Raw genomic sequence first — 144,179 nt, 5'->3', positions numbered from 1 at the left:
AAACCACAAGAAAAAAAGCAAACTAAAAAAAGAGGTGCATCCACATTCAGCCTCCAAAGTTCTCTCCCCTTGGTTATGTCATAACTTCATATGTGGTTTCTTAATGGGGGTTGAGGGTAGGGATAAGGGAGAATATCAAATAAATAAATAAATTGCAGTAAAAGACTACTCTCTGAAAGAAGAGGCGAAAAGGGTTCCATTAGGATTTCTAGATTGTGTCCAAAAAGGGGAGGGCTATCAACACATATTTACTTCAAAGAAAGAAAATGAGGAAGAGAAAATCAGCAAAAGCTACATTTTTGCTCTAATTCCTCTTTCTTTAAAAAAAAATGTTCTTGTTATATGAGATGGCTCTGGGAGGAAGAGGAGAGGGATCCTGGGAGAAGTTTTGGTCATGTAAAAAAAATCAATACAATTTTATTAAGACAGAAAGAATGAGAAGGAAAGGAGAGAGATGGAGAAGGGCAGAAAGGGAGGGGAAGAGAAAGAAGAGAGAGTGAGAGGAATGAAAAGGGAGGAAGAAAGAAAGACAGAAGGAGGAGAGAAAAAGAGAAAAAAGGAGAGGAAATGGGGTAAAGAGAGAGAAAGCAAGAGAGGAAAGGGGAGAGAAAGAAAGAAAAAGACAGATGGAGGGATGGATGGATGGATGGAGGTGGGGTAGAGATGGGGATTGAAGATTGCAATAGAAACAAACAATGTATATGCTATATCAACCACATAATGAAAATTACCTGAAGGACCCCATACCTTTTACCCAGCTTGTATCTTCCAGATGTTCCCAGAATCTCAGCTTCCCAGAGGTAGGCAAGGGCTCTCAGAAGCTCCCTTCTATGTGTCCAACAATAATTGCCCAAATATTCTTTCAAGGACCATCCTCAGCCTGCCGTTGTTCTAGCCAAGAGTGTGCGTCGGCTTCCTCTTGCTGAGTATTTCAAGTTATTCATAATCTGGCTTTACCGCCCTGATCCTTTCAGACTTATTCGACATTCTATGCCTTCACGTATTCAGTATTTCAGCCAAAGGGGCTCACTTGCTGTTCCCCAATCTCTTCAAACCATCTCGTGCCTTCATGTCTCCGTATAAGACAGCTCCCACATCTGGAGGGCAAGCTCTCTCGCCTCTACAGCTTAGAATTCTCAGCTTTCTAACTTAGGTACCACTTCCTGCAGGAAGCATTTGATCATCACCACACCACTAACCCCTAACTGGGAGGATTCTCTCAACCTGGTTAAGTTTTAACCTGGGGCTGATATGTACAGACAACACATTTTAGAACTTACCCTGCATTATGAACATTTTATCCATCACTTTCATGAGTCTAAGATGATCAACAAAACAATAAATTGAGTTTCGATTTGTAGGGTTTGCCAACTTCCAAAGTACAGATATTCCCAATGAAACTGGGCCCCATAAGCTGATATGAGCTGACTCCAGCACACCTGAGGTTTCTCACTTTGTATTTTTTTCTATTGCTCTTTCCCACCCATCCCTGGGGACTAATGTAAGCTTCTTGAAGGCAGAAACTGTGGTTTTGAAGTGTGGTTCTTTTTTTTTTTTTTTTTTGTCTGTGTACCTCCAATAATTCCAACAGCTAACTTAGTGTGCTGAATCACATTAAATAGTAGGCCCTTAATAAATGAGGAGAAAATATAGCAGCACATGGTGGATGTGAGTAAGCCGCAGGGTAGAAAGATTGAGCTGCTGTCAGAACAATGCATGGTGGGAAGCAGGGATGACTAGTCACATGAGAAAAGAGAGGGGTCTCCACTGGTATCCCTGGCATATAAGGCCTCCAGTACATTGGATGGACGGTCTACACGGATGGGAGGTTATGGACCAAAGTTCCACAGGCCCAGACAAATTGTGATCTCATCACTGGCAACTGGAGCTCTGAGATCACACAGCGAAGGCCGTTCTTTCGGCAGAACACGTGCAATTGTGTCTGAGAGCCATATCTATTCTGAAACCCCCCCTTTCCCCTTCTCCTTGAGAGCATCTTAGAAGGAAGACAATGCTAGAGACTGAGGTGAGAGAGAAAAACATCTTTAGCCCAGAGAAAGGGCCATTTGGGAAACAGCCGGCGTAATGGGAGGAACTGGGCGGACAAGCATTCTCTTCACCTGAAGGTTCAGTCAACAAGGACTCATTTCTTCCCACAGCTGTTTTACTCCTGAGCATGAGTCATCACAGACCAAGCGTTCTCAACACAGCCCTAAAACCTCCTTCCCTTCTTAAAAACCCATGTTTTGTTTTTAAAGTTTCTAATGAGAAAGGAGAAGCCCATTTATTTCAGGAGAGAAGACTCCCGGTGGGCAAACTCCCTCTACCCATAGAGACAGGCTTTTTTGGCAACTTAATTAATCTACTCAATTTTTTGCAACTTAATAATTTTAATGATTTCCCTGGGACTGCAAGAAGGGAAGGGGCTTGTTCAGAGTCACAAAGACATCGCTTATTCTCCCGCACCTAGAACAGGTGCCTCTTAGAATCCCTGGCTGTTACTGTTGTTCATTAACCACCTCCCCACACATTAGAGTCCTTTGCTATTTCCTTCTCCAGCTCCTTTTATAGATAAGGAAAATGAGGCAAACACAATTAAGTGATTTGCTAATAAGTGTCTGAGGTCAGATTTGAACTCAGGAAGATGAGTCATTCTGAGTCCAAGTCCAACGTTCTGGTCACTTAGAATGCCCACTTTCTTTCAAATCAACTAAATCATCACGTTCTTCACAAAGCCCTGCCAGATCCCCATATTCTGTAGGCTTGATCCTGACAGCAGCTAATCCCTTTATAAAAATTTACATTGTATATTTTTTTTGCATATATATTTTGATACTTGTCCTAAAATACCAGTTCACCTATGTAACAAAATGCTGCCACTGTATCTTTATGGGACAACAGAATTGAAAACCTGTCATTTTGGAAAGTTGTCAACATTGCTGAAGGCCAAATGGGACACAGAAAAAAAAAATCAGGATGAAGAGAACTTCTTTCCTAAGGGAACGGTTTTAGCTCTTATCTTGCAAGGAACTCTGAAGGGAATTTTTGAGAAAAGACTTTAATTGGTATCCTGAGAGAATGGAATGGTTGGAATATACTTCCAGAAATGAGGAATAGTCAGTTTTAGAATTGGTTATAAGTGACTTTAGCTCTAACCTTCCTCAGATTAATTAAATTATTAATTTATTTTTATTATTATTAAATTAAATTATTTTAAAATTAAAACATAAAAATAAATGAAGAATTTAAAATAAAAAATTTAAAATTAAATAATTATTTATATCTTCCTTTTGGGGTTAGTTATGCTGTTATTAGAGCCTAAAGATGGTAACCTTGATGTTTATATATTCAAAAGAGAATGTACATAAAGAGATGAATAAAAGTTATGGGGAAAAGCGGCTTCTCCAATTCATAAATTGTATTTAACAAACTGAAGTAAGGACTTGGAACTAGCTGATTAATTAGAGAAATGAAAGAATTTTAGTAATTTGTGAAGAAATTTCAAAGACTATCCCACTATCTTAAAGCTTATGATGAGATTAAATAAGGGAAATGGTTCAGTAGTGGGTAGGGTGCTTACCTGGGCTATTTGAAGAATAGAAGAACATAAAACTCTTCTACATCTACATATTGTCTTGCGTAAAGAATATAAACTCTCTAATGGCAAGTGCTATTCATTGTAATATATGTTATAAAATATTCTATATCTATTTCTGTCTAGACTACTTTCCTGTTAACCCAGTCATTCTTGTCAAAAAGGGATTTCTTTTCTAGACAATTTATATTTTCAAACTTATACTGGGTAAACATTAGTTATTGAGGTCAATTATTTGATTCTTTTTTATTTAATTTGTCTCATTGCTTTGCTTTTCTATTTCTTCACCTCTAATAAATGCAAATAACAACTCTGAAGTTGCATTTCACACCCAGCAAATTGTTAAGTTAGCAAAAGTTGGGAATAGTCAGTGTTGTAAAGGTTGTGGAAAGACACATATTAATGCATCAGAGATGGAGCTGTGAATTGCTCCAACCAATTTGGAAAGCAATTTGGAATTATCCTTAGAATGTGATTAACATATATATATATATATATGTATATATATATATATATGTATGTATATATGTATGTATATGTATATGTATATATATATATACATATATATGCTCTTTTAAAAAATATTTCACTGATACAAATAAAGTTCCAAAGAGATCAATCACAACAAAAAAGGTCCAATAGACATCAAAACGCATATAGCAATACTTTTCACAGTATGAGAGTGAGAAAAAGAGAGAAACAAAGACAGAGAAAGAGACAGAGAGACAGAGTAGAGATTAACTGAGCCATTCCTAAATGAGGGATCTCTACTTTCTCCATCAATTAATTAATTAATGCCTCAATTAATCTGGGTTCATTGATATATATATATATATATATATATATATATATATATATATATATATATATATATATATATATATATATTGATATGCATTGATATTTCAATGATATATCACTGAAATAAAGAACATAATGAAGACAGAGGGAAAATCATATGAACTTATACAAAATGAAATGAAAAGAACCAGGGAAATTCTATATGCAATGAATACAGCAACATAAGTGGAAGAACAGAAAAATAACACAAATGCTTCAAAATTACAATGACCAAGTTTGTCCCCAAAAAAAACATATGATCATGCATTTCCCTTTACATTTTTACAGACCACGAGCGTGAAATATCACATATAATGTTGGACTTTTTGATATAAAAATCAATTTTGCTAAACTCTTTTTTTTTTCTTATTACAAAGGATGGCTCTTGATTATAAAAGTGACAGGGATACAACCATAAAAGTACTAAGTGGTATAAAAAAGTCAATAAAATATGTGGAATATTTTTTTCATTTAGAAAAAAGACCAACTACTATAACATTATGTCTATTTTTTTCATAACTACAAAATATATCTAAAATGGTCTACACAGACATTCAGGATATACTTGATAAGAACTTGAAAAAAACCCAGGTCTTCAGAGAAGATTTCTTTCAGCAAACTACATTTTTACAAGCATGTAATTAGCTAAAAATAAGGTTCCCCACTGTATCTTCTTAGTATTGATTTTTTTAAATCATTTTATTTGATAGGAAAACCTTTAATATCACTCTTCAAACAAATGTCTCCAAGAAGCTATGACGGCTGCAACTCCGTCTATAACAGAAGCTTCACTGACTGAAAACTGACACCAAACAAAGCCCAAAGAAAAGACACAAGTTCACTTAAGGTACTCACCAGTATTACAGAAGCTGTCCTGCACAATGGCCAAATGGAAAAAGGACTCCTCATTCATGGTGACATTCTCCAAACGCCCCCATTCATAGGTGACATTGTATTAATTGCATTGCATCCTGGAACAAAACAAACCAAGTCAATAAAATCCTTAATAATTTAAAAGATATTAGGTTAACCATCCACACAAGAAAAGCAAAGTGGATGAATAATATATGTGGCACATGACCTGTGAAAGTTCTCCTCGGCGATCAGGATCCTCCACTGAGGCAAGAAGGCAATGGAAGAGGGAGTTTATTCACCAATGGGACCTGGCCAAAACAAACGTGCGCCCCCTGGGAGTAGGGGAAAAAGGGAGGGAATCCCTAGTGTCCACAAGCAGTGCAGGAACCCATTTCTCCTGAACCTGAGAAGGCTCAGTTGTGGGATAAAGATTCCAGACTGTCAGTCCTTTTTTGGAGGTAACAAGAAGTAGAAAATAGCAGCACCCCGACACGAATATTCTTGCCCCAACCCATTCCATAGCTTTTAGGTGCTAGGAAGCCACTGTGGGTCCGGTGGTCCGAGATTCTCCTCCCTTGGCCCAACAGGGTTCCTGATAGAAGAGTCCAGTCCTACTGGGTGTGGGTCAACCTCAGCCTTTTCCATGCTTTTGAGTCCCTCTGCTATTTCCTGGGTCCAAGAAGTAAATCTCACAAATACAAAAGAGACATTAGATAGTTTATTTGGGCGGTTTAGTAAACTACAAGTTCCACCAGGGAGCAAATGGTGGCTAAAAAAAGCTCCCCTTGAGCATGAAGAAGCCTATCTTTCAAAATAAGGAGGGTGGCCCTGCCCTATTCTGTTTGGGCTGGTGGAGTAGATAACCTAGAGCACTGAGAATGTAAGCTCAGTGATAAGTCCAGAGCCTGTGGGGAAGTTTGGCCTGAAGAAGAAAAGCCTGGGGGATGGCAGGAGAGGCTGATGATGTCCTTTAAGTATTGGGAGGCAGCCTCAGAGGCTCTTCCCACTCTGAAATGCTGTGATTCCGGGACTCCAGGCCTTCAGTTTGGGGGTCCTGCCCCCAGTGTTGGCCAGATTTTGGTGAAGGAACAAGGCTTAGAGTCTCCATGGTCCAGTCGTTACCCAGGAGCCATTCCAGAGCCAATTCTGATGCCTTCTCTCTAGAATCACATTCAGCTAAAGCTCAATCTGCCCCCCTTGGTTCCAGGCCAGGGTGAAAGGCAAAGGTTTTCTCCAGTCAGATTTCTATCCTTCCTCCAAATGACGGCTTGCCTTCCTTTACCCTAGAAGAACCTTCTTACAACTTCTCCTTTGCCGTATTCGGACAGTTTAGAAACCTCTTTTGGAAGATCCCTTCTGGCTCCCCGGACAATTTAGCAGAGTTTGGTCCCAACACCATGCTGCTAGAGCAGTGATGGGCGGAGACTGGGTTCTTTTAGAACCAAGAACTGAAGCCTATGTGTGATTAGCTGCAACGTTTGGGAAACAGGAACACAGGAGAAGAAGCCACAATGGGGACTTTCTCCTTGGCCTTTGTAATGAGGATCTTACATAAACACACTTATAAAAGTCTCTCAGGAGAAAACATAGCAAAGCTGGTAAACTAAACGCCACCGTCATGGCAACGTGGCCAAGAGGGAAGAATGCCACTTCTGGAAGCAAGAGACCCACACCAGAATCCCGGCTCTCTAATTAATGACCTTTTCGGCCGTGTCCTGCCCTCAGTTTCCTCATCTGCTAAATAGAAGGGCTGGCCCAGGTGACTTCCAACGGGCCCAGTCTGGGGCCTGCGGCCCAGCTGCAGACCTAGGCTAAGCTTCGGGGAGGGAGGGGGCGTTTTCTGCACTGGCTGGGAGAGCGACACTCCAGGCACACGGTAAGGGATCAGGGTGCTCACAGTGGATTCAGAATCACAAGTTAAGGGCAGGTCAGTTCTCTGAGAGCCTCCACAGCGGTGGATCATGCATCTGAAGGAGCTGCAGGGCAGCCTTTGCTGACACAGGTGTTCTTGTGGACTGGGAATGAGATAACCTGGAGGAGGGGAAGAGGAGGGAGGTCAGACAACGCAGAACATCATCAGTTCCCTCACCTTCACCGGACTGGAGGATCTCTGAGCTTCTTTCCAACTCTGAATATCTGATAGTTTTGTGAAATACCTTAATCCCATGGATACCAAAATATTTCCCTCCATCCTTTTGGGGGGGCAAGGTTGGAGGGGAAGAGATCCCACAGAACTGCCTGAGGAGGTGGGAAAGGCTCTCTCTAAAACCCTCTGTAATAAGAAAAAGGCACTTGTCAGAAACGGGAGAAGGGCCTGAGGGAGGCTGCTGGATGCTCTGCCACTTTCCTGGCTCTGTACTTCCATCGTCAGCATGTTTCCGGTCCTGGGGGAGCCAGGGCCCACCCCCACCTAGCTCCTTCTGACCACCGGAGCAGGTGGAGCCGAGGCCGAAACCCTCCCCAACCTGGCTCTTTGTTGCCAGGGCATCGCATTGAGTCTCCAGCCATTCAGGCTGCAGTGGGAGCTGGGAAAATCCAACCTCCTTCCAAAGAGTTTAAAAGGCAGAACAGAAAAACAAAGAGCTTCTTGGGCACGGTGCCACCTGTACAAACCGACAGCCAGTGAAGCCGGGGAAAGCTTCATCTCGAAATGTCTCTGAGAGACGCACCTGCTGCCGATGCTTGGCGGCCAGGCCGACAAAGGCCAGGCCCCCCGGATCAAATGCACTCAGTCCTTCCCTTGGCTAGTTGGAGAGGAGGAGGGGAGCTGGAAAATGCACATTTTATAGACGCACAGCCTCAGTAAGAAAAGGAAGGAAGAGGGAGAACTTCAAACTTCCACCGGGTATTAGGGACACTAGCCCAGGAGGAAGGAGCCATGAATTCTGATCCACGTGTTGCCACTGTGTGGCCAAGCTATTTCCCTTTCTGAGCCACATTACAGGAAGCTTGGCCCTTACCTTTCTTTTACCATTTGGAGACCCGGGACAGGGGCGCCAGATTTCCCCGTCTTACCAAGCTTCACTCCCCCAACCTCGGCCGATGTGTGTCTGGAGCCAGTTCCACCTCTGCCTGTTGAAAAAAAAAGAACCAAAACAAAAAATGAGGGCACTTCAGTGTGCAGTGTGCTCTCTCTGGGAGAACAAAGCAAACACCAGCTCTCCCATCTGGTCCGGCTGCTTTTCTGCTACTCAAGGGAACAGCTTAAAACCGGGCCTCTCACCTGCAGCTGTCTTCAAACTGCCACAACTACTCACCCACCTCAGTCCCCAAGCCACAGACTGCCTCCCCCCAAACTTCTTCAGCCCACTGATTGCCTTCTACCCCATCTCCCCACTCCTTCAGACCACCAACTGCCTCCACCCCATCTCCCCACTCCCTCAGACCCCAGACTGCCTTCCCCCCAAACCCCCACCTCCTTCTGCCCACTGATTGCCTCCTGCCCCATCTCCTCACTCCCTCAGATCACAAGTTGCCTTCTACCCCATCTCCCCATTCCCTCAGACCACAGACTGCCTTCCCCCCAAATCCCCACCTCCTTCAGACCATCAACTGCCTTCCACCCCATTCTCCCACTCCCTCAGACCACTTACTGCCTTCCACCACATCTCCCCATTTTCTCAGATCACCTCATTCCCCCACTCTCAGATATTTTTCTCTCAGTCCCACCCAAACAATCTCTTAATGAATTATTGAGAGAGAAGAGAAAAGCTCCTATCTCCAGCTAAATTATAGCACTATAACAAAAAACTACAAATTTGCAAATAAATTAGCTTAAACAGATGACCAGGGGTTTGTGTTTAAAAGAATTATTTGCCTAATGCATTAAAATTCTGGTTTATCTCTACTCTTCTTCAAACTTTGAAAGCTGTGATGTCATTTCCTTAGGATCTTAGATCTAAATCTAGGAGAAGCCCCTGAAATAGATCCATAGGATCCACAGAGATGGGAGGGCATCTCAGAGTCCAATCCCTCTATTTCATAGCTGAGGAAACAGAGAAAGTGACTTGGTCAAGGTCATACAGGTAGCAAATCTCACTGGATCTGCCTCCAGCACCATTCCCCCCACTCTACCACACTTCCACCTTCGTCATTTTAAGGGATGTTCATTTTTAGGAGATCTACAAGCCCAAATGTTACAGCATTAGGCCACTGAAGTATTTTTAACAGAAATGAACGTAGAATATTCTGACTTAGCCAACATGGCTGATGTCTAGCTTGTGGCGCTGGGACCATCCCTCAGAGCTTACAATCAGAATGGGATAAGGAAAGCAGTGTTAGATTGAGAGGCAGAGGTGGAAGAAAGAGGAAGAAAGAGAAAGAAGAAAAAAAGGGAAAGGGGTCAGAAAGCAGGAGAAAAAGGGAAAAGAAAAGGGAGGAAGAAGGGAAGAATGGAGGAAAGAAAAAAAAGAGGAATGAAGCTGACAAAGGAAAGGGAAAAAGGAAAGAAAGGATTTATTAGGGGATTAAGAATATTTACACTGGGTACCCTACTAAGCACCGACAATACAATCTCAAACAAATAAGCCAGAGACAGGAAGGCAAACACAAAGACATCGGAAGGAACAAAAAGACAGAGTTGAGTTCTGGACCAAGCAAAGGGGAAGCCGGGTCATCAAAGGCAATGGGGGAGACGGAAAAAGCTCGCAGGAGGCAGCCGGCCCATGGGTGCTTTGCTAGTTTCTATAATTAATGCTGACAAAAGACCTGGAGCCAAGTTACCGGGGAAAGAAACTGAGGAGACGGATCTCGGGCTTCTGTGTGCAGCAGCGGGGCAGGAGCCAGCAGGAAGAGTGCAGTGAGGGCCCGGCTTGGCAGCAGGAGGATAAATGTAGCTCAAGGGCCCAGAGACAACCCAACAGAACAATGGCAGGTACGAGACAACACCCTTCCTCCCGGCCAGCGCCTGGGAAGCCACCAGCATCTCATCCTCTAGGAAAAAACTATTACTCAACCCTTTTGTGGGTGTTCATGCCTTTCTCTCCATCCAGGTGCGGGTGCTTACACAGGAGGCTGAGGCTGGTTCTGAAGGGCCCTCAGGGATCACATAGTCCAGTTACAATGTCACAACCTCCTGGTCCCCAAATGGTTCTGGAAGGGACCCCATCACCCAGTCCAGTTACAGATGAGGAAACTGAGGACACTGCCCAAACACCAAAAGGGGGATTTGAAACCAGGTTCTCTGGCTCCAGAGCCATGGCTTTCTCCCCAGGCTACCCCACCTCCATAAGATCAGGTTCAATGTGATTTATTTTTCTGTCTCCCTCACAGCCAAATATAGGAGCTCGTGATGGACAGAGGCAGCTTCTGACGGATGCTTCCTGAGTGGTGAACGAGATCACGAAGGGGCTCATCTGGGCTCTCAGGGTCACAGGGCCAGGCCAGCCTGGACTCTGGATTAAATCTCTCTCCACAATCAGCTCCTACTGAATGTCAAGGCTCCTAGCTGCTCCCCCAAGGAGGATCACAGCCCCAGAGCTTCCCCCACAAACCATCAGCTTCCAGATCAAACTGAGTGCTTACGGAATATCCCTGGAGCCAGAGGACCAAGAGCCCCCCTGGGAGGCTCATAGCCCCCGTGACCCTCGGCGAGTGCCTTCCCTTCCCAGACTGGCTTTCCTGCCTCATAAAATGATTGGTTGTGAGGCCTGGAGCAATTCTCCCCCTTTCATTGGGCCTCAGTCTCCCCCTCTGTAAGATAAGGCCTTTGGAGCAGATGGGCTCTGAGCCCTCCCCTCGAGCTTATGCCTTTTCTGAGGTGTAGAAGGTGCAGACATATGTGCTAGGGAACAGTGATGGAGGCGGAGGGCAGAGGATGGGGGCAGCCTGTCTCCTGTCCCCCCCATTGATTTTGCCAGGCCCCGTTTAATTTGCCAACCAATCCTTGGTGTGTCCTACCTGAAATGTCAGAGGGAAAGATCCAGCCTGACCAGAAAGAAAACTTATCCCCTCCCTGAAAAACAGAGGCCTGCACTGCCTTGAGGAGCTGCCCTGCTGTGGGGGCGACAGCGTCTCCCACATCAGTTGGGAGGGCGGGCACTCTGGCGAAGCTGGGAGCCAGCCTTGGGGACCTGGAAGGAGTCCTCGGTGATCTCTCCTCCACTCTCCCACCCCTGCAATGACCTAAAGACCGTCTCATCCAAGTTCCCCCACACTTCCCTGCTCTGCCCTGGGACAGCTTTGAGAGCAGGGTCTGTTCCACTTTGTGTCACGGCACCGCAGTGCCGGTACACAGGTCCGCTGCGCCTAATAAATGCTTGTCGGCTGATTGATTGACCCCAAGTGCCAGGCTAACAAGTAGAGATTTCCTCCTAGAAGCGACAGGGAATCACTGAAGATTGTCGAGCAGAAGCAAGACATGATCAGCCCTGTAGCTCTGGTAGCTCTTCCAAGCATAGATGGGAAGGGCACCAAGATCAGGAGCCGGAAAGTGAGGAAGCCATTCTAAGGGTACAGATGAGGGAGAAGAAGAGGCTGGATGGAGGGAGCGGCTCTTTGAGCTTTTCTGGGTCACGGACCCCTGATCTCAGTCTGCTAGAGCCTACGTATGGACTCCTGTTCTCAAACACACGGTACAAAATGCAAATTATATAAATGTCTAATACCGAATACAAAATTAGAAGAGAAACCAATTATAGCAAATAAAGTTGCTATTTCCTGTCCAAGTTCATGGAACCCTTCTATCCATCCAGAGAATGGAATATCCCCTGGGAATCCCGAGGAGAGAACCTGGACAGGCTGTAGAACAGACAATGTAATAGGATCAGATTGAAAGCTGAAGAAGACCTTAGAAGTCATCGAGTCCAAGGAAACCGAGGCCCCGAATGGCTAGGTGACTTGCCCAGCTGGTAAATATCTTAAGTCCAGATTCAAGCCCAGGTGCCCCTGCCTCCAAGCTCTGGCTCTCCAGGCACTACACCATGCTGTCTCAGCTCAGGCAACGGACTGGATTTGGAAGGAATGGGTCAAGCAAGAGAGGGGAAAAGTCCGAGATAAAAAGGTTGGGGGAACAGGTGACCAGGAGGATGGGGTGCCATCAACCAGGTGGGCATTTGGGAGGGAGAAGTTTAAGAGGAAAGAGAAACAGTTGGGGCGTGTTGAGATGCCCAGGAGACATCCATGCTCAGGAAGAGGAGTCCCCGTTATCAGAGTCGCGCCTTCTGGGGCTGGTGACATGGGGAGGAGCTGGTGGCTCCTGCTTTGAAGGGTTTCAGACGTGGGAATTTCTGACTTAGCAGCCAACTTTGTTCAGTTTTATTATCTCCCCTCATACTGGGGATCATTTCCGTTATATCCTTCCGGCTGTTTCTAGCAGTCACCTCCTTGTAATGTGTTGTCTCTAATTAGCTAGACCTTTGGAAACTGGATAAACCAGCTAATTAGGAACAAGGCTTGGGCCAAGGGTTGGAAAAGGCTGGAAAGCCCCGGAGCGGCTCTTTCCCCAGCTAGCTCGTGACTTTGGACAAGTCTCTGTGCATGCTTCCTTGTCCAGTCAACACCAAAGAAATCCCATTCATTCGTTATCTGCAGAAAGATTGTGACTAGATGACCCTTCAATGTACTCGAGACTGACGACCAAGAATTTCTCATGCAAAGTACATGTTTCTCCAGAGCCTCCCACTGCCCCAGAGTGCATTTCACTAGTTTCTCCCAATGGACGGCTCGTGTTATCAAGAAAAGTTGGGACATACTGAAGGGAGTCTCATGTTTCCTTGAGGACAGAAGACCATATCCACTAACTGTGTATGTGTCTGTATGTGTGTGTCTACAATATAATAATAATATAAACTGTTATGCATATAGAGACTACACTATATACACACACATATATGTGCACCTATATATGTACACATATATCTAATGTGTATGTATATGTATAACATATGTTTGTGTACATGTATGTATATGACTGAACAAATGATAGCCTATGACATCGCTTAACATCTCGGACTCATTTCCCTTAAATAAAAAATGAAATTGTTGGAATCAATGTCCTTGGACGTCCCTTCCAACTCTAAGATCTCTGTTCCTCAAGTTTGAGCTGGAAGAAGAAAGAAGAAAATCCACCTCCTTCCATTATTTGCAGAAACTGGGGGCCATGAATATGTTGTTCAAACTTAGTTGTTGTGCTGAACCATTTTCTCTCTTAATCACTCTTTTATTTTTCTTTGTTACTGGGCTATCTCCAGTCATCGTGACCTATATCTGGCCACTGGATGCAGACAGTTCTGGAGAAGAAAGTGAGACTCTGTCCAGCCCTAGATCTAATTCACCTCCCGACAAAGGTCAAACCATCACAGCAGAATAGATGAAAGGAACCACCGAGTTCAACCCCCTCGTTTTACAGACGAGGAAACTAAGGCACCGAACGTCTATTGATTTCCCCAGGGCCAGAAAACTACAAAAAACAAATGTATCAATAAAATAGTATATTTTATGAATATTAATATACACTTTTAAATTGCCTGGTTATAGCCATGATAACCAGTGTGAAGGAGAATCAGGGCATGATGATGTAACAGTAGGAAATAAGTAATTCTTTCATTCATTTTCTCCATCAAGAAAGGTAAAGGAGGGGATGGTCTTTGGGCCTTCAGCCCAGGTCAGGCAGGAATCATTCCCAGGTGAAGGAGGGAAAGGTAGCAGGCAAGAATCCAGAAAGAGGGGCAGCTAGGTGGCGCAGTGGATAGAGCACCAGCCCTGAATTCAGGAGGACCCGAGTTCAAATCTGATCTCAGACACTTAACACTTCCTAGCTGTGTGACCCTGGACAAGTCACTTAATCCCAGCCTCAGAAGAAAAAAAAAAAAAAAAAGAATCCAGAAAGAGAGCAGTTCTTCAAGGGAGGGACTGGAGTTCCTGTCTCCCACAGCCAGTAGATTTCACCTGCTTTCCTCCAGCCTGGCCTGCCCTGGAACATCCTCTCCCTGGCTGCCATCCCTCACCAGGCCATACTCATCTACCCCCCTCCTCCTTCTCCTGGAACTCTCCCTTTCTCCAGCTAGATCACTGGGTGGGGATTTCCACTTGCTTGTGAAAAATGCTTTGATTACCTCACCTCCCCACCTCGGCCCCCTCCCCACCTCGGCCCCTAGCTGCTTCTCTGGGGACTGGCTTATTTGTTCGGACGCTCTGTGGCGGCTCTTACAGCTGCCTATGAACTCTAGGAGGGTGAGTGCTATGTCAGTCAGACTGACCCTCACATCTGGGGTCTGATGCTTTCCAAAGCCCTTTCCCGGCTCTGGTAACACAATGGAAGAAGTCCCTGGGAGCTCAACAGGCCAGGAACCGTCATAACATTTTTTTTTCCCTGAGGCTGGGGTTAAGTGACTTGCCCAGGGTCACACAGCCAGAAGTGTTAAGTGTCTGAGACCAGATTTGAACTCGGGTCCTCCTGAATTCAGGGCTGGTGCTCTATCCACTGCGCTACCCAGCTGCCCCCCCGTCATAACATTTTACAAAGGAGTAACACGAGCTCCATAGGCAGCTGGAGGCACAAGCAAATCAGCAGAATCGGGCCCAGAACTTCCGTCAGTCCTCTTCCCACAAACCAGTCTGCCTCCCTAGGCGTGCCACAAACCAACCGCTTCTCACCGTTGCAAGCCCACAAGTATCCCTGCCCTCCCACAGACAGTCCGGATCTAAGATGTAGAACCATGAAACATAATAACTAACAATTACAGAGTACATACCAAGCTGTGAGATAAGCACTTTACAATTATTATCTAATTTGGCCCTCTCTTGGGAAGTAGGTTCTATTATTATCCCCATTTTATAGATAAGGGAACTGAGGCAATGAGAACCAAAGTGACCTCTCCAGAGCCGCACAGTTATGTGTCTGAGGAGAAACTCCAACGCTGGTTTTTCGGGCGCCAAAGCCAGGGCTCTGGCCATCACACGCCACTGCTTTTCTTGGCTGCTATTATACTTGGTGGTCTGGCTGAGCTCACAGAAGGAGATGCCATCAAAACATGGGTCGCTTAGAACACAGCCAAGCAGGGGAGCCAGAGCCGGTTACATTGTAAGGCAATACATAAGGGAGGCAGCTAAAGCAAGGAAATAGAAGCGATCAACAAGCAGGTATTAAAAGCTCACTCTGTGCAAGGCACCCTGCTAGCTACTGGGTATACAAAAAAATTTAAGCAGTCCCTTCCTTCCGGGATCTTTATAGTCCATCGGCAGACAGATAGGGGCAAAACGGGAACAGGCCCCTGGCCCCAAGAATTTCATTTCAATAGCTTTTCTGTGCCGTGTAGGCTGTCTCTTTCAGGGTAGAAAATCCAATCCTTCTTCCACACTTCTTTTTCATAGGAATGCAGAATCTCCAAGTTGGAAATTCAGACATTTGTCTCGGCCGCCTTGATCTTAGGAAGTGAATTTGTTGAACCCAAGTAGAAAACTACATTTATCCCTACTTAATTCCATCTTTTTAGGCTCGACTCAGTTTCGTGGCTGGAGGATCCCATTTTCCTCAATATAAAATAGCTATTCCACTGGGCTTATCTCCCAAAGAGATATTAAAGAAGGAAAAGGAACCCATATGTGCATATTGTGGCAGCCCTTTTCCTAGTGGTGGGAAACTGGAAACTGAGTGGATGCTCATTAATTAGAGAATGGCTGAATAAATTGTGGTTTTTAAATGTTATGGAATATTATTGTTCTATAAAAAAAGACCAGCGGGAGGATTTCAGAAAGGCCTGGAGAGACTGACAGGAACTGATGCTGAGTGAAATGAGCAGAACCAGGAGATCATTGTACACTTCAACAACAATACTGTGTGATGATCAATTCTGATGGACGTGGAAATCTTTGACAAAGAGAGGATCCAAATCAGTTCCAATTGATCTAAAATGAACAGAACCAGCTACACCCAGTGAAAAGAACTCTGGGAAATGAGTGTGGACCACAACATAACATTTCCTCTCTTTCTGATACTATTTGCTTGCATTTTTGTTTTTTCTTCCCAGGTTATTTTTACCTTCTTTCTAAATCCTGTGCAACAAGACAACTGTATAAATATGTATACATATATGGTATTTAACATATACTTTAACATATCTAACATGTATGGGACTAGCTGCCATCTGGGGGAGAGGGGGAGGGAAAGAGGGGGAAAGTTGAAACAGAAGGTTTTACAAGGGTCAGTGTTGAAAAATTACCCATGTATATGTTGTGTATATAAAAAGCTATAATAAAAAAGTTTAAAAATTTATATATTTAAAATAGCTATCCATAATCATCCTTACAGTTATTAAGAGGAAAATCTTCTTGTAAATCTTGTAAATCTTCTATAGAAAAAGGAATTATTATTTTATGAGGCATTCCCACTGCCGTTGTCATTCCACTACCATCACTGGGGAGGAGAAGAAAGCCCTTAAGATTGAGATTTGGTTGGAATGAGGGTGGAGCGGCAAATGCCTGCCAGCAGTCTGACTGCTTCCCCATTGGCTGGGAGAGAGTCTGACTTGAAGAATTATGAACAAGCTTAAGCACGGTATGGACTGCCCAAGTGGGCAAGTCCCAAACTGTCCCAGTGCACTTTGGGGACCATTCGGATGGTTGGCCCAAATGGAGGTAATGCAGCGTAGACTTCAGAATGGCAGAAGATTAAATCTAGAAGCTAGGACTTTGGAACATAGTTTAGAGAACTGGTAGAGATCTTAGAACCAAGGAAATCAGAGCTAGCAAGGGTTTTAGGACACAGGATACTAGGATCCCACCTGAAAAGGCTCAGTCCACACAATGTCAGTACTTGAAGGGATTTTAAAAGACTACCAGAAGAGGTGGAACCTTAGAACATAGGGACCTTAGGACAAAGAATATAGGGTCCCAGCTGAAGGAACTTTAGGATACGGAATACAGAATGTCTTAACTGGGAAAGACTTCAGGACAAAGATCATGGAATATCACAGTTGAGAGGAACTTTAGAACAGATTATCAATCAGCAGGCACCTTTGGGCTCATAAATTTGGAAGTAAAAAAGTAAATAGATAAGGGAGCTCAGGCAAAGAGAACCAAAGTGACCTAGCACACAGTTAATAAGTGTCTGAGAAGAAATTGCAACGCTGGTTTTTCAGGCTCCAAAGCCAGTGCTCTAGCCATCACACAACATTGCTTTTCTTGGCTAGTATTATTACTTGGTGGACTGGCTGAGCAAACAGAAGACAGATGCCATTAAGGGGTCATCTGGTGCATTCCCTTCATTTTACAGAAGAGGAAACCGAGACCCCGAAAATGACTTGCCCCACATCACACAAACGTTAAGTGGTAGAATTAAAATTCTAGCTCAGGTCCTCAGTCTATGAATCCTTTTATTCCTATCAGGCAACTTATCTCACCTTTCATTTGGGATCTTGCTTTATCAATCATTCCTATTGTCTTTCTTCTTCAATCATTCCCTCTACTGGGTCCTTTCCTTCAGCTGCCTCTTTCCCTTAATTAAATTTAAAAATCCCTTAACCTCATGACCACCCTCAGATCATAGAATAAAGAACTCTTTATTTCAAAGATGGAGGTAATGAGAGGTAATTTGTCTTGCCCAAACTCACACAGTCAGTAAGGGGTCCAGATGTTTCATTCTGCCTACTTTCCACTCTTTCCACTACACTATACCACCTTCCTCCAAATGTCAATGAGTATCATGACCGTTATTATTAATAATACAACTAATTATGTTAGCTGTATATGTACATTTTAAAATGTACTGCTTATATGCTTAAGGACACCCTGCTCCCTCTGGTTTGGACTCTAGATTAGTATAAAACAAAAAAATCTGTTGCCTTCTTCCTAATAATTGTAAGAATTACAGTTACAGAAGTCATTAGTCAACAAGAAGCAGGAGGCACCTACTATGTGCCAGGTATACTATGTGGCTAATAAAAAGGAGAAAAACAAGTTCTTTCAGAGAGATTACTGTTAGAGGTTATTTATTCCAGAGGGTAATTGGGAAATTGTGGACAAAATAAATAAAAATGCAGTAAGACATAGATAACATTAATAAGTGAGTTTCTATGTCAATATGAGACCCCAAAGGATTGTTATGTATTTTAGTGGCCTCCATTTCTATTTGAGTTTACCACAACTGATCTAGTTCAAGCTCCTCTTTTTACAAAGGTGAAGTCAGGGAAAATCAAGAGGATTCAACTTCCTGAGTTGAAATCCAGACTTTACACTTACAAGCTATGTGACTTTAGACAAGTTACTCGACCCTGTTTGCCTCCATTTCCTCATCTGTAAAATATGTTGGAGAAGGAAATGGCAAATTCCACCAGTCTCTTTGCTAAGAAAGCCCCAAATGGAGTCATGGAGAGTTGCACAAGACTGAAAAAATAAAACAAAACAACAACCACTTTTTTTTTTTAAACAAAGTAAACTGAGCCTCTGGGAGGTAAAGTCAATTGATCAACAGGCTTTGAATGTGCACTTACAACGTTCCAAGCTTTAGAAGGGATATATGGAAGAGACTGTGACGGTAGTACCCTATGAAGTGACAACAGATTAGCAATGCAAGGTGATCCGGCTGAGATCCAAAGCCAAGGTTCCTGACTTCAAATGCTTGCTACTTCCCACCATTTCTATTGCTAAAAGAACAGCAAAAAGAACATTATACTTTAAGATTTTCAAAAGGTCACAGCACTATTAAACCTTCACAATATGAAGGTGGGAAAGAATGAGGAAGGAGCAGGTGATATAAGTATTTTACCAATGAGAGAACAGAAGCTCAGAAACTTTGAAGAGACCCTCACACATGAAGGCAGAGCCAGAGTTAGATGGACAAGCCAGGATTCCCCCGACAAGGAGAGCTGTCCAAGGTTAGAAAGGACTGCTTCAAGAGGTAGTGAGTTCCCCCTCATTGGAGTCCCTTGAGGAATGACTGAATGACCAGTGATCTTTTGGGTTTTTCCTTTACTCCTTTATTCCTGTAGTGCAGGAAATGAAACAATGGCATTCTTAGGTACAGAGTTAGGGAAAGTCTTAAATTAAGAAAACCAATCAGCTCTTCACTTTTAATTAAAAATTAGAAATTCCTATCTAGTTACAATGACAAGGTCAAACAAGTAATGGAATATTACAGCTAAAAAAACCCAACAATCCTGAGGGATCTTTGAATCCAACCTGCTCATTTGACAAATAAGAAACTCGGAGGTGTTAAGTGATTTGCCCACATAGGTAAGTCAGGGACAAAGGTAAGTGTCAATAGAAAATTGCTATTTTTAGGGGTTGGGTTATTTGGGGGGGGGGGTAGACTGAAAAGTTCCAGAAATAAATTTCCAAAGGAAAACTTTTCTGAGCAACAGCTATTCTTCCTACTTAAATATTCTCCAGAGAACAACTGTACAAGGCATAACTCACCAATATTGGTCAATGAATATTCATAACTCCTATCAACACTTCCTATGTTCCTTATGGAAAATCTGCTTTTTTCCATCAATCATGAGCATTATTATGCTTGCAATACATTCTCCTTTTTTAGTCAGCAAATATATCATTTTAAAAATTTTAACGTGTCAATGTCCTTTTTTTAATATATCTATCACATTCTAATTAAGTGACAGCCTCAGCATTTCCCTTGGGTTTCATTATCATCTCTATTTAGATGATTCACAGATTTATATATACTGCCCCAGCCTCCCAAATTTCAGCGCTATATCACCACTTGCCTACTGAACATTTCAAACTGGATGTCCCAGACCCATCTCAAAAACTGACACATGCACAAAGGATATGAATAGACAATTTTCAGATGAAGAAATTGAAACCATTTCTAGTCATATGAAAAGATGCTCTAAAACACTTTTGATCAGAGATCAAATTAAGACAATTCTGAGGTACTACTACACACTTCTCAGATTGTCTAAGATGACAGGAAAAGATGATGATAAATATTGGAGGGCATGTGGGAAAACTGGGACACTGACACATTGTTGGTGGAGTTGTGAAATGATTCAACCATTTTGGAGAGCAATCTGGAACTATGCCCAAAGGACTATCAAATTGTGCATACTTTTTGATCCAGCAGTATATCTGTATCTCAAAGAGATCATAAAAAGAAAAAGGATATATATGTGCAAAAATTTTTGTAGTGGCAAGAAATTGGAAACTGGCTGGATGGCCTGGAGAATAGCTGAATAAGTTATGATATATGAAGGTAATGGAATATTATTGTTCTATAAGAAATGATCAAAGGATGATTTCAGAGAAGCCTGGAGGGACAATGTTACTGGACATGACTTTGCTTATGTGCACCTTTATCTGGAAAACTAGAATTGATCTAGAATTGTGCTGCTTTGTACCTCCTTGGGCATAACACTCTGTCATCTCATGGATCAAGTGAACTATAGCTAGTGCTAAAAGTTTAGATTGACGAGATGTGTGGTTCCCGCAAAACAAGAGAAGGGAATTGTAAGGGTCCTTTAAATGGGCGGCCACAGTGCAACAGGAGATTTGAGTGGTCCAGAAGTAATTTCTGTGGATATAGGACTGCCCTGTGAGTGGGATCCTGGCCATATTGAGATAGCTTCATAATGGGTGATGGCTCTCTCACTGGTTGGCTGTGTGTGTGACCTCACAAGCCCTTTATAAGCCCACTGCAGACAGCAGTCACTCTCTTTAACCTGGCTCCCTAGCCTGGGGTAGCCAAGCCAAGCTGATGGATAGCCAAGAGGTAAGGAGTTTGGTAGTGAATACGTGGATCTTCAGAACAGGTGTTCACTAGGGAGTTAACAAGTCAGGGCATTAAGTCAGTGCATTATGTGAGTAGGTATAATAAAGGCTTTTAAGATTACATGTGGCTGTTCTTGAGCGCGCTACCGGTTATTAAACTATAGATTCAAGAGATCGTGGCCAGAGACCTTTAAAGGCCTCAGAGGAGGCGAGTCGGGTAGAATTGACACTGCAAAGGTCAGTGGTCAAAGGTACTCTGTTGGGGACAAACTGGTAATAGTAACTGCCAGGAGGGCATGTTACACTTGCGCAGCAAGAAATGTAGAAATATGGGTAGAAGAATTGCACATGTTTAGCATATATTGGATTACTTGTCTAGGGGAGGGTGTGGGAGGAAGGGAAGGAAGAAATTCAGAACACAAAGTTTTACAAGGTTAAATGTTGAAAATTATCTGTGCATATGTTTTGAAAATAAAAACTTTACTAATAATAAAAAAAGAAAACAAATGACATCCAAAACTGACCTCATTATGTTCTTCCTGAAACCCCTCTCTCTTCCAAACTTCCCTATTTCTGTCAAAGGCACCATTATCCCTCTGGTAGCTCTAATCTCAACCATATGCTGGATTACTTACTTCACCTAGCCAATCAGTTGACAAATCTTGATTTTCCTACCTTAAAATCTTTTGCATCTAATATCTTCTCTCCACTCATACAATTACCACTTTAGTTCAGATCCCTATTTCCCCTCACTTAGATTACTGAAACAACCTCCTGATTAGGTTCGCTAACTTATTTCAGGTCAGCCTTACACACTACTGCCCTTAAGTAATTTTCCTTAAGAAAGAGGTGAGTATGGGACTCTTCTACCCAACATACCAGGCACCCTATTAGGAGCAAGGAGACAAAAGCAAAACAGCCTCCGCCCTTAAGTAGCTTACAATCTAGTTAGGATTGATGACTCATAGATATAAGTATATAAAAATAGATATGAGATGATTTGATAGACAAAAGACACTAGGAGCAGAAGGAAAGGTGCATGTAGAAGGTGGCCCATAAGCTGAGCTTTGAACGAAGGTCCCTAAAGCAAGTTTCTTACCATCTGTTTTATATTGTACCTTAGAACATTGTCCAATATCCTATATGGAGGAATAAAACTTGAAAGTGAACACAACTGGTCCTTCTGCCCAACAAGGATCACAGAGCTATCCTTGGGGTTGATTACAAATGTGGGCATTTTCCTTTTTTAAAAATAGTATTTGCCGCCAGTTACATGTCAAGACAATTTTTAGTATTCATTTTTATAAGATTTTGAGTTCCAAATTTTTCTTCTTCTGTCCCCTCCCTTCTTCCTAAAACAGCTGGCAATTTGATACAGATTATATATGTCTTATCATGTAGAACCCATTTCCATATTAGTTACAGTTCCAAAAAAAGAAACAGATCAAAAGGGGAAGAAAAAAAACATTAAAAAAAAGTAAATGAAAAAACTATGCTTCGATCTGCATTCAGAGCCTATTCGTCCTTTATCTGTATGTGGATAGCATTTTCCTTCCTGGGGCCTTTGTACTTGCTGGATCATTGTGTTACTAAGAAGCCCTGAATCAAGTGATAGTTAATCATCACACAATGTTGCTGATACTGTGTACAATGGTTTCCTGGTCCTGATCATTTCACTTTGTATCGTGTCTTTATTCTTGGGCTAAACTGTGTCTTCACATCATCTGTCTGCTGGTTCTGTTGTTCCAGGATTTGTTTGGGGAATTATTTTATGGTTGTATGGAGGTGAATATGGGACAGTTATGTGATTTACTGCTTATTCTGCCATCTTGGCTCCTGGAAGTTCAATCTGTGGGTTTTTTCAATATGAAGAAGAGGGACTGTTCCTCTCTAACCATCTGCTTCCTGCTACTGGTTTTTATTTTAACCAATTCCCACTTCCCCTAAGCAGAGTTTAATAATGAATAAATCTTGTTATTGTTGTAAGACAGAAGATTTCAGGACATAAGATCTGGGTTCTGCTGATAACCTTGAATGAACTGCCACATGTCTGTTAAGTGATTTATCTCTGGCCCTTCATTTCCTATCTGAAATGAAGGGAGAAGACTACATGATTTCTAAGGTCCCCGTAAGTCCCCAAATTCCAAAGTTCTTCCAGTAGCACATAGAAACCTTGCAAATAATCATATTAAGTCTCATTCTCCACATCTAAGGAAGAAAAACTAGGAAGATGATTATCCTAAACTGTGTCTCAAACAATGAAGAAGGGTTGTTGTAATCATTGTTATTTAATCATTTCAGTTGTGATGGAAATGATGCCATTTGGTCATCTCTTGGCAAAGATACCGGCGAGGTTTGCCAGTTTCATTCTCCAGTTCATTTTACAAATAAGGAAACTGAGGCAACTAGGGTTAGGTGACTTGCCCAAGATCACACAGCTAGTAAGTATTTGAGGCTAAATCTAACTCAAGTTTTCTTGACTGTGGGCCTGGCACTGTGCCACCTAGTCAGCCAACTGCATTCATCTACCCTTTGAAAAGAGATTTATATATATATATATATATGGAGAGAGAGAGAGAGAGAGAGAGAGTCTACTAGTATATAGTAAATATTTAACTAATTCTTGTTTAATAAATGATTGGATTAATTAATGAATTAACCATTCGTTCAACAGGACACAACAACATGTCTCCAGGAATCACAAAGAGAATGTCTTCTAGCACCATTCCTATACAACTAAAGAAGAACTACTTTTCCTCCCTGAGTTTATGAGTGCCAAGCTCAATATCCACATAGAAGAAATATGTTGTACAATTCTTGTGAATTCAAAACTTTTATCTCTTCAAAAGACATATACTTGGTATTGTATACAGCTGTTTAACTTTTTTAAAAGGAAACAAGAACCGAATACTAACTTCTAGAAGGAATCTCCATCCAATAAGGACCACTGGTAAAACTGGAAAGCAATTTGGCAGAAAACGATTGTATGCTAGCATTTTTTACCTTATAGAACAAGAAACAACCTAAATTTAATAGTCACATCATTTTTTAAAATTTGAAAATAATTGAGACACCTTCCTCAACTATGTATGACTGGGGTAGAATTAATGACCAAGAAAAGAATTCAAGAAATCATAAAAATCAAAATTAACCATTTAAATAAGATAAAAGCAAGAAAACGTTTGCATAAACAAAAACAATGCAACTAGTAATGAGAAGAAAAGCTGCAAAATAAAGAAAAATATTTGTGTCAAATATCAGAAAAATATGATATCTAAGATATATAAGGAATTAGCACAAATATTAAAGAGGAAGAGCTATCCCCTCATTGGTCAAATGATATGAATGATTTTAAAAGATCAAATTCAAGCAATAATCACATGCAAAAATGTGCTAAAAGACAAAAAATTTCAAACTCTGAGGTCTCACCTCATAAATTTGCAATGATGAAAAAAGACAAGAATAACATAGAAAAAAGGAAAAACTTAGGAAAAAACTTAGGAACTCTTAGGAAAAGTTAATAATTCTATGGAGAAAAACCTTACTCAAATTTACTGTTCGTATGTTTCAATTCAGCAAACCCATTACTGGGACTATGTCCTCAAGGTGGTAAGTGATAGAAAGAAAGGTCTTAGCCCTTTCATTTTCATTTTATACAGACGGTTTCTCAGACAGGCCCTCTGTTTTCAAATCTAGAACCTTTTCTATCTATACTACATTATATTGTGCTTGTAACATTTTCCTTTTCCTTTTCTTCTTTCTTTCATTTCCTTCCTTCTTTCCTTTTCTTTTTTTACTTTCAAACTACTTTTTGAGATAGATGGTAACATACTAGATAGAGTGCAACCTTGGAATAAGTAAGATTGAATTCAAGTTCTGCCTCAGATATGAAGCCTCAACTTCCTCAACTGCAAAATGGGAAAGATAATAATCCTACCGTCCAGGATTATTGTGAGGATTAAATGAGACATTTGTAAAGTATATAGTAAGTGCTATATAAATGCTGGTATTCTTAGGTTTGGGATTTTTAAAGGGACATTCCTGTGATGACCTTTAGCTTTTTTATCACAATCAATTCCCAGTAAATGACACAATCCCTCAATACCACTAAGATGAACTCTTCCTTCAGTAAGAAGCCTTTTCCTGTTCTCCTTAATGCTAGTATTTACTCACTGAGAGGACCTCCAAGTGCTCCTGTTAATAGTTTGTTTGTACCTAAGTGCTCCCCCATTAGATTGTGAGCTTCTGAGGGGCAGGAGCTGCTTTTGCCTTACTTTGCAGCCCCAGTGTTTCACAGAATGCTTGGCACATAATAGGTACTTATCAGTGCTTTTTTAAAAATTTACCTCCTTGTAGCAAAGAAAAATAGGTTTCTTTTTTTAAATCCACATGGAAAAACATCCACCAAGGTCTCTTACAGTTTCAAATCTATAATCCTATGAACAAAACATCCTATCTCTGAGACATACAATGTCATGAAATTTTCAAAGCTGATCTTTAAAAATTAAAATAAAGTGAATTTATGAAACATCTGATTTTCCTTTGTTGAGGCTGAAAGGCTTATTCAGAAATAACAGGTTAAGTTTATATGATGCTTGAGTTCTTACAAAGCCTTTTCCCCACCATTCTTTGTAATACAGCAAGAGTGATTAACCCCATATCTTTGGATGTGAAAACTGAAAAACTGAGACATTATTTTTCTACCTACTGAATTCTGGTCATCTATAGAGTGAGAAAACCCGAGTTCAAATCCCACCTCTAATGCTTACTATTTGCGTGGCTTTGGTAAGTCATTTAAGCACCTCAGGCCTCAGTTTCCTCATATGTAAAATTAGGAGACTGGACTTGATGGACTCTAAAGTTTCTTCCAATGGCCGATGAAGTCCTAGCTCTAGAGCTATGATAGCTATAATAAGACAAAACCTCCAGTACCCTGACTCCCAATTCTGCACTGCTCACTCTCATACACAAGCTTCGGCCTTGGAGGGAAGCATGAGAAATGTCTCCCTGAGCCCCACCAACTTCGGAATGATTGAACTAGTCCTAGTATGAGATTGTGGTGGAATACTGTTGTGTTATAAGAAATGATGAGCAGGATGGCTCCAGGAAAACCTGGGAAGACTAATATGAACTGATGCTAAATGCAGTGAGCAGAAAAATCCAAAGAGCATTGTGCACAGTAATAGCAATATTGTAAGGAGGATCAACTGGGCAAGAATTAGCTATGCTGATCAAGACAATTACAAAGCACTCCCGAAGAGAAATGTATTCCCTCCAGAAAGAGAAGTATAGATTGAAACATATTTTCCATTTTATTTTCTTGTTTTTTTCTGTATTTTTTTCAAAATGATTAATATAGAAATATGTTTTACATGACTTCATGTTGCTTGCCTTTTCAAGAAATAGAGGAAACAGGAGGGAGAGAATTTGGAAATTAATTTTTAAATGAATGTTAATATTTTAATATGTAATTGGGAAATATTTAATGAAAATAAAATATATTTTAAAAGGAGAAGGGAGGGAGGGAGGGAGGGAAGGAGGAAGGAAGGAAGGAAGGAAGGAAGGAAGGAAGGAAGGAAGGAAGGAAGGAAGGAAGGAAGGAAGGAAGGAAGGAAGGAAGGAAGGAAGGAAGGAAGGAAGGAAGGAAGGAAGGAAGGAAGGAAGGAAGGAAGGAAGGGAGGAAGGGAGGAAGGGAGGAAGGGAGGAAGGGAGGGAGGGAGGGAGGGAGGGAGGGAGGGAGGGAGGGAAGAAAGAAGTGAAGGAGGGAAGGAGGAAGGAAGAAAGGAAGGTAGGTAGACAAGTCTCCCTCTGGAAAGTGCTCACTGAATGACTTCACATCACATGAGAGGTCAGGTGGCCTAGAGTAGAGGGGGTGGGAAAATCAGAGCTGGCACCTGGGCATCTAGAGTTGGCAGAAATGTGAAGAAAAACAAAAATAGGCTTTATACTTAAAGGACATGCCCCTGAATGAGCTAAATATGACCCTCACCGGGACAGAGTTTTAAAAATAGCACCCACGGAATGTAAAGGAGGACAAGCAGCCCAGCCAACTATTTAGATAGTCAAGTATCAAAGTTTGCCAGCCCCCTTTGAAAAGGCACATATGCCCATAGGATGGGGTGAGATGGGCAGGGGAATCATGTTCTTGCAGAAGGCAGAGGGCTGGCTTTGGACTAGATATTAACTGTGTGACCTGAGACAAATCATTTCCTCTGTAAAATGAGGGTATTGTGCTAAATGACCTCCAAGATTCCCTCCCGCCAGTCCTTGGGTTCCTAATCTAAAAATGAGAGAGCTGGACAGGTTCAAAGGCAGGAAAACTGACCAAAGTCTCAGGATGTGGGTTCGAATTATACCTCTGATGCTTTGTGACCTTAGTCAAGTTACTGAAACTCCTATAGGTCCCCACCCCAGGATTGAAATGTATGATTCTATGAAAAGAAGGGCATTGACATGGAGCTTTAAGGTTTAGAAACACTAAAAATATTCGTGGCAGCCCTTTTTGTGGTGGCAAGATACTGGAAACTGAGTGACTGCCATCAGTTGGGGAGTGGCTGAATAAGTTAAGGGATATGAATGTTATGGAATAGTATTATTCTGTAAGAAACAATCAGCAGGATAATTTCAGAGAGCCTGAGGAGACTTACAGGAACTGATGCTGAGGGAAGTGAGCAGAACCAGGAGATCGCTATACACTTCAACAAGATTATACAAAGATCAATTCTGATGGGCATGGCTCTCTTCAACAATGAGATGATTGAGGCCAGTTCCAATAATCTTGTGATAAAGAGAGCTGTCTGCACCCAAAGAGGACTGTGGGAATTGAGTGTGGACCACAACATAGCATTTTCACTCTTTTTGATGTTGTTTCCTTGCATTTTGTTTTTTTCTCATTTTCTTTCTTTTTTGATATGATTTTTCTTGTGCAGCAAGATAATTGTACAAATATGTGTGCCTATATTGGATTTAACATATATATATATATGTATATATATACATATATATATTTACCAATTTTTAACATATTGGATTATTTGCCATCTAAGGGAAGGATGGGGGGGTAAGGGGAAAATTTGGAACACAAGGTTTTGCAAGGATCAATGTTGAAAAATTATCCATGCATATGTTTTGAAAATAAGAAGCTTTAATTTAAAAAAAAAAGTTTTAGAAGCACTTTATAGACTTTATCCTTAACCTGACAGCAAGTGAATGCTGTTATCAGCTCCAGTTTACAGTTGAGGAAGACAGAGGCCAAGTGACTTCCTCAAGATCACACAGGCAGTTAGTGTCTGAAGTCACATTTGAACCCGAGGCTTCCTGGGTCCAGGTCATGGGGCCTCCTTAATTACTTCTGTGACTTTGTTTCCTCATCTACCAAATTATGGAGTTGAACCACGGAGTATCTGAACCTGGATCCTTGAACTTTATTTTTTAAATAGTTTAATAACAGTGTTTCTAGGTACCTAGTTCTCTTTGTAATGCTATGTACTTTATTTTAGTCATTTAAAAAGGGGATTCAGAGAAGGGTTCCCCTAGGCTTTACCAATTAATTGCCAAAGGAATACAGAATACAAACTGAGCTAAGATCCCCCCAAATAGAAGCTTAATAAAATCGGTTCCAACTATGAATGGATGGATGGATGGATGGATGGATGGATGGATGGATGGTTGGATGGTTGGATGGTTGGATAGATAGAGGAATGCTTGTAAAGATGGATGGATAGATAGATAAGTGTACTTATTGAGTGCTTGGAAAGATGGATGGATGGATGGATGGATGGATGGATGGATGGATGGATGGATGGATGGATGGATGGTTGGATGGTTGGATGGTTGGATAGATAGAGGAATGCTTGTAAAAATGGATGGATAGATAGATAAGTGTACTTATTGAGTGCGTGGAAAGATGGATGGATGGATGGATGGATGGATGGATGGATGGATGGATGGATGGATGGATGGATGGATAGAGGAATGCTTGGAAAAATGGATGGATGGATGGTTGGATGGATAGAGGAATGCTTGGAAAAATGGATGGATGGATGGATGGATGGATGGATGGATGGATGGTTGGATAGATAGAGGAATGCTTGGAAAAATGGATGGATAGATAGATAAGTGTACTTATTGAGTGCGTGGAAAGATGGATGGATGGATGGATGGATGGATGGATGGATGGATGGATGGATAGAGGAATGCTTGGAAAAATGGATGGATGGATGGTTGGATGGATAGAGGAATGCTTGGAAAAATGGATGGATGGATAGATAAGTGTACTTATTGAGTGCTTGGAAAGATGGATGGATGGATGAATATACTTACTGAGTTCTAAAGAGCCAACACAGCCTAAACACCACAGGGGATAAATGCAAATGAGGCAGTCCCTGCCCTCAAGAAGTTTACACACTAATAGGAGGATTCTAAAGTTACAGCTCCGTCTACCCGTTTCTAATGCAAATGAAACCAGCTGGAATACACAACAAAAGCAATTCCGGATCCTCACTAGGAAACATTTTCCGCCCAGCACAAGCTGAAGTTTATTCTGAAACAAAGATACCCCGGCTTCCCTAGCCGGGGGAAAGGGGAGGGCCCGAGGCAAGGAAGCACCCTTCTAGTCTACGGAAAAGAGGATGGGGAGAAGGGTGGAAAAGAAGGCCCCTCTGCAAAATGACTGCAACCTCTTAGTTTCCAACAAATAAAGCACACTTCTTCGAATGGCTAAGAGGCGGGTGCAGCTCTCATTTGAATCAGGGCCTTTGTCTGGGCTTTTCCGCCCCAGGCCACAGTGCGTTGGGTTGGCCACAGATGCCTCACCAGCCTGAGCTCAGGCATCCCAGGCAAGGAGCCCAGCCCGGAGCCGGGAGTCCTGGCTCTCTCTGCCTCAGATCACTTCCATAATGTGGGTAAGTCAGTGACTTTGGCTCAGTTCGGCCCATTCTCATGAATAATGATGAAGCAGCTCAAGAACCAGCACCCAAGCAGACAGACAGCAGCCTATCTGCGCTGGGGATGCTGCCAGCCCAGTGACCTCATGCTTTCCGAAAGTCCCACTCCCCAAGGCTGATTTTAATGTTAGGCTTTGCAGAAAACCAGGCTCTCTCACTCCTGACCGGCCAATTCTGGAATCCGAGAAGATGGGTTCTAGTTCTACCCTGACCACTCCCTCCCTCCCTGAGCACTGATCAGCAGAAGGGGTTTGAGGACCCGGGCCTGACCCTCTGCTCCCCCATTTACTATGTGTGTGACTTTGGACAGGTCACTTGTGTCTGAATTGCTTTGTACAGGTTTGACTTCTCTGAGCTTCCTTATCTATAGAATGAAGGGGATGGATTAAACGGCCTATGAGGTCCCACTGGAATCGCTGGACCTCGGTTTTCTCGTCAGTAAAATGGGGAGACTGGACTGGAAGGTCTCCGAGAACACCTCTAAGGACACTCCTAGCTCTAAATCTATGATCCTATGTCACCACTTCTCTGGGCCTGTTTCCTCACCTAGAAAATGGAGAGATTAGGGGCAGCTGGGTGGTGCCGTGGATAGAGCACCAGCCCTGAATTCAGGAGGACCTGAGTTCAAATGTGACTCAGACACTTAACACTTCCTAGCTGTGTTTCCCTGGACAAGTCACTTAACCCCAGCCTCAGGGGGAAAAGAAAAAAGAAAAAAGGACAGATTAGATTAGATGGTGGCAAAGGTCCCACTGAGGTCTGCCTACGTGTCTGAGCCTCAGTTTCTTCGTTTTTAAAAAGGAAGGAAGGCACTGGCTGCTCCTAATAACAGCTCCATCTCTGCATCCGTGCCCCCGGGAACCTGACGCTCACCGGAACCCAGAACGCGCCTCTTTCCCGACAGAGCCCAGCCCGGGTCGGGGCCGTCTTTCGTTTCAGAAGCACAGAACAGGCCGGGGTGGGGGGTGGCCGAACGCTGGCCTCCAAAGCCGGCGCAGAGAGAGGACTAAGCGAGAGCCCCGGCCCGGGCCCGCCTGGCCACCTTCTGGGATGTCCCAGAGCGGACACAAGTCCGGCCGGAAGGTAGCGAGCACTAAAGGGTAGCGGCGTGGTCCGCCCGGCCCCGGCCTCCGGCGCGGGGCAGGGAGACCAGGCGTTCTCCGGGCTGCAGCGCGCTGCACACGCCCCAGGTTTCCCTCGGGACCGATTGTTCCTGTGCCCTTTGAGCTGGTCCTCCCGGGCTCAGGCGGGCGGGGGACAGCGGGGACCGCGCGCACTGGCCTCTGTGTCCGCCCCCTGCCTCGCCCAGCCGGACAGCATCCTCGGCCCGGGGGCCTCGCGTTTCAAACAAAGGCTCAGGGGCCGCCTGGAGACTACAACCAAACCCGAGCCGGCGCGGGACACGCGGGAGGGCTGGGAGGCGGGGGTTTCCGCGGGCCGGGGATCCCGCGTGGGGTGCGCGCGTGGCTGTGCCCCGGCACGGTGCCCACGTGCGTTTGTTGTGAGTGTAGGGAACGTGCGTGTAGGGGAAAGGCACACAGTGACCGGCGGGGCTCGGAGGGTTAGTTAAGTCACGGAGCATTGATTAAGCGCCTCTGGGTGTCAGCCATGGTGCTAAATAAAAGGGGGCTGAAGGCGCGGGGGGCCAGGCTTTCCAGTGCCGGAAGCGTCCGGTCCGATGGGAGAAGGCTGCCCTCCCGCAGCCCCGGCCCCCCACCCCCCGGCGAGAGCGCGCGCTCGGCGCCCCGTGCGGGGCGCGGGGCGGGACGGGGCGGGGCGCGAGGGGCCGGGCTCCCCAGGATACTCACTCCGTAGCAGGTTCGGACTGCGGCGGGCTCCCGCGGCTCCGGCGGCTGCTCTTCAGACTGGCGGCCGCAGCCCCCGGCCCGGTCCCGGGCCCGCAGCCCGCTCGCCTCCAAGGCTCGGGCCCAGGAGCTTCCCTTTGTTAGGGGCCGGCGGGGGAGCGAGCCTGAGGTGCCCGGGCCCGGCGCAGGCCGGCCCTTCCCCCCGCCTCCATCCCCACCCACCCCCGGCCCGGCCCGTGGGGATCGGCTCCGCTTCCCCACCCCCAGCCCGCCCCTGGGCAGCGCGATACCGGGCCTGGGGGTGAAAGACTGCGAGAGAGAAGCAGCGGGCGACCCCGAGAGGGAGAAAAGGACGGAGGAGAGCAGAGACTGAGCGAGAGACAGAGACAAAGAGAGACGGGGGAGGGGCGGAGAGGCAGGCTCCGGAGGGGGCGGGGAAGGAGGGCGCCCGCTCCGTTATGCAAATATCCGGGGAGGGAGGACCAAGCACCCGGCACTCACCTCTCTGCCCTCACCTCCTTCCCCTCCTCCTCCTTCCTCTCCTCCCGAGGGTCCTGGAGTTGGGGGTGGGGGGGCAGCCGCAGTCCGAGGGACAGAGACTACAGCTGGGGGTGAGGGGGGGGGCGAGGATGACACAATTCACCCCAGAACCCCCCCTGCTGTGCGCCCTGGGCGCCGGGAGGCGGGCTGGGGGCGAGAAGTGTGCTCTGTCCTCTCTACCCAAGCGCGGTCTCCCCCAGCCCCGGGATCCACGCGGAACTGCGCGGGTCCCCTGGACTGACTCCCGCTTTCACACTGATGGGGGGGGGGGGCTCCTAAAGGAGCGAACTCTCCGCTATCCAGCCCTCCGCTGGACACGTGAACCACTCAGTGGAAGGGAGCTAGCGAGAAATCGCCTCGCCCCCCGCGCCCCGTGCCCTGCGGGCAGGCCCCCGGGCACCGGGCGAGCAGCCTCCGGCAAGGACGTTACAAGTGGGTGTGGACCGGAGTAGGGCTGGAGATGGGGGTAGTGGGGGGGGGGGAGGAAGGGCTCCCGAAGTCAACACACTCCCACCCCGAGCACGTGCCCAGATCGGACAGCACGTGACCAGTGCCCCTCGGAGCACTCGTCCCAAGCCCGCACCCAAACCCACCCCCACTTCCTGCAATCCCGAACCCCGTTCCTGGCCACTTGAGGTTCTCCCTCAGCGTCTGCTACCTGGAACCCTCCCCCTCCCTCTTTTGGGTCTCTACCGTCTTAGGGGTCAGGCACGCATCATCCACTTCCTCTTCAGTGAGGAGACTAGGGCCAAGTGGAATAGGGGGTGCAAGGGACAACAGCGGGACCCCGGGAAATTGTGTTTGGCCCCTTCCCCCACCCCTCCCTCAGGCCTGGAGTTTTAAATTCCTCCTCGCAGCTCGCTCTGGCCCCCAGCCCGAAGGTCCTGGCCGGGCAGCGCTCCCTGTCTCCGGTCCCCGGTCCTCCCGCATCTTGCCCCAGTAGACCCAGGAGACTCCACTCCTTCTCCCCACTGCCCAGACTTAGACACGAGCGGGGGCACACGGCCGGTGAAAATAAAACCCGAGCCCGAGCATCCTTTGCTATGAAGGGGCGTGTGAGTGCGAGCGCGCGCGCGCGCGCGTGCAGGTGCAAGGGGAGTTGTCCGTCGGTGCGTCGGTCGGTCCTGGGGTTTCTTTCCTCCCGGACTCCCCGCGTCCCCTTAGAGCACCAACTGCCCTCCTTCCCCCACCCCCACGCCCACGGCATCGGCCTCGGGGACCCGGGGAGCTGTCAGTCTGTCCCAGGGGAAGAAAGGCGGGGCGGCGACTCACTCCGGAAAGAAGCCGAGCCGGCACCGCCCCCAGCCCCCTCCTGCAGCCATACCTGCAGCCTCCAATCCGGAGTCCCTCGGGCAGAGGCTGAGACTGTGGCGGCTTGGGGACGTCTCCCTGGGCACTGCCGGCGCTTCAGGCCGTAGCCTCCTGGAGGAGATCGGAGGAAAGGAGGCAGAACGTAGCCCGGGCTTGGACCAGGATTGGCTGGGGATGGGAAATGGGGGGGGGGGGGGAGAAACAGCCCGAGATGGCAAGCTGAGGGTAGCGGGGGGAGGGGAGAGTTCCGTGGAGAGCGGGCTCCGTTTGGGATCCTGGTCTCCTAGAAATCACACACACGCCACTGCAGCTCGGCGGATCATAGAGCAGAAAGAACTTCAAAGACCCTTCATCTTCCAGATGTGGAAACGGAGCGGGGACGGCTGGCTGTTTGCCCCACAGGTAGAAAGTGATCGGGGAAGGACTTGAACCCGCTTCCTCTAACTGCCCCGGGCTTGCTCATCATCACATAAGGAGGGAATGTCCGAGGCCGAATCTGAATCCAGGTCTCTCGCCTCCAAGCTTTTCAAAACTCTAAATCACCCCCATGTAACTGCTCCTCTTCCCCTCAGCCGAATTACTGTGGAAACGTTTAACCTATAACATAAGCTGGTTAAGTAATAGAGTGGCTGTTTGAACTCAGCTCTTTAGTTTCAAATCCAGCAAATCAAATTAAGAAACATTTCTTAAGCACCTACTATGGGCCAGGCACTGCGCCAGGTATCAATACTGTGTGTCTGCGCGCGGGCATGCGCAGTTTTTTGTGTAGGTCTAACTTGCTTCGTATGGATCAAAAAAATCCCATATAAGAGATGGAAGGGTCTTTTAGGAGCCTCTCATGCAGCCTAAAGGGGAGGCTTATGCTAACATACCCCAAATCTAGTCAACTTCAAAACTCTTTTCAAACTTTTTTACCTCCACTCTGGCCCTTTTTCACTTCTTATGGGAATTCTGCCCTCGGACGAGTGAACTTTCACCTTAAGACACCTGGAACCTGAGTGCTACAGGACTTCCCAGTCAAACTCCTCCTCCCCTCCCCCCTTCCAACTTTAGTTCCCTTTAATGCCTTGTCATCCCCTGTTTGAATCCCCCTCCAAGGAGGTCCTATCTAGCTTGATAGTCTTTTGCCTGGAACGTAGTGCTTTAAAATGTAAGAATTTTTTTTATTCATTCATTCATCCAAACATCATCTGCTTAAGGACTTCCTTTTTTGATATTTAATTTTTGTTTTATTTTTCACAATAACAATTTTTTTAACATTTTGTTTTTCAAAATTTTCAAGTTCCATATTTTTTCCCCTTTATTCCCTATCTTCTCCTTGAAAAGGCAAGCAATCTGATAGAGATCATGCTGTGCAGTCAGGTAAACCATTTTCATGTTATCTTATATTGCAAAAGAAAACAGACTAAAAAACAAATATGAATGATTTTTATAAGTCTGTTTCACAATAAACTGGGGAAACATTTTTACATTCAAAGGCTCTGATAAAAGCCTCGTTTCTAAAATATAGAGAGAATTGACTCAATTTTATAAGAATTCAATCCATTCTCCAATTGACAATTGGCCAAAGGATAGGAACAGGCAATTTTCAGATGAAGAAATTGAAACTGTTTGTAGTCGTATGAAAAGGTGCTCTAAATCATTATTGATCAGAGAAATGCAAATGAAGACAACTCTGAGGTACCACTACATACCGTTCAGATTGGCTAAGATAACAGGAAAAAATAATGATGAATGTTGGAGGGAATGTGGGAAAACTGGGACACTGATGCATTGTTGGTGGAGTTGTGAACCGATCCACCCATTCTGGAGAGCAATTTGGAACTATGCCCCAAAAGTTATCAAACTGTGCATACTCTGACCCAGCAGTGTAACCACTGGGATTATATCCCAAAGAGATCTTAAAAGAAGGAAAGGGACCTGTATGTGCAAGAATGTTTGTGGCAGCCCTCTTTGTAATGGCCAGAAACTGGAAAATGAACGGATGCCCATCAATTGGAGAATGGCTGAATAAATTGTGGCATATGAATGTTATGGAATATTATTGTTCTGTAAGAAACGAACAGCAGGAGGATTTCAGAGAGGCCTGGAGAGACCTTACATGAACTGATGCTGAGTGAAATGAGCAGAACCAGGAGATCATTGTGCATGGCAACAACAAGACTATACAATGATCAATTCCGATGGACTGGCTCTCTTCAACAATGAGATGATTCAGGCCAAGTCCCAATAGATTTGTGATGAAGAGAGCCATCTGCACCCAGAGGGAGCACTGTGGGAACTGAGTGTGGGTCACAACATACATTTTCTCTCTTTCTGTTATTGTTTAATTGCATTTTATTTTCTTTCTCATTTTTTTTCTAGTTTTATTTGATTTTCTTGTGCAGCAAGATCATTGTATAAATATGTATGTGTAAAAAAATATGCTTCAATCTGAATACAAACTTCATTAGTTCTTTCTCTGGAATTGGATAGCATTGCTTAAGGACTTCCAAAGAGAAAGAATTCATTGTTTCCCAAAGAAGCACATTCTGATGGGGGGCAGCTCTAACCTTTAGGAAATTTTTCCTTCGTTCAAAGCTAAAAGTGTCTCTTTGCAATTTTCACTTTGCTCCTAGTTTTGACATTCAGGGCCAAAGACAGCAGGTTCACATGACAAGCCTTCAAATATTTGAACACAATTAACATGTTCTCCAGAATAAATATTCCCTGTTTCTTCAATCAATCCATCTATGACATGGACAGTGGGATTTTTATCATCCTGTTTGTTGTCTCTGGTATGTACTGACCCATTGGTGTGGCTAATCCTATCCTAGATGACCTAGTCCCTCTGTTCTAAAACATGGTGGTCTAGCTGAATCACAAACACCAAACAAACAGAAGGGAGCACAAAGCCAGGATAGAATCAAATGTAAAATACAAAACACCGAGACTGATATTTTCAAGTGGCAAAAGTAACAAGGAAATGACATCAGCAAGAACAAGAAAGCCTACGTTGAGGTGGAGATCACAGGATATTTGATTTAGACCTGGAAGGCTTCAGAAACCTTCTAGTCCAACGCCATCACTTTAAAGCTCTCCCACCCTTTAAGTTGAGTGACTTTGTGTAAGGTCACACAGATAGGAAGAAGAGGAAACGGAAGGAGCATTTATATAGTGCTTACTATATGCCAGGTTGCTTTACAAATGATTTTCTCATTTGAAGAAAGCACTTTTATTATCCCATTTTATGCTCTTACTCAAGAATGGCTTTCTATTGCCTCCAGGATCTGTTCCTCACAACAATCCTTTCAGCCAGGAGTTATTGAAAAAAAATTGAGCCTCAGAGAAATTGTTACTTACCTGAGATCAGATGCTGGATTTAAAGCCAGGTTTCTGCTGGCTGCAAATCTGTTGTTTTCTCCTCCCCTCCATTTCCTCTACAACACCTTAATTCAACATATCTCAAACCAAGTCTTTCCCCCTAAAACTTAGCTCCTTCTGACTTCATTCTGACAGCCCATGTCTGTCCTTCCATTTTCACAATTTTCCTGTCCTTCCTCTCCCTCCCTTTTCAGAGTTGCCAAATCCCAACAATCCCATCTCTCCCATTACCTCCCCTCTCTGCTCCCCACTTCCCTGTTAGGATGTGACAATAGTCTCCATACCTTGGCCTTTGTGCTTCTATTATCACCCTCCCCTACCTGTCCTTTTTTATATACCACCAGAGCTGATTTTCCTGCCTATTGATGTTTGTTTTCCTCTTCTGCTTTAAAAAAAATTAATCTTCCTTATTGCCTCTAAACTTTAGCCTGGTATTTATTCAAGCTCCCCACCAAAAACACACACACCATGATCTCACTCCACCTTTTCAGTCTTGGTCTTTATTATTTCCTGCAAGCATTTTAATTTTCTAATAAAACTGAATATTCTCCCCACCTTTCTCTCGTCCCCCCACAATTCCCTCTTGCAACTCCATACTTTGGTTCAAGCTCTTTCCTTTTTTTCCTATTGTATTCTCAATTATCCTTTAAAGAAAGAAATTGCAGACATTGGATATGTATTTCTGAGACAGAAATGTTCTTCTCTAATCCTTTACATTCTCTCCCCCCCTTTTCAGAAGGAGAGACATAAGGGATAGAAATATTGCCCCATGGTAGGAATTTTCCTCTTTTCCTGCTTGTGTAGTTGAGTATTCCCTTCTACTCTCTCCATGATCATTTCTCCAACTTGCCATGAAATCTCTCCTCTGGTGGCAGTTGGATCTCAAAGACTCTCAAGCTTCCTCCTTTATTGGACAAATTCACCCTTTGCCAATTTAGATGTGTCTCAGGTGACTTCTGTAAGTAAAGAACTGACCTCACCTGAATTCTCGGTCTTTTCCTCAGGCATTATGGAGTGCTTCATGGCCCAACACACATGGGTGTTCCCTCCCTACTCTCTAGAGGTTCCTCAGGCCTCTGGAGAAGTCTCTGCACCTGAGAAAGGAACGTAGGCGGGCAAATTTATGGCATTTGGAGTTTGACTCTCTGCTAGGGATGGAGATTACACAACAAATTAAGGAGATTCAGGTGTGGTTTTAGGTGATAAAGAGGGAATCAATAGATAAAAGAGAGAGAGAAGATTAGAAAATGCAGTGAGGATGATTACTAGGGCAATCTGCCTGGGGGGATAATGGGGAGTGGTCCTTTTTCTAGAAGAAAGTGCATTTTTCCCTCCAAGATTGGAATAAAGAAGAGAATGAGCACTCACATCTAGGGATCTGGAGAATACAGAGTGGGAGAAAGGAGGTGGCTCATGGCCATTGGCTTTTGGTTATCAGTAGAGTAGGAAGTGAAGTCCTCCGCTGAGACACAAGTCAGAGACTATGGTGTAGCATGAGAGGAGAGAAGAAAAGGTCAGGAGAAATGTGAAAGACATTAAGTGAGGAAAGTGAAATAAGAGTTTTGTGGCAGGGGATTCATGGGAATCCCCCAACACAAGTCAGTAGTATGTGAAGGGAAGCAGAGTAAATGAATGGGAGTTGTCTAGGCTTAGAATCGGACAAAGGATGGGAGTAGACCAGGGATTCCAGAGAAGACAGGGTCGGATTGAACCAGCAATGATAAGGTCAAGATTTCAGAGAGAAGAAACTGAAATGAAATGTGGGGGCTATGGCAGTAGCTGGAGGTCACACCAAAAACAACAAATCAAGGTTGATGAAGACCGAGGTGTAAGAAAAGAGGGATGGAGAGAAGGTTCTGATCAAATGGAGGAATTTCAGATTTTTTTCTGATCATCAGGCAATCAAATTAAGTACTTACTATGTGCCAGGCACTGTGCTAAGTACTAGGGAGATGGATACAAAGAATGCACCCATCCTTCCTCTCAGGGAGGATTCCATTCTTTCTCATCAGCTCCAGGTCCCTTTCTCCTCTACCCCAGCCAGGGTAGCATCATAAGTCTGGGAAACTGTGTAGGTCATGGAAGGGTAGATACAATTGAAAGGAAGGGTTGTTGAGCCCTTTTTTTGAGTGTTTTCTCCTGATTTTTCAAGCAAGGCCCAATGGAGGTAAGCAATAAGAACATTTATAAGCATACATCAAATTAATAATAATAGTAACAATTATATCTAGCATTTATATTGGGCTTTAAGATTTGCAAAGTACTTTACAATTATTATCTCATTGGATTATCACAACAGCTCCGAGAGGGCAGCACTATTATTATCCCCATTTTACAGATGAAGAAACTGAAGCAGGCAGTGATTAAGTGACTTGCTCTGGGTTTAACAACAAGTGACTTAGGATGGATTTGAATTCAGGTTTTCTTGACTCTGCTGAGACTCTTGCTGAAGCAGGCTGCCTCTCCAACCAAGAGGGCTTCTCCCTAAGAGTTATATAATAATATAAATATAAGTAATCTGAAGGGAAGCACGAGCAGTTGGGAGTCTTAAGAAAGGCTGTGTCACATCTAGACAGACATAAGGGGGGCACACACAACTCACAGAAGCAAAACACACATAAACACGTGCACACAAAGCAAAATATCATATACACACACATCTTTCATGGGGAAAAAACTAGCCATTTTATAATCTTTACTTTCTTCGCTAGGAAGCATCAAGGTCCTCCTTAAAAGTTCCTTTGACAAAGTAACTCTCTTGTTCCTAGAACTCCTAAGTTTCAAGGTCCTGAGAACAAGACATGAAGTTCCTATATCAGAGAAGAGCCAGAACTGAGAAACAAATGGGAAGGAATAAACCTACAACTTTTGTTATATGGACTACTCAGGTCTATGGGAAAGAAATGTACTTTCCCATCAGCTCCAGGTCCTTTTCTCCCCTAGCCCAGCCAGGGTAGCATTATAAGTCTGGGAAACTGTGTAGGTCATGGAAGGGTAGATACTATTGAAAGGAAGAGTTGTTGATCCCTTTTTTTGAGTGTTTTCTCCTGCTTTTTCGAGCAAGGCCCAATCAGGGTGCCTCTTCAAGCTCGGAAGTCTGTACCAGTTATGGGATGCTAGAACCCAACGAATAGAAAAGGGTTCACCTTCTAGAACCCCAAGGGTAGAGGCTCCTAAACCAGAGAGCTGGAGGGAGAATTGTGTCACTTCCTGTAGTGAGTGGGTCTTACCATAAGGAGACCTCAGTAACCTTCAACCTTTTTCTCTTTACAGGGGAAACTTCAGTTCTAGATTGATATTCTAAATCTGGCAGACTACAGAGATACCTGATAGAGGGAGGATATAGTAGAGCAGGAAGGAGAATTATCTTGACCATTTGGGGGTTTTAGTACAAATCCTTTGTATTTGCTGTCGGGTAACCTAAAGCTGGTCCCTTATTCACTTGATTGTTAACCTGCCATCTGAGCATCATTTTCCTGTTTTGGGAGACCTAAGCATGAGGTTGATTCAGATGTTCCCAGGGGGATCCCTCTGGGATGATCCAAATACCGTTGAATAGTCCCAGGAGAAACTTCTGGGTGGGAACCTTGCTCATAGAAGAACCATATAGATTGGCCCTTGAGCTATGATTCTGGACCACAGGTTAGTTTTCAATTAGACCAGAGCAAGCTGTTCAGTCCCACACATCCCGCAGCTACCACGAAGGGCCAGACCCTCCACCGAGGGCCTCTCTATTTGTCATTTCAGCCCCACCTCAAACAAAACCACATGCACATTTTTAGCAGCAGATGCAAATCCAGCCTTTTGTCCTTTTACCCCAATAACCACTGTTCCACAGGGGGACACCAGAGTGTCCGCTTACAGCTTGGATGCACGCTCCACAGAACACCAATACATCAACGTGTTTTGCAACCTAGACAGACATTGCCTAATTTGTCACACTAGATGAGGGAAAATCACCATCCGGGCCAAAAGAGTCAGATGTTTGTTCATCAGAGTCAAGGCCCCGAGGTTCCCACCCTCAGCCATGGAAATTATTGGAGCTATTAATGGAACCAGTGCCTGATAAAGGCTGAGTCCCAGGAGTAAAGATAACTTATTTCTCTATCCCTCCAGAGGAGAAGGTTAGGGATTGGATCTGTGATTTCAGGTTGAGAGAACTCTGGATAAGGAAACACCCACTCACAATGCAGGTCATTATCTTTCCTGTGGACTTGTCTCAGAGAGAAGTGATTCACCCATTATCACAGACAGGACCAAACATGTGATTATTAAGCCATCATCCATGACACTTGGGGGGGGGGGGAAAGATTGGTCATTTATTATCAACAAAAATATCACGGTGAATATGGACCTGTTTTATTCTTTAATATTTTACTCATTAAAAATGCCTATTATCAGGGGCAGCTGGGTGGCGCAATGGATAGTGCACCAGCCCAGAAGTCAGAGGACCTGAGTTCAAATCTGATTTCAGACACTTAACACTTCCTAGCTGTGTGACCCTGGGCAAGTCACTTAACCCCAATTCCCTCATACCCATTAGATTAACACAGTTCCTGGAATAGTTAGTAATAAATTATAATATAGCCTGGAGTCAAGTCTTCTTAGCTCCAAAGCTGGCTCTCCATCCACTGTTCTATATTGCTTCTCCTCTTACCTTTACAAGTAAACTGAGACTTCCAGGAAAGAGAAGCTATTTTCCCATGGATATACAGCTCAACTCTAAGAGAATCCGGTTTGGAAGCTACCTTAACATGCTTGCTGAAGCAGGCTGCCCTTCCAACCAAGAGGGCTTCGCCCTAAGAGTTCAGATCACAGATTGTAAAGTCATAGCTTTAAGGCTGGGTAGGACCATAGAAGTCATCTAGTTCAGGAATGTCACAGAATCATGAATGAGAGTGGAAGGGACCCCCAGACCCAACTGCTTATTTAATATGTGAAGAAACTGGTTATCCAGCCTCTAGAAATGGGTCGTTCTTTATTTAACAAAGAGCTCAGTGACCCAGGTGAGCCCTTTTGTGAGATGTTGGAAAAAGAATGAGGAAATCCATATACCCAGAAGTTCCTCTACCACCCACTTGTCATAATGGTCACAGTTAGGACAGAAACATAATTTCTTTGGGTTTGCCCTTGCGGTGCCCCACTTAAAAAAAAAAAGTCCATGGGAAAAATAAACAAATAAAATCCATCTGGATGGATGAGCTCCTAGAAGCAAAGGATGTTTGAGATTAATGCTTATCAAGCCCAAACTTCTCATTTTACTAATGAGCCAACAGAAATCCAAAGAAAGGAAGCAACACAGATAAGGTTGCAGAGCAAGTTAAAGTCAGGGCTGGGAATGGGACTCACGGCTCCCAACTCTCAGGCCGCTGCTCCATCACCCATATTTATCAGGGATTTCTAGGAAGCGATTGCCAATCTTGTGGGACACAAGGCAGGGGTATGAACTCTCACTGTCTCGGGCAAAACCCAGCGATGACATTGGGATTCCTGAGAATGTTTAGATTTCCACACAAAAGCTACAGAGTCAAACAACTTTCAGGGAGGAAGTGGACAGCTTCCTAAATGGTCACCAGTGTCATCTGCATGTTAACATGTGATAAGAAAATGCTGATGGCTGCTGAATGCGCTCTGTCTCTGGGCCAGGGCACTGACACATGGGATTTCTCTCCTTATGTCAACTGAAATACCACAGCCTTGTGTCATTAGTCTTAGGGAAAAAAATGGGGCTTTGGTATAATTATTTTTCTTGATAACTACTCTTGGGAGTTGCTGATTATAAGATTTCCAGCGACAAATAGGGAAAATTCCCTTGTATCTCATTGGACCATTTCATGAAGTTCAAATGTCTCCCAGGAACTTTATCCAATTGATTGGCCTATTTCTTTACAAGTTGGACCCAAAGCTGAACAAGAGGAGGAGAAGGAGAGACTTGGATAGCCATAGGGAGATTGCAAAATTCCTTTCCTAGCTCTAAGCTCCCAAGAGAACAAAACCCATTTCTTTAATTCCAACGTTGTTATTTGTTATGATTGTATATCTGTATGGGGGTGAGGGGAGCCGCTAGGTGGCACTGCTGGGGTTGGAGTTGGAAGATCTGAGTTCAAATCCAGACTCAGATACTTACTAGCTGTGTGACCCTGGGCAAGTCACTTAATCCTGTGTGCCTCAGTTTCTCATCTGTAAAAATCATCTGGAGAAGGAAATGGCAAACTACTCTCCAGTATCTTTACCAAGAAAATCCCAGTCAGACAAAATTGATCAACAATGGCTCCAAGGAACACTGGTCTTCAAAGAATTGAAAATAACTATTGCACAGAGGGAAATGGAAGAGGTTCATTGTAAGTGTGGACAACCTGTAACAAAAGGACCTCCAGCCTGCCATTCTCTTGAATCCTGGGCTTCTAATTAACGAGTCTTCATATATCAAGCCCTGCAATAGAATCTCATCTTCATTCTTTGCCCATCTCCACCCTTCCTGCTCTCTGAGAACAGGAATCAAATCAAAGCTACCATTTCTAGAAAACATGAATACTCTGGAGTCACTCACTGTCCCCCCGAATCCCCTGACCAAAATACCCATTCTTGGTCACCCTTGCCATAGGGGTTGTCTTCCTCTATGAAAATTCATACTTGATGAAGGTAGACATTATATTTATATTTGTATCCTCAGCAACATGGTAAGCATTTAATAAAAACTTTTCATTCATCCAGTTATCAGGGACTAACACAAAGTAAGCTCTTAATGCTTTTTTCATTTACTCATTTGTATCCCTAGTGTCTGGGGTAGTTTCTGGCACATAAATAAATGCTTCCCCTCCCCTCCCCCAATTCATTCATCAAATTGAGAAACTTTGAAGAGCAGAAGTAACTGATGTCATCAGAGATGGATTTAATAGGAAAAGATGGGGTGGATGAAAGACAATGGATGGATAGCCTGAATACTCCCAGTACCTTTGAAATAGCAAGAAAAAGCAAATAAAGTCTCCAACACATTCAGTGGACTCCCTTCAGCAAATGTATGAGATGGTGTACTAGAGCTGAATAGAGCTGGCAGGTATGGATCTCCATCGATGGAGGGACCTTTCAAACTGATGAGGAGGTCACAGGTCTATTTGAAAGTTTCTTAATTCTTTTTTCAATTTACAAAATCCTGTCCTTATCATATCCCAGTAAGGTTGAAAATGGCTATATAACCAAGGTCATTTGTATTCAAGGGTCTGGACTCCCCTGAAGCTGTTGAAACTAGTGATTAGTCCTAAAGCTCTTTCTTTATTCTATTCCAGACTATTCCTCCCTAATCTCATTAGCTGGCTCATCCCTCCCAGCCCCCCACATTGTGGATGCTCTCCTGGGTAACTCTGACCTACGTCTTCTCCTCTTTCTAAAGTCTAAAGTCTTGTGATTTCCCCAAGATGGCCCCATAAATTCAAATATATGAATCCCAAATGTACAATGTACTGGAATAAATACAGACTCTAGAATGAGAAGATTTGGCTTTTGGATCGTTTCTCCAACACGCCTTGCCTATGGAACTTTGGGCAATTCACTCCAGGCTTCAGGTTCCTCATCTGTGAAATTAGGGGATTAAACCAGATGCTTTCCAAGGCCCCTTCCAGCTGAAAGTTATGATTCTATGATTTTCTGACATATTATCTATATGATAATAGGCAAGGCTTCCTTCCTTAGTTGTAAAACGAAAAGAAATTAGCATCTTCTAACAGAGCTTTTATAAATCACAAGGTAAATGTGAACCATTGTTATTATCAGACTCCAAGACTGATGATGGAAATTCATTCACTAAATAGAGGGTCAGTTTCTCCTTTCCTTGAAACTGATCATTTAAAAAAAAAAGAATTATAGTTTTTTTTTTAATTTTCAAAATGTATGCAAAGATAGTTGTCAGCATTCACCCTTGCAAAATCTTGTGTTCCAGATTTTTCTTCCTTCCTCTCCCCCACTCCCTCCTCTAGACAGCAAGTAATCCAAAATATATTAAACATGTGCAATTCTTCTACACATATTTCTACATTTATCATGCTGCACAAGAAAAATCAGATGAAAAAGGGAAAAAATGAAAAAGAAAGCAAAAAGTAAGCAAACCACAACAAAAAGGTGAAATTATTATGCTGTGATCCACATTCAATCTTAACAGTTCCCTTTCTGGATGCAGATGGCTCTCTCCATCACAAGTCTATTGGAATTGGTCTGAATTACCTCATTGTTGAAAAGAATCACGTCCATCAGAATTGATCATCCCATAATCTTGTTGTTGCCATGTACAATGTTCTCTTGCTTTCAGTTACTTTCAGTTCCTGTAAGTCTCTCCAGTCCTTTTTGAAATCATCCTGCTGATCGTTTCTTATAGAACAATAATATTCCATTACCTTCATGTACTATAACTTACTCAGCCATCCCCCAGCTGATGAGCATCCACTCAATTTCCAGGTCCTCACCAGTACAAAAAGAGCTGCTACAAACATTTTTGCAACGTGGGTCCTTTTTCATGATCTCTTTGGAATATGGTCCAGTAGAGACACTGTATGCACACTTTGATAGCCCTTTGGGCACAGTTCCAAATTGCTCTCCAGAATGGTTGGATCAGTTTACAACTCCACCAAAAATATGCTTGTATCCCAAATTTTCCATATCCCCTCCAACATTTATCAATATCTTTTCCTGTCATTTTAGCCAATCTGATAGTGCTACCTCGTCTTAATTTTCATTTCTCTGATCAATAGTGATTTACAGCATTTTTTTCATACATCTAGAAATGGTTTTAATTTCTTCATCTGAAAATTGTTCGTATCCTTTGACCATTTATTAATTGGGGGATGACTTGTACTCTTACAAATTTGAGTGAATTTTCTATATATTTTAGAAATGAGGCCTTTATCAGAATCTTTTTAGGATGTAAAAAAATGTTTCCCAAAAGCTGATCACTTTTGTCAACAATTTCCAATGTGAATAGAGACTACATCACTTCTAGTACAATGATGCTAAGAGAGAAACATATGGCTGGGTTTGGAACCTTGTTTAGCCAGAAATGACAGAATGTTATTTGAAAATTTCATAAGCATACAACAATGCTTTTATCTGACATACTGTCAAAACTAATTAATAGTGCTGAACCAGAAACAGTGTCCTCCAATCTTATTGGTTTTCTTTTAGTCTGTGAGGCTTTTGCAATTCAATTTCTAATTTACCTAATCACCTCTTAACCATCTAACAGCTACAACCAGCTTCCTTCCCCTTCACTCAGACTTCTAAAATGTTTTTAAAATAAAATTTTATCAATGTCTTTTGATTTTGATCTTTTGTTTATTGGTATCTTTATATTAGTTTATTGGAATTTCTTCCACTCTTTTTTCTTTTTTTTTCTTTCTTCCACTATTCATTGAAATTTCTTCCACTTTCTTTCCTCCTCCTCCTTGCTCAGAATCCATCCAATATAACAAATATTGTTTGGAGATACTTCTCTCCTTAGCTGAGCTTTTTTAATATCCCCAGTTACTGTTTTACAGCTTGCTTTAATAAATGTGTGTTCAATGTCCAGGATTTTGTGTGTTGTTCCTTTTTGAAGAGGACCGATAACATTATGGGGGATGCTCATGAGTTGGATTGAAATGAGACAGAGCTGCACAAAGTCATCAGCCTATTGTCTGTCATAGCCTCAGTCTGGTGACAGGCCCCGGATGCAGTGGATGACCTTGGATCTTCAAGGTCTGACTAAATTCCAAGTGCCTCACAGAGTCTTCAGCCCCGTTCATGGCTGGAACAGGGTCCAGGAGGACCCCTGCACACGCTGGGGATAGACATCCCCTGCCTCTCCAAAGACCCCAGAGCCTGTCCCTTACCTCCTGTGACCAGGGGGCATGTTATAGCTTCTTGGGGCCACAAGTGAGAGCTGGGGGACATGTAGACACCAAAGGAGGATGGGCAGCAGTCCTCCCCAACACCACATGTACTTGATGGAAGGAGAGCTAAAATGGCTAAGATTACATTAACTCCTACCCTTCTAACCTGGTTCAGAACTACTCAGTGACCAGGGGAAAAAAGCTTTATTTCGAGACTGGATATCCTGGGAAATGAGACAGGGACTGTCTCATTTTTTCCCTCTGGATCCCCCAGGGACCAATCCCCTAATTCCCCCTTCTTAATTTCCTTATCAGAGGCTTAATCAGCATGTACTGAATGAATTGATATGACATTTTTTTTTTTCAGAATTCTTAGGAAATACATAAGGTAATGAATGGAAATTGTTCATGAATGACTGACTAGATGTCTAAGGGATGTTTTTGTTGTTGTTAGGGAGATAGAGGAAGTCACTAGGCTGCCCTGTGTAGAAAGGGCTAATCCATTTCCCAGCCCATCCTGTCACTTTTGATTTGGATAGCAAAGGATCTGAGTAAAAGCAACCTCATCAGCCTTTCTGCCTGAATTGCTGCCACCATTGCTTCTTCCCCTTGGATTAATTTCATGTATATTTTGCATGTCCCTACATAGACACAATAGCATAGATTTATAGTTGGGATCTCAGAGATTGAAAATAATCCTCTCGTTTTGCAGATGAAGAAACAGAGACACAGAGACGGGAAAACCTTGCTCAGGGTTTCTCAGCTACAGGTTGTCTCCTCTGATAGAATATAAGCTCCTTGAGGTCAAGAATTATTTCATTTTTCTCTTTGTACCCTCTGCCTATCACAGTGTCTGGAACATAGTAGGTGCTTTGTCTTTCATTAATTTATTCATCATCTAGGTTCATTTCACACACACACTATGGAATAGAAGCTATTTGAGAACAGAGATGGCTTGAGGGCACTTAATAAAAGCTCATTGGTTGATTTTTTAATTGACAAAAAGTAACAATAAAATATCCAGTCTCAAGACACTAAGTAGCTGTGTGACTGAGCAAGTTACAAATTGAGGCAAAAAAAAAATAAGTAAGATGAGGATAATGAGAACCTCCCTCCCAGGATTATTGTGAGGATCAAATGAAAAAATCTCCCTTAAGGTGGTTAGCACAGTGCTCAGAACCTAGTAGATGCAATCTAAATGCTAGCAATTATTATTAAGTAAAGCATGAATAATTTTCCCCCTGAGGCAGTTGGGGTTAAGTGACTTGCCCAGGGTCACACAGCTAGAAAGTGTTAAGTGTCTGAGGCAGAATTTGAACTCAGGACCTTAAATAGAATTCTTAACATTTTTTTTTCCATAATGGTTTCTTTTAGCAGTCTGGTGATCCCTTCTCAGAATCAAGTTTTTAAATGCATAAAATAAAATTCAGAGGATTACAAAGGAAGCCTTTTGTGTAAAACAACAATTATCAAAATATTTTTTAAAATGTATGTGCTTTTAAATGTAAAAATATGTGCTTTTAATAATAAATTAATAATAAAATAATACATTTAAAATGCCTTTGGCTCTGTTTTTGAAGATGCCAGTGAGGAGGCTGTTGTTGCTTAATATGAATAAGAACATTATGCTCTGGGGTGGTCTTTATCAAAGCAAAACATGTCATGGAAAACATGCGATCGATTTTCAACAGTAATGTGATATCACCAATCAATGAATTCTATTGGTACAAAGTCACATGTACTGATGATACTATAGTAGTTCGTTATCTATGTTCATAACTGAAAGACATGCTAATATCAGCAAAGAGTGATGTATTATTACCTTATAGATATTGTCTCATTTGATCCTTACACCTATCCCATGAGATAGATGCTATTATGCCAATTTGAAAGATGAGGTTGTTGAGACTTAATTTATGTAATAACTGGCTCTTACATTTTACTTTATAAATATTAGTTTATTTTCCCCTTACAACAACCCTAGAAGGTAAGTGCTGTTATTATCCCCATTTTACAGATGGAAAAACTGAGAAAGATAATATCTGAATGACTTGCTCAAGTTTATATAGGTAGAAACTATCTCAGGCCAAATTTGAATTCAAGTCTTCTTGACCTCAGATCCAGCATTCCACCTAGCAAACTGATTTAAATAGGTTAAATAATTTATTTAGAGTTACACAATTAGTATTTATCTGAGGTTAAGACTTGAACCAGAAGATAAAGGAGATGCCTAAAGGCAGCAGTATTTGAGTTATATTTTATTTTTATTTATTTTTAAATAATATTTTATTTTCCCCATTACATGTAAAGAAAATTTTAATGTTTTTTTTTAAAAATTTTGAATTCCAAATTTTCTCTCCTTCCTTACTCTCCCCTTCCTTGAGATGGTAAGCAATTTGATAAAGATTACATATGCTCAATAATGCAAATTACCATATTATTTATATGGGGAAAAAAGAGATCCATAGGGGAAAAATGTGAAAAAATTACAGAAAGTGAAAAATAGTATACTTTAATCTGCATTCAAAATCTATCAGTCTTTTCTCTGGAGATGGAGAGCATTTTTCTTCATGAAACCTTTGAACTTGTCCTGGATCTTTATATTGCTAAGAAGAGTAAACTTATTCACAATTCTTTATTGTGCAATATTACTGTTACTATGTACAGTATTCTGATTCTGCTCAATTTACTCTGAATCAATTCTTACAAATCTTTCCAGGTATTTCTGAAGTCCACCTGCTCATCATTTCTTATAACACACTAATATTCCATTACACTTTTATATCAATTTGTTCAACTATTGCCCAATTGATGGGCATCCCCTCAATTTCCAATTCTTTGCCACTACAAAAAAGAGCTGCTATAAATATTTTTGTATGGGTCCCCCTCACTGTCCCACTCCTTTTAAAAACTCTTTGCAATACAGACCCAATAGTTTTATTGGTGGATCAAAGAGTTTTATAGCCTTTTGGATACAGTTCCAAATTGCTTCCCCCTCTCCAAATAGTTGGATCAGTTCCCACCGAATTGTATTTTAAAAGACATTAGAGATCTGAAGAGGAAAAATCCAAACATATTGCTGAGGGTGGGAATGCTTTTGGCCCCAAAGCCTCAACAGTTTCAGTTAAGAGAAAACAGCAATCTCAATCAGAATTAGTACTTCCTCTCCCTGTTCCCATAATCCATTAGAGAGCCCTCTTACTACAATGACTCACCAAGGATTTCCAGGTTAGCTATATTCCACTATTAACTAGCTCAAAATTTTCACATCCCACACATTGACAACAAATTATTTTTATAGACAATTTGGTTAATTAATCACCTGTCTTCTACAATCTACACCCACAACAAACACAACCAGCCAGGTCAAAGGAACAACTTAACTCTCTTTTATAGCCTTTGTGAGTGATTAGAAATGGCAGACAGCTGCCCAAACATTGCATATTCTGCACACAGTGGTCCAGCTACCCAAGGGACTCTCAGTCTTTGAAAGTCTTAAATACAATCGCTAAGTAGATAATTAACTAAAAAAAAAAAAAGCCCCCAACAATTTAGGATCCTAGATCTGGCATGAAACACCCCTTGGAGATCATCTGATCAAAAGATTCTTAACCTGAAATTCACAGACCCTTTGAGAAGTCTGTGGAGAGATGGGAGTAAGAAAGGAAAGAAATGACATTTTCTCATTGAAATTGGACATTTTTTTCAATGATTTGAAAACATGATTCTGACAAAAGATGTCTGGACTTCACCAGACTTCCAAAGGGTAGCATGACTCAAAAAATAAAATAAAATAAAATAAAATAAAGGGTATTTAATTCAATCCTCTCCTTTTTACAAAAGAGTAGATTGAGACCTAGAAAATCTGCATGACTTGAAGTCTAAGTATCATATATCTGCAGCTGGCCCAGATCTCAGAGACCAGAATCCAGTATCCTCATTTTACAGATTAAAAAAATCAAAAAAACCCCAAAGAGTGACCAGGGAGGGAGGGAGTAGGGAGGAAGGGAGGGAAAAAAGAAAATAAATGGAGGAGATAAAGTCCAGGGATCATGATCAGGAGAATGATGAGGGCTTTAGGTGATCAAATGCAGACACATAAAGCACTCAAAGGCAAGTAGGTGGTTCAGTGCAAAGAGTGAACCTAAAGTTAGGAAGACTTGAGTTCAAATTCAGTCTCAGACATCTACCAATTCTGTATCTCTGGACAATTCACTTTATCCAGTTTGCCTCAGTTTCCTCATCTGTCAAATGAGCTATGGAAGGAAATGGCAAACCACTCCAGTGGTATCTTTGCCAATCACCAAATAGGGTCGTGAAGTGTCAGACACAATTGAAAACCACAGAATAACATAAGTGCTCAAATCACCCATGGGCCTCTCCTTGGAATCAACTGTGTGCTAGACAAAGATATTTGGAAGACTGCTGAACAAACACGCTCCATTCACCTTAGACTCAATATCTAAACAATTCACAGCAAGAGCAGAGTTGACAAGGTCTTTTAAATCCCCACACCCATCCCCCATGACATGACTTCAGTCTTTCAGCTCTAGTTCTGGTTCAAACAGATTTTCCTTTTCCTGGATCGTAGATCACTTTTCTTCTTTTAAGAATGCTGCTATTCAATTAGGAGAGCAAGGAATAGTTTACCTATCAGATCTTTGAAGAATTGAGGAATTTATGAACAAAAAAACTAGAGAGCATTATGAAATTCAAAATGGGCAATTTTGATTATATTAAATTAACAAGTTTTTGCACAACAAAACCAACACAAGATTAAAAAGGAAGTACAAAGCTGGGAATTTTTTTTTTACAGTCAATGTTTCAGATAAAGGTCTCATTTCTAAAAAGTATAAAGAACTGTATCAAATTTATAAGAATACAAATCATTCCCCAATTGATAAATAGTCAAAGGATATGAACAATTTTCAGATGATGACAAAATATATTTTAAATATTAAGTTATTAATAATTTATATTTAAATATTTTAAAACATATTCATCTATACTCATAAAATGCTCTAAATTACTATTGATTTGAGAAATGCAAATCAAAACAGCTTGAAGGTACTACCTCATACATCTCAGATTGGCTATGATGAAAGAAAAGATAATGATGAATGTTGGAGAGAATGTGAGAAAACTGGGACACTAATGCATTGTTGGTGGAATTGTGAAATAATGCATTCATTCTGGAAAGCAATTTGGAACTATGCCCAAATTACTATAAAACTATGAATACCCTTTGATCCAGCAGTGATACTACTAGGTCTGTAGCTGAAGGAAATCATAAAGGAGGGAAAAGGACCACATGTGCAAAAATGTTTGTAGACGCTCTTTTTATGGTGGCAAACTTCATAGATGTATTGTTGCAGTAAAAAAAAAAAAAAATCACTAGGGAACAAGGCTAATGACTATCTTGTGAACTCCCTTTTTTTGAGAATTTTTGAGTTTTCATTAAAGTTTAATTCTCAGGATGGCTAATTTCCGACTGTCTCAGAGAAAAGGGATATAGGCAGGAAGCCGTCAGGAACTCAAGGGTGTCCAGAAGTCAGCAGGACAATCATGGGGGGTTCACTACCTGCTTCTCCTGCTAAGCCTCATTTCCTGCTCCTGAATCAGGGAAGAGTTGTTTCTGTCATCCTCTCTCCTTCTATCCTCTTATTCTAGTTTGGAAACACAAGGGAGAAAAATGGTAGAAAAAGGAAACGGTTTCCCAGCTCATTTTATAGAGCAAGAAAACAAGACACTCCTTGTCAGACTCTGCAGCCTTCTCTGTCCCCAATCATCTTGGAAGCAGCCATAGTTACTGGGAATCAGTCAAGTGTCAAGGTAATTTTCCTGAAGTCTAAGGCTGATTGAGTCATTCCCTTAATCCAATCGCATTGCTCTCTCTTATCTCCAGGATCAAACACAAACGGTTCTGTTTAATTTTTAAAGCCCTTTAAATCCTGGTTCAAACTCATCTTTCCAACCTTAAAGAATATTCTCCTTTTCACAGGTCAGACAGACTGGACTTTGAGCTGTTCCTCACATAGGCCCCTCTATCTCCAGGCTCCATGCCTTTGTTCTGACTTCACTGAGCCCAGAATGCACTTCTTTTTCAGTTCTTTATGGTTATAATTCTGTAAATTTCTTCTTTCATTCAAAACTGCTCAACCCTCATCTTCTTCATGAAATCTCTTTAGATCCCCCCACAAGGGCTAATGTGTGGAGAAAAAGGAAATGAAAGAGAAGGGGAAAAGAAAGGGAAGGAAAAGGAAAGAAAAGGGAAAGGGAAAAAGAAAAGGAAAGGAAAAGGGAAGAGGAAAAGGAAGTAGAGGAAGGAAGGAGAAGGAAGAGAATAAATGGGGAGGAGAAGGGAAGAGAGGGGAGGAGAGGACAGGGCCCTGTATTTATTGTATAGATTTCATATGTACTTATACCCAAGGGGCAGTGTGGCATCATGGATAGAAAATCAGCCTTAAAGCTAGGGGGAGCAGGGGTTCAAACCCTGCCTCTGACACTTTGCTGCCCACTTCTGGGCAAGTAACTTAAATTCTCAATGTTCTAGGCTCCATCAGCTGGGAAGATGCCAGCATGTATTATACTATGAAATCCCAGATTCCTCTATTTTGTATTTTCTTGTCCATGCAAATATTATCCTCACAATAGTATATGAGCTTCTAAGAGCTTGGTAGGTGTTTGTTAATTAAGTGATTGATCACATCATGCTTCTCCCTAAATTTCCACCCTACAATTTCATGGAATCAATTAGATAAATTCATCAAACTGATCAGCCCCCCTTGCCAAAGTATTAGAGGTTGTTTGTCACTCATTTTAGTCAAGTCTAACTTTTCTCTTGGCAAAGTTCCCCTCTCCATCTCATTTTACAAATGAGGAAACTGAGGCAAACAGGGTGAAGTGACTTGCCCAAAGTCCTGCAGCTAGGAAGTGTCTGAGATGGGATTTGAACTGAGCTCTTCATGCCTCCAGGGTTGGGGTTTTATCTACTCCACCTCCTCAATACCCTTTAAGTTCTTGGGGAGATAGTGCTATTAATCACCAGGAGAGAGTGACCCTTAAGCATATCCTTAAAGGGACCTCAAAGTTCCAGAGGCAGAGGTGAGGTGGGAGAGTATTCTAGCAGGAACCTTCCAGGTCCAACTCTTTCATTTTAGTGTTTGGAGAAGTGATCTGACTAACTCTGGGGTAGAAACCTGCTGAGGAGAAGGCTTTCTTTGGCAGGAAGACAGCCCTACCAGCCTTTTGGCTTTTCTGAGCACAGGTTACAGGCCAGGTTCCATTTTCATGGAGTTTTCATGCAAGTTCCTGCGTTCTCAAGAGACCAAAGAGAGTTCATGGATTCCAGAGTCAGGCAATAGCCTTCTCGGCAGATTGGAGGCCTGCGTTTAATGGGGGAAGATGATGGAAATCAGTTGTGACAGCACACAAGGGCCTCTAGTCCAACCTTCTTATTTACATTGAAAAGACCTTGAGGTCCGAGGCAGATGAAGAACTGTATCTCTTCAATGTGTCCAGCCAGCAAGGAACTCAAAAGATGTAGCCTTAGGAATTATTTGCATAAAGTGTCATTAAACCCACTGCAGTGAAGATTACAAAAAGGGGGGGTTGGGAAGAGAAGGGAGGAAAACGCAGAGCAGGGTTCTAAGTGCACCCTCCTGATGGAGTAGCCTGGGCTCATTTATCTGGGCCAGGACACCTTCTATCTGGAGGCTCCTCCCCCAGCCTCCTCTGAGGTTATCAAATCTCACCCTCCCTTGGCTTCTCCCACTTTCCAGGTGGGCCCTGATGGGAGGGGAAAAAATCCAAGGAACAACCAGGAGAGAAGGGACTTGAATGGGGAATGTCGTTCAGATGTAATTGAGTCCTGGAGCAATTTGCATTATTAATGGCCTTGAGATTTAGTGGGAGTGACTTGCACAATAAGAATTCTGCTTGCAGAGGAAAGGAGACTGGGTCAGAGTTAGGTCTGCTTAGTGACCAGATTCTGGGTTAAGGGGGAAGAGATTTCTGTGTTACCCAAAGGCCTTTAGGCCACATGTTAGCAACGCTTCTCTTTGTTCTCCTCTAAGGAAGTGCTTGGGGCTGCTAGGTGTCTCAGGAGCTAGAGCTCTGGGCCAGGAGACCAAGTCACTTTACTCTGTGTGCCTCAGTTTCCTCATATGTAAAATGATCGAGAGAAGGAAATAACAAACCACTGCAGTAACTTTGCCAAGAAAACCCCTAATGGGGTTACAGAGAATCGGACAGGACTGAATCGCCTGAACAACATCATGTACTATATACATGTATGTGTATTATGTCTTCAAGACACTTTATATTATTTCATTTGATTGTTTACTAATCAAATTACATGTAAGCATCCAATCCTATATATGTGTATATATATATATATGTATATATATATATATATATATATATATATATATATGTATATATATATATATATGTATATATATATATATATATATATATATATATATATATATATATATATATATACACAAAAAAAAACCCAATAAGTATCCAATAGAAGTAGGTAGGTAAATTTTTTTTAAAGTGTATTTCTCTTTTATATATGAGGAAACTGAGACCTAGGGCCGTGGAGACTTGTTTCAGCCCACAGAAGTAGGAGCACATTGAGGAAATACTGTTAGATGTTAGATTTCATGCCCAGGGTGAAATAGCCACAAACCTCAGTGCTTCCTCCTTCCAAACAATGCTACCCTGCTGGTCCCCCCAGGGTCTTTATCTATTTCTCAGACCAGAGACTAACTTGGTTTTGTTTTTGTTTCCCCAGTGGGAGGGATAATGGATGTCACTAGCACCTGAGAAATAGATAAAGACCCTGGGGGGACTAACAGGGTAGCATTGACAGGAAGGAGAAAGCACTGAGGTTTATGGTCCAATCCCACTGGCTTTCTCTGTGACTATGGCAAAATCATTTCTCTCTGAATCCATCCAAGGTGGGCCCATGTCTAAAATGGGAGATCTCTCTCTCTGTGTTTCCTTGCTCCTACACCTGCTTTGTATTCTCCCTGTCATCTGTGACTCTCTTTGTCCCCTATTCAATATTCCCTGTTTTCCTTTACATCTTGACCCTTTGATTGGTCAACCATATGTATGTTATCAGGTACCTTGAATCCTTGGCCTATGGACAGTCAGGTCTTGCTAGACTTAACTCCACTATCCACCTTACTCTTCCTCCTCTTGGGATGCTATAAATGGAAAAAGTGGGATGAAAAGAATTCTACTTCTGAAAGGGCCTGGATTCAAATCTCATTTCTGTTGATTATTACCTGTGTGAAGTCGAGCAGGTCAATTAACATCCCCAGGCCTCCATTTCCTCATTTGCAAAATAGAAGTGAATTATTTTAGGCAGACTCTTAGCTCTGTTATGAAAAAAAAAAAAAAAAAAGCAAAGCTATATTTTGCATTTGGGAATAAGTCTGTCAGAAACAACTTTATTAATTGAAATCATTCAAATCTAAGCGTTTTCCTGTTCAGAGAGAAACAAATCCAAACCAGCAGAGTAACTTCCTGCTCCTAACAATCTTTCTATCAGACTATAAAATGGAGTGCATCCTAGAGAGTCATTATCTAAACAGAAAATGGGAGTGGTCCAATTTGTCAAGGCCAGGAATAGGCAATAGTGTTTTAGAATCTACTTTATGGTGTTCTATTTTCAGCCTGTTCATACTCTTAATCCATTTTCTTGCTCTGTAGAGTCTCAACCTTTTACATGTTCTCCCAGATGAAATTGGGCTTTGGAAAAAGAGGGGGGACAGAATTGGGGAAAATTTGTTCTCCTAGAAGCTTGATTATATACTCCTGTTTCTTTCATTCCTATAAGGATTTTTAATTGGGGAAATATTTATTTCTTGAAATTTTCTTTAAGAAACAGGAGGAGGCCTTCACATCCTCCCATAGGTTCTTTCTAGTCCTATTTTCTTGATTTAGGTCATCGAATCTTAAGTGGGGCTTCCTACCACAGGACAAGCTTTTTGTTCTCCATTTCCTTCCCTTGTGGCTTTCTCTTAGATGATTTCCCCTAAATTGAATGTAAGATCCTTGAGGGCAGACAAATAGACGTGTATTTTTGTTCTCCATGCTTACAGTATAGAGCCTAGAACATAGAAAGTACTTAATCAATACATGTTGACTCATAGGCTAATCATAAATAAATCTGTGTAAAGACCAGTCCAAATTTTCTCCCTTCTCCTCTTCACCCATAAACATCCAACTCTCGTACTTTTAGCCTCTGCAGTCGCCTTGGTATGGGTTAATTATTCTCCTTCATGGTAAATAATAGTCTCCACAGTTTTCTATAAAGTCTGTTTAGAGATGTTCAAATAAAACAAATTTACAAGCATTCAACTGGCAAAAAAATAATAATAATATTAATTAACGAGGGATTGTGGTGAAAAATTCCATCATCTCATGATTAAAATAACTAAACTGGACGGCTTCCCACAATGGTGGACTACGGAGTCTGCTACAAGGCCCTCTCTGAAAGCTTTATTTACCATCATGGGAGGACCGGCCCCACTGGCCCAGCTTTTGAGAATTCAATGGGGGCAGCTAGGTGGCGCAGTGGATAGAGCACCAGCCTTGAATTCAGGAGGACCCGAGTTCAAATCTGGTCTCAGACACTTAACATTTCCTAGCTGCGTGACCCTAGGCAAGCCACTTAACCCCAGCCTTAGGGGAAAAAAAAAAAAGAAAAAAACATAAAAAGAGAGAATTCAATGGCTAAGATTAAGTAAGTGTAGTGGATAATGGAATTGAAAAAATATATATATATATGTACATACTTTTGTTTGGGGAATAAAGGAATATCTGAATTTTTATTGAGCAAGATGAATTTGAGGCTATTTTAATTTCTACAAGTGCTAACCATTCCTTCATGTCAAGGCTGTGTAAATGCTGATAAGTTTATACCTTTCTGATAGACGTGGGTAAAAATTTTCTTAAGAATATTCAAAGCTGCAATCCTTTTGCAAGCTGCCTTCTGACTTCACTCCTCTGAAACTTCTTTCTCCATCACTCTAAAGATTCCTGAATTGCTACATCAGGAGTGCCTTTCTTCCATCCTCAGTTTTCCTGAAATCTCTAGCTTTGACATTTGACTTTCGCCAACAGCTTTCCCACACAAGTCTGTTCTACCTGACTGCTCCTGCCTCCTTTTGTTCATCAGTCTCCTTAACTGTGGCTGTATTCCAGCTTCTCTTGTCTTCTCTATCAGATCCCATAATTCCAATCGTCTCTTCATGGCAGACCCGCAATCTCTGTATCCCAACTCCAGGCCTGGTGCTCTCTCCATCTCTGAGCATCGTTATCCTAGTTAATTACTGGGACTCTTGAAATAGACTAAGATTAGAGGACTTGATTGTTTTTCCTGGTTTATGTTTTAGAGTTTAAATTCAAGTTTCCATAATTCTTAGGTCCAAATTTGGACATGACTATGAGACTGTGCTGTTTATTAATGATTAGAACAGTGATTTCAACAGTGTCTGAGCGCGAGACGTCTGTGTGAAATGGGGATGAAATCTTTTCTAGAGGCAGCTACATGGTTCAGTGGATAGATCTGACCCCAGACATTTACTAGCTGTGTGACCCTGAGCAAGTGACTTAGCCTTGCCTCAGTTTCCTCATCTGTAAAAAAATGGGAATAATGATCGCAACTAACTCTTAGGATTGTGGCGAGGATCAAATGAGATCATACTTGTAAAGCGCTTAGAGCCTGGCACACTATAGGTGCTATATAGATGTTAGTTTTTATGTTATTTTTTCCTATTTTCTGAGGATACATTTGAGAATGTGGATAAATGTCCTGAAATGATTCTGCAATGCACCTTGTAAGGGCCCTGCTGGGTAGACTGATAATGAGCAAAGTAAGGAAATGGGACTTCAAAGAAGGGAAATTGTGGTTAAGATGATTTTAATGTCCTTTGCTCTTGAGCTATGGGAGCCATCACATTTCCAGTTGATTTTCCTATCACACCATGAAGCACAAATAAAGAAGTGGCTCATACAGGCACCCCACCCCACCCCAGATTTGCTGCCTTGCATGACAGCTTTATTTATTTTTTAGAAAAACAATTTTATATTTTATAATAGCTTATAAACACATGCAAAGATAGTTTTCAACATCCACCCATACCAAACCTCCTGTCCCAAATTTTTCTCCCTCCCTTTCCACCTCCACCCTTCCCTAGACTGCAAAAAATCCATGTGCAGTTCTTCTAAAAACATTTCCCCATTAATCATGCTGCACAAGAAAAATCAGAGCAAAAGGGAAGGAAAATGAGAAACTAAAAAATAAGCAAACAAATAACAACAAAGGTAAAGTACTATGCTGTGATCCACAGTGCTCTCTCTGGGTGCCGATGGCTCTCTTCATCATAAGTTTATCGAATTGGCCGGAATCTGGGCGGCATCATTAGCCAACAGAGACCCAAAAGTAGAGCAGCAACTAGGGTGGGGTAACCAAGGTGTTGGTCCAGGGAAAACAATATTTAGAGGAGCCACTATCCCAGAGCTCACCCTGAATTCGCCACAGCTGCATCCCAGGTGAATGCAGTACTACCTACCCCAGTTCCAACATCTACCACTGAAACTTGGGCCTCTATTCCTGATTCCCTAGCAATATGCAGCTTCTAAGAGCCCTGCTGGGTAGAGTGGAAAATGAGCAAAGTAAGGAAATGTGACTTCAATGAAAGGAAATCGTGATTAAGATGATTTTAATGTCCTTTGCTCTTGAGCTATGGGAGCCATCATGTTTCCAGTTGATTTTCCTCTCTGATACAACATGAGACACCAATATAGAAATGGCTCATACTAGCCCCCCACCCCCACCCCAGATTAATTATATAGAGTAAGACTGTTTCCCGAGGGAATGTAAATTCCTTGAGGGCAGAGACTTTCACTTTTGTCTTTTTTATCTATAAAGAATAGCCACTTATTAAATGCTTACAATCTATCCCACCCCACTTTCTGGCTCCCCTTTCTAGTTTGTCTTCCCTTATTAGAATATAAGCTGAGTAGGGATGATCTATTTGAATGTTTATAACACCAACTTAGTGTTTGGCACATAGTAAAAGTTAAATAAAAGCTTGTTAATAAGTCAACTGGTCTTTCTACTTCATTCCAAGAAACCACCATTTTAAAAAATTAAAAAAAAAAAGAAGAATGACCTGGGTTCAAATCTTGTGTCTGCCCTTTTTAACTGTGTAACTATATATGACAAATTACTTAATCTCCCTGGGCTGCAGTTTCCTCATCTGTATGATGAGGGTATTAACTGCAATGACCTCTACCAGCTCTGTATTTGTGATCCTGTGACATTTTCTCCTCCATCCCCTTCTCTGAGAAAAAACAAAAAAACAAAAAAACATGATATTTAAGAATATAGACACCTAGGTGACGCCATAGTGAATAGAGCATTGGGCCTGGAGTCAATAACATTCATCTTCCAGAGTTCAAATCTAGCCTTAGCTATTTCCTAGCCATGTGACTCTGGGCAAGTCACTTAACCCCATTTCCTTAACTGTAAAATGAGCCAAAGAAGGAAATAGCAAACCACTCCAGTATCTCCAAATAAATCCCAGATGGGGTGAAGAAAAGTCAAACATTCAACAATTTAAGAGCAGCTCTAAGGCTGAGCCATAGTAGGCTCCAGCCACTCAAATCCCCTTGTATCTATTTTATGTATACCTACATGGTGCCTCCCCCACTCTACTGGAAGTCCAAGATCATACAGAAGCTTGGATAACTTCCTAGACTAATGCTCCAGCCATGATGCTTGTAGCAGCCCTTCCTCCTCTCATGCTATAGCCTCACTGGTTATTAAAAATAAACAGTAAGCCACTAACAAATCAAAGTAAATTTTTTTCCTGAAAAATATTTTATTTTTTCTCAATTTTATACAAAAATAATTTGCAACATTTGCTCCTTTATATTTTTAAGTTACAAATGCTCTCCTTCCTTCCTTCTCTTCTCCCTTCTCTGAGATGGTAAGCAAATTGATAACATTTCAGATAAATCATGTTGTTTAAAAAACACAGACCAAAAAAATCCCACAAAATATGTAAAGAAAATTAAAAATAGCATTTTTTAATTTGTATTCAGATTCCATCAATTCCCTCTACGGATGTGGATAGCATTTTTCATCAAGAGATAAAGGTTATGCAGCTGTAATCAAGCAAAATATATTTCATACAAGTCATGTTGTTAAAAAAAAAAAAAAAAACCAAAAAAATCCTATAAAAATGTGTAAAGAAAATTTAAAATAGCATTCTTTAATCTGCATTCAGATTCCATCAGTTTTCTCTATGAATGTGGATAGCATTTTTCATCAAGAGTCCTTTGGAGTTATCTTGGATCATCATATTGCTGAGAAGAGCTGTCGTTCACAATTGACCATCCTTACAATATTAACTATTACTGTGTACAATGTTCTCCTAGTTCTGCTCACTTCACAAAGTATCTTTTTAAAAAATATATTTTTTCATTTATTAAATATTTTCTAATTTTATATATATATATATATTTAAAATTTAATATTCATTTTTAAAATTTTGAGTTCCAAATTCTGTCCCTCCTTTTTGCCTCTCCCTCATTCCTTGAGGAGGCAAGCAATAAAATACTGAGTATATATGTGAAGTCATACAAAATCTATTTCTGGTATTAGCCATGCTGCAAAAGCAAGCGTAAAAGAAAATTAAAAAAAAAAAAATCAAACTAGACCCAGAAGTCATTTGTTTTCTCTCTGGGTAGATAGCACGTTCCATCTGGGATCCTTTAGTCTTGTCTTGGATTATTGTCTGAAGCAGAGTAGCTAAATCTTATACAAGTTATACAAACTTATAGAAGTTTGCACAATGTTACTGTTAACTATATATAATGTTCTCTCGGTTCTTTGCATCAATTCATATAAGTCTTCCCAGGTTGTTCTGAAATCGAACTGCTCCTCATTTCTCATAGCCTAATAATATTTCAAAACAACCATACACCACGACTTGTCCAGCCATTCCCCAATTAATGGACATCCTTTCAGTTTCCAATTCTTTACCACCACAAAAAGAACTGCTATAAATATTTTTGAACATGTAGTTCCTTTTCCTTTCTCTATTTTTTTTTTTTTGCCACTACAAAAAGAGAAAAGCTAAGTATCTTGATTAAAATCTAGAGCCAGTACACAGTCAATTATAAACATTGGCTGGTTTCCATTTCGAAAGCTGCCCCAGGCCAGTAAACTTGGCCTTCATTTTAATTGTGGTTTCCAGCCAGCAGTTTTTGCTTCATGGTATGGAAGAGTAAAGGAGTGGGTCTTTCATTGATATAATAAGAAACTGTAACTCTAGCTGGTGATCTCTTCTGAACATCATTAGTCCCTGATGACTAAAGCCCATCCATGAGATCAAGAATTCTGGGTGCTGCCTCAGGATGACCTGAAAGAATCAGACCACCAAGTCAAGAAGCTAGACTCCAAAAGGAATTCAGCCCTTGACTAAAGGAGGAGAAGGACCAGGGAGTCAGACACATGTAGCCAAGTGAGAAGAAGCAAGAGTCTTTAACCTGGAGGAAACTCATGGGCTTCCTGGAGGGCATCCACGTGGCACCTGGCCCCTCCAGAGACCTGTGCAGAAATAGCAGATGCCAAGAGAGGCAAAAGAAGCAGCAATGAATGGCAAAGGTGAAGCAAGAGATTCTGGGAACACTCCTCTGGAATAGGAAAGAGAAATACTGAGACAGAGCAATGTTCCTGAACCCGGGAGGAAGTGAACCAGAGCTGAAGAGCCTCAAGGAACAGTGTTTTGGAAGAGGGTTAAATGTGAATATTGGGTCCCTCACTGGTGCTCTGAGGTGGTCAACAGTGTGTCCAAGAACTATGGGTGCAAGTGCACAAATACAAAATAGAGTTTGTCTGGATATTACATCACGATCCACAACATGGGAGGCAGAGCCCCGCAAAAGTCTGGACTCGTGTTACCAGTTCCCAATGGGAAAGAGCGGCAGCCCAAGTGTGCTTAGTTAAGGTTTGTGTTGGTTGTGGATTTAACGTTTTTTAAGGTAGATTTCTGCAGACGTCTGACAATATCAGACAGACTCATGTCCACAAGGATGACTTCTTGTGTCCCCACGTCAAGCTGTGTTTCTCAAAGAGTTCGTACTTATATTATTCAAGGACAGACGTCCATGCTTCTGTTTGTGGTCCTGTCTCAAAGGTTCCAGTATCAGTGAAAGGAATGATTATTTGGATGAGCTAATGCTCCCCACTTTTTGCTGGGGCTACGCCTTCTGTGTCATATATTCTTGCATAATAATTCAGTCCCAATTGAGTGCTTTGGATTTTAGCTTTAATGGGACAAGTGTGTTACCAATGGAGAGTATTGGGCTTGGTCTTCACCTCCTCCTTGTACAAGGAAACAATAAATGACTTTTGGTTCATCTGCCTCAGACACTTAACACTTCCTGGCTGTGTGACCCTAGGCAAGTCACTTAACTCCAATTGCCTTAGCAAAAAAAAAAAAAAAAAAAAAAAAAGACTTGATGGTTCAATTCTGACCAAAGTTTGCCTGTCCATTTGAAAATGACCAGAGCATTGTTGGAATGGACCCAGAAGCCAATGGAGAGATGCATAAAGTTCAGGGGGTCCTTCGCGGTTCAATCCCAGCTTGGGGATGCTGCTATTGGAGTGAATGGGGGAGAGAGCTGTCCAGGAGCAAAACTTCAGTGATTGGAGAGGAAACAGAGAAAAGGAAAGGAAAAGAAACTGCAACTAGCTCTCAACTGATTTTCTAACAGTCTCCCTCACTGACTCCTCCACCATCCCTGCAAGAGTCCATCAGCCTTGGGCCTCATCCCTCATCCCTATTCCCTGCTTCTCTGATTAGAGCCATGAACTCCCAAAGCTTCATTTAAGGAGGAAGTTTAGCACAGAGGTATCTCCTTTTTTCCTACCTATCTGCCCCCGTTGGGTCTTCACTGACTCTCCCAACATAAAGTTCTTTCTTTTTTATTAAAGCTTTTTATTTTCAAACCAGGATAATTTCCCACATAAATTTCTCTTCAGCTTCCTTTTGTATATTTGCTTTCCCCATTGGATTGTAAACTCCCTGAGGGAAAGAAAAAACTGTATTATTATTATAATGACTGTTTTGTATTTGTATCCTCAGGGCTTAGCACAGTGCCTGGTGTTTAATAAATATTTATTGACTAATATCAACTACTACTTTTCTCTTGTGGAAAGCTTCAAGTCTAAGGTAGTACCATGAATCCAGAGTACTGTGTGGGATTCCTTGGAAAGATTTTTTGACAGTTTATGGGGTTAAGAAGAAATCCTTTAAAGTTTGCACTAAGTGCTATACCAATCAGACTCCCAAGAAACTATTTCAATGACCTAGAAAAAATAACAACAAAATTCATATGGAAGAATAAAAGGTCGAGAATTGCAAGGGAACTAATGAAAAAAAACTCAGAGGAAGGTGGTCTAAGTGTACCTGATCTAAAGCTATATTATATAGCAGCAGTCACCAAAACCATTTGGTATTGGCTAAGAAATAGACCGGTAGATCAGTGGAACAGATTAGATACAAAGGACAAAAAAGGGTACATCTATAGCAATCTAATCTTTGACAAACCCAAAGATACCAACATTAGGGATAAAAATTCATTATTCGGAAAAAACTGTTGGGAAAACTGGAAATTAGTATGGCAGAAATTAGATATGGATCCACACTTAACACCATATACCAAGATAAGATCAAAATGGGTCCATGATTTAGGCATAAAGAGGGAGATAATAAATAGATTAGAGGAACAGAGGATAATCTACCTCTCAGACTTGTGAAGGAGGAAGGAATTTATGACCAGAGGAGAACTAGAGATCATTATTGATCACAAAATAGAAGATTTTGATTACATCAAACTAAAAAGTTTCTGTACAAACAATACTAATGCAAACAAGATTAGAAAGGAAATAACAAATTGGGAAAATATTTTTGCAGTTAAAGGTTCTGACAAAGGTCTCATTTCCAAAATATATAGAGAACTGACCCTAATTTATAAGAAACCGAACCATTCTCCAATTGATAAATGGTCAAAGGATATGAACAGACAATTCTCAGATGATGAAATTGAAACTATATCCACTCACATGAAAGAGTGTTCCAAATCACTATTGATCAGAGAAATGCAAATTAAGACCACTCTGAGATACCACTACACACCTGTCAGATTGGCTAAGATGACAGGAACAAATAACGATGAATGTTGGAGGGGATGTGGGAAAACTGGGACACTGATACATTGCTGGTGGAGTTGCGAAAGAATCCAGCCATTCTGGAGAGCAATCTGGAATTATGCCCAAAAAGTTATCAAACTGTGCATACCCTTTGACCCAGCAGCGCTACTACTGGGATTATATCCCAAAGAAATACTAAAGAGCGGAAAGAGACATATATGTGCCAAAATGTTTGTGGCAGCTCTTTTTGTTGTAGCTAGAAACTGGAAGATGAATGGATGTCCATCAGTTGGAGAATGGTTGGGTAAATTGTGGTATATGAAAGTTATGGAATATTATTGCTCGGTAAGAAATGACCAGCAGGAGGAATACAGAGAGGCTTGGAGAGACTTACATCAACTGATGCTGAGTGAAATGAGCAGAACCAGAAGATCACTGTACACTTCAACAACAATACTGTATGAGGATGGATTCTGATGGAAGTGGAAATCTTCAACATAAAGAAGATCCAACTCACTTCCAGTTGATCAATGATGGACAGAAACAACTACACCCAGAGAAGAAACACTGGGAAGTGAATGTAAATTGTTAGCACTAATATCTGTCTGCCCAGGTTGCATGTACCTTCGGAAACTAATGTTTATTGTGCAACAAGAAAATGATATTCACACACATGTATTGTACCTAGACTATATTGTAACACATGTAAAATGTATGGTATTGCCTGTCGTCGGGGGGAGGGAGTAGAGGGAGGGGGGGTAATTTGGAAAAATGAATACAAGGGATAATATTATAAAAAATATATATATAATAAAAAATTAAAAAAAAAAGTTTGCACTAAGTAAAAACTGTCCTTGTGGGGTAGGTAGGTGGAGCAGTGGTAGAGCACTAGCCCTGAAGTCAAGAGGACCTGAGTTCAAATCTGGCCTCAGACACTTAGCACTTCCTGGATGTGTGACCCTGGGCAAGTCACTTAACCCCAAAAGTCTCAGCAAAAATAAACAAATAAATAAATAAACCGGTCCTAGTCTCTGCAAGTTGTTAACCTGAATGCTTACATGAGGAGCTCAGATCATGGGTCATAGCAGCAAAAAATAAGAATTGGAAAGAACCTTGGAGGCTATCGAAACCATTTTTCTCCTCTCTCATTCATTTCACAGCTGGAGAAACTGAATTTAAGAAGAATTCAATGATAACCAAGATCATACAAGAAGTGTCAGAGACAGGATTTGAACACCCATTGACTATCGAGCTGTTCGATGGTTCCTCTTACAAGGTCAGGAGGAGAGCAAGCCTCCCCAGCCAGTGGACTTTCCTCTGCATCAGCTTTTTATCTTGGAGAGCTAGACCCGAATTTGACATCCTCAATCTGACTTTTGAGATCTTCTTTGCTGTTAGAAGCCCTTCAGATGAACCCAGGCCTTGCACAAAGCAGAGCTGCAACAGCCAGAATCTGCTAACCAAGTTCTCTGTTCTCTAGGAACTCACTTAGCGGTCACTTTCGTAATCTATAGCAGCTTAAGAAATTGTTTCCTGTGATATATTCCTTCCCATTTGCACTTGAGAGTTAAAAATCTTCCAACTCTTCGCTTCTCCTATTAAGATGTAGATGGTCCCCAGGGAAGTAGAGCATCACCACTTGGTTGCCATTTAAAGGCTGGGCAGCTCTAGCTGGCATCCATGCCCAGATCCTGCTTAGATGGAGATCTTGGGGTGAGTTTTCAGCTGACAGAGACCTAGAGATGTTGCCTGGAGAGTACCCCACTGGCCAAGGAGCTGGAGTCCAGGTGGGAGATGGCTGCCTGGGGTACAGGACCAAAATCTCCAAGGCTAGAAAGTCCCTGCCACAATTCTCAGCCAAGTAGCTTCAGCTGGGACCCTGTGGGGAGTGGGCTTTTTCCACTGAGAATAGGTGATCGGGTACTGATCACAAGCCTGAGGGGTGCAGAATATTGTACCCATGATCCTTCCACCCTCTGCTGCCTCCTCTCACTCACTTGTTTTTTTTTTCTACAGAGATGACTCTGCCCTTCCAGTTCTTATTACCTGAGTCTGTTTCCTATTTTGCCACTTGTCTTAAAAGACATGGGTCTCACTAAGATTACGTGATCATTATTACTTTACTGATTTGTGTGTCCTTAGCGGTTAAATGCAACTGAAACTCTGGTGAACGGGGAGTGGGGAAGGAGAGGAAAGAAGAGGGATAGGGTAGAGGAGGAGAGAATCAGGGGAAAGGAAGAAGAGAGACAGAGACACAGAAAGAAAAGGATGGAGGGAGATCGAGAGAGAAATAGAGAGAGAGGTAGAGACATAGGGAAATGGAGAGAAAGAAAGAGGAGACAGTTGGAGAGAAAGAGCAAGAGAAATAGAGAAAGGGAGAGATTGAAAGAGGAAGAGAGAGAAGAGGGAGAAGTTTTCATAATCGCCGGGAACATTCCCAGCACAGGAGGCCAGAGGTAAACTGAAATAAGGTTTTTATTGACTCTTATTTTATTAAGCTCAACTAAGGGAAGATGCTTCAGGCACTCCCAGTCTTTTTTATTTCTTCCTTCAAGAGATTAAGTGACCAGACACTTGAATCACAAGGTATCTCCAACCTGAGCAGCCCTCCTGCACTGCTAAAACACATCCACCCACCAGAAGGAGATGTGAGACCCTGATAATTGGAGGACAGAGCTGGAGCTGGGCAGACCTCAGACATCACTCTGGCCTTTTGTCCGGAAGCACTGAATGCCAGCACCCACTTCATAAAGGGAAGAAGCAGCAGACCTAAGATTTGAGTCTAGCCCCTCTAGCTCTAAGTTGGGGGTTCTTCCCATCACACCAGGCCTAGTTTAGGTCTCTCCCAAGAGGAGGCCAGGGTCTGGGGGGGGGGAAGGGAGGCTGGTTTGAAATTTGGATCCAGGAGCCAGCAAAGTTCAGCTCAAGTCCTTGGTCCTACTAAAGCTACTTCTGTAGCAGCTCTTGCCTCAGTGTCTTTATCTGTAAACCCAGGGGGTCGTTAAGGGTATTTCCCAGGCTCTTTCTTTTCTTATTTCTCAGCTCTGATCCTCTCTGTGCCAGGAAGACCAGGAATGACCTTGGGAGAAGTCGGTGCCAGAGAGAGTAGCCGCAGAAGGGGCAAAGGGGCCAGCTCCCAGAGAATGCTGGGACTTTAGCCAAGTGGGATGCCCCCTCAGCCAGCTTTCTTGTCTGACCCCAGGCCCCAAACCCTCCGGCCTCAGGAAGGGTTCCTCCTCGCTACAGGAAATCATTTGCAAAGCTGCTTATTTCAGGGGGAAACTGAGATTAGGAGAGGAAGCTGCACAGGATGCAAATGTCTGAGTCTGAAAGCCCAAACGGAAGCCTGGGGAGGCCCAGCTGAGCCTCCTCCTTCTCTCTTCCTTCTGAGCAATCCTGTGGCAAACACCCCACGCCCTGGTTTCCTGGCCAGCCCCAGAAAATCTGATTGACTTGCAATTTGGCTCTAGCTCCTGTCCTGGGGAAGGGCTTCTCCACTCCTGGAAGCTGAGGTTCTGTGAGTGTGACACGGGGCAATCTTCGATGAAGAGGGATTCCAAAGGCCTCTGACCCAGGGCAGAGGAAGCCTACCCTGAGGTCCCATCCCACCCGAGGAGGTGTTTTCCTATGTCCCAGAGTTCAGTTCAAGACTCCTGCCACCAGCATCTATCACCAGAGGCAGCTTGCTCCAGTGGAAAGAGTCTCCAGTCAGAGAACTTAGGTTCAAATCTACCTTTGACCTCAGATAAGTCACTTAAATTCCCTGTGTTTCAATTTCCTCATCTGTAAAATGAAGAGGCTAAACTAGTTGCTTTCTTAGTCCCTTCTAGAGCCATGATTTTAAGTTCCCTACTTTCTCTGTGCCTCAGTTTCCTCATCTGTAAAATAAAGAGGCTAAACTAGTTGGCTTCTTAGTCCCTTCTAGACCCATGATTCTAAGTTCCCTACTCTCTCTGTTCCAGTTTCCTTATCTAAAATTAAGGAATTAAGTTAGTCATTGAAGTCCCTTTCAGCTCTAAAACTATAATCTCTCTACCACTGACTCCTTATGTGACCTCGAGCAAGTGATTTACTTCTCTGAAGCTCAATGTTCTCATCTGTGAAATGAGGGTATTCATCTATATGATCCCTCTGGTTTCCAAAAACATAATGGGAAAGATGGCATCTTGAGAAAATTATGAAAATAGGAAGTTACAAAATAGACCCATTAAGAGGTAATTATTCTAAAAACATGAATATCTAGAGATGGTCCTTTAAAATGCAATTGATAGAAATCCCCAAGAGATAATAAGAGGCTTATCACTAAATGTGTCCAAGCAAAGGCTAGGACAAGAATTCTGTAAAAGAGACCAGATGGAACAGTTGTACTTGATGATCTAAATTCAGAATTTATGAAATGGTCACTCCCCCTGGGTGTTTGACCACTGTTTTCATTTAGCATAGAGGGGCTCTCTGTTCTAAGCCTATGATTTCCTCCTGTAAGGAACTGTGAAAGAGGAAATTCAATCTATCAATGCAGAGATGTACCCTAAAGAGTTACCTGTCTTCACATATGTATCCTCCCCCTTGTTTCACCCCACTCCCACTCGGAAAAATGACATGTCCAGGCTCACCCAGCCAGAACATGTCGAGACCAGATAGGGATCCAGGTGTTCCTGATTCAGAATAACTCCACATTGCCTCCTGAAAGAGCCCAAGGATAAGAACCATTTCAAACTGAAGTGTCTGGAACCATTGAGAACAATCAGAAATGAAAGTGTGTTTCTGTAATGCTTGTAATCTGACGGAGAGCTGGCCCTAGAACCAGGAAGGCATAGATACTCAGTTACTCCTTGTGACCATTTACTGCTCTAAGTGACTCATTAAGTCTATAGAGAGAGTTAGCAAAACAATGATCCAAGATAATTTTGAAGGACATATGATGAAAAATGCCATCCATCTTTCAGAGAAAGAACTAATAAAATCTGAATACAGACCAAACTTATTTTTCTTGGGTTTTTTTGGGGAGGGTCTGTGTTTTCTTTCACAAGATGACTAATACGGAAATATGTTTTGCATGAACACAATGTATAGCCTAAATTGCTTGTCTTTTCTCTGAGGTATTAGAAAATAGCAGAGAGAATTTGAGACTCAATTTTTAAAAAATGAATGTTAAAAAATGTTTTTACATGTAATTAAAGGGAAAATGTCTTTTAAAAAAGACTTTAGAAAGTCTGCACTAGTAGAGGGACATATCTCATCTGGAAATTCACTGAACCAAAGAAATCATAGATTTAATCCCTATCTTGTTTCTGAGCCAACAATATAAGTTCTAGTAAGGCTAGTTTTTATTTACAAAAATTCAATTCACTCATCACTTTCTTTTGGCTTTTACAGAAAATCAGGAGGCCCCACAAAGAGATCCCCCATCTTTTTCTTTCTCTTTCCCTCTTGTCTTCCTAAATTGGGGGTATCATGGTTCCTTGGTCTAAGATACACACACACACACACACACACACACACACACACACACACACACACACACACACACTTCTCCTTTTCTCCCCTTCCCACCCTGTCCCAAATTAAAATCTCTATTGTCTTGGCCAAGGTCAACCTTTCTGAGCCATTTTTAGTTTCCAAGGATGCTTCCTTTACTATCTCCAAATAGGATTAAAAAGTAACGCTTTCCATTTCTTGTTGCTGCAAAAAGCAAAGTTCTGGAATAGTATTTTAGGCCCTTTCAAAGAGATTGGATTGTGTCCCTTCCCTCCTTCCCCCCCTTCCCACCTGTCTATCTTTCTCTGTCTCTATCTCTGTCTCTGTCCCTCTCTCTTTGTTCTCTCTGTCTCTTTGTCTCTATCTGTGTGTCTGTCTCTCTCTGTCTCTGTTTCTCTGTCTCTCCTTCCCTCGTTCCCTCCTCCTTCCTCCTCCCACCTGTCTGTCTTTCTTTGTCTCTGTCTCTGTCTCTGTGCCTCTTTCTTGGTTTCTGTCTATCTCTATCTCTCTGTGTGCCTGTCTGTCTCTTTCTATCTCTGTTTCTGTGTCTCTCCTTCCTTACTTCCCTCCCTCCCTCTCTGCCTTCCATCCTCTCTTCCTTCCCCCCTCCATAATCCCCATCCCCCCCCCCAAATTCAGAGCAAAATGGGAAGGTATAATTCATTTCGCAGATCCAGAGAATCTCAGAGCTGGAAGAGACTGAAGATTTCTACTTCACTCTCTCCCCTTTCCCATCAGTCCTCTACACAGCTGCCAAAACGATATCCCTCAAGGTCTGGCCCCCTCATTCCCATGTTCCTAGGGAAACTTCAGCAGTCCCCTAGGCCTCTGGGGTCAGATTCACATTCTTCTATCCCAATGTGAGTTCCAGCTGCCTCTGCAAACTTGCCCATGACTCTCCCATTCCTCCAAGTTCTCCATTCCAGCTCTACCCAGGGCACAGCATTCCGGGGCACACCTCTGGGGCTCTGCCCAAACTGGCACCCGTTCCTGGAATGCTGTTCCTCCCTTACCTCTGCCATGGCACCCCCCCAGCTCCCTTCCAGGCAGCTCAAGCACCATCTCCTGCTTTGACAAAGAAGGGCCTTTCCTTGTGCCCCGGTCACCGGTACTCCTTTTCCCCCTCCCTCTGCCTCAGGAAAATCCTTTGAATTGATTTGTATGGGTTTTGCATCTACCTGTTTATGCCAGAGTCTCACCACCTGTACAGAGCTCTTAGAGAAATGAGCTGAAGCGGACATCACCTCAGAATTGGCCAATGGGGGTCATTCTTGAACTTAGCTTTCTGGGACTGTTCTTTCGGCTTTTCATTTATTTATTTATTTATTTATTTGTTTGTTTGTTTGTTTGTTTATTTATTTATTTATTTTTATCCCCAACACTTAGCACAGTACCTGGAATGTAGTAGGGAACTTAATGTGTATTATTGTGTGATCCTGGGCAAGTCATTTAACCTCAATTGCCTCAGCAAAATCAATTAATGTATATTATTACTTGCTATTAATATTATGCTATTAGCATATTAATACTATGCTATTAATAAAGGATGATATTGATACTGACTGATCATTTCATACAGGCTGATGAAGTAAGCAGCTGAACTAGGCTTTGGTGGATTGCTGTTGCTTAATAGTGATCAGGGTTGGGAGGTACCAGAGAGACCTGGGACAGCCAAGAGTGATTATTCATGGGGTCATTCGAGAAACAAGCCAGAACATCTTCCTCCCCCCTCCATTCCGGGCGAGGGAGCAGCTCTCCATGAACTTGACCAAGTCATCAGAGTTCTGTCTCTCCTATAATAAACAGTCAGCTGCCTCCTCTCCCAAACTGCCTTGTAAATGCTTCAATTCATAAATGCTTAAGTTGATATATGTTGAATGTCATCTCCTTGAAAACAGGAATTCTTTTTTTTTTTTTTAACTCCCCAGGGCCTAATAATGGTTGACATACAGTAAAGGATTTTAAAATGCTTGTTGATAGCTACACAAAAAACGTATACATGTATTAGATTAAGCATATTTAATGTGTATTGGATTATCTGCCATCTAGGGGAGGGGGAAAGGGAGAGGAAGGGAAAATTTAAAAGAAAAGGTTTTACAAGGATCAATGTTGAAAAATTACCCATGTGGATAGAGCACCAATCCTAAAGTCAGGAGGACCTGGGTTCAAATCTGGTCTCAGACACTTAACACTTCCTGGCTGAGTGACCCTGGGCAAGTTAATTAAACCCAATTGCCTCAAAAAGAAAGAAAGGAAGAAAGAAAGAAAAGAAGAAAGAAAGAAAGAAAGAAAGAAAGAAAGAAAGAAAGAAAGAAAGAAAGAAAGAAAGAAAGAAAGAAAGAAAGAAAGAAAGAAAGAAAGAAAGAAAGAAAGGAGGGAAGGAGGAAGGGAGGAAGGAAGGAAGAGAAATATTACCCATCATATGTTTTGTAAATAAAAAGATTTAATAAAATTTTTTTAAAAAGAAAATATAAAAATGCTTGTTGATTGGTTTAAGTGTTATATAAATATGAATCAGAAGAAAAAAAAATCCTTTTCCTCTCATAATTATCTGCTCCAAAGAGGAAATCCTAAATCTAGAGCAAAAGAAATGAAAGTTGTTATTTCCTTCTAGGTATCACGCCTGCAATCCAAGCAGTTGTCACTGTGTTTCTGGGTTATGATCTATATGAGTGTCAGAGAATTTCAAAGATTCTCAGACATTTACTCTAATTCATAGCTGAACCCCCAGCAGCGTTCACCTCTTCTTTCCCCATCTCCTTTTCTGCTTCTCTCTTCCAGAAAGTCTCTCAAAGGATTCAGTTATATTCGCTGCAGGTACATGGAGTAACAGGGCTGTCCTTTAGGGTTCATCTAAGACTGCATGAGGTGGAGCTACATTTAAACAATAATTCAAAGCTATTTTAAAACCCTGAGCCATTATGCATACATCCTAGGAAGTTTTCCATTTCAATTCAATTGATGAAAACTATAAAGAAAAAGATTAATTTTTTTTTCAGATTAAATACTAACTCATATTAAGGATTATTGAGAAAATCCTTAACAAAAGTACACATACAGTATGCACCAGGTATGCTACAGGGTGCTAACCATCAGTCCTGCTCATCACTGTGTCAGAACAGGCAGTCATAGTCCGGGAGCACCCAAGGGCCATTATTTGTTGTACCCAGGTGTTTGTAATTCTTTAACTCTGGTTCTACACTGTAGAACATTCCTTTGATCTCATGATTGTTTCGGTCCATACCTGTCATTTCATTGATGTAGGGAATTCTTGAGCAGCTGTAGGCATAGAACACTGGGCCTGAAGTCAGGAAGCCTCATCTCCCCGAGTTCAAATCTAGCCTCAGACCTTTACTATCTATCTGTGTGACCTTGGACAAGTCACTTCACCCCGTTTGCCTTAGTTTCCTCATCTGTAAAATGAATTGGAAAAGCAAATGGCCAACCACTCCAGCATCTCTGCTGAGAAAACTCCAAATGGGGTCACCAAGAGTTAGACAAGAACAAAACGACAGATTAACAACAACTGCAATTCTTTTTATTATTATAAATTTTTATTGATAGAACATATGCCTGAGTAATTTTTTACATTATTCCTTGTATTCACTTTTGTTCTGACTTTTCCCTTCCCTCCCTCCACCCTCTCCCTTAGATAGCAGGTGGTCTTATACATGTTAAATATAAAAACTGCAATACTTGATGAAGAAATACTAGCACAGATCCACACCTATTCCATAATCTATAGTTTTAGAGAATTGACTGGACCATTGATCAGTCAAATGACTTATCCAGGAACATACATCCAGTAAATGTCACATTAGAACCAAGACTATATTGGCAGCTCCATACCCACTAAGTCACACTGTTTCAATACATTTAGTAATTATTGAAAATTTTCTTCTATGTTATCTCGATTACAAAATCTGTTTTTTCATATATAAGCAAAATTGAGCAGAAAAAATAACCTAACTAAAAAATGATTTAGCCAGAGAAGTCACTCATAGATCATAACCCAGAAACACAGTGACAACTACTTGGATTGCAGGCGTCTTACCTAGAAGGAAATAATAACTTTTATTTCTTTTGCTCTAGATTTAGGATTTCCTTTTTGGAGCAGATAATTATGAGAAGAAAGAGTCAGTCCCAGATAAATCCCCTCTAGGGATGCGAGTGTTTCCCTATGATGAACTTTGTGGTACAAACCCTTTCCCCCTAGCATTGCAGAACAGCACCCTGATGCAAGGCCACGGGCTGTCATTTGGGCTCCCAGCTCAACCTTGTTGTGGATTTAGGGGCTAAAGTCATCTTGCCTTGCAAAACAGGAAAGACTAGGATGTCCAAACACATTCCTCCAAGAACAGTAAATACAGTCTTTGCCAACAAAAATTCCGACCAGGTCCAGAAAGATCTCTTAGAACTTCGGCCCTGCCTAATATACCCCTGGGAAAAGATGGTCAGCTTGAGGGGTTCTAAATGTTGGAGAGGGTGGTTTGTTTTTTGGGCCAGCCCAAACCCATTCAGTACTATTCTTCCTTCTGCTGGGATCCCCACCACTGCCGGTGACCCTTGTCTTTGCCTCCCCCCAATTTTTCCTCACTTTCATGCACCTAATTTGGGTCTCATTCCTACAGGTTTCTACTCTGAGCCACTTATTCCCTTGAAAATAACTGTGAAATTCATTCATATTAAAATAGAAATGACTTATGCTTTGCTAGTTTTTTCTTTCTTTTCTTTTCTTTTTTTTTTAAACTTCTCCCAAAGGCATTTAATCTGTGGAAAGAACTTTAATGAAAGAATGTCAGGCATCATAAGAGTCAATAGAGATAATCCAGGAGTAAGAGCTTTCCCATGTCCCTTTTCTCACACCATTTAAGCAGCTAGATAAAGTCACCATTACTTCTACACTGTTGCTGTTCAGCTGTCTCAGTAGAGTATATTTTCTCAGTAGAGAAAATCATTTCAAAAGAAAACACAGACAAAAAAAAACCTGGAAAAATAAAGTTCAAAAAATATGTTTCTTGGAAAATGAACGGATGCCCATCAATTGGAGAATGGTTGGGTAAATTATGGTATATGAATGTTATGGAATATTATTGTTCTGTAAGAAATGACCAGCAGGATGAATACAGAGAGGCCTGGAGAGACTTACATCAACTGATGCTGAGGGAAACAAGCAAAACTAGGGGATCATTATACACTTCAACAATGATACTGTACGAGGATGTATTCTGATGGAAGTGGATATCTTCAACATAGAGAAGAGCTAATCCAATTCCAGTTGATCAATGATGGACAGAATCAGCTACACCCAAAAAAGGAACACTGGGAAATGAGTGTAAACTGTGAGCATTTTTTTTGTTTTTCTCCCCAGATCATTTTTACCTTCCGAATCCAATTTTTCCTTTGCAACAACAACAACAAAATTCAGTTCTGCACATATATATTGTACCTAGGATATACTATAAGATATTTAATATGTACGGGAATGCCTGCCATCTAGGGGAGGGGGTGGAGGGAAGGAGGGGAAAAATTCAGAACAGAAGGGAGTACAAGGGATAATGTTGTAAAAAATTACCTATGCATATGTACTGTCAAAAAAAGTTATAATAATTATAAAATTAATAAAAAAGTTAAAAATTTAAAAAATATATGTTTCTGGCAAATGTGGAAATAGGTGTAGAAGAATCACACAGGTTTAAATTTTGTTGGATTACTTTCTGTCTAAGAGAGGGGCTAGGGGAAGGGAGGGAGAAAATTTTGGAAAACAAGCTTTTTTCGAAGTAAATGTTGAAAACTATATATGTATTTTGAAAATAAAAAGCTATTAAACATTTTAAAAATATCCTTTGATGTTCTTTCAGACTCCAGCAATTTTTTTCTCTTAAAGTCAATAGCATTTTTCATCATAAGGCCGTTAGAACTATTTTACATCATCGTCTCATTTATAGTAGCTAAGTCATTCACAGTTCTCCATTGTATAATATTGCTATTACTGTGTACAATGTTCTCCTGGTTCTGCTCATTTTGCTTTGTATAAATTCATGTAAGTCTTTCCAAGTATTTCTGAAACCATCCTGATCAGCCTACCCATGAGCAACTGATATTTTTCTAATTGGTTCGACCTGACTTTATTTTTGTGAAAAGTGTTTTGTAATTGTGTTCATATAGTTCCTGGATTAATTTTGGCAGGTAGACTTTCAAGAATCTGATAGTGTCTGTAGTTATTTTAAATAGAATTTCACTTTTTTTTTTTTTGCTAGATTTTCTTGTAATAAATGTTGGTGATTTACATGGGCTTATTTTATATCCTGCAACTTTGCTGAAGTTATTTAAATTAGTTTTTCAGTTTATTCTCTAGGATTTTCTAAGCATACCATCATAAAGTCTGTAAAGAGTGATAGTTTTATTTCCTCATTGCCTAGTTTTTTTTTGGTTTTTTTTTGCTGAGGCAATTGGGATTAACTGACTTGCCCAGTGTCATACAGCTAGAAAGTATTAAGTGTCTGAGATCAGATTTGAACTCAGGTCCTCCTGATTTCAGGGCTGGCACTCTCTCTACCTATTCTAATTTTAAAATTTTTTTTTCTCTTGTTATAACTAGCAAGTGGTGATAATGAACATCCTTGATTTACCCCTGATTTTATTGGGAAGGCTTCTAGCTTATCCTTATTAGAAATATTTGTGGGTGATTTTAGATAGATGTTATTAATCAGAAAGGGACCACAGAAATCATCTAGTTCAATCCCTTTATTTTATAGGTGAGGAAACTGAGCCCTAAGGAGTTCAGGTGACTTTTGTATCCTAAGCCATTCTTCTGTGGCAGGAGAAATAGCTGTCCCATATCTGATATCTACAACTTTATATAGAGAGTACCTTTCTAAAAGAGATCACTTTGAGGGGGATAGTTATTATAACTAAACTTTAATTAAGAGATTTTCCCTGTGACTCTGAGGAGCATAATAAACTTCAGGGTATGAGGAAATCCTTATCTTTTTTTTTTTTTTTTTTTTTAGGTCAGACTTACTCATGACTTACCCATGACTAGGTACAATGAAGTAATTCTAGAGTAGGAAACCCTTGTGAAAAAGAACTCCTTCTGGGACAAGAATAGCAATTAGAAACAGAGCCATTAAGCTCCTGAGTTTCCTAGGTAGCAATTAGAAGCAAGAGCAAAGCAGAAGCAAAGACACCAGACTCATCAAATCAGCAGACAATTAAGAGAATGGCAGGAGGAACCTCCAATGGCCAGAACTTCAGAAGTATTGTCTACTAAGTCCAATGAAATTGGGTCTCCTTCCCAGTCATGTGGCCCCTCTCAGTTCTATTATCTTTGGGGTAATGTTACGCCTTTATATTGGAAACTTGAAAGAGATATTCTACCAGTAAAAGTACAGTTGGAAAGGAGTCTGACTCCTAGTAAGTAGGTGGCATCCTCGGTATTGAATCAAGAGGGTCTTGTCTTATGTCTATAGGAGGAAACCACCCTAAGTTTTTGTGTGTGGTTTTTTTTTAATATTCCAGTTTGTTTATTGTCTTGAATTTGACAAGCAATTTTTTTTTCTTATAGCAATAGCTGGAACTGATAGCTGTGTGACCTCAGGAACTTGTCGGTCTCATGACTTCTGGTCATGATTTTGTATTCATATCCCAAGGATACAAAGAAAGAAGTGAGAGCCCTTGTCCTCAAGGATTGGTGGGGTAACATCTACATATTAAAGTATATACAAAGAGGTATAGAACATTTGAGGGGTAGAAACATTGGGAATTGGGGAGGAGTTCATGCAGAAAGTGCTTGACCCAAGCCTTGAAGGAAATAAGGGAGTCCATTCCAAGCATGAGGAAGAATCCATTAATGGACTGGTGATATTCATGAGCAAGGCTAGTATGGGAAGAACAGACATAACACTCCCCCCAAAATGTTTACACAGCCTTTGCTGAAAATCTCTAAGCCAAAAATAATGAATGTTTAATAATATGTGAAAAACTAATGAAGTGGTTTTTCATTTTCTTCTCATTTTACAGATCAGGAAACTGAGGCAAACAGGGTTAAGTGACTTCTCTGAGATTATACATCTATATTTGAACTCTGGAAGATGAGGCTTCATGATTCCAAAGCCTGTACTCTATGTACTATGACATTCCCTTGTTGTCTCACCCTCATCCGTTTGTAGGAGCAGTCAATGGCTCCTTGAAGTAGAAGCACGTGGCTTGCTCAACATGCAATCACTATGTAGACTTGTGAGCATGCAAGGCATTGTCTTGGATCTGTTCTCTTTGTGAAAGAAAGGAGCCTTTAAGTAGGAATTGAGAATGCTTACAAAAAACACTAACCTACCAGCATGCTCTCTGACCAAGGAAAAGCAAATTGTAAACTTTTGAGTGGAGAAAGAAGCTTCCTGTCCTAAACTCTCCACTTGAACCCACACAGGACTGTAATTACAAGCTTCTTTTCTTATCTGATTTTTTAGATTCAAGAACAGCGGAGACCCCTGTGGCTTTATGAGCCTTAAAAAGTTGAGAAAGTGAACGAATTTCCTAACAGACAAATTCCCAGTACGACCCATATTCACCCAAAACTTACGTTAAATTCACAACTTATTAAACAAATGTTCAGAGAAGGTCATTTAAGTATGAACCCATCTTCCTCTAAAGAACAAACTGGTATAAAGGAGGGTATTGCCTTGGGTATTGGGGGAAAATGTTTGTGCTTCTGTTTCTATTATATCTTTTCAGTAAATATCTCTTTGTATCAGTGGGGGAAAAAAACAGCCTGAAACTAAAGAAATTCAAGGCAGAAGTAGACATATGCTTACAGGTGACTCAAGAGCAGAGGTCCTGAGAGCAAACTTTCCCAGATTCATCAGTGATCGCAACCAGGGCACTGATAGACTCCTTGAAGATGCACATGGAGGAGAAAAACTATTCATTCAGCCTCAAAGAGTAGTACGTAGACAATATTTATTATGTGAAGGGAGAGAGATTCTGAATTTTCTAGGGAGAATGATCCTAGGATTTAGCCAGAGGAAAAAAGGGCCTCACAAATGATACCAAACAAGAGTTTCCAAGTTTGTGGGCTCCCAAGTTTGGGACTTTTAGAGATAATATCCCAAAACAGCATACTTCGTGAAAGAAGAATATAGCCCATATGTTTCCTATTCAAAGACTAGAGCCTTGGACAATCCTATCTTCAGGGGGATGGGAAGACAAAAGATACCAGTTTGTGACAGATACACCCAAAAAGCATCAATAAAATATTCTTAAATGCATAGGATAAGAAAACAAAAATGAGTGCAGAAGGGAACATTAAACAAATAAAGCAATTTTATTACTTTGTTAAATTATATATATATATATATATTATATATTTGGCTTGTTTTTTAAGAAGTATATATATATTATATATATATATATAAAATATATAATATATATTATACATTATATAATATATAATATGTATTATATATAATATATATTATACATATAATATATAATATATATTATACATATAATATATATTATATATATATATTTCTTAAAAAACAAGCCAAATGAAACACATTACTTTTTCTTCATATACTGAGATATTTGTTTGTTGAATGATTGCCACGTTCACAATAACTTTTTTAATTTTAGAAACATTTTATTTCCCAATAGTTATCCTCTCAGCTGTCTGCCCAGTGGAACATTGCCTCATTACAAAGAAAAACTGAAAATTTCTCAAGACTTGGGATGGTGCCTCCTTCCTGCCTGCCTGCTCTAAACAATAGATGGGAGAGCTAGGCACATAAAGGTGATCAGCAAAAGACTTGGTGAATTATTAATCTCTCTGAAACATCGTACTATACTGAAATCATAATTTGACCAAGGATAAGGAGGAAAGCCAGGCTCACATGTGTCATCTTTCTTTCTTCATTCCCGGCTTCCTTTCAGCCTGGAAAACTCAAAGGTTTTGATCTATTCTTAGTTCAGGAAGCCTATTTGTAGGTCAATAGGTTTCTGTAGGAAACACTTGAAATGCAATGAATGCTTGGTGGTTCTCTTGGAAAGAGCACTTCAAATGAAAATTCACCCTTAAACACTAAAAAAGCTGTGTTCTTCTTGCCCAACCACATGGTACTGTCGTAAGGTTGTAACCCCTGCCAACTGAACTTAGAGGTCTAGAAGTCCTACCAAAAACCCAACTGCAGTTCCAAGAAGAACGCTACAGTTGGCTTAAACCTTGCTAAGTCAACACCATCTCTTTCTCAAAGCATTACACCAGGATTCCCAAGGGCCTTGGTTTGAGACAGCTACCCAGATGCTGAGATGGGAGTTGATTCGTGATCCTTGTTCCAAATGTGTAGACCAATGGGAAAAGAGTATAAAAGACAAAGTCACACATCCCCTGGCGGTCTCAGGTTGGTGGTCCCATTATACTTTCCTCCACACATCTGTACTGACAAGCCAGCAAATCGGACACAAAAGCAAACTGGTGGTAAGATTACGGGCTCTGGGACTCGCAGCTTTTGCTAGAACTGAATAACGACAATTTGGGAGGCCATAGGGAAAGGGTTACTAACCTGGATACTGTGGATAGATTTCAGAGGAAGAGATTTGTGAACTTGAAAAGGAAAAAAAATTATCATTATTTTCATTAGGCTCTGATTGAAATTTAATATTTCCCTCCAATATGAACTAATAATTCTGAGAGGCAGTTTATAAGTTACATCAGACTACCATGACACAAAAATAGATAAAGGATCCTAGCAATGGTAATGTGAAAAGAGCACTGTAGTTTTTCTGCTGAACTAGGAGCAAAACCTGTTGAGGTACTACTACTTTGGACTTCACCTATCTCGGCCTCAGCTTCCTCATCTGGAAATAGGGGGAGTTGGGTAGGTGGGCTCTGGGGTCTCTTCCAACTTCAGATCTATGATCCCAAGAGCTGATATGAAAACAAAAATCAGCCAGGCATAATGATCCACAGCTACCACCCCATCCACCAGGAAAACGGGGGGGGGGGAATCTCTTGAACATGGGTGTTGTGAGCTGCAGTGAGCTGATCCAAATAGGTGCATAAAGACTTTCATTTTTACAACGGACTCCTGGGAGAATAAATCTTTTAACAGATTACCAAAGGAGGGGGAAACCCTAGGTAGGAAGCAGAGCAGACAGAGCCTAGATATGAATCAAAATTCCCATCATGGTCCAGTGTAAGGAAAGACAGGGAAACCCACTCTCTACAAAAATAGATGGATGGATGGATAGATAGGCAGATAAATAAGTAGAGAGATAGGGGGGGAGAGAAAGAGAAAAAGAGAAACAGAGAGACAGAGAGAGAGACAGAGAGAGACAGAGACAGAGACAGAGAGACAGAGACAGACAGAGAAAGTGAGAGACAGAGACAGAGAGACAGAGAGACAGAGAGAGACAGAGAGAGAGAGACAGAGACAGACAGAGAGACAGAGACAGAGAGAGACAGAGAGACAGACAGAGAGACAGAGACAGACAGACAGAGAGAGACAGAGAGAGACAGAGAGAGAGAGAGAGAGAGAGAGAAAGAGAGAGAGAGAGAGAGAGAGAGAGAGAGAGAGAGAGATGGGTGGATGGATGAATAGCCACACAGATAGATGGATAGCTGGATGGATTGACAGATAAGCAGATGGAAAGATTGATCAAGTGGATGGATAGGCAAATAGCTAGATAGATGTAATTGTGTACATACATACACACATATACACACATTTATACTCACATATATGCATATATATGCAATATACAATCAGATACATATATATATATATGTATCTGATTGTAAATCAAATGCAACCACTGAAGGGGAAATAAAATCCACACTTATCATGCGCAAAGTAAACCATTATCATTTGATCAGAATGTCTCTTATTACAAGTTTCCATTCCAGAAAGTGATAAAATTGGAATCTGAGCTAAGAAATTCTTTGGTCCATTTCAGGAAAACAGAAGTCTTTGAAGCACGTAGGGTGAGGTGCAGGGGAAAGAACATAGGGCTAGGGGTCTGGAAGCATTCTTCGGAGTCATGTGACCTTGGGCTGCCTAACTTTTCTGGATCCCAACTTCCTCATCTTAAAAAAGAGAGAGAGGCTATGGAAAAATGACTTCCAATGACCTTCTCATCTGAAGTAAGGGGATGTTTAGTGTAGAAAGCACCAGCCTAGAAGGTTCTCTGAGATGTAAATTCATCCTGCTTCTATACTTGAGTCACTCTGGGGGCTTGGGGACTAGCTGTGAAGTTGGGGAAGAAAGAAAATTGGAATGTTACTTACTGGTAATGGGGCAGGAAGGAGCATTTCTAAGGAAACTCCAAAAGCACTCGGGAGAGAAAACATTGGGTCAAAACCGTGGGCCAGAGGTGATTCTGAGAACAATTCTAGGAAGAAGGAGTCTAGGCAAGCAGGAGAAGGAGAAAACTAGGAGAATTTAAAGCAGGGGACACAGTGCCATGAAGGCTAAATTGCTACAAACCTTGCAATTTTCAATCTATGTTGCTTTAGGACCTGATATAACATTTCCTGGAGTGATTAGCAGCAAAATCTCTAAAAACAAAAAGCAAAATAACAACCAAAAAAAGAAAACACTTGAAAGAAGGGCTGAGTGATGTGTCCAAGAAACACGGTTAAATAATAAGGGAAACAGACAGGTCTAATGTTGAATTTGGATTCAGGTCTTTAGGTCTTCTTGACTTTAGAAGTGGTGTTCTATCCACCACGCTCTTTAGCTGCCCCATCCAATTACACGGAAAAATTGTTTTTAATATTCACTTTTGTAAGATTCTCAGTTCTAAATTTTTCTTCCTCCTCCTTCCCCAAGACAGCAAGCAATCTGCTACAGGTTATGCATGTATAATCACGTTAAACATATTTCCACATTAGTCATGTTATGAAAGAAGACTCGGAACAAAAGAGAAAAACCACAAGAAAGAAAAAAAGTAAAAATAGTATGTTTTGATTTGCATTCAGATTCCATAGTTCTTTCTCGGACGTGGACGGCATTTTCCATCATGAGACTCTTGGAACTATCTTAGATCATTGTATTGCTGAGAAGAGCTAAGTCAATCTTAATTGATCATTGCACAACAGCAACAATGTTGCTGTTACTGTGTACAGTGTCCCCCCTGGTTCTGCTCATTTTATTCAGCATCAGTTTGTGTAAATCTTTCCAAGTTTTTCCGAAATTTGCTAAACAGTCCTTTCTAACCTGAAGTCAGTTAGAGGCTCTGCTTAGAGATATTGACTCTGCTAGCAGGAAAAAGTGAATAAAAAACAAAAACAAAAACGAACAAAACCAAAAACAAAACAGACCAAATTTCTAAGCTCTCATTATCTGCCTGGCCAGTGTACTCTAAAATAGCTTAGTCTATAGGGTTAAGAATTTGCTGACAGACCTATCTCCTTATGGCAAGAAAACGGTTTTGCTTTAGTTCGCTGACTACTGTGTGTTACACAACACACAGTCCTTAACTATTAAGAGCCGGCCTTTCCAAGAACTAAAGCTTAGCCTCTGGGTTATCAGAAAAAAATGAAAAACAGCAGCCAGCCAGCTCTTCCTGTAATGGGGATTGGGTAACATTTTAGATGCAGGCTGAAGTTGGAGCCCAGAAAATAGAAGCAGCAAAAAATGGTCAAGAAGACAGACCAATGGAGAACCAAAGAGATATTCTACCCAGCAAAAAAATGGAGTCAACAGAGCAGAAAAAGAAACAGTGGGGGCAGCTAGGTGGCGCAGTGAATAGAGCACCAGCCCTGAATTCAGGAGGACCCGAGTTCAAATCTGATCTCAGACACTTAACATTTCCTAGCTGTATGACCCTGGGCAAGTCACTTAACCCCAGCCTTAGGGAAAAAAAGAAAAAAATGGAAAAAGAAAGAAAGAAAGAAACAGTGGTAGCCCTACTGGGTGAGCAGCATTGTATTGTTCCTACATACTAGAATATTCTCCATACATATTCCCTATATGTCCTCCATCCAAATATGTTGATCACATGCATTATACACATGGGTGATCTGTATCTGTCTACTCTACTGAGGGTTGAATATATTTCTGGGAAAGAGTACCACAAATTTGTTGAAGGGAAGGTTAGTAAGACCAATATCCTAAGGCCCTATTATAAAAGGCAAAAAGAGAGGAAAAAAGAAAGGAAAAAGCCTTTGTTCTGGGTGGATGGAAAGATGGTAACTAACAATAGAAAGAAAATAGTGTTACAAATTTCATTTTTTTTTCAAAGAATTACCTTATCTGCTTAAGATTTTGCTTCATTTTTGAGAGGATTTGAATGGAGTTATAACCTTCATTTGGACTTTGATTCTATGCTTTTTAGATAAAAAAGCTTTCTTTCCTATGAAGATCTTCTTTGTCTCTGATTTTTTTTTTAAGAAAAAAAATCTTCTGACAATCTGACATTATTACAGATTCTCTTTTTCTCTTTAAGTTTCAAAGCAGACAATCAATATTTATCATAAAAAGAATTACTTTTAACTCAAAATGACAGAACATAAACAACTAACAAGAGTCAGGATCTAAGATCAGGAAGGAGATTCTAATGAGTACATACCTGTCCTTGTTGACTACCCTTAAGCCACCAGAACCAGTGAGCTACCTTCTGGAAAAATGTATTTGTCAAACACTGCCAGTAATCTCTGAAAGATCATAGAAAATAGTAAAGATCCCACAAGATAGCATAAGGTAAGATATCTCTTAAAATCCAAAAAAGGAAAGAGGACAGCCAGCCGAGAATAGAGAGTGAATTTAATTTTGATTTTGGGAGAATTTCTAGAATGAATCACTAGAGAGATGCTCTGAACATCTAGCGAAGGAAACGGTGATTACAAAAAGCCAGTGTTATTTTATCAAGAATAAGCCATGCTATACCCATTGATCCATTTGGGGTCTGTACCCTAAAGAGATCATACAAGAGGCAAAAGGACCTATGTTTGTAGCAGTCCTTTTTGTAGGGGAAAGGGAACTGGAAACTGAGTGGATGGACCTCAGTTAGGAAATGGCTAAATAAATTACGATATTTACATGTAATGGACTATTATTGTTCTGATTTCGGAAAAGCAAGGAAAGTCTTACATGAACTGATATGGAATGAAGTGAACAGAACTAGGAGAATATTGTACACAGCAACAGCAAGCCTAGATGTTCAGCTGTGATGGCTTTGGCTCTTCTTAATATTGCAGTGATTTTAGACAACTCCAATAGACTTGGAATGGAAAATGCCATCCACCTCCAGGGAGAGAACTCTGGAGACTGAATATGAATTGAAGCCTAGTATTCTCACCTTCTTTTTGTCTATTTGTTTACTTTTTTCTATCTCATGGTTTTTCCCTTTTGCTCTGATTTTTCTTGTACAACATGACACAGGAAGACTAACTAAAATATGTTTCAAAGGATTGTACATATTTAACCTATATCAGATTGCTTGCTGCCTTGGGAGGGAGGGAAGGAGAAAAAATTAGAACAGAATGTCTTACAAAGATGAATTTTGAAAACTATTTGGACAAGTGGAATACTATTGAGAAAGAAAAGAATAGGTTATGCTAGAATAATCACATCCTCCCCCTCCACACACACAGCATTACTAAAGTCATAGAAGAAGTGAATGTTATGGGTATAATTGACCTAGATTTTAGCAAAGCTTTTGATAAAATCTCATCTTGTACTTGCAGAAGAGATGGAGAGAAGGAGAGCAGATGGCTTCAGAACTGACTGGATGCTCAGATTCAAAGAGTAGTTGTTAATGGTTTAATATCTACATGGTAGGAGATCTCTAGGGTAGTGTCCCAGAGATCCATGATCCTTTGATACATGATGAGTTCTTTTAAAAAAATTAATATTTTATTCTTCCCCCCCCCCCCGTTACAGGCTTTTAACAATTTAATAGACTTTTTTTTTCAAATTTTGAGTTCCAAATTTTTTCACTCGCTCTCATTGAGAAGATGAGCAATTTGGGTAGTTAGGCAAAGCACATTTCCATGGAAGTCAGGCTTGGAAAGAAAACAGACTAGTTGAAGAAAAAAAAAAAGAATCTCTCCGATGTGAATTTAAATTCCATTGGTTCTTTCTCTGGAGATGAACGGCAGCTTTCATTCTAAATCCTTCTGAATTATCTTGGATCATTGAATGGTTGAGAACAGCCTAGTTATTCATAGGAGATCATCACACAATATTGCTGTTACTGAGTAGTACTTATGCTCCTTATACTTTGCATAATTCATATAAGTCTTTCCAGCTTTTTCTGAGAGCACATGGCTCATCATTTTGTTATTGTTGTTGTTTTTGTTGTTGATTATTTCTTATAGCACAATGGTATTCCATCACAATCATGTACAACTACTTGTTCGGCCATCCCCCAAGTGATGAATGTCCCCTCAATTTCCAATTCTTTGCCAAAGAATTTTGGCAAATATTAAAAGAATTATAAATAAAAATTAAAAAAATATTAAAAGAACTGCTGTAAATATTTTTTTGTCCAAATAGGTCCTTTTCCTTTTTGTTTTGTTTTTTATCTCTTTGGACTGCAGACCTATTGGTATTGCTTGGTCAAAGGATATATATATATATACATATATATATAGTTATATATATAGTTATATATATATAGTTATATATAAATATATATATTATAAATATATATAAAACTATATATAGTTATATATATAGTTATATATATATATAGTTTTATATATATATATAGTTTTATATATATATATATATATATATATATATATATATGTATATATATATAGTTATATATATATGGTTCTGTAGCCCTTTGCACATAGTTCTAAATAGGTCTCCAGAATAGCTGAATTAGTACACAACTTCATGTTTTCATTTTCCCACATCCCCTCCATCAGCTGTCATTTTCCATTTTGTCACATTAGTCAATCCGACTGGTGTGAGGTAGTAGCTCAGAGCTGTTCTAATGTGCAATTCTCTCATCAGTAGATCTAAAGCATTTTTCATTTGATTTTGTCTGAAAACTGCCTATTCGTAGCTACTTATCAATTGAGGAATGGCTCTTATCTCTATAAATTGGACTCAGTTTTGTATATGTTTGAAAAATGATGTCTTTATACCCGATGGCTTCTTAACAAGTAGTGTAACAAGACAGTCCTGAACCTAAGTCTAAGAGAAAGTGAAAGCACAGGAGTCATTCAGTCTCATTTAGAAAATGAGATTTGGTATCCAAGACAATTAGAGAACCAGAAATGAGGGTGTATGGTTCACTGCTACATGTGGGATTTGCTTGGTCTAAATTAGGACTTCTTAAACTTTTTCCACTTGCAACCTCCTTTGGCTCGAACATTTTTTTACACAACCCCACACGTAGGCATATAAAACAGTCATGTAAGTCAAACATTTACAGATGATAAATCATAATTTCACAAAAACCATATACAATTACAAGACTTCTTAGACTTTTTAAGAAACTTTAGTCTAAATTGTAGGAGATCAGAAAGAAGGATTCTGGGTTACCTGGGAAGACTAAAGAAGAAAAGAGATCTGGGTCACACAGGTAGGGGGGAAGGATTTGGACTAATTCCCGAGATGGCAGGATTATAAAAAGACCTGCAGAGGCCTCCTGCATAGATGAGATCAGCCCCCAACTTGTCGCCTGTCCTTTCCAAAGACTGATGCTATGGATGTGAATTCCAGGGTTCACGATGGCGCCATGGACCATGCTGTGTGTGTTGCTGCTGGCTGTCTTGTGTCAGTGCTTGGAGCCAACCAGCTCCACAGAGGATCTGCAACCTTTACCACCCAAGGGGGCTTGCACCAACTGGATGGGGGGTGCCCCAGGCCACCCTGGCTACAATGGGGCTCCAGGCCGGGATGGGAGAGATGGCGTCAATGGTGAAAAGGGGGAGAAAGGAGATGCAGGTGAGCTCGAGGGCCACATCTTTTCCTGAGTTTCCTGAGTAAAGATTATGCATGAAGCAGGCTAAGAGATGGGTGTCAAGGTCATGGATAAAGTGAAGTGGAATAGCACTGTGGACATTGTAGCAAACCATACAGTTATAATTTAGACTGAGAACCAACATTTATTAGGCTAGTCACTGGGGCTATAAAAACAAAAGCTCCCTTCAAGGAGCTTCCATTCTATTAAGAGAAATACCAAGCAAAAAGCATTTATTATGCACTTACTAAGTGCCAGGCATTGTGTGGTAACCTACTAAAAGATAAAAAGAAGGCAAAAACATCTTGTGCCTTAAAGTAATTCCAATGAGATACCACCAAGATACAGAAAGTGGATGGTAGATAATCTTAAAGAGGGGCTGAGTAGATAGAGCATCAAGCCGATAGTCTGGAAGACTGATCTTCCTGAATTCAAATTCAACACAACTGAACAACAAATGTTAAGGGGAAAGGTACTACAATTTCAGTCCATCTTATGTAACCCATAGTAAATAGAGCATTTACAAATGTACCAGGTTCTAGATGAGTCCTAGTGATATAAAGTATAAGAAAAAAGACTGCCTTATTACTCCTTCCTTCCTTCCTTCCTTTCCTTCCTTCCTCTTTCCTTCCTCCTTTACTCCTTCCTTTTGTTTTTCTTTGTTTTTCTTTTTTTCTTCCTTTCTCTCTCCTCTTATTCTTTCCTCCTCCTCCTCCTCCTCCTCTTCCTCCTCCTCTTCCTCCTCCTCTTCTTCTTCTTCTTCTTCTTCTTCTTCTTCTTCTTCTTCTTCTTCTTCTTCTTCTTCTTCTTCTTCTTCTTCTTCTTCTTCTTCTTCTTCTTCTTCTTCTTCTTCTTCTTCTTCTTCTTCTTCTTCTTCTTCTTCTTCTTCTTCCCTAACTTCAAAGAGTTTATATTCTAAAAAGGGAACACATCATACAAAAGTTGGAAAAAGATGGGAGGGTGCAATGTGAACACTGATGTTTTGGACACTTCATAAAATGGTGGTCTTGGACAGGAAGTCCCCAATCAGAAGAAGGGATCATAAGGATGGAGGCATCTCTAGGCTTCAAAAGCTGCTGGTAAGAAAATAGAAAAGTCTGGAGAGTTTGGAATAGAACCCAAGTTTGATAATCACTCTGCATTTACCAACCCCCCCCAGCAGTAGGGACACCCTCTGTCTCTTTTCCAATCGATCTATTGATTCCATTCCATTTCACTCAAGTCCAGGCAAGGGTATTTGCTGTCTAGCCAGCCCAATGCTAGTTGCTAGGAGTACAAAACAAGATACATAAAACGATTAGACAATAATAACAGGGAGTCTGTAATCATGTAAGCATGGATAAAAGAGATCTTAAACAATGGAAGGGAAATGAGTATCATGAGTTGCTAAGCTTGGTTGGAAGTTATCCAATTAAACAGAATTCTCCCACTATAAATTTGTGATGTGTATTCTCAGGTGACTCCTACTGCTATTTGACCAGCCCTCCACTCATTCTTAGGAGCTCTTTATCTCTCTGGGTCCCCTCAATGAGCTAGGGTTATTTTCTTTTTTAAGTAGATTTAAAAAATTAGTCATTTTCTATTATCTCATCACCTTCGCCCCACCCCCATCCCCCACCTCTATCAAGCTTCTCTGAGGGGCAATGCAACCTAGAAGAAAGAGGACTGACTCTGAAATCAAAAGAACTGCATTCAAATTCTGCTTTTGATGCTCATTATTTGCAGGAAATTGGGCTTGCTTGACTTCCTTGCTTGAACTAGACAGCCACTGAGGCCCCTTTTAATTGGAAGTTCCATGTTGAGAGCCAACGGCTTTGGCCCAGGTGTCTCCCCCCCTCCCCAAGTGGGCCTGCCCAGGTGTTTCTCCCCCCTAAGTGGGCATTACCCTCAGACAAATTGTTCTGAGAATCAGCCGACCACAGGTGGGCATTACCCTCAGACAAATAGTTTCGAGAATCGGCCGACCATAGAATATTCCAACATTGTATACTGTTCCTGTTCATTGAACCAGCCATCCCCATGTTCCTTTTCCAGGCCCAATCCTACTTCTCCATCACTCTTGCTCCTTTCCCAGGCCCTACTCTACTTCTCTTTCTCATGCTTTTTGCTATATAAGCTGTACCCCAAGAGCAATAAACTGAGACCTTGACAAGAATCTGCTTGGTCTCACTCTTCTTTCTCACCCGTTTCTCTTTCAGGCTGGGTTCCCCCTTGACTCCCCGAATAACTGAGTCCCGCTGGACCTGGACAGTTCCAAATCTATCCCCTGGAACCAAGATTGTTCCGGAATCTTTTAGGGCTGTTTTCCTCTATGTTATTGTGTATGTTGTTTACATCATCCTGCCATGATTTGGGCAGATCTTCCCCTGCTGGAAAAGCTTTGAGTTTAGTCCTGGAATCTGACTGGCTCTGTTTTCTGAGGGCCATCCTGACTAAATCTCCAGATGCTCCAGAGATCCCCTCTCGGGGATGAATCCTTTGACCCGGGCTTTAACACACCTGAAAGCAAAGCTGGCCCACCCTGGCTAAGCCTTGTATCTCCCTGGTAGCTAGACTAAGCGAAATTTAACAAATGTTCGTCAGTTGTGACGAAGTGGAGGAGCCAACATTTCTTCTGTCTATTACACACTAGTACTGGGCCCTGGTGATACAATGTAGGAAGAAAACATTCGGAGAGGGCATGTTACACTAAGAAATACAATGTGTCCGCCTAAGTCGATACAATGTAATTTGCGGAGGAAGAAGGCAACCATGAATGAGAGATGTAGGAACAATGTTGAGGAGGAGGAGATGAGAATAAAGTGGGAGATGATGGAAGGAGAGTAGAGACCAATCCGGCCAGAATAAGAGAGACCTCTGGAGGCATTTACCTAGCATGTGAGGCTGGAGAAATTATCGATTGTTAAGGGAAAACATACTGATGTGTCCGGCCCACGAGAGACACTAGTGAGGGAGCATGGGCTGTCTCTCCCACCAGTCACTCTGTCATGGTGGCCAGGGCTTTGAGTCCTGCCGTGGTAGGATTTAGAAAGGCTTGGTCTGTCGTGACTGACCATGATTTCTTCCATAACAGGTCTGCTGGGCCCCAAGGGGGATGCTGGTGAGACAGGTGTTCCAGGAGTTGAAGGTCCCCGGGGCTTCCCTGGACTCCCGGGGAAGAAAGGAGAGCCGGGAGAGGCAGCCTACAGGTACCGCTCGGCCTTCAGCGTGGGGCTGGCCGCCCGCGCCCCGGTGCCCAACGTCCCCATCCGCTTCACCAAGATCTTCTACAACGCGCAGAACCACTACGACATCACGACCGGCAAGTTCCGCTGTAACTTCCCAGGCCTGTACTTCTTCTCCTACCACCTCACGGTGTACATGAAGGACGTGAAGGTCAGCCTCTTCAAGAAGGACAAGGCGGCCATCTTCACCTATGACCAATTCCAGGAAAAAAACGTTGACCAAGCCTCAGGCTCTGTCCTCCTGTACCTGGAGTCTGGTGAGGAAGTCTGGCTCCAGGTGTACGGGGATGGGGAGCACAATGGGCTCTACGCAGACAATGTGAATGACTCCATTTTCAGCGGTTTCCTTCTTTATCACGATGCCGAACAACCTTAAGAGAACACCAGAGGGGCAGCTGAGTGACACAGTAGATAGAGTCCCAGCCCTGAAGTCAGGAGGACCTGAGTTCAAATGCCGCCTCAGACACTTAACACTTCCTAGCTGTGTGACCCTGGGCAAGTCACTTAACCCCAATTGCCTCAGGGAAAAAAAAGGAGAGAGCACCAAAGAATTCCCTCTAGTCTACCTTAAAAGGCAATCTAACCCCCACAGCTCTGATCTCCATTATTCTACCAGGGACCCTGAACTTGGCTCATTCATTCATTCACTAACTTTTTGGTTCCCTGTATTTGCTCTGTGGTCAGTCCAGTCCAGTCATGAAGCAAGAGATGAGACCATACTTATTGTCTCCGGGGGACCACAGAGTTGGGCCGAAGGGGACCAAGGTTTAAACACATCAAAAATAAAAATGCAAGAAAGTGTCAAGCGATTGATAGACGGAAACAGGTATTCCTGGTCACTTTGAGGCTTCCTTTTTAATGGACAACATTTTCTCCTCTTCACAAAGGGCATATCTGAATTAGTGCCATCATGAACCATGCTCTTCCCAACAACTCTCCCCTCAGAGAGGATAGTTCTATCCCCTAGTCCTAATTCTCCCATTAGGTCAAAAGAAAATTTGAGAGAATTGATCTCTTTCTATAAAGTCACCTTTTTGTATCCACACCTGTCAAATTCCCCTCTTTAGGAGAATGGATTTAGAGTGAGAAAGGCCTTAGACACCATGAGTCTAATCATCTTCTTTTACAGATGAGGAAACTGAGGCTCAACGTGCTAGACTAATTCTTTTTCTAGGATTTTCACTAAAGTAGAAGCTGATAGTGTTCTATAAATGTATAAAAACTGATCACCTGACTTTGGTTCATATTTAAATTCTGCATAATTCCTAAGCAGACACCTATAAGGATAAAACTAGAGCCTTAGCTATTCTTTATCTTTTCAAAATGTTTAAAAATTTCCACATCTATGATTAACCTAAACATTAGTACAAATAAAAGCTTTGAACAATGATTGTTTGTAGCTTCATTTCTGAGGGAAGAGGGGCAGGAGTTTTAGAAAGGATGGAAGGCAAAGTGATTAACACGGAAACGTTTTACATGATTGCACCGGTATAACTTTTACTGGATTGCTTACCTTTTCAGGGAGCAGGGGAGGAACAGAATTTGGAACTCAGAACTTAAAACACATGTTAATAATTGCTTTTACATATAATTGGGGAAAATAAAATTCTAAAAAAAAAATTTTTTTAAGATGGAAGGAAAGGGAAAAACATCTAATCTTTTGTCAGAAGTTCAAGGAGGTATTATGCTCTCTAAAAGAAATCACTGGAAATTTCCTCAGGGCTTTGAACAAGAACAAGTGTATTCAGAGGTAGTCTGATTTTTATATCTTACTGTGTGAGTCCCCATGGAATAAACAGACTAAGCGTACACTTTATCTAGCTGTTCTTTCACAGTGTGTCATTGTTAGGACCACTGATCATATTGCATCCAATAATGCTCCCAAGTGGAGGGACATTTTTTTCCCTAGTTTTATTGTTGTCTTATTTTTATATCATAGTAATCTCTCATTAACCAATTTCTACACTTTTTCTTTTGATACACAATGACAAAAAACATATTTAAGAAACGGTTAGTGACGTAACAACCAGGTCTTCTGACCTTCTGACTAGATCTCATTTCCTCCTGGTAGTCTTCACCTCTCTATTGAGAAAAAGAACAGGCATTTCCTTATCAAATGAGATATGTGTGTGACTTGTACAACTTAAAGTATTACATAAATGCCAACTGCTATTTTATTGTTGCTATTATCAGTTCTCCGGAATCAAAATTGTTCATCACAATTCAATTGCTTTTTAGTGTTATCGTTGTCATTACAATCATGATCATTATCACATTTTATCTTACTTTTTTTTTTAACTCTTCAGTACTTCATTCATGTTCTTCCATGTTTCTCTGAAATCTTTATTTTTCTTTTTTTTATTATAGTTTTTATTTACAAGATATGTGCATGGGTAATTTTTCAGCATTGAAAATTGCAAAATCTTTTGTTCCAACTTTTCCCCTCCTTCCCTTTCACTCCTTCCCCCAGATGGCAGGTTGACCAATACATGTTAAATATGTTAAAGTATAAATTAAATACAATATATGTATACACCTCATATTATTTCTTATTCCATTAGAATCATAAATTACAATTTGTGTGGCCAGCCCCATTTATTTTAACCTAAGAATTTTCTACCCCAAAGAAAGCTGCTGTAAGTATTTTTATAGAGACACTCTTTGTTTCTCTCATTGACCTCCTTGGGGTATTTTGCAATAGTGAAGAAAAGGCTATTTCTTTGGTATGTTTTCTTTCCCCATGAATCACCAGGACTTTAAAAGCTGGAGTATGATATCATAGCCTCAGAGGATCATAGATTTAGCCCTGAAGGATTTCTATGGGGCTATCAAATCCAACACTCTCCTTTTAGAGATAAGGAAACTGAGGCACAAAGAGGTTAAGTGATTTGCCCATTGTCATATAGCTAGTATGTTTTGGATAATGGATTGGAATTTGGGTCTTCCTTGTTACTAATCCAGGGTTCTTATTCATTATAGCATATTGTTTCTCATCACAAATCTGTAAGTGACTACAAATGCTATGGAGATTATATACATACATACATACATACATACATACATGCATATATATATGGAGGAGAGAGAGATCAGTTAGTTATCTGATAAAAAGTAAAGAACTAACTTTCAAAATTCATATTTCATCTACATGGTATATGTTTGATTGTATAATAGAATGTTTCTAAATATACAGAGATTTGTCTCTTTTTTTGAAGTTTTCACCCAGTTATGCATTATGCAGATATAACATTAGATCAAAGTCTAGATCAAAGATCAAGGCCCATCATTTGGGTTACTTTTTTTAAGGCAATGAAAAAAGAAAAATGCAGGTGTCTCCTTTGTGCATTAAAAATGCTCCCAAATAGTTGTGCAAGTGGAATCCTATATCAGATGGATTAAGGGATTTAGTTAAATGAAATATTGCATGTCGGGTACACTGTAAACTTTAAAGTACTAATGTCTCAGATTATTGTTACTTAAAGCACTAGATAATTTTATAACACAAATAGCCAATTTCTAAAATTTAAAATTCAGATGTTTTGATAAATTACGTCTTCTTCCGATTTTTGGTTCTCCCTGTCAACTGACAAGAAAACACAAATATTCATGGGATCATAGATTTATAACCGAGAAGAATTTTGGAGTCAGTGAGTCTAAGCCCCTTATTGCACATGTGAAGAAAATGAGATTTAAAGGCTTAAGTGATTTGCCTGGTCCTTAATGAAACACACAATGAGAGCGAATAATAGAATGAGCATGTTCTCCCTCTCTTCTAATGGGTAATTTGGTGTCTGGAAGAGGAAGGGGGTAGGGAAGAGGGTGGACTCTCAGCACACTTATTCCCTTCCCCACACTTTTCCCACAAGAACTGAAAGAGTAAATTAAGACTTCCCAGCATATTACCCCCAAAATTTGTCAGTTGCAGTAGCTGGGGAAAATGTATAGATCAAGAGAACTGGAGAGGCCATCTCTTGGAAACAAAATCCCTAAAACTAAATCGGAGATTGGCAAAGAAAGGAAGACTAAGAGTTATCAGGTACTGAATTATTCAAGGAAGGCAGATGAGCAGCCCCTTCCATGTACAAGGAATGATTGATCTGGATGGAGTGAACCTCATGTAGACTAGAGACCACTGAGTGAATAGGGTAGAAGATGGGCTTTGAATTGATATGGGGTGGGGGGGAAGTAAAAAGCATGTCTGTTCTTCCTTCTGGTGCCAGGAGAACTGATGAGCATCCATTGCTGGAGACAGCAGCTCTTTGCTCCTTAAGACTGTTGCAATGGGGTTACATTAAGTACACTGATCTTCAGCACAAGTCTCTCGATGACCAAGTTCAAATTGATGTCTATCTCATACTTTCATCTGGTTTGACGGCCCCAGCCATTTAACAAAATTACAAATAAGTGAAGGATCATCAATTTAGGATTGCAAAAAATATTTGTGGTCCTTGAGCCCCATTTTATAGGTGAGAAATTATTTTTATTTTTATTTTTTTATAGGTGAGAAATTTGAGACACAAAGAGAAATTAGGAAACAGTAATTTATTAAATGCTTACTCTGCTAGATACTGTGTTAAAAGAGGTTGCCTAAGGTCACACAACCAGTAAATATTTGAGGTAATATTTGAACTCAATCTTTTTGATTTCATGTCCAATTCTCTTTCAACAATACCTCACTAGTTATGCTATAATAGTGGGGGACCTCAATATACCCCTTTTGGACCTAGATAAATCTAACAAAAATGAACAAGGAGGAAGTTAATGGCACATATAGAATATTTTAAAAGTTTAATATGATAAATCTCTGGTTATTGAATGAGAAGACATCCTCATATGTATATGCCACCTTTACAAAAACTGACCATGTATTAGGGCATAAAAACCTTACAAATACAGAAAAACAGAAATACTAAACACATCCTTAATGACTACAGAGCAATAAAATTCTATTCAATAAAGGATCATTAAAGGGAAAAAAGAAAACAAAATTCACTATTTCTGTTTCCATAATATATGCTTGACTAAGTGATAGAATGTTTGGAAATGCTTAGGTATCTCAGTTTTCACTTTTCATCCAGATGGGTGGTATCATGGGGACCTGACCCTTGATTTACATCCATCTTTTGCATAAGATTTAAGTGGGTAGAAAATGGTAGTTTTCTGCCCTTTTCTACCATGGAAATCAACAACAGAGAGTTTGTCTTCTCTGTTCATGTCCTGAGGGTGGTACAAAAAAAGTTCTGAAAAACTGACGTTTACATGTGTACATACATGAAGCTGATGTCAATTGAGACTAGGTAAAAGAGATTGTCTGAAAAAGCTGCATTTGAAGATAATCAGATCCATTTTCTGCTGACAGTGTGTTCTGAAGCATTTCCTTCCCCCTTCCCAACTAGAAGATTAAAGCTGAGAAGAAAGTACAGTAGCTGGTAACCATGTGTAGGACTGAGTGGTACGGTGGTGATGTTTAGTAGTTGTGTTCAACTCGGGATCCTGTGGATCGTACTGTCCACTGATTTTCTTGGCAGAGATACGGGCGTGCTTTCCCATCTCTTTCTCTAATAGATTAATAAGCATTTGAGGCCAGATTTGAATTTAGGTCTTCCTGACTCCAGGCCCTAAATTCTATCCATTGAGTCACCCAGATAGAAAACTAACAGAGAAATTGAAAAGAGAGGGGGGGAAGGAGATGGAGGGAAGGAGGAAAAAGGGAGGGAGAAGAGGAAGAGAAGAAGAAAAAGAGAAGAGGAGAAGAAGGAAAAGGAGGAGGAGGAGCTAGAGCAGGAGGAGAGAAGGGAAAGATGGAGGTAGGAAGAGAGGGAGGAAGAAGGAAGAAAGGAAGACAGAAGGGAAGAAGAAAGGAGAAAAAGAAAAGATAAACAGGAAAGATAAAGGGAGAAAGGAAGGAGAGAGAAAAAAGAGAGGGAGAGAGGGAGGAAGAAAGGAAGGGAAGAAGAAAGGAGAGAGAAAGAAAAACAGAAAGGGAAGACAAAAAGAGGGAAAGAGAAAGGAGAGAGAGAAAAGAAAGCACCTAAGTGCTTACTATATGTAAAGTGCATAGCCCCCGGAATACAAAAGGAAAAAAACAACAGCAGGGGTCAGCAGTTGGTATCAGTGGTAGAGAGGGGGGTAGGTCCCTTCTTCGAAGTGATTATTTCTCTTGGTGCTATCAGCCTGTGGGGGAGTTAAGACAGAGATCTTGAAGGCATTGCCTTTCCCAAAGCTCTTGGGTTCAGAGTCCTTTCTAGATTATTCCAACTGGGTATCTGCCCCTTCCTGCCTCTCCTTGGATGCTTTACTTCAAACCCCTGTGGCAGGAACTCCATTTGAGCTCCAGTGTCCTTGAGATATTCCTAGTAGATTGGGGAAATAAAGCCTTGTTCATCTTTTACACATTATCAATGGTTTAGGTGGAAATGAGGAAAATGTGCTTATCCATAAAATAACCAATTTTTTTTTTTACTGGATGACAAAGTCAAAGTTTGGATCCGATTTTAGGTCTGGTGTAATCCAAATGGTCTAGTGGGTGAGGATCCAGGGAGTCAAGGTATAAAGCTTCTCTCCATTCCTGGGATATTTCACAGAATGTCTAGTTAGAAGAATCAACCCATACTTGAAGAAAAATCCCCTCTAAATACATAAGTATTTAACAGAAAGACCTCCACTGCTGGGAAGCCCACCAGCACTTTCCACTTTGGGATTGCTCTCATTATTTATGTTTGTCCTTACGTTGAGTTTGTTAGCAGCTGTCTCCCATTTCTCCTTGGGCTACTTTTGGGGATCAAACATACCATTTTAATATTATTCTGGGAAGCCTGTCAAATTCTTACAGTCCCCCTTAAGTCTTTTCTTCTTCAAGCTAAAAACCTCCTGTTCCACTCTTGAAATACTTGAAGACAATTCTCATGTCTTATCAGTTTTCTCCAGGTTAAACCTCCAGCTCGCTCTCTCTTGAGGTCACATGCCCCATGTTGGAGTCCACTGCATTGTCCATTTTCTGTCATAGTCTGCAGGATTAAGGAGCACATACATAAATGTACTACAGGCCCTATGGTAGCTCCCTAGGAAGGCTCCTACCCTAGGAAGGTACAATGGGAAGAAAGTTGGATTTGGAGTTGGAAGATGTACTTTTAAATTGTCCTGTGTGATTCCGGGCAGTTCATTCCAACTACCCTGATCTTAATGTCTTCATCTACAGAATAAATGAGTGGGACTAGATAAACTTCTGAGGTTCCATGGGTCTCTAAAACTAGGGAACTAGTTGGAGGTTCTGGATTGAGGAAACCTTTTGTTTTCCTCCAGCTCAGATCTGACCTAGGACACTTCATTGTGTGACTCTGGGCAAGTGACTTGTTTGCCTCAGTTTCTTTGTCTGTAAAATGTTTAAGAAGGAAATGGCAAAGCACTTCATTATCTCTCCCAAGAAAACCCCAAATGAAAAAAAAAAAGAAAGAAAAGAAAACCCCAAATGAGCTCACCAAGAGTCAGACATGACTGAAAACAGCAAGACTTTTAATCCACTTTACATGGAGCAATGGAACAGGTTTCTAGCATGAGTGCCTCCTGCCCTCTGGTGGATCAGGTGAAAACTACACTCCCTCCTTATGAAAGGTTTCATTGATGAACTTAATAGAAAATGTGACTGCTGGGCTTAGTTACTGGCTCCCGGAGTGTGTCACAGATTATAACATTTGAGAACCAAAAGCCATCTCAGAGCTCATCTAGTTGAACCTCTCCATGGTAGGGGGTCCAGCATTTAATCTCTATAAATGGTATAGATAGGACACCTAGCCTGAAGACAGGACCACCTGAGTTCAAATTTGACCAGAGAGGCTTACTAGCTGGGTGACCTTGGGCAAGGCATTTTATCCTGTTTACCTCAGTTTCCTCATCTGTCAAAGGATTTGGAGAAGGAAACGGCCGACCACTCCAGTATCTTTGCCAAGAAAACTCAAATGGGGTCAGGGAGAGTCTTTTTCTTGAAATGACTGATTAGCAATCCCATTTTTAGGAGAAGGAAATAAGTCACTTCAGTATCTTTGCCCAGGAAACTCCAAATAGTCATAAAGAATTGGATTGAGACAGTTCAACAATAACTTTAGCTATTTGCTAAACACCAGAGTACTCAACCTAGAGTTTAAATTTGGTCACAGGTAGTGACTGTGTGACTAACCTCTGTCTAGTTTCCTCATCTATAACATGGGAATAATAGCACTTTGTTGTAGGAAATGAGGCACTATTTGTGAAGTGCTTTGCAAACCTCAAACACTATTATTGCACAGTCAACACAGTGGAAGCTCTTTTGAGGTCAGGAGCTAATTTTTATTATTATTATTATTTTTTTTTTGTATTCCAAGCACCTAACATGATTAGAATCTAGTAGGTATTTAAGAAATGCTGGATGGATGGATGGATGGATGGAACCCTGGAGCTCAGCGAATAGCTCGATCGAGGCTATGCTGCCACTTAGTTCTAGGTAGCCTACTACTACTGGTCTACTGACTCCCAATAGTAGGTCATAGATTTAAAGCATTTGAGCATCTCAAGTCCAATTCCCTCATTTTAAAGACCCAAGTCACCTCTGGCTGACCTAAATCATAACCTTCCTGGGTCTCAGTTTCCTGAGATTTAAAATGAGGAAGGTGCTCTAGAACAAAGCTTCTTCAACCATGGATTGCGACCCATATGGGAGCCACATAATTGAATGTGAGGGTTGTGAAATTCTTTTGTCATCAGCAAAAGTTTGATTCCTACACCTATTTTATATACCCATGCTTATCTGGGATCGTGGAAAATTTTCTTGAGAGAAAAAGGATGGCAAGTGGAAAAAGTCTGAGAAGCCCTGATGCAGAGCAATGATAAAAGACGATCTATGTTTGGCTGTCTTTTTATTTCATCACATATTTTCCTGTTTCACTTTTAATCTTGAATTGGCTCTTATCCAGGAGTGTTGTAAGTGGTGAGCTTAACACCTCAGCTCTAAACAGCTTCTCGAGAAGTCCCTTTCAGGCCCAGAGCTGTGATTCTCTGCCCGATCTGAAGAATTAAGTTGAATATCCTTCAGTGATCCTCTATAGTGACAAAGTCCCTAGGACTAGGGTGATTTCTCCTCTAAACCCCTTTGCATTGTCCTGTTGCTGAGCTGCTACCACTGACAGCTCCCCAGGGGGGCCAGATTCATCCCCAAATACAATAGAGTTGATGGGCTTCCATAATGGGGTGATGTTACCATCTGCTGGCCTGATCTGGTATTGCTGTATGAGACCATTTTTTTTTTCCCCTGGGGCAGTTGGGATTAAGTGACTTGGCCAAGGTCATACAGCCAGGTGGTGTTAAGTTTCTGAGATCAGATTTGAACTCTGGTCCTCCTGACTTCAGGGCTGATGCTCTACCCACGGCACCATCTAGCTGCCCCTGGTCCATTCATCTTAAGACTTTTGATCTTAAATCATTCAGGACCTCCTGGTCCTTCGGGCATCCCACCCTGAGATAAGGCAAATTTTGATACTTTGTAAGTGGAGAGATCGACAGATGAAAGATCGATCATATCCCCATTACTATAGCCTAGGAAGCCCCGAGTCTCCAGGGGGAGGAGGATTATTCTGTCATATCCTGTTTATTCTGAGGGAGCTTCCAGAGTCACAAATCAAGAGCTCAGACTTAGCACATCACCTGCTCCATTTGACAGATAAGACCAAAGCTCAAGAGAATGAAATTATTAAAGTCACACAGGTGAGATCAGAGATTTGAAACCAGTTCCTGATCCCTAATCCAATACACTGTCAGTCCAGTGAGTTAGGGTCAAAAGGCTGAGATCAGTATCCATTCACCATCATAACCTGCTGTTTAATCACTTTCTGGCTTCCTCTTCCTCTTCCTTAGATCCCCCATCCACCCTGTAGCTGCATTGTGTTTTTAAAATCAAATGCTGTTTTTTTTTTCTTCTCATCAAAGCCATTACGTTTGCGTCTTTTAGAATTTCCTAAATTTCTCAAACCTCTCAGTCAACTTCCCCTGTAGATTATCAGGCTATGGGATTCTACCTAGTTTTTCTCTAATTGTTCATTTTAAATGTTTTCCCCAAATCAAGGTTGCACAGCAGTTTTGTGTTTGGCTTTCCTTTGTAAAGCTAAGAATTATTGCACAGAGAATGCTTGTGGACTGAGTTTGCTAAGTTCCAATGCTTTGGCTCAGTTCTCATTCTTTTAACACCACTTCTTGTCCTTTGAAAGGACTTTAGAACTATCTCCCTTGCCTTCCATGTATTGCTCTCTCCTGGTTCTGAATTCTCCACAGCCCTTTTTACTGGTTCATCTCCAACACCTAGGAATTCCCCCCCCCCCGCCCGAGGCAATTGGGGTTAAGTGACTTGTCCAGGGTCACACAGCTAGGAAGACCTAGGTGTTTTCTAAATCTTTTTGCTGATACCTTTTCTGGGTTGAAGAAATGAATGTTTAAAGGTTAAGGAGGTAAGCAGTCTATCTGACCTTTTCCCCTACCATTTAGGAGCTAAGGCTTTTGAAGGAAAGGAATGATATAGAAAAACAGTGTGCTCACTGGAGACATGTCCCAAGTTGGGAAGGGTAAGGTTTTATAATCTCACCTTCTAATATCCTCAGAATGTAGGAGGGGCGAGAGAGGAAGAGGGCAATATTGTACCGAATCTATTAAGATTAAATTCAGTAAGGATGAACACAAAAGCTACTCTTGGGCAGCAGGACAAGTTTGTTTTAACCCCCAATAGCTAATTGGGGAAGGTGATTGACTCAAAGCTTGTGTCAGTCATCTCTTTTCAGAAATAGGCAATAGTAGAATTTTTTTCTACTTAATTGTGCTTATATGTTACAAGGGTTTTGTTTTGTTCTGCTTTTATTTTCTTAAATTTGGGAGGGAATGAAGGGAGCAAATTTCCAATAAGGGAAATAAGGTTGTAAAAGAAAAAAATCTTTGAAGCATTTTTTTTACTGCATAGAATTGACACAAAGATGACAACTTGTAGAGTCTGATTCATTCCCACATCTACCTTTGTGCTGGCTGGAGGTTTTGGATTTGGAAGGAGCTAGAGGCTGAAGCTGGCTGGAGACATTCTGACAAGAGCTCATTGGGGAACTAAGGAAAGAGATAGGCCTCTATTAAAGCTAGCCAGACCCCAGGAAAAGATTCAAGACTTTGAAGGACACAGTAGAGGATCTGGACTTTAACTCCTGGCTGCATTTTGAGATTATTGAACTGGAAGCTCCCCAAGAAACCACCTCCAAGAGAATGATCACAATTTAGAGAAACGGAACAGTACATTTTGGCGCCCAACGTGGGGCAAAGACTTTTGCTTATCCTGACTCTGGCTGATTCTGAGCTATTCAGGGAGCTAGCCCAGACTTTACATTTTGGCGCCTGAAAAGGGATGCTGTTTAGAGAAACTGAACACTACAAACCTGTCAAGAGTTTCCCTCCTGATTCAGAGATTTTGAGTATACTTTGGGATCCTCTAAATTCTTGCTTCCTGCCTCCTAATGATTTGGGAACTTCAGTATGACATCTCAACAGTAACCACCAGATCTTCTTACAAGCACATGGGCTCACAAGTCTCATAACACGAACAATTTTATTTACAAGTTACTAGAAATCTACAGAGCTAATGTCCAAACCCATAGGAAAGAATACCCATCAATGAGCTACCATTACCTCCTTAGTGACTTATAGGACTTCCTTATATCAGCTAAAAGCAGGGGTTTATAATATAATTCTCTAACCATTCCTATAATTTAACAGTATAATAAATACAACAATCCTGGAAGATTCAAAATCTTTGATTAATGCAATGGCCAACTATAATTCCAGAGGAATTAGGATGATCTGTACTAATTACCTGACAGAAAAGTGATGGATTCAACAAGCAGAATGAGAATATTTTGGAATATGGATACTGGAAATCTGTTAGGATACTGGGAATCTGTTTTGCCTGACATATTTGTTGCAAGAGTTTTGTTTTCCTATTAAATGGTAGGAGGGGCTAGGAAGACAAATTAAAAATACTTGTCAACTGAAAAACAAAATGGAAAAAGGAATTTGCTCCCCCCCACACAGCACCTCTTCCCTCTTGGCACTCTCAGCAGGTGATTGATTGCTTCCCCCACCCGCCATTCCTTTCCTAGAGTTCTTCCTGGCTCACAGCAAGCTTCGGGCGCCCGTCACCAGCTCTGTCCTCTCAGAAGTCCTTTCTGCAGTTCTCCTGGGCTTCCAGAGAGTGGTCGTCTCATCCTTGCCCTTATCCTCCATCAGATCTCCTCTCACCTTCCAGCCATGGTGTCTTCTCTGCACATTCTGCTCAGGCTCTGGAACATGGTGCTCGGACCCTCCTAGGGAACCAGCTCTTTTAGCTGTAAGGGGAACAACATGGAGTACTCAGAATCTTGACTGGAACTAAGGCCCTCTTTATTACTAAGCCCTTCTGTACTACAGCCCCTCAGCCTGAGGACTCATCCCCAATGGGGACTAAACCACCCCTCCTCCTCTGCACCAGTTCCATTACTTTCTCTTCTCCCCCTAGATCAGAAGGGTTCCTTCCTGGGGCTGCCCCATGCCAGGCCCTGCTCCCCACCAACAGGCCAAAGCCTGTGGGCCCCAAGCCCTGAGGCTGAGCTTCCCAGAGGGCAATGCCCTGCTGAGTAAGTCCTGGGGGAAGGCAAAGGCTTTGGTTCAGCCACTCTCCTCCCAAGGAAGGCAGAGCCTGAGGGGCCCTCGGTCCAGATGTTGCCATTGCTCCCTGGACCAAGGCTCCGAGGAGGGAAACCTCAGAAGGGGGGGAAAAGAGAGATAAAGGGGAAATAAGACCACCAGAGGGTGCTGTTTCAGGGCTGGCAGCCAGACTGAGCCCTCTCAAGGTCACCAATTCCTGGCTGTAACCTTGTTAGGGAGGGCCAGTTATCCCCACTTTATGGAGAAAAACCTGAGGCAAGCAGAAGCTGCCTTGCTCCCTGGCCAGGCCCAGGAGAGCTCTCCCCAGCAGAAGTCATTTGGTGACCAGCACTTAGGGAGAGGGAGCTGAAAACCAAAGAGGGGTCCACAGGCTCCCCTCCTTCACCAACTTTCCCCTCAAGCCTGGAAACTCAGCCGGGACATGCCATTTTCAGAGGGACAAGGGGATTCCATTTTCAAAGTCTCTGCTCTTCAGGGGCAGGGGCCCCCTTCAGCCTCACTCCCACTCCTCCCATCTATCTGTTCTCAGGTGCTCTCTACTCCAGTCTTGCCTCCTCAGCACCCTCGGTGTCTTTGTTCCCATTTCACTGATGTTATAGGCTCTCCTTCCCCATCAGACTCCAATGCTGCTTCTTCCAGGAGGCCCTCCTGAGGATTCAAGGGGACTCTGGGCAGGGAGCACTCCCAGGGCACTTGGATCTGAACCCAGCACCTTCACCAGGGGACATATGGCCACCTGATCCCCCTCCTCACTGGCCAGCTCCTCATGGGCAGGGCTTGTGTCCTAAGCTGCCCCAAAGTGGAAATGTTGTTAAATGTTTTGTTACCAGAAGCAACTAGGCAGCAGAAAGGCTGCAGTCTGCAGCTGTTGGATGTGGGCCTCCAAAGGAAAGGAGGCTGCCAGACCTGGCACTTTCCCATAAGTTTATCAGCAGAAAAAAACGAGCTTTCTCTTCCAACCCAAAGGCTCGTGCCCTGGAAGCTCTCAGAGCATTTGGACCAGCCTCTGCCCCCATTCTGGCGGCTGGCCCCCCACTCCTGCTCTTCCTCCCTGGCCAGGACTCGGTCTCCACTGTGGAGGAAGGCTGGGTAGGACGACGCCCCTTTCACAAGCCATCAGACCGTCTTTCCCGCCATCCTTCACCTTCTGCCCATCACCTGCTTAACACTCTCTGTGCTCAGGTTTTCCCTCTCAGTGGTTCCCTGCTGCCTGGGGATCACTGGTTCTACTTGTGCCCTTCATGCCTTGTCAGTTCCTGGCACACCAAAGGTGCTTAATAAACTGAAACAGTCCTTAACATGTCAAGGATCTGTCATTTTGTCAAGTTTGGGAACATCCTACATAAGAGATGAGCCATCAGATCTGCCTGAGCATCAGAAAGGCTAAGACATTTTCCCATGGTCACACAGCTGGCAAGTGCCCACTATATCACATACAATAGAATAATATATAATCATAAAGTATATTATGCTCCATCTACTTTTCTCTGACAAATTCTAAGAGCAAGGAAGCAGGAGATCCTCCCCACTGTTCTCTTCCCAGCTACAAAACCACTCACATTTCTACAGCCCCCTTAAGATACACAAAGAATGTTTTCCATTAACTTTACAAGAGTAGTAGTTATAATTATCTCCATTCTATGAATAAGGAAACTAAGGCCCATCTAGGGGGTGTAATGGAGCCTGAAGTCAAGACCACCCGAATCAGAATCCTGCCTCAGACCTATCAGCCGTGACCTGGGCAAGTCACCCCACCCAGCTGCCTCCAGTTTCCTCATCTGTAAATTGGGGATATTAACAATAGTACCTGCTAGGATTGTTGTAAGGGTCAAATGAGGATTGTAAAGGGCTTCGCCCCATCCCTGGCACCTTATAGGTACCCTAGCAATGCCAGCCAGAGCTTTCTGTCACTATTGAAGTCTTTCCCCTCGAGCCTAGCATTCAGGATCATCCCCTTTATTCTCTGGGCTTAGAACCCACTGCTCCCATGTGGACCTTGACGCCTCTGAATCCTGCTTTTATTCACAATACTCTTCAACTACAAGACTTCCCTTTTCTCTTTAAGCCCTACCCAAACCCCACCTCCCCCCTATTCTCCTCCCTAGTTCTCCTCTTGCCCGTGACCTCATCTTCAGACATTCCTGCACCATTTTGTGCCCCTCCAGGCTCTGCCAGAAGCCAAGGAACACACGAAAAGATGTGGGGTATTGTCTGCCCCCCTACACATTCAGTGAAGACCCAGAGGAGGAGGGAGGGCCTTTCCCCGTCTCCTTCCCAACAGTGTCAAGCATGGGCCTGTTTCTGTGGGCCTGGATACAGACACGCAGACAGAACCACAGACTCTCACCTCTGGGAACTCCTGGGCACCAAGAAGAGCCTAGAAGAATGAGCCCTGGGCAGACATGATGGGCTGGAGAGTCAGGATTCTGAAGGAGGAGCTGCACTAGAAGGCAAGAGAGGAGCACCAGTTTTTCAGTTGTTCCAGTCTCAGCTGCTTCACTTGACGGAAGTCCCTCCCTTTCTCAAGTTTCAGCTTCCTCCTCTGTAAATGGACCCAATAGAAAGAGAACTCTACTTCCCAGGTGTGAGAGAGCATGCTGGTGGGAGAGTGGGGAACCTTAAAGCCATCATCGTCCATTGATAAGAGACCTAGACCTTTCTCTCACATCTGTTAGTCATGGAGGAGCAGGTTTATAATCCGAGATCCCTTCCGCCTCAAGTAGGAATTCAAAGGCTTTGATGTGGGTCACTCTTACAGGTAAAGGTTGCACCACTGGATGTACCAAGAGGCGCTAGCTAACCCTTACCCCAAATGCTCAATCCCAAACTCCACCCCTTCCAGGCACCGAGGTGCAGACCCTTGACCTGCTTCACACTGCTCCGACATTTCCTTCTGAGGATCATACTCTTTCCCAGATGGTTCAAGTTAAAAGTACCCCAGTGATCAAATTACTATAATAATTTAAGAAAAGGGAAGCAAAATGGGGTAAGGCCATTTTTAAAATATCTGAGTCAACTCAACTAAATTTTATTAAGGACCACCTACTATGTGTAAGGCACTGAGGTGCTAGAGAGTAAAAGGGGAAAAAAACCAAAAAACCAAAGTCCCTATACTCAAAGCTTGCATTCTGCTAGAGATTGGGTAGAATAAGAGATTTAGATAAAGTCAAGGATAAAGTACTCTAGAGCAGGACTTTAAACTTTTTCCACTGGTGACCCCGTTTAGCCCAAGACATTTTTCCATGACCTCAGATATACAGGTATATCAAAAACATATATACGAATCAAACATTTGCTGATAATAAATTATCACTTTGTGACCCCTACATTCAATTAGAAGACCCCATATGGGCTCTAGAAGTTTTCCAGAGGAGGCTGCCCCTGAGCTATTTTTAAAGCAGCTGGGAAAATAGTATATTCCAGGTGTAGGAGACAGTCAGTATTGAGTGTCAGGACAAAGAAATGAAAGTTTAGAAAGTGTCATGTGTCCCTACAGTGTGTAAAGGGAAGAAATAAAGAGTAGAATGAACACTAGTATAAAGCGGGAAAAGTAGGTTAGAGCCATACTGAGGACGACCTTAAATATTAAATTTGTGTAATTTTGGTAAATTTGTGTTTGATCTTAGGGGCAATCAGGAGACACTGAAGCTTCTTAAGCTTCAGTTCTAAGCCATGGGAAAACAAGTTTTTGGCAAAAGAATGGAGAGAGAAGACACTGGAGGCTGGAAGACCAGATAAGACAGTCATTACAATAGTCCAAGCAAGTGGTGATACAAGCCTGAAATAAGAGTAGCATTATATGTGGAGACATGACACGGAAGCCACAGGGATTATAAGGGAGACCTGACAACCACTCAAAACATTTTTACAAGTTAAAAACAAACAACCGAGGTGAGGTTTTTCCCAGAGAATTATTATTGCACTTCCACCAATCCTCTCCCCGATACATCGGGATGATAATACATGCATCCTACTCTGGCGACTCAGCATGATGTGAAGTGACCCTGGATAGACACATCAGAGGAATACAAGCTTTGGCAGCTCTGACTAAGTTGGAATTCCTTTGAGTAGGGGACAATGATGTGACCCAAGGTGGGCAGCCTACTTAAGCATAAGCAGGTTCATCACCAGAAGCTCGACAGCAAGTAATGATTTGTTTTTGACCATGACAATTCATAGGATTACAGAATTTAGACCTTCAAGGGTCATCTAGTCCATCCCCATCATGTGGGAAAACAGGCTCAGAGTGGGGAAAGGATTGCTGGGAAAGGATTGCTGAAGGTCATGAACACAGAAAATAGAAGAACTGGGATTTGAACCCACATATTCGTTTTGCCCAGAAAACCCCAAATGGGGTCACGAAGTAGCAGACATGACTGAAAATGACTGAGCAAAATCCTGACTATATAAACAAAGTTCTTTGTACTATATATAAAGTGTCTATGAAAGTAGGGAGAGATTAACATCTACATCAGCAAGAAAAAGTACCCACATCAACAAGATCATGAATCTTTCAAATCCCACGATTATTCTTTAGTCTGAATTTTCAAATGATTATCTGCATCAGAAGCTTATCCAATATTCATTTCATCAATGGAGATTTCTGCCAGTGTGAATTCTCTCATGAATATACATAGTTAATGGTTGCTGTGGCTGAAACTTTCCCATAGTCTATGTTTACAATTACTTTCCAATGTGGATTTTTCTATGTTGAAGAAGTAATAATTTCTTAATAAAAGTGTTCCCACACTCACTGCATTCATAGTGTTTTGCTTGAGTGTGAATTTTTTGATGTTTAGTGACAGATGAGCGATTGCTGAAGGCTTTTCCACATTCACTGCATTCATAGGGTTTCTCTCCAGTATGAATTCTTTTGTGTTCAATAAGGTGTGCGCTCCGGATAAAACTTTTCCCACATTCAATACAATTAAAGGGCTTTTCTCCAGTATGAATTCTTTGATGTTGAGTAAGGTAAGCACTTCGGCTAAAGGCTTTCCCACATTCATTACACAAATAAGGCTTCTCTCCGGTATGAATCCTCTGGTGTTTAGTAAGAGATGGGTAACTCCTAAAAGCTCTGCCACATTCGTTGCACACACAGGGTTTCTCTCCAGTATGGATTCTCTGATGCTCAATAAGAGATGATCTTTGGCTAAAGGCTTTCCCGCATTCGTCACACTTATGGGGGTACTCTCCTGTGTGACGTCTCTGATGCTGAACAACGTAAGCGCTCTGGCTGAAGGCTTTTCCACATATGTTACATTTATAGGGTTTCTCCCCAGTATGAATTCTTTGATGCTGAATAAGGTGTGTGCTCTGATTGAAGGCTTTTCCACATTCATTACAATGATAGGGTTTCTCTCCAGTATGGATTCTCTGGTGTCGAGTAAGATGTGTACCTCGGATAAATACTTTTCCACATTCATCACACTTATAGGGTTTCTCTCCAGTGTGAATTCTTTGGTGTTGAGTAAGGTATGACCTGTCTCTGAAAGACTTTCCACAGGAATTACACGCATAGGGCTTCTCTTCAGTATGTATTCTCTGATGATTAACAAGCGATGAAATGTAGCCAAAGATTTTCCCACAGTCATTACATTTATAAGGTTTCTCTCCAATATGGACTTTCAGATGTTTAGTGAAGGATGGGTCGTGGGCGAAGACCTGGCCAGGTTCATAACATGTATAGGACTTTTGTTCAGGACTGATTCTCTGATTCTGAGTAATGTGTATGTTCTGGCTAAATGCCTTTTCACTTTCATTATATTTATAAGCTTTTTTCCCCATCTGTACTCTATGATGTTGATGAAAATCTGAATAGTAACAGAAGGCTTTGCCTGACTCATTACTCTTACAAGTCTCAGAGGAGATTCTACTACTTTTCATCAAGCTGGAATACTGTTTGAGGCTTCTTCCATATGGAGTATATTTACGCAAACTCTTTTTCATAGGAATTTTCTGGGGTGGAACAAGGACTGACCCGAGATTGAAGCTTCTTCCAAATTTGTTACATTCGTGGCCCCTCAGTTTATTAGGAACTCTTCTTTGGGTGACTGTTACTTGTACGGAATCTTTCTCTGGCTTGTCCTGCTGTCCCTCAAACTTGACATCACATTCCCAGGTATCTCCCAACCTGTGGGGACTAATCTTTGTGAAGCTTTGCAGGGACAACTCTTTCACAGGAATGTCTACTTTTGGAGTCAATTCCTTGGTTTCAGGATTAGTCTCCCAATCTGGAAGAAAAAAAAAAACAATGAAATAAAGTATACCATTTATTGTCCTGAAAGAAAAATTTTGTAGTCTCCATCAAGGACGCTCCTCTTCGAAGTGGAAAATAGAAAAACAAAATCCTACATCTGCACAGTGCTTCAAATAGAGTTTTGCATAGTTATGATGCTTCTTTTTTCTCCTCACAATCCAGTAATAAATGAAGATAAACTATTAACCATTACATTTTATAAGATCTAGAAAAGAGGAATGATTTGACCAAAATTATATCCTTGACAAAGAAAAGCTATCGAGTCTATTCTCACTCCTACTCTAGTGATTACATGGCACTGCCTCTAAAACATCATTTAAGCTCCAAATTTAAGGAAAAAGAAATAAGGGATATATAATCTTTGTAAATTAGGTTAAGTAATCCGGTCTAAGGCAAATACCACCACAGGGAATGAAAGAACCACCCAAGGATGTAATTGAGCAACCACTGCTGGTAATCTCTAACAAATCAAGAGGGAGGGAATTGCCAGAAGACTGGAAATGGACAAATGTTTTAAAAAAATACATTTATGGAGAACTTTAGTAATTTAATCCATACTTTAAGGAATCAGGAGTTTTACCTACTATCATTTTACTACCTAAATGGCATGGTTTCCATTTCAGTGAGCCCCTGAAAGCTCTTGTCTTATGCTCACTACTTTTTCAGAAGCTCATGCATTTATACCATTTTCTTGCTTTTCTGTGCTGATGACTTCCAAAGCCAAATATCCACTCCTGACCACTCATTTACTTTCCAGGTTCAGACTTACACTGACCACCTGAGTGATGCTTTGTCTTTTAGGCCATCAAATACTAGTCAATTTTGCTCCTTTCAGGTTTTTTTTTCTTTTAAAATTATAAGAGCTATCTGTCTGCGAGTGCAAAAGTAGAAGGAATTAAGAGAAATCAGGCAACACAAAATCAACAAAAATCAATAATCAATTTTTTAAAAGTCAGAAGGTTATAATACCCAGCACCAGAAAATGAAGCAGAGATGCTGGAGACCTTTGAGATTGAGATAACAATCCTAGAGAAAAGACCTTTGATTTGCTTGAAGGTAAGTCATGACCTCCAGGAATACTTTAAAGGGTTGTGCTAGGGCAGAAGCCAATCTGGAGGATTTTGAGAACAGAAGCTAAAGAGGGGAACAAATATTTATTAAGCACTAACTGTGTTCCAGGATCTGTGCCAAGCACTTCACAAATATCTCATTTGAAAAAGTGGAACCTGGATATAGACAACATATTTGGAAAAACAGTAGTAAATTTGAAAAAAATAGGGATTGAAGGAGTCTTACAAATTCTGTTTATGACACAGACATGATACTGATACCTAAACCAGATAGGATGAAAGCAGAGAAAGAAAATTATAGATTAATCTCCCTAATGAACACTAATGCAAAAATATTAAATAAAACATTAGCAAAAAGAATTCAGAAAATCATCCCCAGGATAATACACCATGACTAAGTAGGATTTATACCAGGAAAACTATTAGCATAATTGACTATATCAATAACCAAATTAACAAAAACCATATGATCATCTCAATAGATGCAGGAAATACGGTAGTAAAATGAGAACCTAGATAGCACATGGAAGGAGCAGCAGAGGCAAGTTATATTTTTTTTTTAATAAAAGAGTCACTCTAAGCACTGGGAACAAGAGAACCAGCCTGTAAAGAGAGCTACTAAAGAAATCTACGATCACTGTTCCAAAGCAAAGGTGGAAAGGTTCCACATAAAGAAAAGAGGTAACCTTTTCTAATGAGCTAGGTTATCATACAAACTTCAATCACGTAGTTAAGGGAACTTTTAGGAGACTCCCATTTCCCAGCTGGTCATTTAAGTGTTTGTTTGCAATTACTCAAAACTGCCTGAATTTTACTTCTTTACCTGCAGAGATGCTTCCTGAAATTTCTCTTTTTACTGTCCATGGCTCTTCCCCTCCCTCTAAAGGAGAGATCACAACAGGTTTGAAAACTGAAAGCCCTACTTGTGGAGAAAGAAATAGATGTTTGTTCATGATGGAATTAAAGACATCTCAGAATTCAATCCTAGACTTTTCATTAAGGAAAAAAGGTCATGTTAGGAAGGCAAAACAAAGTAGTAGAAAAAAACCTGGTGGTGTTTGTTATTGTGTTTCCAGAAACTGCAAGGGGACAAATCACAAATAGGATCAAAGCCGGGAGGCTCACTTGTCTCTTTCCTGGTTAAAAGGATGGAATCTTCTCACAGAAATCCTGGGACCCAAGGAAGAATTCACAACATCAGGACATTTGCAAATGACAGAGAAGACTCAGCTTCAAGAACTACTTAATGAATTTATCCATCACTAATTTTATTAAACTCTTCAGCAGGGAACAAAGACAAAAATCCCCTATTGTCAAAAAAAAAAAGATTTATCATCCCTCTTCCCCTCACATACTAATCCAAAGCTCAGCTAATCACTTTAGAGCATTAGTTTTTTATAACATAGCAAGTAGAGAAATTGGAAAAGAAGGACCAAATCATGAGAGCTTACCTAAAAAAATTAGGTTTCTGTAGTTTTCCAGCATCACATCTCTGTACAGCTGTCTCTGAGCAGGGTTCAGGCGTCTCCATTCCTCCTCAGTGAAATCCACAGCAACATCCTTGAATGTCACGGACTTCTGAAACGTCAACATCATCTGTGTTCTCAGTCCAGGATCATTGCATTAAGAATCAAAAGCTCACAAAGACACAGGGGAGCCCAGCCTGGCTCTTGACAAGCTCTGGGAGCCAGGAACTCAGGGTTCCCAGGCAGGAGAGGCTGGCTTTCACACTCAGGTTTACAGAATCACCCAAATACAGAGGCAAATGATGGGAAAGCTGGGAAGCCCCTCCACAGCATGACCTTCCCAAGTCCCTGTCACCAGTGCAGTCCATCATCCTGATCAGGGACTCTTTGGGATTCCTTAGAATGAAACTATTATATAAAACACTTGAGATTATAATGGAAATTATATTGAACCCCAGGTCAAGAATCCCTGCAGGGAAATCACCTGGGGTACTGAGAAGTTAAATGACTTGCCTACAACCTTCAAGTCAACAAAAATTCTGTTTAAATTTTTTTTAATTCTTATTTTTTTTCCTTTTCAGGAGTGTCTCCCTCTTCATTCCTCATCCTTCCAGGGAGATGCCCATTCTTCATAAGGAGCAAACAGAAAATAACTATTTGTCTATTTCTTGCTTTGGACAGGATTTCTGTCCTATCCAGGGAGATTGGGAGAAGAGAGAATTAGCTGGAGTGTCAAAGTCATGATGAGAGAACAAATTTAGAGGTCATTAGAGTGGGGAGGGATGGATGGCAAGAGATTATGCTCAGAAAAGACCATTTCTGATTTCAGGGTCTTAAAAGTGGTTTGAGGTAATGAGGTCTCAGTGTGACTGAGAATAAAGAGATTAGAATGGAGAAACTAGACAAACTGTCATGAATGTGCACACCATAATTAGAGTTCATAGTGATGATGGTGGTGGCAGAGAGTGCATGGAGAAGATGGCACATGGCAAGCATTCTATAAATGTAAGCTATTTTAAAATACAAAGGGAACATCCTGGAGATATCAGAAGCCAGCACCTTTGACCCACCCAAGGGACTCCCTTCCCATCCTCCCAGGGCACCTCTCACTCCAGCTGCCCACTTTCTCCTCTCCTGGCCAATGCTCAGGAGCAGCCATTACCTTATTAAGTGACACCATCTCTCTAGTTGGAATCTTCACTTGGGGAGCTGAATGCATGTCAGCACCAGGAAGCAAGTCTTGTTGACTGCAGCTCAACACCTATACATTTGAAGGTATACAGCAGAGTCAAGATTGAGGTGTCCAGCAGCTCAAGTCACGTAACCCCGAACCCTTCAGAGATTGTCAAGACCCAAGCCTATGATAGGCGAGTTTCATTCGAAGTCATAAACAGACACTCCAATAGAAATACAGCTGTCCCCAGAAATAACAGCAAATCTTTCTTCGCATTCTTTTTCTTTCCTCAGACTGTAATGACTAAACAGATTAAGAATCTGTCCAACACTGGGCCAAGACCTGAGCTAATCTAAAACTAAAACTTCAAATAATACACTCATTCGCTCAACTCTAAACTGAATCTTCTCTTTCAAAGATGACATATGAAAATAATTGTTTCTATACCAGAAATTGGAAGTAACTGGAATAACAGTGATTTCTGGCAAACATTTTCCTTTGCTGAAGAAACTATCAATTTTGAATTCCCAAGGGAACGGGGTGACAGTTGAGCACAGTGTATATTTCTCTGTGTATATGTATGGACAGTGAGGACAGAGGTAGTTCTAGATGGAGGACTTTGTTTCTGCCACCATGCTTTCTCTACCCTCTTCAATCTCTAATGACTTAACCATGAGCTTACTAACATGCTCAACTTTGGATCTTCCTTTGGTCCATGTCTTTTGTTTCTGAGCCAAGGCAGAAGCAGATATACTTTGTTTCCAGAAAAGGTCTCCCTGAAGTTGGGGGGGGGGTGTTGTGTTTTTTGTATCCTGGACCAACAGGGTAGTCTGGGGAAACCTAGGGATCCTTTGTTTTTTAATGCATAAAATACAAAATAGTAGCAATCATATTGAAAGTTATAAAAAATATTAAGCTTATTTATGAACCCCTAACTGTTCTCTCTAGACTTTCACATAGTAACACTGACCTTCTGTGTCTCTGCCAAGGGGAAACAGGGCCATGCAAGGATAGGAGCAAAAGAGACTTGGAGGATGGGGGTAATGTTGAAAGGGAAGAATTGTAGAGTGTAGGAATTGGGGCTGGGAAGGCTAATCTGAGCAAGGAGGGGGACATGAAGCTCAGAGCTAGGGTTGGGGCAGTTTGTGTTTAAAAAAACTATTTGGAGCTGGGAGAGGAAGATGAAAAGAGGGCTCAGAACTAAAGAGATCTCAGGGGTCCTGAGGACTGGCTCAAAGCTGAGGGGAATAAGGATAGTGAGAAGAAAGGAAGAGGCTCAGAGCTAGAAAAGATGGGGCCTAGAACAGGGAGGACTACGGTCTACAGGCTCAGTGCTTAATATGGGAAAAAGTAAAAGTTCTGAAAAGGGGCTCAAAACTAAGGGGTTAAGATCTGATAATAGGGAATAGAAAAGAGGCTGAGATCTTATGGAGGGGTGAGAAGGGGATTCAGGATCAAGGTTGGTTGTGAAGGAATGGGAGTTCAGAGCTAATGATGGAGGGGAGGAGAAAAGGGGGCCCAGAGCTAATAAGTGTGGTATAGGGAGGGGAATCCGAGGCAATAGAAGAGAGGGAGGATAAATTAGGACATCAAAGCTAATGTAGCTGATGGAGGAACTAGACAGGAGATCCTGATCGGGGTGAGTGAGAAGGGAGCTAAGAGCTGTTGATGGGAGAGGGGAGTGAAGAGTGGGTTCAGAGATGGGAGAATAATAAAGGGTTCAAAACTAATGGCTTGAAGAGGGCTCAAAATTGTTGATAAAAGGATCAAGAGAAACTTTAGTCTTGCTAATGGAGTCAGGAGGAGGCTCAGAGCTGATGATGGAGTCAGGAGGCAGCTCAGAGCTGATGATGGGGGAGTCAGGAGGCGGCTCAGAGCTGATGATGGGGGAGTCAGGAAGAGGCTCAGAGCTGATGATGGGGGAGTCAGGAAGAGGCTCAGAGTTGGAGTCAGAAGTAGGTTTAGAATTGATGGAAGAATCAGGCTCAGAACTGATGATGGGAGAGTCGGGAGGAGGCTCAGAGGTGATGGAGTCAGGAGGAGGTTCAGAGGTGATGGAGGAGTCGGGAGGAGGTTCAGTCCTAGAGATGGAGTCTGGAGGAGGCTCAGAGCTGATGAGGTTATCAGAAGTAGGCTCAGAACTGATGGAAGAATCGGGATTAGGGATGGAGTCAGGAGGAGGCTCAGAGATGATGGAGTCCGGAGGAGGCTCAGCCCTAGAGTCGGGAGGAGGCTCAGCTCTGGTGATGGAGTCGGGAGGAGGCTCAGAGCGGATGGAGGAGTCGGGAGGAGGCTCATCCCTTGTGATGGAGTCAGGAGGAGCCTCAGCCTTGGTGATGGAGTTGGGAATATTCTCAGAACTGGAGGAGTCAGGAGTAGGCTCTGAGCTGTTGGAGGAATCGGGAGGACGCTCTGAACTGATGGAGTCGGGAGGAGTCTCAGGTCTGAGGATGGGGGACTCAAACCTGATGATGGGGGGAACTCGAACTGAAGGCTCAATATAGAGGATGGGGGGGTAAGGAAGAAACTCAGAACTGACTGTGGCGGGAAGAGGCATCTGAGGCTCACTCTTGAGGAAAGGGGGTGGAGATTGTTGGGGCTCAGATAGTACGATGAAGGGAAGAGGAGGAGGATCATCAGCCTTGAGGAGGGAGGGGTAAACCAAAGGTTCGGTCTTGGGGCCACGGTCCCTATGGTTCTTCAGGACGGTGATCCAGTAGGGCCGGGCAGCCTCAGCAGCCAAAGCCTCCGTCACCTTGCTGGGACGCTTGAGGAGGGATTTCAAAGTGGGGGCTTTGGCACGAGGAAGGGGCTCTGAACGACTCTCGGAGATGCTGAAGGTTTGCGGGGGAGCGGGGGATTCCAGACGCTTCCTAAAGATGCTAAGGCCCCCAGGACGAGAAGCGGGCTTCACGGGTTCCCCCGAGATGCTGAGTCTCTTGGGGTGAGGAGGGGGCTCCAGACGGCCTCCAGAAGCGATGAATGAGCGCAGGCTAGGAGGGGTCCCCGAGACAGATGTCGCCACATAATTCTCAGAGGGGAGCACAGCGTGGGAACTAGGAGGGGTCCTCAAGAGAGTCCCAGATGTGAGCACAGCGCCACGACTAGGAGGACTCCCAGAGCGACTCCCGGATATGAGCACTGAGCGGGGACTAGGAGGACTCCCAGAGCGATTCCTAGGTATGAGCACCGAGCGGGGACTAGGAGGGCTCCCCTTGTGACTGCCGGATATGAGCACGGAGCGGGGACTAGGAGGGCTCCCCTTGTGACTGCCGGATATGAGCACGGAGCGGGGACTAGGAGGGCTCCCCGAGTGACTCCCGTGTCTGAGCACAGAGCGGGGACTAGGAGGGCTCCCCTTGTGACTCCCGGAGGTGAGCACGGGGCGGGGACTAGAGGGGGTTACCCAGTGACTCCCTGAGGTGAGCACTACGCGGAGGCTGGGAGAGGTTTCCGAGCGACTCCCAGGCGTGAGCACAGCAGTCCCCAAGCGGCCCCTAGAGGCAATGCTGGAGCTTGGGCTAGGAGGGGACCCAGAACTATAAGGGGTCCCCGAGCTGTCGGGGGTGGAAGGAGGGGTCGCAGAGCTGTCGGGGGCGGGGAAAGAAGGGTTCACCCAGCTGTCGGGGGCAGGGAAAGGAGGGACCATCGAGCTATCCGGGGCTGCGGAAAGGATCCCCGAGCTATCGGGGACGGAACAAGGGGTCGCAGAGCTGTCGGGGGCTAGAGAAGGAGGGGTCGCAGAGCGGTTGGGGGCAGAAGGAGGGGTGGCAGAGCTATCGGGAGCTGGGGAAGGAGTCGGGGCAGAGCTGTCCGGGGCTGAAGGAAGGGGCGCAGAGCTGTCGGGGATGGGGGAAGAAAGAGGCGCAGAGCTGTCAGGGACGGGGGAAGGAGGAGTCTCAGAGCTATCGGGGGCAGAAGGGGTCTCAGAGCTGTCGGGGGCGAGGGAAACAGGGGTCTCAGAGCTGTCAGGGATGTCAGGAGGGGTGGCAGAGCTGTCAGGAGCTGGGGAAGGAAGCGGGGCAGAGCTGTCGGGGGCTGGAGGAAGGGGCGCAGAGCTGTCAGGAGCTGGGGAAGGAAGCGGCGCAGAGCTGTCGGGGGCGGGGGAAGTTAAGGGCGCAGAGCTGTCGGGGGAAGGAAGGGGCGCAGAGCTGTCGGGGGCGGGGGAAGGAAGCGGCGCAGAGCTGTCCGGGGCTGGAGGAAGGCTTGCAGAGCTGTCGGGGATATCAGGAGGCGGGGCAGAGCTCTCCCGGGCTGAAGGAAGGGACTCAGAGCTGTCGGGGGCGGGAGAAGGAGGGGTCCCTGAGCTGTCGGGGGCGGGGGAAGGAGGGGTCGTAGAACTGTCGGGAGCGGGAGAAGGAGGGGTTCCCGAGCTGTCGGGAGCTGGAGCAGCAACGTCCCGCATTTGAAGAAGGGGCTTCGAACTTCGGGGCTCCGACCTGCTGCGCCTCCCCGGGGTGGGCAGACGGAGGGGTGGCTTGGGGCGGGTCGGGACGCCCATGATGGAGGGGAGATTGGGATGGGGCTCCTCCAACCAGAAGACGATGGGCTTCTTTACGGGGTCCGGGTGGACCACCACGGGGTGCCTGGGGGGCTCGTCGGGGGGCACAACGACGGGCGGCTGCGGGGGCGGCTCCCCGGGGATGACGATGGGGGCCCGGGGCGGGCTGTCGGCCAGGACGAGGGAAGGCCAGGTGTGGGGCCCGGGGAGGTAGGGGATGGCGTGCGGCTCGGCGGGAAGCTCGGCCCGGAGGTAGAGGGTGGCCTGGGGCCGGGGCAGGCAGGAGGTCATGGCGGGGTACAGGGGCTGGCTTTCGGGGCAGAAGCCGAAGGGCTGGGCAGAGGGTTCGGGGCTGAAGATGGCCGGCCGCGGGGGGACTTCGGGGCTGAAGACCAGCGTGGGGCGGGCGACGGCCTTGGGGATGAGCACGATAGGGGGGGGCGCCCGAGGGGCCGACTTCTTCTCCGCCATGCCGCAGCTCCGCCGGCTCGGTTTGCGCCCGCCGCACCGTTACAGCTGCGGGAGGGGAGGGGGGCGCGAGAGAGGTGGGGGCGGGGGCGGGGGCGGGGTCAGCGAATACCTGGCTAAGAGCACCTCGGAACTGCCTCCCAGCTGCTGCCTCTGGAATGGTCCGTGAGCAGTGCGCCTGCGCAAAGACCACTGTAAGACTACAATTCCCAGAAGACACCGCTTCCACGAACCAATAGTGGCTCCTGCCGGACTCCAACCGGCTAACCAGAGGCCTCGGGAGCGCTCTCCTTTCCCGCCCCTCCCACTTAACGGTCGTCTCTATAGCGACTGCTGGAGCCTCCCCGACCCGACCCCCATCGTGTTTCCCCAACCAGAATGAGGTCATGGGGGCGGAGCCAGCTTCCCCGGGCCTCAGTTTCACCATCTCTAAAGTTAGGTATCCCTTGCACTCCCTTCCGTTCCGAATTTTCCGCTCCTTCCCTCCACCTCCCCTAGATGGCAGGCATTCACAGGTGCATATTTATTGAAAAAAATCTATTAGCCATTTTCTAAGATGTAACATCAAAAACCAGACAGAAAACAGTCACTAAAGTTAAACATGGATTTATTTGTTTAAAAAAAGAAAAAGAGTCAGAATGCCCTAAGCATTGATCCTGTACATACATAGCACAATTATAGACATAAAAAATGGACTTAGGGAGAGGGGCACTGTCAAGTCAAAATGGAAAAATATCAAGGACATTATTTTATTTTACTAAATTATTTACAAAACATATGCATGGGTAATTTTTCTTTCTTTTATTTATTTAGAATTTTTTCCACAGTATATATGCATGAGCAATTTTTTTTATAATATTATCCCTTGTATTCATTTTTCCAAATTATCCCCTCCTCCCTCCACTCCCTCCCCCCCCCCATGACAGGCAATCTGCATGGGTAATTTTTCAACATTGACCCTTGCAATACTTTCTGTTCCAACTTTTCCCCTCCTTCCACCCATCCCCTCCCCCAGCTGGCAGGTATGTTAAAATGTTAAAATGTATGTTAAAATATATGTTAAATCCAATATATGTATACATGTCCATACAGTTATTTTGCTGCACAAGAAAAACCAGATAAAGAAAAAAAAAAAAAACAACAAAAAAACAAAAACCTGAGAAAGAAAACCAAATGCAAGCAAACAACAACAGAAAGAGTAAAGAGTAAGATTGCTATGTTGTGATTCCCCACTCAGTTCCCACAGTTCTCTCTGTGTGTAGATGGCTCTCTTCATCACTGAACAATTGGAACTGCTTTGAATCATTTCATTGTTTAAGGACGTGGGTCCATTACAACTGATCATTGTATAGTCTCGTCGTGGCTGTGTATAATGTTTTCCTGGTTCTGCTCATTTCACTCAGCATCAGTTCCTGTAAGTCTCTCTAGGCCTCTCTAAAATCATCCTGCAGGCCATTTATTATAAAAGAATAATATTCCATTACATTCATATACCATAATTTAATTCAGCCATTTCCCCAGCTGATGGGCATCCACTCAGTTTCCAGTGTCTAGCCACTACAAAAAGGGCTTGCTACAAATATTTTTGCACATGTGGGTCCCTTTCCGTCCTTTAAGATTTCTTTAGGATATAAGCCTTGTAGAAACACTGCTCAGTCAAAGGGTATACACAGTTTGATAACTTTTTGAGCATAGTTCCAAATTGCTGTCCAGAATGGTTGGATCCGTTCACAACTCCACCAACAATGTATCAGTGTCCCAGTTTTCCCACATCCCCTCCATTATTTGTCATTATCTTTTCCTGTCATCTTAGCTAATCTGAGAGATGTGTAGTGATACCTCAGAGTTGTCTGAATTTTCATTTCTCTGATCAATAGTGATTTGGAACACCTTTTCATATGACTAGAAATAGTTTCAATTTCTTCATCTGAATGATGTCTGCTCATATCCTTTGACCATTTATCAATTGGAGAATGGCTTGAATTCTTATAAATTGGAGTCAGTTCTCTATATATTTTAGAAATGTGGCCTTTATCAGAACCTTTGAATGTAAAAATGTTTTCCCAGTTTATTGCTTCCCTTCTAATATTGTCTGCATTAATTTTTTTATACAAAAACTTTTTAACTTAATATAATCAAAACTATCTATTTTGTGATCAATAATGATCTCTAGTTCTTCTTTGGTCACAAATTCCTTCCTCCTCCACTGATCTGAAAGGTAAACTATTCTATGTATCAAGGATGTTATAACATTTTGCACTACATCTATAATCATATAGTCATTTATAGTCAAAAGCATCTTTGTGGTTTTGTACTTGTTTGCCACAAATGTTCTAGTGATCAAGAATCTACTTTCAAAATAAAGTCAGTTCTGTAGTCAAGACAGTCCAAGATGGAGTTGGTTTTGTTCATGTCTTTCAATAACTTGAAAAAACAATTACTGTGACCCTGGGCAAGTCACTTAACCCCAATTGCCTCAGCAAAAACAAAACAATTGTCATAATAATATTAATGATACAAACTAATTAATATAACAATTAATCATATAGTTATCACAATAATACTAATTTATAATATAATTACCATAATAAACTGGTGCTTTTCAGGCCAAAATATGAAGTTATTCATGATGCTGTTATTTCTAATTCTTTTCTAAAGAATAATCATTTCTTATGTTTTGTCTTTTATGACAGCTACATCAGAAAAATCCCATTTGACACAAACAGGATGTGATAAAAGGTAGGGAGATGTGTATTGTTTTACTTGATAAACCAACAAAGTTTTTGTTTAACCAACGCTAGACTTATTTCACTTGTGATTTCTTCAAACTTAAGCTTGGCAGCTTCAGAATCAGGAAAGTCTCCACCAGTATCAAGCAAATTCATATTGAAACCAACCTTGGCCTCCATGTCAGAAACCTATGGATAGGATCAGTAAAACCACTTCACACATGGAACAACATCAATATTCAGTCTCTTTCTATGTTTGAAGATCAGACTATTGGTTTTGATCTCAACACCAAAGTCAAAACTTAGATGACAAAGAATGTCTACTAACCCTTTTTCTTCCGATAGAGTAATGGGAAATATACTATGTACCTATGGCAAGTCAATTCATTATCTACTTATATTAAGAGATGTCTGGATAAATTAAAATGAAGATAACTTTTATAGGATAGTCAAGTAAGTAATAAGAGCAAGTCTTTATTTTTTTTCTATTTTATTAACGTATATATTTTAATGGAAAAATGGCACAACATAAATGTATATCCATGATTCTAGATTGTTCATCAATGAAATCACTTGATCTTCCTGTGTCACAATATAAATCTGATAATCAGGATTTGCTTTATTATTCTATTCATTATTTCAAAAATTTCTGCCCAATATGTAAAAGAGGAAGATTTGGGATACAAAATTAATTCAATCCAATTTTATTCATAACATTTATTCAATAACAAAAATGTTATTGTAATTCAAGCCCTTTTCAGAGTTCTTTGGCAGAAGAAAATGAGAAAAAAAGTTTCCTATACTTTGTCTTCATATGTCATCACATAATTTTGTAAAGAGCTTTAATTTTGGTGGACAAATTTGCATATAGTTTTGTAATTATCTGAAAAGACTTTAGCTCCTACTCATTTTTCCAGACAAGTAATTGCATAAGGGGCATTTTCAACCTATTGTTTGCAAACTTGCATTCGATCCTAATGTTAACTGAAATCTTTCCATATACAATCTAATATGATTCCTATACAGTTTATCATATTTATTTTTTAAAAACTTATAATACTGAAAACTTCTCTGAATCTAGCATTGCTATCAATAGATTTGCAACATAACAAATATTCACTTTCTTTTTTGAACTTTTATTGCTATCTTTTAAAAAAATTTCACATTATCCATATTGCAAAAGACAATACACACACACAAAGAAAAAGGAAGGCATTTTTTAAAGTTATGTTTTATTTTGTAGTCGGAGATTGTGAGTTCGTTTTCTGGAGGTAGGTATCATTTTTTCATCATGGGTGCTTTGGAGTTGTCCTTGGATCATTGTCTTCATAACAGTAGATAAATCTTTCACGGTGGATCATCCAGTTTGAGCACGCGGTTATCTCTAACGTTGCCATCTGAGGCCGGAGTGCTCCGGGGACTTCCGTCACCACTACCTAACCCACCCCTCTTGATGCATCCACATGGGCTCCCTAGCCCCGTCCCAGATCTCTCCCTCTCCCTCCAACCTAAGCTGTCTTGGGCTGGAGGAATGTCTACCTCTGGCCTTTGGTTGGCTCCGCCCCTTCAAAATTTGACTCGAGGCGTTATTTTTTTGGAGGGAAAGCTTTCGAGGGGCTGGCTAAATGCTTCCTCCCCGCCGCCATCTTGGGGCACCTAGTGCTTCTTCTTTTTACCCAGAGGGCCACCCCTGGTAACGGAGAAGATGGCAAAGCTAACCTGCACTTCAGCGGCGTTTAACCGCCAAGTCCGCTCATCTGCAGGGAAGGGAGGGAAGCACGTCTTCGTCTCTTTGCAGGGGCCATTTGTGGTTCTAATCACCCGTGGGCGGGTCCTCCTTTGGACTCCGCTGCCTTCCCTGGACGCCTAAGGCCTTCCCACGGCCATTCCGGGCACCGGCTTCTTCCCATCTCCCAGCGCTCTTCCCAGGCTTGTGCCTTCCCAGCCCCACTTCTCCCAGGCCTCCAGCCGCTCTTGTGTGGGCTCATCTCCCAAACACCCTGCCCTCCAGAAACTCCCGTGGCTCCCCATCGCCTCCACCAGCAAACCGTTTCAGCGCCTCCCATGCGCCGGCTATGGGCCGAGCACTGCCGAAACATTATCTCACTTTAGAAATAAAACCGGTTTGCGGAGCGCTTAATATACGTCTTAATGGATCCTCCCAACATTCTCGTATAGTAGGTGCTATTATACCCATTTTACAGATGAGGAAACTGACAAGCAAGAGACTTCAAGGACTAAGTAGTTCCAGGCTCTGGGGCTCTTTCCAGGGAGACCTGGACCAGAAGGCGTGTCCTGGAGCATGAGACCCCGCCCCTTTGTCTACGCGCCTCCTGATTGGTGCCTCCCGGAGAGTTCCCGCCCCTCCTCTTCGAGGCCTCAAGGGGAAGCATGGACGCCCAAAGGCTTCTGGGAATTGTAGTTCTCGGGCTCTGAGGTGCCTGGTAATACCCTAAGGAGGGGGCTTCTCTGGGTGGGATGCCCGCGCAGGCGCGCCGCCATCTCTAGCCCGGACCGCTCTCTGCTGGCCACCTCGCCCCTGACGGATTCCATGGCTCGATCGGACTGAGGCAGCAGGTAGCGTTCGGCCAGGGCTGTGGCTCAGTCTCTGGAGAGGGTTGATTTGTTTGTTTGTTTTGCGTGGAGAGGGGCGATGATGGCGATGGGGGGCGGGCCGGAGGCGGAGCCAGCCGGCTGGCTCGGGTTGTGGTTCGTGGGAACCTCGCTCTGGGAGGGCGCTGGCTCTCTCTACGCAGGCGCGGGGAGGGGTTGGGGTTGTTTGGGGACACCTCCGGGGTTTGACTACTGCGGATCTCCATTGCGCAGGCGCACAGCGATCTACCCGCAGGAATGGGATGTTTGAGGGCTCTGGAGGCTAGTCGGAGCGACAGAGCACTGCGCAGGCGCGTGGGGTACCCCGGGGAAGGGGGTCTGGGTGTCGGAGGTCCGAGAGGCAAGAAAATTTGCACTCCGTGGACTGCCGACCCCACTTCGGGTTGGAGATTCGGGCAGCAAGGAAGAAGGTCACTTACGTGGGTGGGCGAGACCTGGGGCTAAGTGGCTTCCCTGGGCCTCAGTTCCCTTCTGTGGGAATGAGGGCGCTGGCATGCGTGCGCCCCGGCCCCTTCCCGCCCCGGAATGGGAAGTAGGCTTAACCCTGTTTCTGTGTTATGCTCCCCTGGAGCACCTGGTGCAGCCTAAGGACAGATCCTTCCATAAAGTGGAATTACAAGGAGTCCAATTTTGTCAAAGTCATTATCCAAATATTAAAAAACAACAACCAAAAAAACCTAACAACTAAGTTCAGCACCCCAGGTTCAAAGCCCAAACCTGTGACCCCAAGTCACTGAAATCTCTCTGAGCCTTGGTTTTCTCTTCCGCAAAGTAAAGGAATCCCGCTAGATGAAGGGATCATTTCACGGTTTCTGTGAAGTTAAATGTTTATTTACATTAGCTTCTAACTGGAATGCTTCACTACCTTCACTAAAAAAAAAAAAAAAAAAAAAAACCTGAATTTTGAGATGAGAGAGGAAGAGAGGAAAGAGAGGAGAAAAAGGGGAGGGAAGAGAGAGACAGAGACAGACAGAGACACAGACAGAGACACAGAGAGACACAGAGACAGACACAGAGGGGGGGGGGAGAGAGAGAGTGTGTAAGGCATGTGCATGTGAGTCAGAGAATGCATCAGAGAAGGACTCATTGGGGAATAGCCCTCTTCATATTTGTTTTTGCTAGAGAAAAGCCCCCTATTTCATATATATATATATATATATATATATATATATATATATATACACACATACATACACACACAAATATATATATATATATACACACAAATATATATATATATACATACATACACACACAAATATATACATACATATACACACAAATATATATATACACATACACACACAAATATATATATACACATACACACACAAATATATATATACACATACACACAAATATATATATATATATATACACACACACACATATATATATATATATATATATATATATATATATATATATATATATATATATATACACATACATACATACACACACATAAACCTCTTTGGAAATTTAGCTATTTATGTGTGTCAGAAGAATCCATGTACACGTGTATTTTGTATGTTAGGGAAGAAATAAAGAGCCTTATGTTTGCTTATGCCTGTATGCTTGTGGGGGGAGAAGGGAAGACATTATTATCTATATTGGAGAGAATCAGTAAATAATAAATGCTTACTATATGCCCAGTGCTATGCTGAATAGTAGAGATAAAAAAGAGGAAAAATGTCTGCTTTCAGGGAGCTAGGAAGTCAGTGGCATTGAAATGTAGACTATGTGGAAGGGAGTAAACATCTAAGAAGGAGCTAGGTTTAAAAACCCAAAAAAAGGATTTTGTATTTGATTTGATCTTGGAGGTGTTAGGGAGTCACTGGAGTAATTTAATGGAGAAGGGAGTAGGACCCGTGTCCCACAAAGATCACTTTGGTGCCAGAATGTAGGATAGAATGGAGTAGAGAGACACCTGAGGCAGACAAATCTACTGCAGTGGTTCAGGCTTGAAGTGATGAAGGCCTGCAGCAGAGTGGGAGTAGTGCATATACCTTTTTGGAGAGAGGCTGTGGAGGTGAAATGGACAAGAGATGCTGCAGAAGTGAAATGGACAAGAGATACTGTGAAGTGAAATGGATAAGAGATACTGAGAGGTGAAATGGGCAAGAGACACTGCAGAAGTGAAATGGACAAGAGATACTGTGGAAGTGAAATGGACAAGAAATACTGGGGAAGTAAAATGGACAAGAGATACTGAGCAGGTGAAATGGACAGGCCTTGGCAACAGTTTGCACATTGGATGGTGATGATGGTGAGAGATAATGAAGAATCTAGGATGATTCAAGGTTTCAAGTCTGAGCACCTGAAGGATGTAGTACCCTCAATGGTATTAAGATAGTTATAAAGAAATGAGGATCTTCTTTAGAGGGAAAGAAAAGAAGGGAGCAAAAAAGCAGGCATTTATTAAATGCATGCTATGGGCCAGGCACTGTGCTAAACACTTTATAAATATCTCTCTGAGCCTCACAATCATTCTGTTTTTCACTTAGGGAAACTGAGGCAGACAGAAGTTCAGTGACTTTTCTAGGTCACACAGCGATTTGTATTTAAGGACTTTCTGACTCTAGGACCAACACTCTATATACTGCACCATCAGCTGCCTCTAAAAGAGAATGATTTCATTTGGGGGCTTGTTGCTTTTTAGATGTCCATGGAGTATCCAGTCATTGATACGACACTAGAGGTCAGCAGAGAGCTTAGGGCTGGATAAATAGGTCCTACTTATGGGATCTGGATGAGATCGCCAAATGAAAATAGTGTAGAGAGAAAAGAGTCTAGGACTAGTCGTTGGAGACATCCACAGAAATAAAGATGTGACAAAACAGACAGAGAAGGAGCAGTCAGATAGGCAGGAGGAGCATCAAGAGGGAGTGTTGTTCAGAAAATTCAGAATAGAGTATCAAGGAGGAAAAGGTGATCAGGAGAATGAGGGCTGAGAAAAGACCAATGGACCAACTATGGGAGAGCAGTTTGGGTTGATAAGAACTGAAGATGAACTTAAGGTTAAAAGAAAATAGGGAGAGGAAAGGAAGTGGAAGCAGGTATTGCAAATGGCCTGCTCAAAGAGCTTAGTCCAAAGGAGGAAAGAAAGAGGACTATGGCAGGCTGGGATGGGATGGGATCCAGTGAGGATTGAAGAAGCAACCAGCAGACAGGGAGAGATTGAAGATAATTAAGAGAGTGGTGAAAATAGAGGGGCAGTTTTCTGGAGAAGACAAGATATAACAGAATGCCTTGGATCCAGAAAGAGGATGACTTTGGCAATGGAGGGATCCCTTGAGGGGAAGTGAAGTGGCAGAAAACATCTGAGTGAGATGGGGACAGTGGGACAAGAGGGAACTCGAGTGAATGGCCTCAGTTTTTCAGTGAAATAAGAATCAAGATTCTTTAGCTGAGAAAGTAAGGAGGGGAGATTGTAGAGGGATGAGAAGATTGGAAGAGTAATTGAGATAGAGAATGAGTCACTTAGGGAGGTGTAAAGGTATTGGTTTGTTATGGTGAGGGCTCAACTGGGATTACATAAGAGGTCCAGTCAGCACAATTTCATGATTTTCCCTAGCTTCATTCTTTCCAAAAGACTCATGATGGAAAATGCTGTCCATATTCAGAGAAAGAATTATAGTCTGAATGCAGATTGAAGCATACTATTTTCAGTTTTTTTTCTTTCTTGTGTTTTTTCCCCTTTGTTCTGATTCTTCTTGTATAACATGACTAATATGGAAATATGTTTAATATGATTGTACATGTATAACCTGTATCAGATTTCTTGTTATCTTGGGGAAAGAGGAAGAGAGGGAGAAAAAATTTGGAATTCAAAAGTGAATGCTGAAAACGATCTTTACATGTAATTAGAAAAAAATACTTTTAAGTGGAAAAAGAAAAAAGAAACAAAGACAAAATCAATAAATCTAGATTTTTTTCAAAGCCCATGGGATCTCTGTATGACTGTTTCCAAATTTCTAAAGCTGAAAGAATAATGTCTGAATCCTCCTTCCTTCACAAAGATGATTTGAATTCAAATAAGGTAATAAATCTTGGTTTGTCTCAAGAATCTGAACTCTGTCACTTCAGACTTATAAAACCCTGGTTAAGCCACTTTCCCTTTCTGGGCCCCGATTTCTTTATCTGAAAAAATAAGAGGGTTGGCTTATGGTTCCTTCCATCTCTATAAGTATGATTATATGGTCACGAGCCACTTCCTCACTAAATCTGTCCCTGCTATTCTGCTGCAAGAGTTTCACCCTCTTCAAGTTTTCCTGGATAATTTTGTCAGTTTCTCTCTTTCTCTTCCTTCTTTCCCTTATCTCTTGCCTTTTCATACAATAATTAATTCCAGACTTACTATGTCTCCAGTACTGTAAACTGTGAGTTCAGCAAGGGCAGAAGACCCTAGCTCAGCCACCCACCAAAGTGGTGAAGTCCTCAATTTTGTCATCACTCACAAATGCTCTTCTTTCATGTTTACAAACTCTGAAATTCCCTGACTGATCACAAGCATATCATCCCACATTTCCCTCTGCCTTGCATCTCCTAATCCTCTTCTCCCAAGACTTCCAAAGTCTAGACCCCTCAATTCTTTCCCAGACCTTCACCTCTGCATTAGTTACATTCATTTCCCTATCCCATCTTGACTCACTGGCAACCTAATTCAGTTCTACACACATTGGCAACCTAATTCAATTCTACACTATCCTCTTTTCTCGAGTATCTTGTCCTATATCCTGTTGGGAATAGGATAACTCTCAAAACCTGCCCTGTTTCAATTTTGGATTATTCCCACCATACATTGTATTGCTGGGAAGAACAAAGTCCATCAAAGTTGATCATTGCACACTCTTGCTGTTACCGTGTACAGGGATCTCCTGGTTCTGTTCACTTCACTCAGCATCAGTTCATATAAGTCTTTCCAGGGTTTTCAGAAATCCATCTCATCATTTCTTATAGAACGATAGGATTCCATCACATTTACGTGCCACAATTTGTTCAGCCTTTTTCCCAATTGATGGATATCCCCTTGATTTCCAATTCTTTGCCACCACAAAGAGAGCTGATATAAACATCTTGCACACATGGGCCTTTTTCCCTTTTTTAAATGTTGTCTTTGAGATACAGACCTAACAGTGGTATTGCTGGATGAAAGGGTATGCACAGTTTTATAGCCCTTTGTTGCTCTCCAGAATGGAAGGATCAGTTCACAACTCCACCAACAATGTATTAGTGTTCTATTAGTTCTATTAGTATTAGTGTTCTTCAGCAATACTGTATGATGATCAATTCTGATGGACGTGGCCCTCTCCAACAATGAGATGAACCAAATCAGTTCCAATAGAGCAGTAATGAACTGAACCAGTTATACCCAGCGAAAGAACTCTGGGAGATGACTATGAACCACTACATAGAATTCCCAATCCCCCTAATTTTGTCTGCCTGCATTTTGGATTTCCTTCACAGGCTAAATGTACACTATTTCAGAGTCTGATTCTTTTTGTTCAGCAAAACAGCTGTTTGGTCATGTATACATATATTGTATTTAATTTATACTCTAACATATTTGGCATGTATTGGTCGACCTGCCATCTAGGGGTGGGGAAAAATTGGAAGAGGGGTTTTGGCGGTTGTCAATGTTGTAGGATTGCCCATGCAAATATCTGGTAAATAAGGACTATTATTATTATTAAAAATAATAATAGTAAAAAAATTAAAAAGTATTAGTGTTCTAATTTTCTCACATCCTCTCCAACATTTAGCATTTTCCTTTTGTCAAATTAGCCAATCTGATAGGTTTGAGGTGGTACCTCAGAGTTGTTTTAATTTGTATTTTTCTAATAGTGATTTAGAGCATTTTTTCATATGACTATAGATAGCTTTAACTTCATCTAACAAGGATCTGTTCATATCCTTTTACTATTTATCAACTGGGGAATGACTTGTATAGTCTAGATTTATTGAACAAACATCCTCACTTAACAATTTTTAGGAAGAGGAGCTGCAAAATTACCTATGCTCATTTGGAAATATGCTTTACATAATTTCACATGTAGAATAGGATCAAATTGCTTGTCATGTCAATGGGTGAGGGAGGATCTGGAGGAAAAGGAAGAATTTGGAATCCAGAATTTTAAACACTGAATGTTAACAATTAATTATTTAAAAAAGAAGTAACTTAAGGGGGAAACACCAAAAGATAGCCATAGGGGTGTTTTTTAGGGGATGGTGAGTATTTCAACCAAGAGGTATCGTAGCCTTTGCTTGTACTGTTACAGTTAGTAAGTTAGTCCTAATAAGCACTTATTAGGTGCCAGAAATAGCATCTGATGATTCCTGTATTTCAGCCCCAGGGAAGAAGAGCAAATTGAGAACAAGGGAGATAAAATTCACCAGGAAAAACAAGCAATAGAGAATGAACCCATTTCATCTCTCTGAGCCTCCATTTCTACTTCTGGCACCTACTAAGTGCTTAATGGAATTGTATCTAACTGTAACAAATAGACCCAAGCTCCTCGACTCCAAGGCCAGTGCCCTGTCTGCCACACAAGCAGATAAAAGAAAGCTTTTACCGGTATTGTGTAAAAATCATTGAGGTTTGTTTTCCATCACAGCCTGAACTAGCCGCTGTTCTATTCCTAACCAGTTTAATTCCTTCTGCAAGAGGGATTTTCCAGCCAGGCAGGCTAGGGTGGATGGTCTTCCTCATGGCTTCCTTCTCCTGCACAGGTCTTCCTCTGAATTTATTGCCCTTCCCTTGGAGGTTGACACAGAGGAAGGGGGAATGTCTTCTGGGAGCCTGACCGTCAGCTCACAGGTGAGTTGAGTCTCAGGAGCTGCAAATTTTTCTTCTGGACTTCCTTTCCTTTTTGAAGTTCTGTGTAGGGGCCTGATGGTCAGATGTCAAGAAAGGAATTCTTCCCCCAGTAATTTGATTTTCAGTTGCTTTTGTTACTGGCTTATTTAATCTATTCCACTGACTGTTTTCCCCTCATTTTCAAATAGTAACATAGTTTTGATACTTAATATTTTAAAATGTTGCTTATGGTCTGAAAATGTTATGCCTCCTTCATGTATGCTTTTTTCTCCTTCGGATTTTTTATTCTTCCAAATGAATTTTGTCAATAATCTGACAAATTCTGAAAAGTAGATCCTCAGTAACTTGATTGGAAGTCTTTCGGTATGACCCAACCATGAGTATTCAGTGTCTCCCTAATCCTACATCTCCCTTTATTCCTGTGAACAGTGTTTTATAATTGTATTTATGCAGATTTTGTGTGTGTTTTAATAAGGTAGTTATTTTGAATGGGATTCTTTTATTATCTGTCTTTTCCCCAAGAGTATTATAAAAGATTTTGTCAAATGTGAGGGAAAATGGGACTAACTGTTTCCCCCACCCTAGGGGGAACAGATAGAAGCTTGACTCCCCCTTTGAAGAGCAGCGCCCTCAGTTCTTCCCTGCGTGGCCAGATGCCACAAGAATGCCCTACTCAGCATTTTCATGCTTGATTTTCCTTTGCTGACCCAGGCAACAAGTGAAGTTCGACTAGAGTTCACCAGAGTAAGCATGGAATAGTGATAGGGCATTGGACTTGGAGGGAGAAAGGGGAAGGGAAGGGATTATTCCAAGCATTATGTTTAAGCTCTTTGCAAAATATTAATCTCATTTGAGACTCACAACAACCCTGTGGGTGGGTGCTCTTATTACAGCTGAAGAAACTGAGGCAAACAAAGGTTGTGACTTACCCAAGATCGCTCAGCTAGTCCATGTCTGAGGTCACATTTGAACCCTTGAATCTTCCCGGGTTTGTGCTCTATCTGCTGCCTCCCAGATGCCTCAGGCTCAAATCTTGCTTCCACTTTCCTCTCTAGCTCTCAGTTTCCTTCTCTCTAAGAGGTGATTGGACCAATGGCCTCTAAGATCCCCAGATTTATGATTTATGAGTTATAAGGGCTAGAGTCTGTGGAATCATTTGTGTACGTGTTCTAAATGTGTATGTGTGGATGAGTGTGGATGTGGGTATATACATGTCCTGAACTACAGCATAGCCAGGGCATTAAAACGCTCGGATTAGGAAAGCAGGGGGCGCGCTCTAGAACCAGCCTGTTTCTCTCTTGAGCCCTAGTCCTGCAGCATTAACTTCCTGCTACCTCACACTCGTTCACAGCAGAACTTGGTCTCTTTGCCCCAAACTCAGTTTTTCTGAACTTTCCTGCTGGCTGACAGGAGATGTCGCCTATCCTCTATCCTCTGACATTTATGATAATCTCAGCATCTTACTCCCTCTCTCGCCTTACGGGTCCCACTCATTTGCCAAATGTTTGTCACTTCCATCCCTGCCACATCTCTCCAACCCAACCTTTCCCCACAAAGCCACCACCTCCCCTTAGCCGCCATTGCATCTTCTCTGAACTGTGACCCTTGCCTCCTAATTGGTCTCCCTGTATCAAGTCTCCCTCCTCCTCAGCCTATCAAAGCTCCTGTTTTATTTTTTAAACTTTTTTGCAGCCTTCTCCCAGGCTGTCTGACGTGCCTCGTTAGAGGGAATATCCCAACAATCCTAGCGCAGCTTTAAACTCATAGCTCAGAATTATTTCTCCCTCCTCTTTGCACGCTCTGTGATCTTGTCAGACCTTTTGGTTCTCCCTTCTGTGAGGTTCTCCCACCTCTCTCATCTCCACGGTTTTGCCCTGGCATTCCCCTAGGCCTGGAGCGCTCAGCTTTCTCCTCCTTGCCTCATAGACCCCCTCTGTACAACACTTGGCTCAGAGACCAAAAATGAAGCCTTCCTGATGTTGCCTTCTCCCTCCACCCTCCTAACCCCAGGCTCCCCTCCCAGCTTTGTGTTTATTGTGTTTTTGCACTTAAATATATGAAAAGGGGTTTCATACCCCCAACACCTTACCACTATGTGCATGTAGTAGGTGCCTAATAAATGCTTGTGGCTCACTTGATTTCTGCCTTCAGAGAGCAGAATAAGACTTATGTGTATAGTTATTGGGAAGCAGGTTTCAACTCAGTTTAAAGTCCGTGAGTAAATCTTCCTATGTGCTAGGCCCTAAGTGCCTGAGACATAAAAGAACATTAAAGCAGTTGGAAGTGACCAAAGGGAATGTCCCGAGGAAGTGCTCACTTCCTTATCCCGTCCTGGGGCTCTTAGGTTGAGTGGAAGTTTGGGATCGCTGCTCTCGGAGCAGAGCCGCTGCCAAGTCTGGGGTTCTCAGTCCTCTGAATTCCACCTCCGGGCTTTGGCCCTTCTCGCAGGTTGGGACCCCTCGGGCCTTGTACTCTAGAGCTGGGCTAGCCACTTTCCTCTGTTTTCTTATTTATTTCATGGATAAAAGCTTCCTTCCTTCCAAAGCTGTTCCTCCAGGACATGACCCTCTACTTCAGCCTGCTGGAGATGTGGTAACTCTGGGACCTGGAGACGGTCGGTTCTTAATCCTCGCTGCCTCTTTGACGCCTCCATGTCTCTTACCGGACCCAGAATAGGAATGTGTTTGGCATTTCAGGGGTCACTGACCTTTCAGGATGTGGCCGTGGACTTCTCCCAGGAGGAATGGGGGCACCTGGAGCCGGCCCAGAGGGCCCTGTACAGGGACGTGATGCTGGAGAATTACCGGAATCTGGTCTCCTTGGGTAAGGGCAACTTCTCGGCACTCAGACTCCTCTAGGATTATCTGTTTCCAAATTGTGAAGCAGTGTGAGCTCCCTCAAGCATGTCAATCGGGTTTTGGGCTTTGAGAGTCCTGAAGAGGAGCTTATGGTCTTGGAGCTCTTTTTCCCTGGGAGGTAGTCCTGCAAACAGCCATGTTTTTTTTGTTTAGGTGTTTGGCCATTGGCCTCCATCACTAAGGCAGAGTGGAGCTGGCTTTTCCAGAGACCCTGCCTCTAAGCCCAGAGCTCTGTTCACTCCATCTTGCTTTCTCTTAGCATCGGCCAGTCCTTTGGGGCCCCAGAACGTGGATGCGGGAATTTTAACTTGCCTGGGCTGGCCTATGTTTCTCACCCATCAAAGTTTCTGAGGATTGGGGGGCAGGGTAAGACTGAATCCTGGGACTGGACTAAACATCCTGGGCCTCTTTTTTTCCTTGTGAGCAGGGTGCCAAGTTTTCAAACCAGATGTGATCTCCTACTTGGAGCAAGGGAAAGAGCCCTGGGTGGTAGAGGCAGCAGAAACCCTAAGGTGTCCAGGTAAGTGTGAGAGCTCATTCAATGGGACTCTAGATGGCAAGGGAGGGTGGGATCTCTCCATCTTTCTTCAAAGCTCTTCAGCCTTTGAGCACTCTTGAGGCTATTTGGCAGGCCTTCCCCTCTCCTAACTTGACTTCATTTCTTCAAGCTGCTTCTACCCAGGAGTAATTTTTTTTTTTTTGCTGAGGCAATTGGGTTTAAGTGACTTGCCCAGGGTCACACAGGTAGGAAGTGTTAAGTGTCTGAGACCAGATTTGAACTCAGGTCCTCCTGACTTCAGGGCTGGTGCTCTATCCACTGAGCCACCTAGCTGCTCAGGAATAATTTCTTCAGCTTTCCTTTTATGAGCTTCTGGCCTGTGATTGAATATTTCCACTGATCGGGGCACTATTGCTTTTAGAGATAATCTGGGCTGATTTTAGAAAGGTCCACAATGCTGCTCCCTCTGACTTTTCCTTCATTGGTCTTAGGTTTGCTTTTGGACAGAATAAGTATATAACAATCCATCAGATATTGGACTGTCCTTAAAATCTGAGTTTTTTAAAGCTTTCTCTTTCCTCCATTTACTCTGGATTTAGAGTAAGAGAGTCTCCCCCCCCCCAAAGAGTGTTCTTCCCTGTTTTTCTGGATCCCTCCTTCCAACATCTTCCAAGAGCTTCAGCTTCTGACTGCTTTCTCCCTTTCTGGTATCTTCACTCATTTCTTGTCTAGAGCTTCTGAACGTCTTTGAGCACCTGCTGTTTGCCAGCACTGTGCTTGGTACCAGGACTACAAAGAGGGAAGAGTAGTTTTTGCCCTAAAGGGTTTCCCTTCTGTTGGGGAGTTAGCATAGACTCAGACAAGTGAATCCAAGATAATTAGAGAAGGAAGAGAGGACTGACAGCTGAAGGATGTGGGAAGATTTCCTGGAAATTACAGCAGCTGAAGGTTTTCTGGGAGAGGAGGGGATGCATTCCATTTTATGGAAGACAATGGCCAGCCCATACCTGGAGCACTTCATCTTAGTGTTCTTTGCTTTTTCTACAATCTTTCCCCTCAGCGAAGGCTGATGCTATCCCTCCTGCAATGGTTATGCAAGCCCTGGAGAAACAAAGACAGAAGTGAACCTGTGTCTGCCTTCCAGAGGCTTATCTTCTAATGGGGAAGGCCATATGTCCATGTAGAAAAGGGTACTTGTATATCCAGCATTTACAGATTTACAGATGGATACAGATGTATAGATGTTACATCTGTACAGGCTATGGTACATGCGTGCAAGCAGATAGAAAGCCCGCTTGGAAAGGAAAGCATTTGGTGGTGAAAGCTCAGGAAGGGCCTCCTGCAGCTTGAATTAAACCAGGAATCCCAAAAGAGAAAGGAAAGAGGGAATCTCCCAGTGTGGAGGTGGAGGCAGGAGATGGGGTGTGTGTAAGGAGCGGCCAGTGAGCCAGGACAGAATGGCTACCAGATGGGAGTCAGGCTTCTCTGGCTGCAGATGGACTGATTAGTTGGGTTGGTGGTGAGAAGGTTTTCAGTGCATTTATAGTTAGCTTGTTGGTAGCAGCCGGTCTCCCCTGGAGAAGAGGAGGGTCACTAGTAAGCAGTCCTGGTGTGAGGCACTGGGAGCCTGGTTCCCTTCTTGATGACCTCTTCCAGTAATGTCTCAATTGGTTTGCTTTTGCTATAGCTCCTCTGCTTAGGCTGTTTCTCTGACCATCCCTTTCCTTCCACTCCCCTGTAACAGAGTACCTCATTTTCTGCTTATTTTAAAGACCGCTATTACAGTCACTTATGTCCCATTCTCCCTTATCTCAAGATCATAGGATTTAAAGCTTATAGTCCCCTCCCTCCATAAGAATGATGTTACATGTATAAATAGAGACTAGGTCACTTGTTCGAGGACATTCAAGTTGTGGGTGATCATGCTCTTTCTTCCTCTTTCTTATTCTTTCAAGAACCTGTGTGCCCTGCACTTGTTTTTATAAGTTTCATTCTTCTATTTCCATCACAAAACTTTTCCTTGGTTCTCCTTCAGGGAAGAGCACACATCTGACTTTTTAAAATTTCTTTTAGACTTCAAGATTTGGCCCCAAACCAAGGAGTCAACCCTACAGCCAAACTTTTATGAAGAAAAATCTTCCCAAGTTGTAGTTGAAACAGTCCCAAAGGCCAAGTTAGGAGAAGCCAAGGAATGTGGTGGCCAGTTAGAAAGGAGACTACAAGTGAGATATTTGGGTCAGATGATCATTACCCACAAGAAGGATCCTAATTGTAAAGAATATGGAATAAAATTTTGTCTGACACCAGTCCCTGTTATAGAACCACCTATTCCTGAAGAATCTCTTAATAGAGTTAAAAGTACGACGAACTTTTGTCCAACCTCAGTCTATGTTACAAAACCAATTATTCCTAAAGAGCCCCATAGTAGAGATAAAAGTGGAAAGAACTTTTGTCCAATCTCAGTCTCTGTTACAGAACAGACTATTCCTGAAGAATCCTATAACAGAGATAAGTGTGAAAAGAGCTCCAACCCTTCTTCAGCAGGAGTTAAAAGTATAAAAAGTTCTTCAAGTAAGAAACTCTATGAGTGTAACAAATGTGAGAAAACTTTTGTCCAAAATATACAATATACTCAACATCAAAGAATTCATTCTGGAGAGAAACCATATAAATGTAATGAATGTGGGAAAGCCTTCAGCCAGAGTGCATGTCTTACTCGACATCAGAGAATTCATACTGGAGAGAAACCCTACGAATGTCAAGAGTGTAAAAAATCTTTCAGTCGGATTTCCTCCCTTACTCAGCATTATAGAGTTCATACTGGTGAAAGGCCTTATGAATGTAATGAATGTGGAAAAGCATTCAGTGACAGCTCATCGCTTACTAAACATCAAAGAATTCACACCGGAGAAAAACCTTATAAGTGCAATGAATGTGAGAAAGTCTTTAGCCGACGTTCAAAACTTATTCAACACCAGAGAGTTCACACTGGAGAGAAACCCTATGAGTGCCATGAATGTGGAAAAGCCTTTCGATGGAGTACTTACCTTAATGAGCATCAGAGAATTCATAGTGGAGAAAAACCATATGAATGTCCTGAATGTGGAAAATCCTTCAGACAGAGTAGAGATCTTGGCCAACATCAGAGAATTCATACTGGGGAGAAGCCATATGAATGTAATGAGTGTGGGAAAACTTTCAGATGGGGGACACATCTTACTGAACATCAGAGAATCCATACTGGAGAAAGACCTTATAAATGCAATGCATGTGGGAAGACCTTCCGACAAAGTGGACAGCTTACTAAACATCAGAGAATTCATACTGGAGAAAAACCTTATGGATGTAACGTTTGTGGCAAAACTTTCAACCAGAGCATCTGCCTTACTCGACATCAGATAGTTCATACTGGACAAAAACCCTACAGATGTAAAGAATGTGGAAGATTTTTCAGTCGTATTACCTCCCTTACTCAACATCAGAGAATTCACAATGGAGAGAAAGCTTGTGAGTGTGATGAATGTGGGAAGGTCTTCGGTGATTCCTCGTCACTTACTAAACATCAGAAAATTCATACAGGTGAGATATCATAGAACTATGATGATTATGAGAAAGGTTTCATCATGAGTTCAGTACTTATCGAACATCAGAGATTTCATACTTGAAAAAAAGCTCACTTAATCTGGGGAAACATTAAGGTGGTACAAGTACTTCCTGAGTACCAAGGAATCCATATTAGAGGGGAAGCTATATAAAAGTAATGAATGTGGGAAAGCCTTCAGCTAAAGAACATATGAAGTAGTAAGGAATTCATCTTTGGCAAATATCAGAATCTCTACGTCCCTTTGAACAGTAGCAATGTCCAGTATGTGTCCATCTTCCATTTACAAGAAAAAGCCCTGCAATTGAATATACCCTGAGTACAAAAACAAGTTGTCGTTCAATTGTTATTTGAATTCATGTATTGGTTCAGATTTTCCCTTGGGCTCCTCCAAATGTTTCATTCTTATCCAGACTCTATTCTTTCTTGCCTCACGCTCTGTATTTGACACTTGATCTTCATCTTCAACTTTTGTTTCTGCTGCTTCCATCAGCACCATGGTTCTTTGACTCATCAATTTGACTTTTAGCCTCTTACTGTGACTTTTCAAAAATTTTGCTACTGCTACGTCCACTTCCGTTGCTCAGTTCCTCTCACTTGTGTGATGAAAAGCTGCTCCTCATTTATTACTCATTTACAACTAATATTTGATCAATATAGACTGGCTTGTCATGGAAGTCTTTTTATATATCTGGGCAGCCTGAGGGCCTGGAGAACCTGGATTCTTCAATCCATTTTGAAGATCTGACTGATAAAGTGACAGGATTTGTTACCTAGATCACGTTTTTCATGACATCTAGGGGTGAAAAGGTAGACTTCTTTTCACAAACCACCTATGAGGAATGTCCTTCATTACAGGGACCGTGTGTATTATTTTTAAGTACATTCTATAAAGCTCCTTGGATTGATTAGCTACCTGACATAGGAGGCAGACTTCCAGGAGGGTCTCTGATGAATGATGTTGGCTCATTTGTTTTATCCTTAGTCAACACATCTCTTTAAATGAGCTAACGTCATTGGATCAATTAAAGGAGAAGTTGATAGTGTCCATCTGATACGACCTGACCTTGGAGAAATGGTACACCACCCCCAGATCATCCTTCAGTGCCTGTATATCAACGACCATCTCTTGAATTAATCTTGTCCTCTTACCTTTCATCCTAGTCTGCCATTCCCATCACACTTACCTTGGAGTAGTCCCTGAGGAGTGCCTGACTTTGATTGACACCTGAAGAATATGTGTGTGTGTGTGGGGGGGGGAGGGGGAGATGTTGGGAAGGGTTGTCAGCAAAGCTGCTTGGACTCTTCCAGAGCCTCCCACAAGTTTAAATCAAGATCATTCTACAAATTCCCACGTAGAACTCATCTTCTAAACTCTGGGATCCAGATAGTGGTGATAGTGTGTGTTAATAAGTTCCAACCACAATAAATTTGTATCGATTTTGAAGAAATAAAACTAAAATACATATGGCTCCATAAGTTGAATTTTGTTTCAAAATTTAACATGCAAATAATATTTGTATGTGGGGAATGTATGTGTATGAAATCCAGAAATCCTTTAAACATATATATGTATAAAAAAGAAGCAAAAATGAATTAAAACTTTCTCCAAATCCCAATATTGAGAAGTCTTATCTGAAGATCAAAAAATTCCAAGATATTAGGTTGCCTGGCAACCTGACATGTACTTTCCACTAAGTCAGAGAAAGGAGAACAAAAAGGGAATAGGAGTGGGAGAAGAATAACGTATGCTTCTCCGTCCCAAATATGTTAGAAGTCATATTCTTCATACCCAAATCATTCCAAAAATATCAGTGCATCTCCATTAGATGGGTGTCAGGGATTAAAAATGCAGGGGCAGCTGCTAAAAAAGCATCCTTCGAACTTTGGTTCATGGTTATGCAATGGCTGGCTGGTATGCAGATCCTGCTAACTGTCTTTGACTATTTGTTCCCTGGTTTCCAGTGTAGCTACCAAAGATCACCAAAGGTCATATAGATCACCAAAAAGGCTCACTCTTTTTTCTTGGGTGGATCTCTTTGCTATCTAGTTACGTCTCAGCTTCCATTAAGATCATCCTTTGGCATAAACTTTGCATCAGGCCAGAGTCTCAATGATAGCAAAACTGTTGCTAGCCAGAACACATTGCTCCCGTAACTACACTCTTCACAGTTGCTCTCATTTCTCCAGTGAGTTCTTAAATTAGGTAAATGTTTTTCTCCATTTCTAGCCTCTCCAATGTCGAAATGATCAGGAAAAATTTGACCTTAGAATTTCTTACTTAGAAAGTTTGCATTCTGATCAGACACTGAATTTATTTATTTAAAAAATTTAAATTTATTTTAATAGACAGTGCTTTGTAAATCATATTGCGAGAGAAAAATCAGAACAAAAAGGAAAAACCATGGGAGAGGAAAAAAGCAGTGATTGAATTTATGATGAAAAAGAGCCTCCTGTTCTTTGAGAGATTTATCTTCAACCAGGCAATAATTTAAAGGTCTGGTCAGAGCAGAAGTTCTCGGTCCCTCAGTTCTTTAAATAAGGATGGTTTTCAGTCTTTGATTATTACAATGTGTTTCTAGCAGTGGCAGGACTTGCTTTGGGAGGAGGAGACAACTAGAGCATCATCCTGTCCACACAGCCCATGCTGTGGTTAAGGATAAAGTCATGAAGCAGACATATCCTTCTTCATTTTGATTTACTGGCTTGGGAACAATCTAGCACCTGGTCTGATACTCCAACATCCCCTAATCTCAGTAAGCCCACCATGTTACCTTGGAGGAGCCAGATAGGGGATGTTCTCACTGTCCCTTCTGAATGGAGAATTGGATTGTTAGTAGGTCACAACCACTAGGAAACTAGTGGGGAGCAGAAATCGTATTTGGGGGCATTGTGCCCCATTTCCCCAAAAGGCTGGGCGGCTCATGGTTTCTATATTTTGCTGTTGTAGGTCAAGTTTTTTGAAGCTTATTAGTCATGTTAGTATGAGGTCAACTCAAAAAATCATGTATTGGGTGCTGGGAAAAAAAAAAAAAAAAGCATCTTGGCCCGTTCCCTTCATTTTACAGGAAATAGGGAAAATGTCCTAGAGAAGCCAAATGTGGACTATTCTGGAACTTAAACCCATGCTCTTGGCTTTTGGGATTCTTCTCACCATGCTGCTTTGATCATCTAAGATATTGGTGTTTTCCTGGAGGTGAATATGCTTGCATTAAAAAAGGAGGGATTTTAAAGGTTAATATTTTAGTTATCATCTTCTCTTAATACATTGCTGTTTTTTTTAAATTTCTTTTTTCCCCCCAGTGATCTTATTTTATTCAGTCGATTTATGATAACATGTACAGGCATAATATAAACGGATATATGCAAATGATTGATAGTATGTTACAAACCGAAATTCAATTTTTATCACCTTTTTGCTGAAACAATATATATCTGAAGAGAAAATACAGCGCAACTGGTAAAGAACTCCGGATGTTCCCTTTTCCCCTCCCTCAAACCCTCTGAATTTAAAGTGTTTAGAAGTATTCACTATATTGTTATTTAAGTGCATTTCTTCATCCAATTATTTTGTCTTTTCAATTTTTGAAGAAGGGATGAGGAAAAGGAAGGATAATAAAGACAGAGTGGGGGAGGGAATCTGGCAGTTGGAAAGCAATGCTAGTTACCTAAAGTAGTTTTAGTTGCAGGTGAGAGAGTGCAGGACGAGTTGAAACAATAGTGGAAACATGATGATAGCTTTATTTATTTATTTTCCATTTTTATTTTTTTATTTATAATTTTTTTTCACAGTATATATGCATGAGTAATTTTTTAAATAATATTATCCCTTGTATTCATTTTTCCAAATTATCCCCTCCCTCCCTTTATTCCCTCCCCTTGATGACAGGCAATCCCCATGATGATAGCTTTATGAAAGCACCTGAGATCCAAGTGAGGTAGACTAGCAGTGAAAAGCCTAGAAAGTACAAGTGAGCCTGAGAAATAATCCACAAGAAATCTTCAGGGATGTCATGACTGGATTTATGAGGTAGGGCCACATATAACTTTGGTGACTTTCTTCATTGATCATCTGGTCAACTTCTGGTCATAGATTTGGAGCCAGAAATTTCATTAAAAGTCATCTAGGCTAAGGCTTCTTAAATTTTTTCACTCATGACCCCTTTACACGATCCTGTAAATAAATATATAAAATAAGTATACAAATCAAACATTTCCTGATAATAAATCTTAAATTTATTTTAAAACAATTCTTTGGTATATATATATATATATATATACATATACACATACATACACACACATACACACAAACACACACACACATTATATATATATAATTTTACCATTTATTAAAGACTAAAGCGAACTTGCTCACCAATGAGATGGATGGCTTGTTTATTTTTACATAATTAAATTTTGGCAGAATATTTGATATCTTTTGCTGTTGCCACATTTTTTGCCGCCCCCGACATTCAGTTATGCGACCCCCATGGCATCATTACCCACAATTTAAGAAGCTTTGATCTAGGCCAGTAACCTCATTTTATAGATCAAGTTATGTGATCTTCAAGGTCGCACAACTAGTAAATTCCATAGTAGTGCTTGAACCCAGGGCCTCAACCTGAAAACAAGTGCTCCCGCTCCACCACATCGCCCCTTTGTGTATGTGTTATCCACATCTGAAGGGGATCTGGAGTCTGTTGAATTTTTCTCTGCACTGATATTCAGAGCTAGGTAACCACAATTTTCAACACTCTGTGGGGTTAAGAGCTCTTCACATAGGAAAACTACCTCTGTCCAATTCCAAATAATTGCATTGGAGCGATATGAAATATATTTTACAGCTACAATAACAGAGAATTGGGGAGACTTAAGTAGCTCCTGAGACCATATCACATCCCTGTGATAATATGAAATCACATTATGATATAATATGATGAGGAAAGAGACCATTCTGTTACCATAATCTCTTCCTTTGACGTTCCACACTGGACACACAATGGAATTGTGGCCCTTAATGTCCACCTAATAAACACCAGGCTTTCTTCGGAAAAACAACAGGCCCATTTGTTATTGAGCAGTGGCCCAGCAGCCTTTAGGAACAACTCTCAAGGCATATGTTCTTATTTCTTTCTAATGATAAAATACAAATGTGACCTGGAATGAATAGATTGCTAAGTTCTACTTAAACTCGACTTCTTGGTAATGTTCTCTTACTTGAACCTCTTGGGACCAACAGGAAGATAAATGGAGGAGATAAGCAGGGTAATTTGTTTTTCTAGAAAAGTCAATTTTCAATTTCAAGTTTCTCCCTTCTTCCTTTCCCTCCCCTATCCAGTGAGAAAGCAAGAAAGCGCTTTTCGCTTTTCAAATTTGGGTAGTCATGCAAAACCAATTTCTGCATTAGCCATGGCCATTTTTTTTAAAGTTCAGCAAGTTTTTTTTACATTTGCCTAAACATATCAGGCTGGCATATGAGAAATAACACAAAAGGATAAACAGCCCCAGCTAAGAGCTTTAAAATGAAAAAGGCCAACATTATTACTGATTGAGATAAAACAATTTCAGTTTGTAGACCATCATCAAAAAGTCCTTAGTAGCTGCTTTATGAAAATTTAATGTTTTTTTCATGTATTTGAAATTTAGTTAACTTTTTTTGGGGGGGCAAACTCTTCTAAAAACATGATTAGAAATAATGAAAAAAATTCTCTATTTTCACCAGAAACTAGTGAATAATTGGAAAATTTAACAAGTCAAAATTAAGATGTTTCCCATGA

The 144,179-nt window shown here is 41.9% G+C and overlaps 5 protein-coding genes across 10 annotated transcripts in view; 2 read left to right on the top strand and 3 right to left on the bottom strand.

The window, feature by feature from the left end:
• Positions 1-10,150, bottom strand: part of ST6GAL1 (ST6 beta-galactoside alpha-2,6-sialyltransferase 1) — an 88,449-nt gene extending 78,299 nt beyond the window's left edge. Inside the window, 4 exon segments of the mRNA XM_074264228.1 lie at positions 5,291-5,406; positions 5,517-7,321; positions 8,251-8,362; positions 10,013-10,150. Coding sequence (XP_074120329.1) covers positions 5,291-5,348 — 58 coding nt within the window. The 5' untranslated portion in view covers positions 5,349-5,406; positions 5,517-7,321; positions 8,251-8,362; positions 10,013-10,150.
• A 70,743-nt stretch (positions 10,151-80,893) lies between these two features.
• ADIPOQ (adiponectin, C1Q and collagen domain containing) lies at positions 80,894-93,033 on the top strand. Its single transcript, XM_074264229.1, has 3 exons — positions 80,894-80,976; positions 88,181-88,405; positions 91,495-93,033. Exons 2-3 carry the CDS (start codon positions 88,189-88,191, stop codon positions 92,019-92,021), a joined length of 744 nt encoding a protein of 247 aa, XP_074120330.1. The 5' UTR covers positions 80,894-80,976; positions 88,181-88,188; the 3' UTR covers positions 92,022-93,033.
• Positions 93,034-103,234: 10,201 nt separating this feature from the next.
• On the bottom strand, positions 103,235-119,514 carry LOC141540325 (uncharacterized). Of its 6 annotated transcripts, none has more exons than XR_012481522.1 (6): positions 119,392-119,514; positions 114,299-114,397; positions 113,122-113,248; positions 108,834-110,574; positions 106,689-106,784; positions 103,235-104,022 (listed from the first exon to the last, which is right to left on the bottom strand). XR_012481522.1 is itself a non-coding variant. In XM_074264225.1 (4 exons), exons 2-4 carry the CDS (start codon positions 114,353-114,355, stop codon positions 109,025-109,027), a joined length of 1,734 nt encoding a protein of 577 aa, XP_074120326.1. In that variant the 5' UTR covers positions 114,356-114,397; positions 119,392-119,514; the 3' UTR covers positions 108,234-109,024. The 6 variants fall into 6 exon arrangements, 3 of the variants coding, with proteins under 3 accessions (XP_074120326.1, XP_074120328.1, XP_074120327.1); XR_012481523.1 differs by having other exon boundaries at positions 106,689-106,779; XR_012481524.1 differs by lacking the exon at positions 106,689-106,784.
• On the bottom strand, positions 115,966-119,327 carry LOC141540324 (uncharacterized). The gene has a single exon (XM_074264224.1). It carries the CDS (start codon positions 119,280-119,282, stop codon positions 116,037-116,039), a length of 3,246 nt encoding a protein of 1,081 aa, XP_074120325.1. The 5' UTR covers positions 119,283-119,327; the 3' UTR covers positions 115,966-116,036.
• A 4,277-nt stretch (positions 119,515-123,791) lies between the features above and the next one.
• Positions 123,792-139,967, top strand: LOC141540323 (uncharacterized). The gene is made up of 5 exons (XM_074264222.1): positions 123,792-124,585; positions 131,354-131,441; positions 134,138-134,264; positions 134,727-134,819; positions 136,872-139,967. Exons 2-5 carry the CDS (start codon positions 131,409-131,411, stop codon positions 138,389-138,391), a joined length of 1,773 nt encoding a protein of 590 aa, XP_074120323.1. The 5' UTR covers positions 123,792-124,585; positions 131,354-131,408; the 3' UTR covers positions 138,392-139,967.
• Positions 139,968-144,179: the final 4,212 nt, after the last annotated feature.

Source organism: Sminthopsis crassicaudata, chromosome 4, assembly GCF_048593235.1.
Source record: "Sminthopsis crassicaudata isolate SCR6 chromosome 4, ASM4859323v1, whole genome shotgun sequence".
Classification (NCBI taxonomy): domain Eukaryota; kingdom Metazoa; phylum Chordata; class Mammalia; order Dasyuromorphia; family Dasyuridae; genus Sminthopsis; species Sminthopsis crassicaudata.
This window is presented reverse-complemented; position numbering and strand designations above follow the sequence as displayed.

Bases quoted from the DNA above. Each gene is read 5' to 3' on its own strand.
- ADIPOQ (XM_074264229.1), top strand. From the start codon at position 88,189: ATGGCGCCATGGACCATGCTGTGTGTGTTGCTGCTGGCTGTCTTGTGT. The intron at 88,406-91,494 runs GTGAGCTCGAGG...CTTCCATAACAG, and splicing joins GGGGGAGAAAGGAGATGCAG to GTCTGCTGGGCCCCAAGGGG.
- LOC141540325 (XM_074264225.1), bottom strand. From the start codon at position 114,355: ATGCATTCAGCTCCCCAAGTGAAGATTCCAACTAGAGAGATGGTGTCA. The intron at 113,249-114,298 runs GTAATGGCTGCT...TTGACGTTTCAG, and splicing joins AGATGGTGTCACTTAATAAG to AAGTCCGTGACATTCAAGGA. The intron at 110,575-113,121 runs GTAAGCTCTCAT...TTTTTCTTCCAG, and splicing joins CAGAAACCTAATTTTTTTAG to ATTGGGAGACTAATCCTGAA.
- LOC141540324 (XM_074264224.1), bottom strand. From the start codon at position 119,282: ATGGCGGAGAAGAAGTCGGCCCCTCGGGCGCCCCCCCCTATCGTGCTC.
- LOC141540323 (XM_074264222.1), top strand. From the start codon at position 131,409: ATGTCTTCTGGGAGCCTGACCGTCAGCTCACAG. The intron at 134,265-134,726 runs GTAAGGGCAACT...CCTTGTGAGCAG, and splicing joins CCGGAATCTGGTCTCCTTGG to GGTGCCAAGTTTTCAAACCA. The intron at 134,820-136,871 runs GTAAGTGTGAGA...AATTTCTTTTAG, and splicing joins AGAAACCCTAAGGTGTCCAG to ACTTCAAGATTTGGCCCCAA.